At 33.8% G+C, this 144,179-nt stretch overlaps 2 pseudogenes; both read right to left on the reverse strand.

Annotated features, from left to right (window-relative positions):
- Positions 1-12,166: 12,166 nt before the first annotated feature.
- Positions 12,167-49,911, reverse strand: LOC138820645 (coiled-coil domain-containing protein 152-like; annotated as a pseudogene).
- Positions 49,912-50,099: 188 nt separating this feature from the next.
- LOC138820646 (large ribosomal subunit protein uL16-like) lies at positions 50,100-109,298 on the reverse strand (annotated as a pseudogene).
- Positions 109,299-144,179: the final 34,881 nt, after the last annotated feature.

Below are 144,179 nucleotides of genomic sequence, written 5' to 3' on the forward strand. Positions count from 1 at the left end.
AGCAAACCTGTGGTTGGATGCCATTATGTAACTAATGGATGAAGAGTAAAATATGACACCATTCATGATCTCTGTTGGGAGATACAGGCACGCAATGCATATGTTCATTTTAAGTCTAAAAGGGTAGACTAATGGTTTCAGCACTTCAGTATTGACTAACAAAAATTTTTCTCCTTTAGTAGGAAACATGCTGTAATTTAATCTATATTTTCAAGGGACAATGGGATTTTTTTCTTTATTGGATCTGTACTTAAATTTCAAAGTAGATTTATGAATTAAAAAGAAATATGGTCATAGAACATTTAATTCGCACACCTTCTGTCACATGCACATTAGGAAAATTCTCATAGTCAGACTGTACATTGTTCATAGGATTGTCCTAAAACTTTATGACTTTTTCTTAGTATTGATTTATTTTTAAAATTATATTATCTTTAAGTTGTTGTACCAAGGAGTTGTCATTTAACAAAGCAGTTTATAGCCTGGCACCTGGATAACTCGTGCCTGTAATCCTAGCTACTCAGGAAGCTGAGATGTGAAGATGAAGTTTCAAAGACAGCACATAAGGAAAGCCTTAAGATTCTTATCTGTGATTAATTCCCAAAGAAGCTGGAAGTGAAGCTGGGGCTCAAGTGTTAAAGCACCAGCCTTGAACCCAGAAGTTCAGGGACGTGGCCCAAGTATTTAGTTTAAGCCCTAGGATTTACAAAAAAATAAAATAATGATAACAATGATGAAGCAACAACAAACAACAAAAGCAGTTCATTTGTACAATACATCTTGACCAATGTCATTTCTTTCAACATTCTCACCCATCCATTCCAAATCATCCATTGCTTCTTTCTCTTAATTTTGTAATATATAAGTTGAATTCTTGACTGCATTCTCCCATATTTCTCTTCATTTGCCTCTATCCTTGAGCTCATTCCACCTCTTTCAAGTAACTGAATCCTGGTTTTATTTTGGTTTTTGTCATTCCAAGGAATCATACTATTTAATTTCTCCCTTGTATCTACCATTTTTCAGTGAATACATTTGTATTACTTGTATATACCCAAATTATTTACTTACTAGTTTATAAGCTAATTCTCATTTCCAAGTATGTGGAAAATCATGCAACCATTGGTCTCTCTGGGTCTGACTTATATCACATAGTATGATTTTTTTTCCAAGTCTTTCCATTTCCTTATAAATGCTACAATTCCATTCTTTCTAATGGATGAAGAAAGTTCCATTGAGTATAATGCATACCTCATTTTCTTGATTCATTCTTCCATCTGGGGCATCTGGACTGATTCCATAACTTGGGTATGGTGAATAGTGTTTATAATTAATTTGATAACTACTTTTGTTTTTCTTCCTTCTTTCCTTTCTTTCTTTGAATCTTACTTCACTATGTGATAGCTAAATTCAAAAATAATTGTTATAAGAATGAATACAATTTATTCTTAGCCATAGTAGATATTATCATATTCCAATGGAGAAAGGCTCTAAGTATTTGTTCAAGCAATATATCTTGAGTCAAATGATAATTTAGTACTTTCCTTACCTATCTTTTGCATTGTATTTTATATTAATATGGGCAATCTACACCATTGTGAGAGAAGAAGAAAAATTAGGTAACAGCTATTCAAAATTTAGTCTTATTAATAGAGGAAACAAATAATTTAGATCAAAATATAGTATGTCTATTTTAGAGTTTACAATACTAGAGATGATGTTGTTTTTTTTAATGTTTTTTTTAATGTTTCCAGAAAAGAAGGCAATGTAAGCGGAAACCACATCTTTCATGGTGGGCACAATGATTGGGAAGACTAGATCATTATGAAAAATAACAGTTAAGTTCTATTGGTCTTTGAAGTAACACCAATACATCTTTGCTGATTACAAAGCTCACTAAGCAGATTCCACCTTTGAATATCAACAAATTTTATAAAATGTGGACATGATTTAAGATGGTTTGCAAAAGTCAATGAGTTTATGGTCTAGTTTTAAGATAATAATGTTGTCTCTCAACCTTGGTTTTCCATTATGCTAATATTTATGTCATGATACAAAGCTTTTAGAAAGCATCAGTTTTGGGTTTACTTTTCAAAAATATTATCTGTATAATTTTCTGTAGTCATTTGTTCCATATTATTAAGGAACCATAAAACTATAAAAAAGTATTTTTTAAAATGTCTCTAAAGACTCTCACTTTAGAACTCTCTGGAATTAGAATGGATGGAATTCTAAATAGATTGAATTTTTACTGATTATATTTATCTTGAATCTGTATTAATACTTAGATTTAAATTCTACATGAATTTAAATCTTCACCATTTTAAGTGTGTAAGAATTTAGGAAAGTTTCACCTGTTTATCTTTTTTCCCCCTCAGTCCTTTTATATAAATGAACAAAGACTGTATTATACCTGCAACATATCCGCAAAGTACACTGAAATGCACAGGACTGTAAAGGTTAAGGAGTTCTGAAAACAATAGTTCTGAAAACAAATTTGCACCTTTGGTAATTCTCTTATGCTTTACATTGAAATGTGAGGTCTATGTTAATGATGAAGGGATAGAGGACAGACAATAAAAATAGTTTATGGGGGAGGGGTGTCATTGCTTCACACTTGTACTAATATTCAGGAGACTAATATCTGAGGAATAGAGTTCAAAGGAGACTCTAATCTCAAAAAAATGGAAGGGGAACTGTGACTCAACGTGGTAGAGCCCTAGACTTGAGCAAAAGAGTTCAGGGACAACACCCAGGACTTGAATTCCAATCCAGCCACCAGAAAAAAAGGAAAAAGAAAAAAGTTTAAGTTTTATGCAGCTTGTATATTAAAACCTAAAATTATTATTTTTTCATTCTGTGTTAAATTGAATTGTCATTTAGCTCACATCTAATTCTAGTTTTTGGCTCACAGTTCACTCAACTGCTCAAAAGTTCTTGTCATTGTTAAAATAGAATGATCAAATAGTTTTCTTTAAGTGGCAGAAATGGTTAATTTGGGTCCCAGATTGATAAGCATGGGAGACAGGAATAGGGCAGTCAGTGCCAAGAGCAATAAAACAATTGTGCCAGCAGTTGGAATGCCATATGGAAAAATGAAGCCTGCTTTTATAACCAGGATGGAGAAAAATCTGTCAAGGGTTATTTTTGTTGCATATTCATGACCTGATAAATTGTGTTAATTGCCAAGGAAAGAGGAGTCAACCAAGAATAGAAGTACTGTGATAAGAATGAGACATAGTAAGAATAGCAATGCCATGTTCAAAAATCTATCCAGTTGGTAGTTTATTTTCCTTACACCCCCCATCTAGAACTGGCAAAAAATAAGTAAATAAACTTTGTATAGTTCCTTTTAAAATGTATTTTCATAACTATTTTCTATTTTGTAAATAGAAATCCTATAAATCTTGAACCCATTTGCACATAATTCTAATAAACACAGAAATAGAAATGGCACAAAGGTATATAGATAAGGTAATCAGGAATCCAATCTATACTCCTATAAGCTGAGCACTGTTAAATTATAAGGTGTTTTAGGTATTTTTGTTCTTTCTATTTTAACTGACTTTTGAATAAATATAGACAAATAATTACAATTACTTACCAAGTGGACATATTAATTTTAGACTCACATTTGCAACTACTATCTTTTCAATCTATGCATTTCAGGTCAAATAAAATGTGAAATAATCAATGTATACATGCCATTATCATTCAGTATTTGATATGGGATTATGACAAGCATGTTTATGATAACAAAGACAAAAGCAACTAAAGCAAACAGTAGCTGTTTTGTGAGTGTGTGTGCCAGGTATAGGACTTGGACTCAGGGCCCCGGAGCTGTTCCTGAGCTTTTTTGCTCAAGGCTAGCACTGTACAACTTAAAGAAACAGTTGATTCCTGGCTTTTTTTTTTTTTGGTAGTTAATAGGAGATAAGAGTCTCTGGATTTTCCTGCTTAGAGTGGCTTTGAACCAGGATCCTCAGATCTCAGACTCTTGAATAGATAGGATTCTAGGCTGGTGCCAGGCTAAAAGGCAGCCTTTTCAAAGAAATTCCATGATTGTTTAATGTCTTTGCAGCTTTCTTGCTCATAATTGTCACTCTACCACTTGAGTCTCACGGACATTTCTCCCTGCGATGGTTTCGAACTGTGATTTTTCAAGTCTCAGTTAGTATTATATAATTATATAATATAAATATATAATATATGATTACATATGATATATATGTGTAACATATATTATATAATATATATAGTATATTATATCAATATATAATATAAACATATATGATATCTAATTATATAACTATTATAACTAATATTATAGAAATAAATGTTTCTAATGAATATATGTTGCATTACACTGCTTTATTACTTAGAAATATACTGGTAAATACATCATCTGAAGCCTAATTCATGGTATTATTTGGAAAAATCTGTACACATATACAACCAACAACAATGCTAGACTGAGTTGTCAGGAAGTCAGCTTCTATATCTAGCACATGTTTTTACAATACAGATTATTGGAACTATTCTAAAGGCATAAATTTTCATGTCCCAAAGAGAAAATAATATGTGTATTTCACAGGTAGCAAGATAATAACCATATAAGAAATAAAATAATTACACAATTTATCAAGAATCCAATGAATAGCAGACTACATAATGTATACCTTATCTACTTATCCTATAAAATCTCTACAGTCACTTTATAGATTAGGAAACTCATTTAAAGTTGAGTCCATGAATGCTGAATTTATTTATTTATTCAAACAAGATTATGATGTATCTTCAGAACTTCTAATGCTCAAATTCCTGTGTTTTTCACAATCAACATCCTTTTAATGATGTAGGAAACTTATATTTTAATACTACAAACTCAGCTGCAATCAACAATCAACACCTTTCTTTCTGATTGTGGTTTTCACTTCATACCATTGACAAGATGTTCTCATCAGTAAATTCATATATAATAATCTATACAAAATGTAAATTGCAAGGTCACCAATATATTTTCTGACATCACATATATTTAGTTTTTGAGTAATGGATATTAAGCAAAGTCACCAGTTTAAACTGGATGAAAAACTGAGTTTATCTTCTGTATTGTAGATTATAGTCAATGCAAGAAATAGAACCGGCAAATGGACCTGAAGAAGTATATCCCAACTCCCAGCTAGATTTCAAAATGTATCTGGATTCCATAACATAGGAAAAATTAAATAAAGGGCCAGTATACTAACTGTAAAATGATTCTCATTGTTTATTCACTTTTGATGGTTCATTATTATTATTTTATTTTTTCCCAAAAAGAATTTTTAACTGATTGTCTTTCCTTATATGGCATGAAATTTTAGTTGGCAAAGTAAAATTTTCTACTCTCTTCTATGACAACCTTGTAATTGTGGACAAGGTATTGGGTTTATTGTTTTTATCTTCTCTTAATTTGAAGGCTTGTTAACACCATCAAAAGTGAAATTGAAAACATTTTCCTGGAAGACCCATTCAACCCACAGTTACCCAACTTGGCTTAATTATTATTAAGTTTGTGTGTATGTGTGTGAAAATACCGTACAGATGGATTACAATTACATGGGCAAGGTAATGAGTACATTTCTTATCAAGCATTGTTGCCTCCTCCTTTGTTTCCCCTTATCATCCCTGCCCTCCCATCCCTCTCCCACACACCCCCACCACCTCCTATCCCCCTGCCAAAGTTGTAAAGTTCGTTTTTCGACATAACATCTTGTACATATCATTGTTGCAATGGGTCCACCTGTATCCCTATTAAAACAATTTCTTTTTGTCTCTACTTCTTAGGTTCCTTAGCCACCAGCTTGTCAGTGTAAACGTCTTTCTGCGTGTTGACAGTCCCTATTTAAGTCCCTAATCACAATCAACTTCATATTACATGTACTAGATGGAAGGTTTTCCGGTGTTCCTTGGCATTTGAAATTTTTCTTCTATTAGTTCTTTTCCAATTGTTCACATTGGGATGCGAGGACAATAACTTTTCTCCTCATTCTTTCTCATATTCCCATTCCTTGAGCTCATTATCTCTTATTTGTTTTAATTGCTATTGAAATGATTCCTTCTTATATTTTTTCATTTTTGCAACAAGTCCAGCTCTCTTTTATAATAAATTTATACATATCTCACTATATTTTCAAAAACATAGGGAAAGATAGCATGCTGCTGTTTTCATAATGAATTTGATTCCTTCTTGAGAAGTTTCTGGAGGCAGAAGTTGATAAAGTAGTCTGGATATCTAGGTCAAAGTAAGTATTTTGGATAGAGAATGAAACAAGCCAACAATAATATAAAAGGGAATCTAAATGAATTTACTGAAGGCCACAAGTTTGGAACTAGTGTTTTAGGGCTTTTCTAATACTTAAGCCACTCTCTTGGCCTAACTTAGATGCATCAGATAATTCTCCCCCAACTACAGGTACGGTAAAATTAGATGACCTACATATTTTTAAAAACTTGTTTGTTTTGCTGTTATTTACCTGCCATTCATGCTTGCTTTATTTATTTATTTCTATTTTTACTTTATATTTGCATGTGATTAAAACTAATATTTATAATGTAGGTCCTATTTTCTTCATGTGTTGAAGCTTCTTTTCATGATGAGTCATTATTGCTGTCATTGTTTTAAAAAAGGAATAAATTATACTTATCATATAATTTGTTATGGCTTATCTTACACTGAAATTTGAAGTTCTATACAAAATTAAAATCCTTTATAATAATTAGAAAATTTAGTGTTATCTTTGATGAAACTCGAATTGAATAACATTTTTACTATTTTAGTATTTGTAATTTTCATAGTTACATTTTCATTTCTTATGAAGGTAAAGCAGATAGCCAGTCCATTCTTCAGATTTCATATTTTTTAAAGTATTGTGTTTCATTGTGCACATTATTTTATACTGACCATAATTTTCCTTTCAGTTGTAAAAACCTATTAGCTACTTTATTTCTCCATTTGGTTTCTTTTTGTAGACTCAATACAGACTTCTGACTAAAAAAAACCAAAAACTGACAGAATGATTCATCAAATGTTTAATCAATTTCAATAGACTGAAAGAACCTCAGAGTACCAAAAATGACTTTTATATTGTTATCTTTATAACAATAAGTTATAAGTTTTAATAACATAGTGCTTTATTACTTCTTTGAAAGAATGTTTTGGGAAATAACACTGTTAGTGATTAAATTTACTTAAATTCATCAGGTGCCAGTGGCTCACACCTATAATCCTAGCTGCTCAGGGGAATGAGATTTGAGGATTACAGTACAAAGCAAATTCTTATCTCCAGTTAAGCCCCAAAAACAATGGAAGTGGAACTGTGGATTAAGTACTAGAGTGTTAGACTTGAAAATAAAAATTTTAAGCTCAGGACATAGTACCTATGTCCTGAGTTCAAGCCCCAAGATACTTACATTCACATCAATAGACATAGATGCATATGTATATGTGTGTACATGTGTGTATATGTATGCACATGTATCTATATTCCTTTTATGAGCTTGACAGTTTGAATAATGAACCCAGATGATAATATTGAATATATCCTGTGCTAATCACATGTAGTTGATTTTAGTTGGTGATTTCCACAAAAATGTCATTTAATTCATTACTTTATTGAGGATGTGTGTATAAATGTATTTTCTGACAGTGATTCCTAGTGCTTCAACTATGTATTTTTCTTCCAGGTATTACATTCATAAATTAATTTCATATTCTCCTTCCCATTTCAGAGATTACCTTGTGATTGGGTCTAGCCTGATGAATTTCAGAAAATGCAGTAGATGCTTCGTGCACAGAGGAACATAAAGAACTTCATGGATCATTGCCTCCATTTTACTTCTTCCTCTTGTCAGAAATTTCAACTTGTCAATGAAGAGAAAACAAGTCTGATGTTGGACATTATAATGCTGAAGATGACAAAATGAAGAGCAGATCAAATGCTTGGAATATTTTGTAACTAGAACAGCTAAAGTGACTTAAAAACAGGCACAAGAACTTTACTATTTCATGTCAGTGAAATTCTACTATTACCTCCTATAGCCTGGATTAAACAATCTAATATAGAATCTGAGTTTCTTTGCCAGTTGGTGATTCATGAACTTTAACCAGTTTAATTATATTATGTACATTATTTCTAAGTTTTCAGATTTTGTGATTCTGTGAGATTATAATTTGTTGCTTTCTTTCTCTGTGTGAATAACTATTTTCCCACAGAATAACACAGATAATTGGTAGGAAGTCCAGTTCAAAGAATGAAGACCACAAGTGGCCAATAGTTACTGAATATCTGGAAATTAAGCCTTTGGGAAAAAGAGACTAATATGTATTCAATCACTTAATTAATAGTTACAAATCAGCTCTGCCTAAAATGTTTATAATTAGAAACCAGTGTGTAATATGAAATAAACATAGTTAATTTCTATTTCATTGACAGTTTGCAATGATCCCCTGAAATCAAGTAATCCCCTATGATTAGGTAACAGTATAGCCCTTACTGCTATTTGTAAATATGCAATGGCATTTGAGATAGCTGCCCCCTAACATGCTAACAATTTATCAGTTTATATTTTTCATACACTAAATAATGCCATATAGGAAACAATTGTATTTTTAAAGCTTATTTTTCTATAATGCAGTTACAAAAAGTAAATAAGACTAAAGTTAAGCCAGGAGCTAGTGGCTGATGACTGTAATTCTAGTTACTCAGGAGGCTGAAATATAAGGATTACCATTCTAGGCCAGCCCAGGCAGGAAAGTCTGTGAAACTTTTATCTCCAATTAATCACTAGAAAACCAGAAGAGATTCTGTGACTCAAAGTCATAGAGGGCTAGCCTTGAGCAAAGAAGTTCAGGAACAGCACACAGGCCCTGAATACAAACCTCAATAGCAGAAACAAGACAAAAGAAAAAAAAGAAAGAGGAGAAGAAAAAGAAAACACTGAAGTCAATTTCTGATTCTGAACTGTCTAGCTAACAGATTCTACTAGTTAACGTTGCCTCAGAAATGAGAAAAAAAACTGCTTCTTGAAGTTTTCCTTGAATTCATCATTTATGTATGTAAAGGATATTAAACATAATAGCAATAGAAACAGGTAAGGAAGTACTAAAGTGTGTATGTTTTGTTTTGTTGTTTAGTTGTTTTTGTTGTTGGTGGTGGTGGTTGTGGGGCTTGAACTCAGGGCCTGGGCACTGTTCCTGAGCCACTTTGTCTGGAGGCTAGCATTCGACTACATGAGCCACTTCGGATTTTTGAGTACTTAATTGAAGATATGAGTCTTAATAAAGATAAGAGTACTTAATTGAAGATAAGTTTATCTTAAGGGAAGAAATATTCATAATATACATTGTGTACATGCATATCAATGACTAGAATATTCCAAAAACATATTTTCCAAATTGGAAAATCATAAAAATATATCCTTTGACATCCAAGAGATATTGAGACAAAAAAGGTCCCTGAAACACTAAAATATACTAAAGATATACTAACACTAAAGATACCCTTACTGGTAGCTTAGTATCATTAGCAGGTGTCATAAATTTAACTTATGTCTTAATATCATTTTTATATTTATAAAGTGTTATGAAGTAGGAACTATTATCATTGATAAAATATTGAATTCCTGAGCATTAATTCAAAATTTCTAAAGCTGGCATGTGATGAGATCCTAGACTTCATGTATTTATTATGCTAAATTCCTATACTCATTCCCACAAGATAAAAGTACTTTGTCATAGAAATGAATATGAAATGTTGCAACTATTATGGCTTATAAGAATGAGATATTAACAGAATAATGGGTAATGATTTCTTTGAATTATTTCAAATATCTTCACTGAAATATCATGGAAACTGGTATGTTTTATTTCAGGGAATCCATGATAAGTTTTTTAATTATATACTCTGATGAAAATCCTACTCTTTCCTATTATATGTTATGCTTTCTAAAGCTCTGTTTATTAATCCAAATTGATCTTTTTTATCTTTGTGTATTCTAATTTTCTTTTAGAGTGCTCTGACCTGCCTTTATCTTCTATGCCTCTAAAGCACAGAAGCATATCTAAAGCATATCTGAATCCTTAGAATATTCATCAGCATATGTGAGTTAGAAAATGAAAGTGCCAGCTATAGCTTTTATTATTTCATTTTATTTTTACTATTTTATTTTATTTTTTCTTTTATATATACTTTTATTGTAAAAATACTGAACAGGGGTTTAGAGTGACATGAGTAGGGTAAGGAGAACATTTCCCATCGAGCATTGTTACCTCCTCCTTTGTTTTTTCCCCTTACTATTTATTTTATTTTATTTTCCAGTGCTCTTCAATCTAGCCTGTAGCATTTCTCTTATCTATAAATAACTGGAAAAATACTTGGAAGGCAGCTCTGTTGACCATTCACTGATTCTTCTAAGAATTTTTTCTCAGTTTTGGCCAATGATTTTATGGAATACAGAAGTCTGCTTTGGTGGATTTCTGTTTTGTTTGTATCTACAATACTTTAAATTAATTTCTTTTCGTTTGCATGATTAGTAAAGTCTGATATAATCCTAGGCATTTCATAGATTTGGATGGTTGTTCTTCATGATATTTTCTGAGCTTCCTGGATGTATAATGATTGTCTAACATCAGAATTCAGGCATCCTTGCTTCAACTATTTATCTTTTCTTCCCCTCTCTCCTCTCTTCCTTGCACTTTTAATATTTTTATTTTGAATATGGTACACCTGCTATGGTGTCTTCATAGTTCTTTTCGTTCTTTTTCTTTTTTGTCGGCCGTGGGGCTTGAACTCTGGGCCTGGGCACTGTCCCTCAGCTCTTCAGCATAAGGTGAGCTCTCTGCCACTTAAGAGACAGCACCACTTCCAGGTTTCTGGTGGTTTATTGGAGATAAGAGTTTCACGGACTTTCCTGCCTGGGCTGGCTATGCACCACGATCCTCAGATTTCAGCCTCTAGAGTGGCTAGGATTACAGGCGTTTGCCACTGGCGCCCGGCTTCTTCACAGTTCTTGAGTTGTAGATTCTTTTTTGCTTGTTTGTTTTTGATCAGAGATTGGTACTTTAACTAAGTACCTCAAGATTTTGCTCATTGGCTAGCTCTCTATTGAGCTCTCTCCAACTAAATTATTCTGCCAACCCCAACCACTCTTCCTTTCTTTAGGCAGTCTATTTTCTCTATGATTTTTTTTTTCAGTTTGAGAACTGACATAGTCAAGGCTCCTCAATCTTTGTTCAACTGGGTCTAGTTTTACTAATATACCATCAAAGCCATCTTTATTTCTGTTACAGTGTTTTGAATTCTTTGATCTCCTTTTGATTTGGGGGTTTTCTACTTTTTCTGTTTACAATTATTATTTGTTTCTACATTTTATCTGCTTTTTCCTTGACCTGTGTTATAAAAATAATCATTGTTATTGTAAATACTTGGTCTGAGCTTTGAAGTTCATTATTAATATTTGGACACAATACATGGGAGAAAAAAATTGTCTCTAGTGATGACAGGATGAGATGGGAGAAGGAAGAAATATTGATAGTTTGGCTTTTAAGCTTCTGGCCTATTACTGAACTTTACCATTTTTTCTAAATTCCTCCAGCATTCAGTGGGACAATGAGAATACTGGAGTTGGAATTGAGATTTGTCTTCCCCTAGTTAAGTTATAACTATATGATATTTTCTTTAGGGAGAAGACCTTTTAGGAAAAACAAGTTATACTTAACTGGCTAATTTCTAAGTGTAAGAAGTCTGCTAAAATTTATGGATGTAAAATTACCAAAAGGTGAAGAACATTATACAACAATGTCAACCGGAATGGTAATATGTCAGTGTTGTCCACACTGAGTTTGCAGCAATTTTTCTATTAAAGTTAAGGTATTAATTCTACTCCTCTGAAAGTTCCTCTAGTAAGAGTTGATTTTAACTATTTTTCACATTTTTCTTATTCAGTGAAGAGTTCCACACTTCTTACATATTAGACCAGACTACAATTTGTAGTTCAGACTTAGAAGCAGTCAAAAGACGATCACTTACTGTAAGAAAGTAATTGAAACTTGCAAGTTTAATAATGTTGTGACACTGAAGTCAACATGAAACAACCCTACACTTTTTGTTGGTTTGAGGCTCCTTAATTACAGACTCTGTGCAACACACTGCCTCTGCAACCAATCACTTCCAGCTTCCATGTAAAACAGTGGTGGTCTGTGTGCTTTGAAAGTTTCTCTATGGGAGAATATTTAAGTTATGAAGTAAAAGCACAAAACCAATTGCATTCAGGTTGATATATACATATATATGCACATACATAGCAAAAATATGCTAACAAAATTTAAAAATAGGTGAGGGATTTGATCTCTAAATTGTCTCTAGACGAATTATTTAATTATTTTTACAGATAATGTTTATGATAAAGAAGGGATACAATGAGCCTAATTCTGCATGTAAACTTCTTAATACCTGGAGAAAATAAGAATGCCATAAATGATTTAGTGTCCTTTGCCTCCAGCCTAAATCTGAAAAAGAAGCCCAAACGTGAGAGGCATTTCCTACAGGAATACCATGTACTCTTATCTACGAAGAAATTGTGCAATCATTGTTGAAAATTATTGAGGAGAGCAGAGCACCTATGGCTCAAGCCTATAACCCTAACTATTCAGGCGGCTGAGAGCTGAGGGGGTTGCTATTCAAGCTAGCTTGGGCAACAAGTCAGTGAGACTCTTATTTCTAATTAAGCACAAAAAGGCCTTAAGGATCTGTGGCTCAAGTGGTACAGTGCTAGCTTTGAGAGAAAAAAAAGCAGCCTAGGGACAGCACTCTCACCACCATAAAAAGAAAAAAAGATAGGCAAAAATAAGGCCATCATTACCAAGACTTACACTAAGGATATAAAGGTTAGATGTAGTCAAGGCTTCATCATGAGGAAAGAGGAAAGGAAGGGGCACACAGTGCTTTATTTAGGCAGAAATGGTTCTACAGAGTTTCCATTGTCAGAGAGAGTTCAGATTAAATGGCCTAGCAATGATTTGAAACTACCTCAGCTATTAAGAAATATTTTTAAAAATAAATGCACAGAAATAATAGATGAAGAAATACTTTTGGAGACAAAGTATTCCCCAGGAAAGAGAATTTCTAAACAAATGCTTCACCTCACCAAGACAGTAGTAAAAAAAAAAAACAACTATGAACTGAGTTTAAAATGAAACAAATATTGCTGAATATATATATATATATATATATATATATATATATTATACATATTTTTTTGGGGGGTGGTCCAGTCGTGGGGCTTGAATTCTGGGCCTGGGTGTTATCCCTCTGCTCTTCAGCTCAAGGCTAGCGCTCTACCGCTTGAGCCACAGCACCACTTCAGGCTTTTTTCTTTTTGCTTTTGTGGTGCTCAGGAATCGAACCCCGGGCCTCATGCATGCAAGGCAAGCACTCTACTACTGAGCCACCTTCCCAGCCCCAAATATATATATTTTAACATAAATATGAGAGTACCTCTTTGTTTCTTACCTGAGAACATCTTTGGTCTTCCTGTTTGTGTTTAGAATCCTGTATAAATTATCATATCCCAGTGCATTTTAGCTGTAACTTCTGCATAACAGAGAGGACACGTGTCCTTTGTCATCTGAGATTGGTTTACCTCACTTAACATGATTTGTTCTAGTTTGATCCATTGTCCTCTAAATAACCTTATTTTATTCTTTCTCATGGCTAACAGATTTTTTCTTGAATAATGTCACCCTTCTCTTGCTTTTCCCCAGCCTCCCCCACTCACACAAGTTGTATAGTTCATTTCCAACATAGTGTCTGGTGTTCATCCTTTGTCCCACCATTTCTGTGCTCCTCCCTTACCTTCCCCAAAATGGATAAATTTACATGCAAGACAAAAGAGACAGAAAACAAAACAGTGACAAAGGAGAAAAAAAGATTAAAAAAAACTAAATAACAAAAACCTTGTTTCCATAACCTGGAGTTCATTTCAATAAATACCATTTTATAAAGTCATATACACATAGCTATTTAGCTTTTGTGATCCTCTCCTAAGATTATTCTCCTTTGGTCTCACTGGTTGAATATCTAGACCTGCATAATTTATCATGTACAAGTGTATTTTTTTGTCTTTTACCATCCAATGTGTTTAAAGAAACAAATCAGTTAATAAATGGGCTAAAGATTTAAAGAGACATTTCTCAGAAGAAGTAAGAATGGCCAGTAGACATAAGAAGAAATGTACAACATCTCTGCCCATAAAAGAAATGCAAATCAAAACAACATTGAGATTACACCTCACCCTAGTTAGAATGGCAATGATCAAGACAACTAATAATAGCAGATGCAGGTGGGGATGTAGTCAAAAGGGAACACCGCTACACTTTGGGTGGGAATGTAACTAGTTCAACCATTCTGGAAAGCAATCTGATATTCTTCAAAAGACTAAACATAGAGCTTCTCTATAACCCAGCAATTCCAATTCTGGGCATTTATCCAGTAGATCACAAATAAAGTCACACTAAAGCTACCATAGCAAAACCATGTTCACTGCAGTATTGTTTACCATAGTCAAGATATGGAGTCAAACTAAAGCTACCATAGCAAAACCATGTTCACTGCAGTATTGTTTACCATAGTCAAGATATGGAGTCAACACATCTGTCCCTCAATGGATGAATAGATCAAGAAAATAGGATGCTTCTCTAACAAAGAATGGTACTGTACTACTGGTAATGAAATGCAAAGAGTGTTTAAAAACATTATGTTAAGTGAAACAAGCCAGACCCAGAGAACCATACTTTTCAAGGTGTCCCTCATTTATTGTAACTAGCATGTTCCTATAATCTACAAGTAAATGTTGTTACTGTTAATCTGAAGTTAAAATTGCTTTCAACTGCTACTCTTTAAAATATACTTGTGGAAGTTCAGCTTATTTTGTGAATTCTTTTGGAACACTCAGAGTAAAACATACCCTTTATGAGAGTTGCTTTTCTATTCTTGGATTTTTCTCACTTTCATTGCCATTTATCACAATAAATGCACTTTGGCTTTAGTTCTTATCAGAAGAAAACACATAGGACACACATTTGCCTGTTTTTTGTAAAATAAATATGGTCAAAGTGATGTACAGAAGGGCTACAGTTACATAAATAAGGTTATAAGTACATTTCTTGTCAAACTTGTTACCCCTTCCCTCATTTTTCTCCTACTTTCCCTCCCTTCCAAGTTGTATAGATCATTTCCAACATATTGTCTTTTGTATGTCGCTGTTACATTGATTCTCCCTTGTCCTTGACCATTCTGTTGTTCCCATTCTCTTCCCTAATTCAAATAAGTGTATATACAAGTTGCAGGCTACCAAAATCAAATACAGTGACAACAGGGGATATACAATAGGAGAAAGTTCATCCAAAAGAAACAAAAAAAATCACATAGTGCAATAACAACAACGAAGAAAAACTCATTTCCATCTGTTAGACTTCATTTTGCTTAGCATCTTCTTATATATTCATATGTACATAGCTATTCAGCTATTCTACTCATCAGCTAAGGTTATCCTAGATGTATACTGATTATTGCAAGTGAGGGAAATCATAAGACCTCTGATATTTGGGTCTGGCTTATTTCAGCTAATATGGTTTTTTCCAAGTCTTTCCATTTCCTTACAAATGGGGTGGTGTCAATCTTTCTGATGGAAGTATAGAATTCCATTGTTCATATATACCAAATTTTTTTGATCCATTTGTGTGCTGAAGGACATCTGGGTTGTTAGTTCCATATCCTAGCTATGGTGAATAATGCTGTAATAAACATACTTTTTCTAGTAGCCTGTTTTGTCAATAAAACAAAATATTGTTTTTTTGACAGTGTCAATCCTGCTGCTTTGGATAGGTTCCATGAAAATATATTTCCATATTTTATTAATAGTAGTTCACAAATGGACATTATGTTAAAATGATTTTAACATTTTTAAGTTTCTGAGATGCTAGTACTATAATTTCATATAGATACATTTGTATAATAGCAGTCAAACTACTATTGTTTTATCAATCATAAATACATATAGTATCACAAAGTGCTATCCTGAAATGGAAGTTTATATTCTAATGTGTTATATTTTGTTATTGTTACTTGGTTATACCCAGAGAGAATAGTCAAAATACCACATCTGCAACACTCTGATATACTAGAGCATATTTGGGTAAACAAAAGAAACTGGGTAACTTGAATAAAATTTGTTTTCTGATTTAGTTCTTTATGTTAGCGATGGCATGCTTCTATCTTCTTTCACTTGTGTGTTCTTGGTGAATTTTCTAGACAAACATACTTAATGTGGAAGTGGAACTGTAGCTCAACTGATAGAGCATTTGGCTTGAGTTGAAGAGCTGAGGACAGCTCCCAGGCCCAGAGTTCAAGCCCTACTACTGACAAAAAAAACACACAAATGAATAAAAAACACCCCAAAATCATACTTAATAATTATGCCCAGAGCTTATTTAAATGTTATTTATATTTGCTTTCAAGAAATTATAACTTTTGTCATCATGGAAATTAAATCAAATATTGAAATATATATACATATATATATATACTATTGACTAAATAAAAACAATTTTATATAAATTTTATATTTCAATCAAGAAATCAAATCCTAGTTTTACTTAAACTTTCTTTTCATAAAACTAGATTTTAAGGATGAAAGCTCTCTTTGTAATTTCCTAATAGTACTTGAATCTATTCTAGATTAATCTGGAGCAGTTATATACCTTTTATACATAGCAGTTCATGTTTTAGACAGAACACTGACCACAGTAGCCAGACAAACCTAATAGGCAAACCCAAGACAAGCATGGGTCAATTCAGTCTCATTCAAACTTTTAGGGATAAAGAAATGAGACATTTTTCATTGGTAGAAATGTCATTATGTACCACAAAAGCATACACATATATGGTATGCATTTATCTATTAATACTCTGATTTACTATGCATAATAAAATTTCAGAATGTATGTTGATTGGATGAATGACACAAATAAATATATCACTGAAGTCACCCATTCGTCAATGATTTAAATGGAAAAACATTGAACTACACCAATTTAGGATAAGTCTCAAGATTATTTTAGTGCCCTACTCCAATATAAAGTATACTATCTTAACCCTATTTCCAATAGATTAAAATACACGGCAACAGAATTGCTCTTTCAAATTACTCTTGACTGTGTATGTTTATGATACATAACATGATTTGTAGAATATATAGAAAAGGAAATATTACTAAAGTAAATTCTATCATCTCAAATCATATCTATGGTACAATGTTATTCTATATAGCCCTCCTGAACTTGTTCATCATATGTATCTCCTCTTTTATATCTACTTGACTGAATGTACTTTTTAAAATCCTGCCAATACTTTTGGCCATTTTTCTCAAGGCATCCATTCAATAACATATGAGAAAGAAGCAATTGTATTTCTGGGCAGTCACATAGATGAGCAATCTCCTTCATCTTCATGCATTTCACAGGTTTAACCTGGCACTGGGTATGATTCTTAAAGTGGATGGAGTAGATGATAGATAAATGTATTGTTTTGTAAATATTTACCCCCCCCCCATTCAGAATAGCTAAGTATTAATATGAGGACGTTTTCCTTAACAATGTAAAGGTATTATTCCCTATGTCCTGTAATGGTGCTAATCTGCTTGGAACAATAAATACATGATATGTGCATACATGAGTGCAGCCTCTGGATTAGTACTGCTTAAAGAAAGGGGCTAATGCATCTTGATGCCATCAATATATGGAAGCAAAGTTGGTAAATAATATTTTTGTCCCTATCCAAAAGGTCTTAGTTTGAATTGTGGACTCAGTGTTGAAAACAGTAGAATTATATTAGCATATGAATTGTCTGCTGTATTTCGAGAACAAACACAACGGAGGACAAAAGGTACTATCCTGAGTTTATTATTACTTGACAAATGGAGATTCATTTGACAGATTCTAATCAGATGACCATCTCATCCTGGCACTGCTGCTGAAGCTGGAGGATGACATTTTATTAAATTCATATGCTGGTGAATTGTCAGCACTTATTTTGCTTGTATGTTTTGCAGCTTTCAGCATTATTGATCATGAAATTTTAATATAATGCTTGGAAATGTATGCCTGCCTTTCAAGAGCAGTCCTAGATTGACTGAAGCCTCAGTAGCCTCACCCTCAGAGAACAGTCCACATCATTTTGTCCTTTTCTTTCCAGTTTTCTCTCTTCTTAATCTTTCTTCATCAAGTTCCTCTTTATATTTTACTCCTAGAAACAAAGTACACTACTGAAAGAATACATATCTAGTTGGTTTGATTTTTAATACCCATGCTATTCTATATGAAAAATGTTGCTAACCAAGTCATTAATTCATTACTATTTGCCTCTATTTGAACAGTATATACTATACTACTTTTCCTTAGTAGCATATAATTTTATAGAACTAGTTGAAAGCAGATAATTAAAATGATCTACTAATTCATATAATTTACTTGATAATTGCTGGTAGTTCCATTTATATTTGAAAGGGATGGCATTTGATCAATTTTAATTTTTATATTAAGATTTATTTAGACTTAGCATGGCCTTATGTGATACCCTTTCCTTTAACACAGTGAAGTCATTTTTCTTTCCCTCCCTCCTATCCATGTGGATGCTGGCAGAAGAAGGCCGACAATCTTCTCTACCTTCATCAGTCTGATAATGAGATTGAAAGTCTGTTTGGTACATTGATTTTTTTTTCTCAACAACTTGATTACTGCAATTCCCTGTTAGCTGGCTGCTTTTCAACCACTATATCAAATTGCAATGTGTACAAAGCCAAACAGGAAGACTGGTGGTCTACCTTTGCATCATGAGGGGAAGCTGAAATCAGCTAAAATCTGTTCCTTTTATCACATGTGTAGGGGTATAATATGGACTGCAATGTCTCTTTCTTTAAAAAAGAAATACTATACTATTATAAAATATGTGTAAGGTCACCAAGTCAAAATAGCAAAGTAGAAACCTTTAAAAATAATAACTTGGTGCCCTATGTTTTAGTGGTTAATTTCAACTTTAATAAGTATGAAGATAAAAACCTAATTCCCAGTTGCACAGTAGAAACATCATGTAAGTGGAACTGTTCCAATGAGTGGAATCTGCCAGGGGTATTACTATGTACAGAAAATCACCACTCATTCCACATGATGAGTAAATTTTCATGAAAGATATAAATTTAAATAGTCACTATCTTAGAGAAAATTTGAGATACATACTATTCAAAAAACCTTTCAGAATTGGATTTTAAAATATTGGCCTCACAATATTATCTACTTCTATGCATACTTCTTATTCTAAACATAGTTAATATGATCTACTTTCATATATAATTATTGAAATATAAATAACTTTAAAGTGTTTTAAAGATGAAACCTGTTTAATGTCAAAATAAAATAACAAATTAAAGAAGAAACATTAAAATGTTTTCAAGTACTATACAAAGGAACAATACTTCCTCTACTTAGAGAATATTCTTGAAGGAAAACATAAATTGACTAAGAAAATCTAAATTCTAAAATATGTATAAGTTCACCAAGTCAAAATAGTCAAGAACAAACCTTTAAAAATCATAACTTGGTGCCCTATGTTTTAGTGGCTAATTTCAACGGTAATGAGTATGAAGATAAAAACCTAATTCTCAGTTGTACAGTAAAATCACCATGTAACTAGAACTGTTCCAGTGAGTGGAATCTGCCAGGGGCACTACTGTATACAGAAAATCACCTCTCATTTCACATGATGAGTACATTTTGATGAAGTATATAAATTTAAATAAGTCACTATCTTAGAGAAAAATTGAGATACATTTCCTAGAATATATACTGTTAAGAAACATAGGAAACATTTATATACTTAGAACATATTTGAAATGTGTGAAAGCTAAGTAACTACTAGGTCATTGCCAAATTCATAAATACACAAGTTCATAATTTCTTTTTTTTCTTTTTTCTTTTTGGCAAGTCCACTTTTATTTTCACAAGGGTTAGGACAAAATTAAATTATATTTGAAAATATTCTTTTTTATTTTTATTTTTTTATTGTGAAAATACTGTACAGAGAGGTTACAATTACATGGGCAAGATAATGAGTACATTTCTTATCAAGCATTGTAGCCTCCTCCTTTGTTTCCCCTTCCCATCCCTTCCTATCCTCCTACCCCTCCCACCCAATTCTCCCCACACCCCCCACCAAAGTTGCAAATGTTTTTTTTTTCTTTCATGCGATTGTTTCTAACACATTTATAAGATTACTTCTTTGTTGCTTTGTATGTCCCTCCCCCACAGTATAACCCCTGCTTTCACTGTAGTTGATGTCGGTATAATTTGTGGAGGGGAAGGGGAAAAACAAGTCGTTTAAATAGGGATACAGGTGGACCCATTGCAACAATGAAAAGTACAAGTCGTTATGTCGAACACAAGTTCATAATTTCTACACTGTAATTGTGTAAGAATTCTAGCAACAAAAATTTTATTTCTCTTATTTATCTGTTTGTTATTTCTTTTGTTAAGTTCCTCTTTTTACTATGTAGGCAGTGTATTTGTACTGAAAAGAGAAGTAAATTTTTTAATTGTTTCGACTATTAAAAATTTACTACTGTGATCAAAACCTCTTACACTAAAAATTTTTGCTAACAAAAGGTGTTGCTTTAACCAGGCACCAGTGGCTTGTGCCTCTAATCCTAGCTCCTCAGGAGATTGAGATCTGAGGATTGCAGTTCAAAGCCAGCTGGGGCAGGAAAGTCCAGGAGACTCTTTACTCCAACTAATGACAGAACTTAAGTGGTAATGTGCTAGCCTTGAGCAAAAAGGACCTTAGTGAGAGTGCCAGGCCCAGATTGTTAAGGACCAGTACAGGCAGAATAATAAACAGAGGGGGGGGGGAGAAAGAAGGAAATAAAAAGAAAGAAAGGAAGAGGGAAAGAAGGAAGGAAGGAAGAAAGGAAGGAAGAAAGGAAGGAAGGAAGGAAGGAAAGAAGGAAGGAAGGGAGGAAGGAAGGAAGGAGGGAAGGAGGGAAGGAGGGAAGGAGGGAAGGAAGGAAAGTGTTGCTCTAAATCTCAGATGGTATTACAAAGAATTATAGTCTCCTGTTATTCTTGAAGATGCTGAAGCTTCCTTCTGTAGACTTTTTATGGCAAAACAAAATCATCTGCATATGATTTTGATTTCTTCTGAATTCTTGCTAGTTTGACATAAAACTCTAAGTGTAGTTTTATTTGTTTTTTTTTCATTTTCTTGAGCTCTTAATTTTGTATTTAACTCTGAAATCTCCATCTCCTTTTTCTTCATTAGTTCTTTGTCTTTTTCTTGATTTAATTCAGTTTATTTTCCTTTCAAATCCAGATAAAGCTTGCTTGTTTCTATTTTATGTACCTCTTCTTTGGCAGTTTTTTGTATTCTTTTATTGTTGTTTTGTTTTTGTTTTTGTTTTTGCCAGTCCTTGGGCTTGAACTCTGGCTTGGGCGTTAGCCTAGAGTTTCTGTCAAGGCTAGTGCTCTACCACTTGAGTCACAGTCTTTTCTGAGTAGTTTATTGGAGATAAGAGTCTCACAGACTTTGCTGCCTGGGCTGGCTTCAAACCAGGATCCTCAGATATCAGTTTCCTGAGTAGCTAGGATAACAGGCATGAGCCTACCAACACTCAGGCTTCATTGGTTTTCATTTCACTTAGAATTTCAGAAATATTATTCTTATATTCCTGTTCATGAGATTGTATCTTTTCTTTCATAAGATCAGCATTTCTTTTTAGTTTTTCATTTTCACCTTTCAAATTGTGTTGCTATTCAATGATCTGTTGTACCCCTTCTATCATCTTATGAAGAGCAGTGCATTCTTTTCTATGTGGGAGAAGTTATTTATCATTTTTGTCGATACACATTGCAAATCTTTTTAATACATCCTTCACTGCTTTGACTCATAACTGCTCCAGATTCTCAGTCCTTTTAATCCCTGCTTCTTCGTTCTCCCGACCCTCCCTCCCTCTCTTTCCTTTCTTTTTATTTCCTAAATAATTTGACAGCCAACTGGATGGAATCTAAACTAATTTGGCAGAAAAATCTGACCTAAACAGAATGTGGCTGCTTATTGGCACCTATTTATCCCAATTTGTTATGTGGCTGTTTACTGTTTACTGTTTACTTAGAGACAACAGCCATACGTTTTGCTACAAAAAATTAACAATTTTATTACTGTTTTTCTAGAGATTGGATTATAATGTAATCAATAGTACTAATACTATACTACGTTTCTCAACATACCTGTATAAACAGTGCTAAGATTTAATATATTTTTGTTTCTAAGGGTTTTAGATAAAGAACCATGGACTTTCATAGTATTACTAGAATTTTATACTATTTTTTGGTTTTCATTCAATTTTTTATAAAACATATATTATGCACTATTCATGTTCTTAGTTTTCTCTATAGTGCATTCTTTTCTTTTTATATATAGTTTGTGAAATGTGGTATAAAATAGTTTTCTTCAGGGTTGCTTAATAAAGATAGAACCTACAAAATGTGATCTTCCTCAAAGCTTACCATATATGAGTATCCGCTTAGATTTGGTTAGTTCCTTGGTACATAATAGTATTTAGAAATATTTACTGAATAAGCACATGATTAAATGACTGAATAAAAACTAAAGAATACCAGGAAAATGGATTTTATAAGTGTGTTTCCAATGTTCTATTTCAGGTTTTAGTCCAATGATAAATAATTTTATAAACTTGAATGCTATTTTTGTTTTTTCCCTCAGTCTTAGGATGGAAGCTCAAGTCACTGATATTATACTTAAAGATATGTGAATGAGAATTGGATGTTTATAATTTGGTGAGTAGAACTTTAAAAATGAGATCTATCAAATTGCTTTCTTTCTAGGATTCTATTTAGAATTCCAGTTTTTTTAAAAAAATGAAACAAATTAACTATAAAATGCTAGACCATTGTTTAATGTGGCATTGAATGAAACTGAGAACCCATTGTTTTTTGATTTACAGTAGTAATATTATTATTTATACCAAACAATAATCCCCATGAGCCAAGAAAAGCACTATATTATCTTTTTTTTCTTTTCATATACTAATCTGCCTTTATGAAAAAGCTAACTTTTAAATGATAAGTATTGATAAAACAATAGCCATCATGAAATCAATACTGTGTGCCAGGTACTATATACACATATTTTTCACACATTCCTTGAAAATATTTGTAAAGTAAGTACTAGAGATGTCATTCTATGGGGCCAGGAAATGAAACAGTGAGTGAAATAATTCATTTTAAATCTTGACTTCAGTAAATGACAGAGCTGAAAATCCAGACTTGATGATTTCAAAGTCACTCCTTCAACAATAAAGAATATTATATTCTATATATATATAACCTCCTCTGAGAAATATGTTAGGATCTAAATTTATCTTTCATACATACATGTTTTTGAAATAGACTACAGTATATAAAGTATCTTACAGAGAAAGTACAAGGAAAACAGTAATCATTTGTATCAGGTGAGAAGATACCATTCCTATGAAAACATGAAATATACCTAATGAAAAGAATCACCAGTCTGAATAATAAAATCACTAAGCATAAAATTGTATTCATTTGCTGGCAAGTGGTATGAACATAAGAAAAATATCTTCTCAACACACAGTTGTTTTCACAGAACTTTACAAATATTCTAAGCTCTATAAGAAGAAAATAATCATGATCATTGATTTTAAACAAAATATATCATGTACAATTTGCACTAAGTGAACTTTATATCAATTATCTTATTTAATCCTCAAGTTGGTCTAGATGTCTCTATTTGTAATATTGATTGATATACCCAGTAAGAATTTCCTCCATTCTTTTATAGGATCTAATTAACTAGCACGCTCATGCTCATTTTCATTGACCTTCCATCAAGTCAGCTAGCATAAACTCAAATTCCATAGCAAGATATTCTGAATGGCCTCTGAGTGACAAACTGTCATGAAGACATGACATGATAACACCATGGTAGGTTCATGGTGTGCATGCTTCCCCAAGTTCTAGCATCATATCATTTAATTAATTAATTTCTTTATTTTGGTGCAAATTCTGTTGCTTGATCTTGGGACCTGCGTCTGTTCCTGAGCCATTTTGCTCAGGGTTAGTCCTCTAATCCTTGAGCCACAGCTACATATCTAGCATTTTGGTGGTTAATTAGAGGTGAGATTTATGGTCTTTCCTACCAGGCCTGGCTTTAAACCAGGATCCTCAAATCTCAGATTCCTAAATAGCTAGGATTACAGGCATGAGGCACTGGCTCTCAGCTGGATCTATCTTTTTAACCCCAAATATGTTCCGAACCATCTTTGCATGATATTCTAAAAGAAAAATCTAACATTAAAAAATTATCATTGTTTTTCCTTTCTTTTGTCTTAATATATATTTTTGTTGTAAAGATACTGTACAGAGAGGTTACAGTTACATGAACAAGGTAATGAGTCCAATGCTTGATATTAAATGGGCTCTAACAATTTTTTGTCAACATGATACTCACTCGGCTTTAACATAATGATTTTGCCAACACTCTGAGTACTTGGTTTTATTGGCGGTGACCCTAGCATGTAACCATTTCCTTTTTTTCTGCTTTTCTTCTCACTTCCTTCTACTTCTTGTCAGAAAACTCAAAAAACTTTTCAAGCATTATCTATAGCCTTTGTTTTGTAAAGTATATGTTTTCATTATGGAACTCAATAAGTTTAATGCAAAGTATTTGATTTAATTGGAGTTCAGTTAAGTATGTCTTTGATCAACCTTATTAATCAAGATGTGTGTATGTATTTGAAGAGAGAAGGCAGCTGGAGGTCAATGGGAAATCACATTCCTCAAAGTGTGATACTGGCTTAGGTTAATGGTGTTCTCATGAGTTCTACAAAATGATTTTAAAACCTCAAGAGTGAAAGGTCAGAGAATCAAGGAGTGTCACATAAACCACTATGGCCATGTCCTCAGACTCTAATGGTAAATGGTCCTCCTGGCTTTTGTAATAAATTACATTGAGCAATGTAACACAATACTCACTAGCTTTTCAAACTGGCAAGTCTTCCTCTACAAAGCCACAGCAATTGATTAATAAAAAATAAGCAAAAGACTATAAAACAATACACAATTGTTTTCAAAAGAGATTTTGTAGAAATACAAGTCTTATTTATACAGAATGCAGTTTATACTGAAATGCATTTATTTGGAACAAATGTCTAAGAAGGGGATTTTATGCACACAGTTCTTCCCTGAGATTACTTATGAAACTTAGACACCTTAATAAAAGGCCAAATAGCTATCATCCACAAATAATTCAGCCAGAAAAAAAATGTTTTATATATAATATTTAATATGAATGAATTAATATGAATATACATATATTTATATATTCATACTACCCTGGTGCTTGAACTCAGAGCCTGGGCACTGACTCTGAGCTTTTATGCTCAAGGCTACTGCTCTATCATTTGAGCCATGCCTCCACTTTTGGCATTTGAGTGGTTCACTGAAGATAAAATCTTACAGACTTTCCTGCCCAGGCTGGCTTCAAACCCCCATCCTCACCTTTCAGCCCCCAAAGTAGCTAGGATTTCTTGAAAGAGCCACCAATTCCTGGCTACATTTGTATTTTTAAACAATTTTTTTCAATATTTGCTTGGATAAATAAAATTTTATGTTAAAGAACTATACCATCTCTAAAGTATTCTAATTAACTATTTTTAAGTATATAAGAAAATATTTGATGTCTGTCATTTAATTAGTGCTCTAAAATATGGATTAGTTATAGTAAATCAAGTTTTAAGTATTAGAGTGAATTATAAACTTTATCCACAGCTAGTCCTTCCTTCTTGCTCTTGTTCGCTTAAACACAAGTTAATTAAACCAAATTAATAGTGACATTGTAATCATTAGCAGAATAAATAATAATTTACCCATATGATTCATGAAACCCTTATGACAGTTTTAAGTCATTTAAGTTCTAAATAAGTTTAGATCCTTATACTTGAGGGAGATGGAGAAAAACTTATTTATTGATCTTATTAAATATGTATAGCCTGTTTTTTCTTAATCACTCACTTTATCCTAGAGTGGAATTAAAATTATCCTAAAGTAACAGTTCCAACTAGCATACATTTATGTTTTCACAGCTTTGTGGAGTAAGGAACTATATATAACAAACTAAACAATATTTGCTATGTACAATTTGATCACTTAGGGTAGAAGCAAAAATGATATCAACAGCACAATAAGTCTGTTAAAATAAAGGCATGGTTATCACCTACATAGCTATCTTCAATCTCTTTACCTGCTTTTTTTGTAAGAATACTCAACATGAGTCTTTCATCTTAATTGACAGCTCATAGCTCTCAAGTTGCATCAGGATCTACTTTAGTACTCTAAGCTAAAGTTCTTCCAGAAACAGCTTATAAACAATGAAAGAATGTCCATGGTAGACAGACTCAGTTTCCTCTTGGGTAGCAACCATACCACAGGTGAGCAAGGAGATACAATACTAACAGCATTTTACTCAAAATATATCTTTTAACAGGCTGTTTACTTCAGAGATCATGGTCAGGGTGTTTCCTTTCTAATGTGCATCTTATTTCTGACAATGCCTTCTGATCTTTCTGCCTACCTTTCCTGTTTTCACCAATGTACTCCTCAATAAATTTTCCACTTCCTAACTTTCTTTTGCCATCAGCTTCTTAAGAACCCAGTATTTTTTACTTTTTTGTTTGTAAAAATAGTGTACAGAGGAGTTACAGTTACATGAGTAAGGCAAAGAGTACATTTCCTATCTAGCATTGCTATCTCCTCCTTTTTTTTCCCCATACCATCCCTTCCCTCTCCACCTCTCCAACTCCTGCCTCTCTCCCCCAACAAGTTGTAAAGTTTCTTTTTCAACTTAGTGTCTTGTCTATCTCATTGTTACAATGGGTCAACCTGTATCTCTTTTTAAACATTTTGTTTTTCCCCTTTCTCTCCCCAAATAAGAAAAGTGTATATACCAGATGTAGTGCACATGGAGGCTTAACAACACACTGTTGAATCACCAGTGGGTCACGGAAGAGATTAGAAAGGAAATTCAAATGTTCATGATATTCAACAAAAAAGCACACACAAATTACCAGCTCCTCTGGGACACAGCAAAGGCAGTATTCAGAGGCAAGTTTATAGCTCTGAGTTCCTACATAAACAAATTAGAGAGATCTGAAACCAACAACTTAATAAGACTTCCAAAGCACCTTGAAAGAGAGCAGCAAGATAAACCCCAATCCAGTAGGCAGAAACAAATGAATAAAATTAAATTAGAATTAAATGAATTAGATTCCAAAAAAATAGGAAAAAACCATTATTTTTAAAAATTATTTTAAAAATATCTAACTCATTGGTCCTAGGTTCCATTATTTATTAAGGGCAATATTCAAAGCATTTTTACTTGTAAGGATGTTCTCCTTAAAAAATTAACAGAACACAATGCTCAATAGGAAATGAACTCATTACCTTGCTTATGTAACTGTAACCCTTCTGTACAGCATTTTTTACAATAAAAATGAACAAAAATTAACAGAATAATACATGACAAAGATATATTTTAAAAGAAACATATGGTGTTTTATTGCTGTTACACATACAGTAAGAATGTTCTGTGAATATTTAAATGGACAAGTCAGTCAGTTGTGTGGAAAAATAAGAGCAGTCCTCATAAAACCCATGCTGGCTGATCTGAGTATCAAGAAGAAATGAGATTTGATTTACAGAAAGTTAGAGCAGGATCAGTATGAGAAGTGGACACAAATGCAGATTTTTTTTCACACACCCAGACTCATAAAACTAAACAGATTAGATTGTGCTTCTTATTTATTTGTACATAAAATTGTACCCTTCAGTAGTTTCAAAGTAATTACTTTTCATTCAGAATAAAACTAAAAATGTAGAGGATCAGAGGAAAGAGCGAAAGAGACATCACTGGGTTTGCAACATGACTGTCTGTCTTCCATTGTGTAGCTCTGGTCTCCTTGACAGCATTATTGTGTTTTTACATTGTGTTTTCCTGCTGTCAGGAAGCTGGAACTGGCTTACAGATCTCTTTGGAAAGCACTTCAACCTGTACAGAAGAACCACTGAATGGTGTTCTTGGCATAATTGTCCTGCATTTCCCCAATCAGACCATGTTCTTACAAATATCCAACATTTGACTTGCTACTCTTGATATAATTTGTTTTTGAGGGATAAATACATATTGAAATGTCTCCATTTTCACTTGGGTAAATCTGCTTATCATGCTATATTCAATTAGCATCATCTTCCATGAGTGAAGATGTCATTTCTCAGAAAAAGGCAAAAGTTTCTTCTGTATATTCTTTTTTTAAATTTTATTTTATTGTAAAGTTGCTGTACAGAGGGGTTTCCTTTACATGAGTAAGATAATATCAAACATTGTTAGCCTTTGTGGAAAAATTAACAAATACAACTACTCCTGATAATTTTGTTTTTGATTGTATGCTTTTCCTATTTTACTAGCTATTCAGACTACTTTTACTTTTCCTCTATGCTTACCGTGTAAAAGGCCAAATATTTGTACCTTCTAAAGAAAAACTAGAATGGTAGTCTTATAAACCAAAAATTCAATTATGCAGAAAAGATAAGCTGTTTGAATAAAGGCTGCAGTTTTCAGCATTCAGACATTAGAAATCATGAATGTATATAAGGGAATATGACAAAGAACAAATACAATAGTCTAAAATTGATTTGTTGAACAATACCACTATTTAAATATATGCAAATAATAGGGATCTTATGAATCTTTGCACCTTTTGATTCTGGTGTATTGGAAAATTTTTCGGAAGTTAAGTCCTCAAAAGAGTCTAGTCACAATTCATATACTTGAAATTTAGAGGCCAGCTATACTTCCCTCCCCTCCAAATTTCCCTTAAGCTGGTAGGGGTCTTTGAATCTGGAAGCAGCAGCTAGTTGCCAAAGAAAAAGGACAACAGAAGCAACTCAGGTACAACAGTGTTCTCTACCACAGGGTACCCCAGCATGCAGAGACTTGCTTTTGGTACTATTTTAATTCATTTTCCTGCCATCTTCCCTTGTTTTCAACCATTCTTAAATTTGGTTCACCATTTCTCCTACATCACTAAATACTTATTGGACTAACTTATATTAGGTATAAATGAGAAAGCTTCCTACCACCTCGCCCTGCATGGTTTCCTGTGAGATCAATCTTGAGCATACTTAGATGGCAAAAGCAAATAGAAGAGATGTCTTCAGAACTTCCACCTCTACATTTCTCAAAAAAATTATCCTATAATCCAAAATAAATTCTCTAAGTATACCTTTAGTATCTTTTCATCTTCATGAAAATAACCTTTATTCAATGCATTTCTTCAACTGGTATTAAGCAACATGCTATGTATCACTGTTTTTTTTTCTTTCATTTTGATTGTTTGCCCTAAAGCACTTCTTATTCCTTGAAATTTTATTTATTTTTTGTTTATTTGATGGTACTGAGATTTTTTAACTTAGGGAATCAGATTTTCTAGGCAGGCATTCTACTTCTTCAGACATGTTCCAGCCATCTTTGCTTTGTTACTTTTCAGATAAGTCTCATACAGTTCGCCTAACCTAAACCTTAATCCTCCAATCTGTGCTTGTCACATAGCTTGCATTGCAGGCTTGGCCCATTATATCTCACCATTGTTTGAACATTTTAAAAAGTACAATATTTAAAATATTTTATAGCTTTGATTGACATGTAATATGTACATGTAATCATGACTTCTAATGCTACATTGGGCATTGATTAATTAAAGGAAACTAGAATATTTCTAGTGTATCCTACACATATAGAACATAAACTAATTTGATGACCAAATCCTAATCTGTATTAGTTAAATCCATATGAAAAAATTTAGTTACCACATAATCCACAATATTTATTGGGCTTTCCACTTTGCACAGTTGTAAAGACTTTATGAATGTTAGAATTTCATCAACAAGTAGAGTCATTAATATTGATTGTACATTGTGTAAAATTTAACTTGAGGGTAAGGATGGGAAGGGGGAAAATGGGAAGTATGACATAAAAGAGGACGTTGATCAAGATGAATTGTACTCATAACCTCTTATGAAACTCCTTAATACTTTTTAAGTTCAAGAAATATTTTTGAAGCAAAAATGGTAATGAATGAGTAAATTTATTTTTGGAGAACCTTTTAAATAAGAGAAACTTTAGCATCTTTCTGCTATGTTATTACTAATGCTAACATCTCCAAAGGATAATAAATTCAAATGGAAGAGAAATGATTAATTATCTGTGCCTGCTCTAATGAAACACTAGTGTACTAGCTAGACTAGTGAGAAATACAAAATGAACTGGTGAGAAGCCATCTGTAATTGCTTTTCAATCTTTTAAAACTATCTCCCCTGCTTTCATTATCACATTGTTCAATAACAATGTAACAGAAGCTTAATCACCAGGATATCATGGGTATATTTCATGCACCCCAACATGTTTCTATTGCCTCTAGAAATGTTTCAGGGTTAACTGCAATGTTGAGCATATTTTCATATCTACAGTGAATCCACAAAATGGATTTGAAAATCAATGCCTGAATAAACATCAATGTTAGTCTAAAACTAAATCATATGCCTAAAGCAAAAGATCAAAATCACGGAACGGAATTTGCCTTTAATAGGAAACAATGCATCTAGTAGGGTTTATATGCTCTATTATTTGACTCGTTAAATTATTTTACTAGATTTTATCAAATTCAAATTATGTAGTCAAAAGTCTATATGGTCAAGGTGAAATATTATAAGTCCTGTTAAGTATATCTCTAATTGCTAAAAAATAATTTTTAAAAATCTTAATATTTTATATTATTTCTGGACTATTTTTAACAAATAATAAATATACTTTATTGATGCATCATTCTATGATAGTTTATTTTTAAATTCTGCAATGATCCACTCAAACTTTATGAAGAAATAGCAACTCCTTAATATTTGAAACTGAATCTAGGTTCAAATATTACTTTAATTTTTTTAATCTTTAGAAGAAGTTACAATTTCACAAAGCAGCTTATGTATACAATATGTCTTGATTAATGTTACCCCTTTCAACATTCTCATACATCCTTCTCCTACCCACCTTTTCCTTCACTATTCTTAACTTTATAGGATATATATTAGATTGTTGTCCACATTTCCCCTTCTTCTCTTCATTTATCAACTTCTTTCCCTTTTACCCCACCCCACCCCTTTTATGTAACAACTTCTTGGTGTTTCACTTTGCTGAACTTTGATTTTGTGTAAGGAATTGCATTATTTGAGTTCCCCAGGAATCTAGCATATTTCATTAATACATCTCATTCACTTACATACCACCCAACACATTTACTTATGAATTTGTAAGCTAAATCTAGCTTCCACATATAAGGGAAGACATGAATCCTTTGCCTCTCCAGGTTTGACTTGCTTCACTTAACGTAATTTTCCCCAAGTTTTTCCATTTCTTTACAGATGGTACAATATTATTTTTTCTAACAAATTAGTAAAATTTCATTGTATTTCATATACAATGTTTTCTAGATCCATTCATCCATTGAGAAGCATTTGGGCTGATTCAATATCATAGCTTTAGTGAATAGTGCTGCAATAATCATAGTTGTGCAGATGGCTTTACTGTATACTGGTTTGTAACCTTTCAGGTAAATGCCCATGAATGAAAGTACTGGATCACACGGTAGCTCTAGGGTTATTTGAGGAATCTACAGAATTAATTGTATCATATTTATTTTTTTCAATTAGGACTTGACTGTAATATGTGATTTTCATAATTGAATGTAATATGTGATTTTCATAATTCATTTGTTCAATATATATAAGACTCAGAATTTGTACTTTGACTATTACTATTTTTAAATTATTTACTGGTAAAACAATTATAATAACCTGCAACTTTTTCATGTATTAAATGTTGCTTAACTTATTTTACAGCAATTATTTTTCTCTAGACTATGTTATAGAGTTTAGGAATATTCAGATTTATATTTTAGAGAAATATTTCATTTGACATGTAATATGCTTTATTAACACCAACAAGAAGGCAGAAATATTTACTTGTCCCAATTATACAAAAATTAAATTCCTGCAAGTTTAGATTTTAATTGTCTGATCCATTAGTTATAAATTTTTCCAAGCAATTTTATATTGATTTTTCATTAGCTGAAAATTGTGTAGTAAATCCATTATTTCTTGATATTACTTTTTTTATTCTAATAAGTCCTTTGTATTGATTTACAGATATATTTACATAGATTTTCTTCATCAAAAAGATACTAATTTTATTATAAACATATAAAATATGCTTTATATATTAATTTCTATTACCTTCTCAAAGTATCACATGATTTTTAGTATTCATACCATTTTGGTGTTTCTCATGTATATCAATCCATTTTAGTTTTTTAACTTTTTGTATTTAATTTGTCTTATAATTGGCCATTATTCATCTTTGCCACTATAACTTTTGACCAAAAATTCCAGGAGTCTGTGATATCTTACTTACATTTAGATTCAACAAAATATCCTAGGACCAACTTTGCCAATTTTCTGACATAGTCATGAAATTTTGTATCAATCTACAAGTTACTGATGCATCTATGTTCTCATTATGCAACTGTATGTATTTTAAATTTATTGGTCTCTAAGTTTGACACACCTCATATTTGTACATATTCATTATTTCCAAGTTTTCAAATATGTTGTTTGGGTGTAGTGTTACTTTATGAAGAACTATTTAATTATTGTTATTGAGTTATTTACATGGGTAATAGAAAAATTTTATTAATGATACTGCTTAAATTTTTACTGATTCAGTAATTGATATTATCAATTATTAAAAAAATAGTGTTAACATATTCCATGGGAATGTAGGATTCTGTCTCTGCCAAGTTTCACTTTGCATACTTGAACCACTTTTCAGGCCAGTTTATTATAGATAGGTTAATGTCGCTAGATTCCCAAGGTTTTTTTCTATTTATATAAAGAATAATTTTAACCACAAATGACTGTAATTATGTGTTGATAAATAACTTACCCATAAATCAACATTTTAAGATTCTTCTTAAAGAATTTGAAACTTTACTAGAATAAAGGTTCTTGTCTTTTATTTTGGAAGTTTCTATGAACATATTTTAGCTGTCAGTGTAAATAGTTTACATTCATTATTATTATTCTATCTGACCTATAAATCTAGATTTTAAAATTATGGGTGTTATTTTATGACTTATTTTTAACATATGTGGTGGTCATGTAATAAGAAAAAGTCATAATAGAAGAGCATCCTGAATAAATATGAGATGTGGCTCAATTTCAAATTTAAATATATATATATATATATATATATATATATATATATAATCAAGCTAAATTGATGTAGATTAGACATCAGAAGGTTTTTTAGCTAATAATATAGATTTTTCTTTATTTTGTATTTGAAATACATTATAAAGGTTACAATGAAAGTCATTTTTTTCATTTTAAATATTCTTTTGATAGAGTGATGATTTTAAATTAAGCTAAAATAAGGGAACCATCTCCACAGTCTGTTATGTGACAGTCACTATAGCTGAATTTGACAAGTTCTAGGGGGAATTTGTGATTTGGGTATATACTCAGTTCATACAGGATTATCGGCAGCCCCAAGCCTATCATTTCATGTACCAACACAATGAAGGAACTTGTTTTCCTCAAGCAGCAAGTTCTTATTACTTAAAGAACTGCCTTGTAATCTTATCATCAATCTCTGCTACAAACAATAGTACAGACAACTTATCTTCCACATAATTGATTTTTATTTAAATTTTGTATACCAGTAGATTTTTATCAGATATGTGGGCTCAAAATGATAGAGATGAAGATGAAAATATTTCTAAAGTTTAAAAAGAGGAAAAATATTTACAGCTCTTATATGTTAACTATTTAATTTGTACCTAAGTACTATGTTTAGCATTTTACCTTCAGGTCACAAAGCTATAATTAGGAGATAGAGAAGCTGAATTCAAAACCAAACTTATCACGATGCCATTTGCAGGTCATGAAAAACAATAATAAAATTATTCAATCACATTTAAATATTTTTTACTATTTCTGTTTAAATTATCATTTATATCTATCATACCACATTTTAACTCAATAATTGCAGTCTTCATTTAGTATAAACATGTATGTCTTATTCTGTCTTTTTCATCATGATCCACTCCCGCTTTATTATTCTTAACTCCACCTTTAGAATGCTCTTGTTCCCTTATGTCTCTACTTGTCTTTGGTTTTTTATTTAAGACCTCAGCTCCTGGATTAATTTTGGAGTATTGTTCAGTTCCAGCTACCAAATCTGAGATGTCTAGCTTTTCCTCCAGGTCAGTACACTTTGGAGGCTGGTTCTATGTCACTGACTATGTTGCCACGTTCAAATGTTTGACTTAGTATACAACATAAATAAATCCTGTATTTGCATTCAAGACCTTTTATGCTTTATTTGTAATTTATATTATCCTATATATCTTCTGGCTTGGTGAATAATCACTTTGATTCATTGTTAATGAACTGTCTAAGGCTTTGCTAATTTTACTTGAAAAATTTATTTTTTTGTATTTATCTACAATAGATAAACAATATTATAAATAGTCATTCTCTTAAGAAGAAAGGTATTATACATTTCCTATAAGGAAAGAGACATGCTTTCTTCTCAAGGTAATGCAGTGACTATTCAGGTTAATTTGTGAGAATGATACAAAATCACTTATGAAAATTAATCAGAAAAAACTTTGTCACATAAGTTGACAGAAAATAAATATCAGGAATAAAAGAGATTTTATATAATAAAGTGTATGCTTAAAGTGTCAAGTCCTGATATAATTTTGTAGCACAGAAATTAAACAGACATAATTGTGACTTAAGTAAAAAAATGAACATTCTATTTTATAATTTCTTCTTTGCTAAGGAAGATGAGGGACAGTTAGTGATTAAGGCCTATTTGAAGTGTTATCATCTGAATAATGAACATTTCTTACACTGGAATATCAGAAAGATAAAAATCATTTGGTGAGCAGATGATGAGTTTCATTTTGGGGTGTACTCAAATAGAAATATGTGCATGTTCTTCAGTGATTTCATTACTTTTGCAATGATATTATGTATTATTTAGTATCATAAAACATGTAAGTGTAAATCCCTTAGTCTTCATTCTATGTGCATTAGATATTTTAGCTGAACAAAAAGAAAGTGAAAAAAGAGAAATAGAAATAAGATAATATGGATTAATCAAATAAAAAAGTTTATGTGTAGAAATCCACATTGTTAATTCTGGGAAAGAAATTGCTAAGAAAATTAACAGAAAAATACAATTGAATTTAGTGATAAGGGCATGATTAATAATCGTTCAGCCAACTTATTTTTTTAACTAACTTCTTAAAGTATTCCAAAGCAGTAGAGCAGCAAGAAAACAGTGTTCTAGGTAGAATCTGTGTCTATAGCTTTAAAACTTTTTTTTTGCCTAGTTTAATCTTAATAATTTGATTTGAAACATAAATGTCCCTACCACTGTAGGTCTCATTTGAATAATAAAAAATGTAGATATAGACTCAGACACCATTTACAAATATGGCATTATTGTGTAGCATTTAAAGTTTGTAAGTGTATTTATTTCCATTACTGAAATGTTCTTTTAGTAAGATTTCAACAGTCTCTAATCTTTTGTGGAATGATCCACACATGCATACAGTTAGTGGTATATAAATAACAATCAATTTAAATGAAATCATTTTAATATAAGATATAAACTCACCAAGCCATCTCATATCACATAATTGTATAATTCACTGTAATTACATAATGCTCAAGTGGTTCTAAAATAACAGATTTGCTGATGTTGAAACAAAATTACTTAAGCCTGTCTTTATTCAAAGTGTAATGATCACATTACTAGTAATAAGACTGGTCCTAAATTTTGGAATTACATCCTGGAGTACATTTATGTGTTCCCTAAAATTAATTTAACAACATTCAAGGGAAGCCCCAGGAGAAAACATACAAACAAAATGTCTATTTATTTGTTCCATGTTTTTACTGATTAAAATGCCTTTATATTCCAGTCTGCTGAGATTACAAATATATTTGGCCATAAATAGTTGTAATCTGTTTTATAATTGGTCTCATCTTCAGTAATAAAATCACCAGATTCTGGGACTTTGTTCACCTTCTGGGGACTAAAATCTGGCATCACAGAAGACTGGAGAATAAATTTTGAAAGACAAAATTTCTGTTACCCTAATGTTCTATGTAGTACAGAGAGTGCGTTTAATAATTTACTCACAGCCTTAAGATATCAAGACAAAGATGATGACAAATTTTTTCTGGCTTATAATATATTTAAGTAGATTTAATGAAAAATATCTGTAGATGATCACTTTACAATTTTGAATGGTTAGAATTAATCCAAATAAAAACAAGAGCCAGAGAGTGCCGCGGACCGGGTTCTGTCGGGGCGACGGAGGACACCTAAGGGAGGAACCTGGAATAGGTGGGGAGATGGCAAACAGACAACTCACACACAAGAGGAGTGAATGCTGAGTGCTGAGTGCGATTTAATGCAGAGGATAGCAAACTTTTATAACAGAAGTCTTCATGAGAAAGGGCAAAAGGTTACACAATCTTGCTGCATGGCTTCTTTCTTGGGTGGTCACCAGCTGGGCACCTGATAGGCATTTGTCTTCCGCTTATCTCTAAGGAATACAATGGGTTTGGGTTTCGATGTTTGTCACCAATTAACCATTACCTATTTTTATAGAGGCCTTAACTTTCCCATAAGATCTTTCCTGTCTCTTCTTTAATAGTAAACTTTAAGGAGACCTAGCAATTCTCTTAGTAAATAGCAGGAAATTCTCTCTCCTAAATAATTATCTCAGCAATTGCCATACATTCTTTCTGTTTTAGCTGAGCCTATAGCTTCTTGTAAATCCCTTACAAATAATTCCTTCTGCTGAAGTGACTTTGTGAAACCCCCAATACTTTTATATTTACTTATAACTTGTCTACTAGCCTTCATAAGAGGGGTTTCAGGGTAGCACTCAACTCTGGTGAGTTAGTCATATTTTTAAGACACTCATCAGATATTGGAGTCTTCAACACTCTAAAGAAAGAGCTTTGAATAAGGGGACATTGACAATGAGCAAGTACAAAAAGCAGTAGAAGCAGTAAAAGATTAATAGGCACTCTTATGAGGGAAAGAAAGGCAGAGACACATCTTTTCCCAGGGGTTTTTCCTGCCTTTTCCCAGGAGTAGGCCTCTTAGAAGCCCTATTCTCCGAGGTAGACTTCGGTGAAGTCCCAAAATACTGGGGTCGGCGTGGCAAGAGAGAAGCCCTATGACAGTATTCCCAGCATTCAGGAAGCAGAAGAGGAGCAATAACAAATTCAAGGAGTAGATTACATAGTGAAGTCCTATCTTAAAACCCCTCTCCACCTACCCTTCCACCCCACAAATGAAACTGACAGTAAGGCAAATGCTAGGAGACAGTAAGAGACAGCATCTTTGTCATCCAATTGGTAAAATATGTACCATTAATTTTCAACTATTTCATAGATATCTTGCCTTTGATTTTGTTTCTAATACCCAAAGAAAAATCTTTCAAATTACTTGTCCAACATTAATAACCATTATATCCTGATTCTCCTGCAGGAACTGATTCACTTCCCTTCATTTCTCTTCTTTTGAAAAATGTGTCTAAGCATCTAAAGGCTATAGGTGTAAAGACTGTGGAAGGAAACAAGAATCAACTGAAAAGTTAGGACATCTGTAGTTTTAATATATTAAAATATTTTTAAATAGCACATTTTTAGAAACAATATCATAAGTATTATTTTAAATATGAGATAGCATGAGTTATGAGATATAGAGACTGATAATGGTCTTATAAACTTCAACTATACTGAAGTTTCCTGGAGCATCATTATGTATATCATAACATAATTTATTCACTGATTAAGGGTCAGATCAATTGGAAGTCAAATACCATTTATTGACTTAGTAATCTAAACATATTCAGAATCATTTATGTCATGGTTGGCACTCCAACTAAAATATTCAATAATTACCTATACAAAAAAACGTCTCTTTTACTTGTAATATTGATAAACATGGTCTCATTTCATAAAACTTACATTATTTACAAATCATAAATCTTAGATTAATGTCATTCATAACATTTAAAGTATTTGCAAATCCAATATACTTATAAATGTATAGCAGTGATTGCTATTTTATGGAAACTATGCTAGTATTTTCACTTCTCAAACTAGAGCAGGGTCATTGTGACTTTGGATTGGGCATCTAAACTACAGATAGCATCAATTGCTTCAGTGTCCAAAGACAAAGGATCAAAAGAATCCATTTTTTTGTAGCACTGACTTCACTCCAATATTCAGTTTTTGAGTATTTGTGCTCTTGAATATGGTCACAAAAAATAGCATGTAAATTCCTATAATGCACAAGATAATATTGCTAAAATATATATTTCATAATCTAAGAGAGAATGTTATGTTTTATGTGGCTGTAAAATAACTTTTCAAATATTTATTAACTGTAAATTTAAAATGTAGGCACTCTTTTTTGTATTTTCAAATCTAATAACATTATTATGGAAAATACCAAAAACTAGGAAGAGTCAAAAAAGTAATCTCAAGTTTATCCTAATATACAACTGCCTTTGGGAGCATATTCTCTGCTCAAATAATCATGATATCAAATTATGAGTTTTATCATGATAAATATCACATCCAAAACATCAATTGAATAGTTTAACCCATTTCCTCACTACTGATTTTAATAGAATAAAATATCAATTTAATTATTTTTCATGATATGTAGATAAATGGTATCTATGAACCCAAGTAAGTCTCACATTTCTATATTAACTAGCAATAATACTTTCATCGAGTTGTGGCAACTTTGTCTGTTTTTAAACTCTAAACTATGTTCTGGATCATATCTATAACCAGTTTGGAAAATAACAAGAAATACGTTATAAATTTAAGTTGAAAAGTTATGAGAATTATAGTTAAATATATGCCTTAGAGGTCAACTTTCTTGTTGGAAAAGGTTTTTTCAGGAAGAATTTATTTGAGAGGTTTGACTATGTGTGCCAATCTTCATAACAAGAAAAGACACTTTTTGAGATTTCCACCAAGAAATATAAATGAAAAGGCACATCTTTATCAATTCCTCAGTTTCATTTCCAGCATTTCTTATTTTAATTATCTTTTTTATTACTTTAGGTAGTTGTTCAAAAGAGTTACTGCTATACAATATATCTTTTTTTTATTGTGAAAATTTCATACAGAGGGATTACAATTACATGGGCAAAGTAATGAGTACATTTCTTATCAAGCATTGTTGCCGCCTCCTTTATCTCCCCTTACATCCCTTCCCATCTCCCACCCCTCTCATCCCCAACTCCTCCACACCCTCTCACCCGCCTGCCAAAGTTGTAAAGTTCATTTTCGACATAACGACTTGTACATATCATTGTTGCAAAGGGTCCACCTGTATCCCTATTTAAACGATGTGTTTTTGCCCTTGGCCTCCACAAATTATATCAACATCAAACACAATGAAAGCAGGAGTTATACTGTGGGGGAAGAACATACAAAACAAACAAAAAATCATCTGATAAATATGTTAGAAAAACTGCAAGAAAGAAAAAAACATTTGAATCCTTATCTTGGGGTTCATTTCACCTAACATCAATTTGTCTGACCTTTTCTGCTTGTCTCAGACATATATTAGTTATTGCAAATAAGGGAAACCATGGGACCTATGTTACTTTGGGCCTGCCTTATTTCACTTAATATAATTTTTTCCAAGCTTTTCATTTTCTAACAAATGGGGCAATGCCATTCTTTCTGATGGAGGCATAGAATTCCATTGTGTATATATAGCACATTTTCTTGATCCATTCATCCACTGAGGGGCATCTAGGTTGGCTCCATATCTTAGCTATGGTAAATAATGCTGCAGTAAACATAGTTGTGCTGGTATCTAGTGTGGTCTTGTTTGTGATCATTTGGGTAAATGCCCAAAAGTGGGATTGCTGGGTGATAGGGGAGCTCTATGTGGAGTCTTTTGAGGAACCTCCATACTGCTTTCCAAAGTGGTTGAACATGTTTACTTTCCCACCAACAATGCAGTAGGGTTCCCTTCTGTCCACATCCCCTCAAGCATCTGTTGTTATTAGAGTTTCTGTTTATAGCCATTCTAACTGGGGTGAGGAGGTATCTTTTAAAAAAATTTATTGTGAAAATACCATACAGAGGGGTTACAATTACATGAGCAAGGTAATGAGTACATTTCTTATCAAGCATTGTTGTCTCCTCCTTTATTTCCTCTTACCATCCCTTCCTATCACTTCCCCCTCAACCCCCCACCCTGCCCCTGCTCGGCAAAGTTGTAAACTTCGTTTTTCAACATAACGACTTGTACATCTCATTGTTGCAACGAGTCCACCTGTATCCCTATTTAAATGATTTGTTTTTGCCCTTCCCCTCCGCAAATTATACCAACATCAAATACAATGAAAGCAAGGGTTATACCGTGGGGGAGGGACATACAAGGCAACAAATAAATCATCGTATAAATATGTTAGAAACAATCGCAAGAAAGAAAAAAAAAAGATTTGAATCCTTATCTTGGTGTTCATTTCACCTAACATCAACTTGTCTGACCTTTGCTGCTTGTCTCAAAGACTTAAAGAGAACTTCTCTGAAGAGGAAAGAAGGATGGCCAATAGACACATGAAGAAATGCTCAACCTCGCTAGCCATAAAAGAAATGCAAATCAAAACAACATTGAGATATTACCTCACCCCAGTTAGAACGGCAAAAATCAAGAACTCTAACAACGACAGATGCTGGAGGGGATGTGGAAAGAAAGGAACCTTACTTCATTGTTGGTGGGAATGTAAACTTGTTCAACCACTTTGGAAATCAGTATGGAGGTTCCTCAAAAGACTTCACATAGAACTCCCCTATGACCCAGCAATCCCACTTTTGGGCATTTACCCAAATGTTTACAAACAAGATCACACTAAAGCTACCAGCACAACTATGTTTATTGCAGCATTATTTACCATAGCTAAGATATGGAACCAACCCAGATGCCCCTCAGTATATGAATGGATCAAGAAAATGTGATATATATATATATATATATATATATATATATATATATATATATATATATATATAATGGATTTCTATGCCTCTATCAGAAAGAATGACATTGCCCCATTTGTTAGTAGATGGAAAGACTTGGAAAAAATTATATTAAGTGAAGTAAGCCAGGCCCAAAGAAACATAGGTCCCAGGGTTTCCCTTATTTGCAATAACCAGTATATGTCTGGGCCAAGCAGAAAAGGTCAAAAGCTTTGCACATATGACCAGATAAGATGATGTTAAGCAACATGAAGCCCAAGACAGGAACACAAGTGGTTTTTTTTTTCTTTCTTGCTATTTTTTTAAGGTACTCAAAATGTACTATGTGAATTTTTTTGTTTCTTTGGTAGGTTCCGCCCCCACAGTAAAACCCATGTTTTCACTGTATTTGATGTTGGTGACCTGCATTTTTGTATACACTATTCTAATTTGGGGAGGGGAAGGGAAGAAACTAAATGCTTAAATAGGGATATAGGTTGATCCATTGTAACAATGAGATGTACAAGACAAGATGTACAATTTAGGCAGGGAGGGGGAAGCGGGGAGTATAGTTGTGGATGTGGAAGGGAAGGGAGGGTAGGGCAAAAAAACAAAGGAGGAGGTAACAATGCTTGATAGGAAATTTACTATTACCTTTCTCCTGTAACTGTAATCCCTCTACAGTATTTTTACAAAAAAAAACATATTTAGTAAATAAAAAAAATCAGAACAAAATGTTAAAATAAGGCATTTCTCCATTAAAAATGCCCTAACTCAAGCATTCCAGTTAAATAATGCACAGGTGTGTTTACTCAGTTTTTAATTTATTTGTCTGGATGATTTCAAAACTTCCTTCACAACCAATTTAACTCAATGACATACTTATTTATTGAGCCCACGTTTAAATTTGGTACACTATTTCCTAATGTTGACACTAGTTCTTGAACCTTCCTTAATTTTTTTGGATACTGAGGAAATGTTGGAGGCATTCGCTTAAAGAAAGGTGATGCACAGATTTTAGAGGCATCTAACAGTGATCCCTGGCTTTTGGTGTTGATGAATTTTTGTGACTCTAAATCTAATAGTTTCTAATCCAAGAGTACCCAAGATGCTTTGACTTTGATATTGCTATAAGATTCTCTTTCTTGTTGGTTTTGATGAAGTCACAGCCACTTCAAAGGCGTCCTCTTGATGAAGAACTGTGGAACTGAATGCAGCAGACAACAGGCAGAATACTCTCTTGATGTTTCAGAATGCATAACAGACCTCAGGTGCACAGCATCGTTTCATCCTTGTGAATGACCGCCAAGCAGAGCATGCAGCTTGGCAGTGTCTGCACTGCTGACCTACAGAAAGAAATTATGGGATAATACACACATTGGTGTTTTACATTAAATGAAGGGAAGGTTCCAGTTTGAGGTCAATCCAGAAAGAAAGGTTAGGAAAAATCCATCTCAGTAAAGGAGCTGGATGTACAGGCCCATAACCCAAACCACTCAGGGGTAAGAGGATCATCTGACCAAGTCAGCATAGCGAAAAAGCAAGACTAAAAATTAGCCTCAAAAAGACAAAACTGGAGATCTAGCTCAACTTATATAGCAACCACAGGTCCTTGATTCAAACCTAAAATCTTAAGTTAAAAAAAAAACACATAAAAAGGGGCTGGGAAGGTTGCTGAGTGGTAGAGTGCTTGCCTTGCATGCCTGAGGCTCTGGGTTCGATTCCTCAGCACCACACAAGCAAAAAGAAAAAAGGCGGAAGTGGCGCTGTGGCTCAAGTGGTAGAGTGCTAGCCTTGAGCTGAAGAGCTGAGAGACAGCGCCCAGGCCCAGAATTCAGGCCCCATGTCCGGACGTCCCCCCACCAAAAAAAGACCACATAAAAACTAACCTGTTCCTCTCAGAATTTGTGTTTTATCCTAACTTGATATATCTTTTAATCTTAGCCAAATACTACCACCATTGGAGGTGACACTTTAGATTAAAATAGGTAAACTGTCACTGTGTTATAAATATCACATTTAACATGATATACCTTTAAAAATATTATGATCATGGTTTATCATATCTAAAAAATCTCCCATCGGTTTCAAGAAGGTGAACATTAGATAAAAAGAAACCAAAGCCAAATACAATCACCTTTATATAATAGACAGAAGTCTAGTTGGGGACAGAGAGCCCCATATCTATGCCTCAGTGGTGGCATAGTACTGGGATGGCAGTAATATTTCCATCACATTAGGATTTGAAAATAACTATGTCTCTCACACAGCTTTTAAGTCCAAGTTGCTCTGCAGGCAGAACATGGCTATTAGTTCTATGTTTTCTCACAGAGCTGCTTTGCGTGTTAATGAGATCATGACTACTACTTCCTTTGAGCTCTTTGAACTAAGGAACTCTATAAATAAAAGACCCTATTATTTCACCACTCTTGTAACTCATTGAAGAAATGGTCCCTGAAAATACGGCCTTTCACTTGCTCTGTGTGTAAAAATCTCCATTGCCTGGCATGGGAAGGTTTGTGGGGTATAATTACAGGAATCTGCCTGTTCTGCAGGCTATTGTACCATAGTTCTCTAAAAACACTTCTGAAGAAAAAGAGATGTGAACATACACCCACACTGAAAATGGAAGTCACTTTCTCTAGATGGCCATATCTTGCTTCTTCAAAAGCCTCTTCTAGGGTATTCTGAATCTTAGATGTTAAGAAACTGTCCCCAAAGAATAAGTATCGGGGCTTCCTCAATAACTACACTAGTACTTTTGAGATTCATGATGACATTCACATCTGAATTTTGTTTGGGGAGCTTTCTTTTGTGTTCTTTTGAATAGAGAGAGATTAAGAGCACTGGTGGCACAATTAATCTCGACAGGCCTAAAAGCTTTCTACCCTTTTCCCCTATTTCTGTTCAGTTTATACAAAACTAATTGTTGGTGATGAATAGAGACAAAACTGTGATGCTAATTCATGTACTTTTCTTCATCTCCCATACTACTATATTCCATCATAGATACAGTTTATTAAGTAAAATACAAGTTTATAATTTAGTGGGGGTGTTGCATACATTTTTTTATGTTTCATACTAAGTATGGGAGAATATCAGAAGACACTAATGTTTGAAAGCATTATTATACATTCTATGTTTCTTGTAATCCATTATAGCTTTGTGTTCTTTTTTGTAAATAACTTGATATATTAAATGATGACTTTGACATTTATTTACTTAGATTCTAGTTTCTGGAAATTTATTGCAGAATGTATTTATGTATTCTCTTCAAACCACTTACTGGCTTAAGTGCTCCAAAGAAGGCTTTTTATTGTTTCCATACTTCCAATATTCAATTTCTGTAATCCCCCATATTTTGAATGCATTTTGATGAAGTACTCAATCTTGTGATGTATATTCTATAATGAAACACAACTCATGTACAAGAGTTCACTTATATCTGAGTGTATTAAACATACTAAAAAGTAATCAGCTTTCCAAAATCAGTTCTCAGATAACAAGGGAGCCTTCATTTCATCAACCTGGTTTTTTTTCTTTTGCTAAAAATCTATTTTAAAGGGCACAGAAGATAATGAATGTGAATTTAGGAAATAACAGAATCTAAGACAATTTGGAATCCATTTTTCTTAAGTATGAGCATCACATATTCTTGCTATTCTAAAATAGTCCAGCTGTTCACCTTTGTAATAAACAATCTGAATTTATGCATTTGCTTTTTTCCCCTCCCTCCCTTTTCTATCTTATTTCCTTAACTTATTTAAATGTCGCAGTTTTAAAAAATGGGAGTGTTAAATTTTTTCCTCAAGATTTTCTAAGGAACTCTTCAAAATGACCAAGTTCTGTACATTCCAAATGTTTTCTAAATTTTGTAGTAATATGTGTATAATATAAAGCAACCTGTAGGAACACATGTAGGCTATTGAATATTTATATTTGATCAAAATTTTACAAAACAAACTTTGTGATCCATACAAAAACTTCTGAGCAAATTTAGGACAATATAGTACTTGTAATACTGATGTTCATTTGTTTGGTGGGAGGGCTAATAAACATATCTACAAAAATATTTTACTTACATTATAAATAATGATTACAATGGCCCAATGATCAAGTAATTATGAGTGAAATAGACTGCATGTAAATTTAATCCATATACAAATATTAATGTGATATTTTCTATCAAAACACATGATAATTAATATGGTTTAAATGATGTTTTTTAAATAAATAATTTCATTTTTATGAAAGGAAACAATGATGCAAGAACCAACAGGTATAATTTTAGATTTGAAATGTCTCTAAATCAACAATGATAATTAGCATGTTTATTTATTTTTAAATAAGTATTATTTTATGAAATAAAAAATTAACATTAATGTAAACTCATATATTTCACCAAGAGTGAAGAATGTCAGACAAACTAAATATGCTCTTCCCCAATGATGGGAAAGAACATTTCTGTACATTAAATTCTAAAGAATGCATGTCTGTTTTCCATGTCCACAATTTTTCTGTTTTCCACATACTTATAATCAACCTGCAAAATTGTGTCTTTAATTACAATTGTCACATTGTCTTATTCAGGATAACACATTTATATTTATTTTAACATACTGAAACTATGCATTTATTCTATCCCTTCCTCAAATACATAAACATGTTTTATTTAATGACTCATAACTTGGCACCTGTGGTTCACACTTGTAATCCTAGCTACTCAGGAGGATGAGATCTTAGAACACAGTTTAGAGACAGCCCAGGCAGGAAAGTCCATGAGACACTTTATCTTGAATTAAAAATTCAGAAGTGGAGGTGTGGTTAATGGGGTAGAACCCTAGACTTAGGCAAAAGAAACTCTGGCCATGAGTTCAAGTCCTAGGACCAGCAGAGAAGGAAAGGAAGGAAAGGAAGGAAGGAAGGAAGGAAGGAAGGAAGGAAGGAAGGAAGGAAGGAAGGAAGGAAGGAAGGAAGGAAGGAAGAAGGAAGGAAGGAGGGAAGGAAGGAAATAATTACTGTTGGCAAAACTAGTACATTCACCCATATTCTGTTCTTATAATTTTCTAGGCATAAAAGTCATAAACTTTTCAGGGTCCTCCAAGAGGATCATGCTAATAGCTCTTGCCAGTCAAATAGAAACAGAAATAACATACAATACCTCAGGTTGGGACCTATGAACCAGTGATATATGAGTAAGAAAATGGACAGAAATGACAACATTGTAGATAAAATTGGCTTATGTCATTGCAAAGAATAGAGGTGTCAAAGAGGCTGCAAAATCATTCTTCTGCACAGTTTAACATGTCTTGATAAATATAATTCACATATACTTATAGGTTTCACTATTTGCCACCTTGTATCCATTCTAGGAGTATTTAGAAATTTATGTTTCAGATATCTCTCTGAAAAAATTTGTGGCTGATAAGATTCATTTTCTATGTTTTTTTTCTATATATATATATATATATATATATATATATATATATATATATATATTTTGCTTTTTTGATTTACACAAACAATTGTTTCCTAAATGAATCTAGTATCCTACAGCTTACAAACCTTCATGTTTATGGTTCAGAAAATATACTCATTGAAAAATTTAGATCAATATCTCATAGTCAAATTTTGTCAAATCTGTTTTACTCATGTGATAATTTCTGTGTGTAAAAACATAGCATACAAATAACATGGAAAACATTGTGCCACAAATGAGATTCCACCCATGTGATTATTCCCTTTTTGTCTAGATCATATTTTTTTATTCTTACTATACTTAATTGTACAAAGGGCTTTTCTTTTAACATATTTATATCGCAAAATGAGAAAGACTTTATATACTATATAATTGGACCTGGGTTCTGCACTGCCCGAGAAAAGCTGGAGAGAATGTTCACCCAAACCATGTGGAATCAATGTAATCAAGAAGAGTTTACAAAGGAAAGATTGAAGCATGGATCCATATCTAGTAGAGTTAACTTCACAGGGACAGATGATTAAGGATCTAGTACCACAATTGATTTTTATAAAAAGACAAAAAATTAGAAAATATAGATATTTGGGATTACAATGATTTTTTGTATGCCTGCTCAGGGATTGGAACTGGGCTTCTTTTGCTCAAGCCTAGTACTCTACCCTTTCTTCTTTTTTTAATAACTTTTTTATTGTGAAAATACAATACAGCAGGGTTGCAATTACATGAGGAAGGTAATGAGTACACTTCTTATCAAGCATTGCTGCTTCTTCCTTTGTTTTTCCCCTACCATCCCCACCCGCCCAACTCCAAAAGTACACTCTCCCCCCTCCCCACACCAAAGTTGTAAAGTTTGGTTTTCTTTTTTTTTATTTTTTATTGTGATAATACTGTACAGAGGGGTTACAATTACATGGGCAAAATAATGAGTTTTTCGACATAGCATCTTGAACATCTCATTGTTGCAATGGGTCCACCTGTATCCCTATTTAAACAATTTGTTTGTTCCCTTCCCCTCCACAAATTATACCAACATCAAATACAGTGAAAACAGGGGTTATACCATGGGGGAGGGACTTACAAAGCAACAAAAAAAATCACCTTATAAATATGTTAGAAACAATAGCAAGAAAGAAAAAAAAAACACTTGTGTCCTTATCTTGGGGTTCATTTTGCCTAACACCATCTTATCTGATCTTTTCGGCTTGTCTCAGGCATACATTAGTGGAAAGACTTGGAAAAATTATATTAAGTGAGGCCTCTACCCTTTCTGCCCCAACTTCATTGCCAGAATTTTTGGTAATTTAGTGGAGATAACAGTCTCACACATTTTTCTTTCCTGGTCTGGCTTCAAATCATGATCCTCATATCTCAGCTTCCTGAATAGGTAGGATATAATTAATATTTTTTATATTGTCAACATATTTTGATTGGAAAAATAAGTATAAATACTTAGAAAACAATTGGAATGTTTTACATTTCCAATTTTAATGTACAGATATTTCTTATAAACACAAACAATGCAAAGAATAGAGTAGATATTAACATTAAACAAGAATATGAATACTAAAGTCAACTTAATTTTACTAGAAGTTAAACCATCAAATTGGCAAGAAGAATCATAAAAGATTTTAATAAATAAAGTATAGCATTGTGTAGTATAATACCACTATAATAATATTATATTACTAATCATTTAATACATAAATATGTAAATATTCCTGGAAGATCATGGTGGCATGAATGAGGACATAGACAAAATAATTTACATAACAATAAGATGGATACATACTTTTCAAAAGATATACTAGCATTATGAGATACTGAAAGACATTTTAACTATAAAAATTTGTCATTTTTCTTTCTTGCTATTGTTTTCTAACGTATTTATAAGGTACCGTGTGATTTTGTTGCTTTGTATGTCCCTCCCCCATGGTAACCCCTGTTTTCACTGCTTTTGATGTTGGTATAATTTGGGGAGCGGAAGAGAAAAAACAAATTGTTTAAACAGGGATACAGGTTGATCCATTGCAACAATGAGATGTACAAGACCCTATGTTGAAAAACAAACTTTACAATTTAGGTGGGGGTGGGGTTGGGAGGGATTGTAGTTGAGGAGGTGGTAGCAAGGGATGGTATGGGGAAAAGCAGAGGAGGAGTCAACAATGTTTGATAAGATATGTACTCATTACCTTGCTCATTTAAGTGTAACCCCTGTGTACAGTGTATTCACAATAAAAAACTTATTTTAAAAAATTTAAGCCATTCTTTTAGTATAACATTAGTAAAGAAAGAAATAGGAAAAAATTTCAAATCAACTAATACACACAAATGCACTCATTTAGACAATAAACATTGCACTGCAATTATGTATATGTGTCAATTGTATTTGACAATAAAGTGTGTGTTCATATACACACTGTTGTACATACATGTGCAAACACTGCCCTGTTAAATATGGAACACAGAAATTTTAATGAAGAGTATTAGCAGGTTTTAAAACAATAATAAAAATAACAAATAGTTCTTTGCCGAAACAAAACACATGATTACCAATGAAATAATAACTCAATATGTATCATCAGTTTTTACTGATACTAAAACTTGAATTTATAATTCCTTCATCTTTCCAAATATTCCATTTTCATATTTAGTGAGAAATTATTTCTTTACACTTTTAGAGACTTAAGGTTGTAATGTTTATCTTCATCTTGAACATGTTAAAACTGCTACATTTTCCTTTCTTCTTTGACACTTTTAGACCTTATAGACGAATATTTCCGGGCACTAGTGGCTCATGCCTGTAATCCTTTCTATTCAGAAGGCTGAGATCTGAGGATCTTAGTTCAAAGCCAGCCAGGGCAGGAAAGTCCCTGTGAAATTCCTATCTCTAACTAACCACCAGAAAATAAGAAGTGGAACTGTTGCTCAAAGTGGTAGAGGGCTAGCCTTGATCAAAAGAGCTCAGGTCAGGGACAGTGCCAAAAAACATCCTTCATCTATGCCCTTTCAATTTCTTCCACATTCTATCCTCACTATACTTATCTTACACCATATTGCCATATTGAAATATTAAACAATCAAAAATATGTTTTTCCTTTTGTGTTGGTTGTCCTACGATGTCCCCTGAAAAATTCAATTGGGAACTGAATCTTGCATTTGAAACTTTCACTGATTTTTGTTTTTAAAAAATCACATTATTTAGCACTTCCTCAGTTTTGTCTTAGTTATTTGCATATAAGATCAGGACTGCATTGACCAGCTCTCAGTGGATTGTTGCATGCTGAAATCTGTGTCCTGGTATGTATTTTTATCACCTCCAGTTCTTCTGTTGACACTTTTAACCCAGTGATCCTTCAAAAATACAAATCTGATCAGGATGTCCACAGGCTTGAAACACTGTTTGGCTGTTGATACCCTATTGAATAAAGAACAAATCTTACAACACTCAATTCATGTTCCAACTGTCACCCAAGTTTTGACAACAGTCAAGCTCCATCTCTCTGTGTGAAATTGATTAGTGCTGAACTGTGAAAATAGAATTTGTCTCAATTTAAAAATTTTGGTTTTCTCTTTTGTTAGTCATGCCTGTTATATCACTTTAAAATATAGCCTTAATTATTTTCTTTGCAGAATTCTTATGAGTAGTATAGAAACAAAATATGTATAAATTATTTTTGTAAATTTAAGGTCATTGACTTTTAGAGAGAGTGATAACATGCTTGCCTTCAATTTTCTATGAAAGACCTTATTGTTTCCAAAGTGACTAAGAAGAAATGTATATGCTTATTTACTATCATATGCCAACACTACACAATATTTCTGTCATGGGATTAAAAGTTTTCTGTAGGGAAATGTTAGGCTTTACCACAGGGAAAAGAAATTTGGAACTACTCAAAAATAATGTTCATAGAACTACCCTATGATCCAGCTATATAACTTGCCAGCATTCATCTAAAAGATCACAAGTAAGAATACAGTAAAGCCACTTGCGACAATACACTCATTGCTGCACTATTCACAATAACCAAACTAAGGAAAAACCCAGAAGCCATTCAAATGCTCTGATTGATCAAGAAAATGTGATATATATAAACATGTAATATATTTAACATATATTAACATATATAATGATATCTTTATATATACAGTTTCTTGATCCATTTATATTCATACATATGGATTCATATATATATATATATATATGAACCTGTCAAATGGAAAATGGATCAATAAAATATTATATATATTATGTATAGTATACTAATATATAAATGATATATAATGCATATATGTGTATATATATATTATACACATGTAAAATATGTACACGTCTTTATACTTTTTTTTTTTTGCTGGTCTTGGGGCTTGAACTTCTGGCCCAGGTGCTGTCCCCGAGCTCTTCATCTCAAGGCAAGCTCTCTACCGTTTGAGCCACAGCGCCACTTCCAGTTTTCTGGTTGTTAATTGGAGATAAGAATCTCTTGGTCATTTCTACATGGGCTGGCTTTGAACCACAATCTTCAGATCTCAGACTCCTGAGTAGTTAGGATTAGAGTCATGAGCCACCGGTGCCTAGTTTATACATATTTATAATATGTATACATATGTGACATTTATATAATCATTATACATACATATATATATATATATAATCCATATACATATAAAATCTGTATACATATACATAACATATATGTATATATGTGCATATATTATATCTGTATATCTGTATACAGATTATATGTTATATATTATATATGTATATATCATCTTTTCTTGATTTATTCATGTCTCTATATATATCTATATATGATCCATTTGTATGTATATACTGTATAAACATATATATCTATTTATCTTGGTTCCTTTATATATATGTATAGGTTTGAATAGTTTAATATTCAAAGCTTCCTAGCTGTAAGTTGTTAAATAGGAAGTTTTGTCTGAGTGATGCTTGAAAGTCATTAATGAGATGTAGTATACTTTTGCAATCAGAGTAAGTATAGACCACTACTACTACCAGCTACTAGCTAAATAATTTATTTGCTCACAGTATATGTTTTTAGTTTCTTTCATCAATTCTATTCTGTGAACTAGTTTCACAACCCTTCTAAGAAGAATGTGGAGGTTAGATCTAAATTATAAATATTTTATTAGCATATAGATTCATATGACTATATACAAACATATTAACTAAAGTGTGATATATCCAGGTGGAGAATTACAGTGGTGTCACCCCTTTGAACAATTAAATCACAGTTTAACATATCAGGAAGCTGGAAACATGTGCTGTCCAGGGGAGTGAGGTAAAGAGGATGGGGGCAGATAAGGGATCAGGAGAAGGTGGATGAATGCCAGCATAATACTTAATGTACATATTTGAAAAATAAACCAGATAAATGAACAGGATAAATAAAGTTGGAAGAGATGGGGGAGAATAATGAAGCAGATGGCATTAAGATGAATTGTACTCAGAAACTATGCTGAATTGAAACCCCATTTTACAACTACTTAATGAATATAATAAAATAGAATCTATATCAAATCCTTCTATATTTTACCAGCACATATAAAAAAGCACCTCCAGACATCTCTTCTCAGTTTTCTCTAAATATTTTTTTTATTTTCTTCCTATAAAAATTGTTTATACCTTTCAAAATCTCTCATCTCTCATAGGTTGTGGCAATAGCAGTTGTTCAGTAAAGATTAATTTGAATGAAAAATTTCCCAAAGCTCAGATAAAATATACTTCCTCCACTGTTTATGACCTTTGTGAAATAAACAGCAGAGAGTCTTCACTTCCCTACGAAAAGATGTGTATTAATACTCCTTTGATTCTGATAAAATAGTATTCGACATTTAGTTAACTGCCTTGTGTTAACTGAAGGGAGTCTCCTGAGAAAGGTAAAATGTCAGTTATGTTTTTAAGTGAGAATATTTATATGGAAACTGGAAAAAAATGTTCCCTAGTTCATGAATTGTTTCTGCATGGTGAGAGATATTAAGCTTTGGTTTTGCTTAAGGATAGTGATTTTGGAAATTGGTATAACCATTGCAGTGATCCTGAGTAAATATTTAAACTTGTAGTTCATATAAGACCCTAAGGAATATGGAAAGAGAGTTGAGACCTTCTATCCTTGACAGAAATGATTGCTAAATGACTGTTTCCAAAATTTCTGGTAAAACATTCTGCCATGTGGCTCTGATCGCTGCATTGGGCATTCTGAGTGTTTTCCTTTTCAATGTACTACCCATGTTAGCCATGTGTGCTACGAAAATTTCCTCATGAGAAATATGCATGGGAAGATTGCTTACAAAACAAGTTTAAAACAGGTACTGCGGTGTACACTAGAAATATGAGCAAGTCAGCAGGTGAATGCAGGTGTATCCAGAGTTGGAAGGCAGCTCAAGCGTAAGTATTGTGAAAATAAAATAATGAAGACATAGCTACAACAGTAGAGTACATGACCTAATCCATACATCAGTTCATTGGTGGGTTCATTCTAGGAGAATATTACAGAAAGGTTGTGGAAAGTGCGAAGTGGGGATGGAAGAGGGAGATCATGTTCTGGAAAGATGTGTTTTGTGCCCTGTTCTTGGATTATTCTCCATTGCCACCAACTCTGATGAGATTCTGTTTTGCCTAAGATCTCCAACAACTAAACCACTTTACTGTTTACTACAACCTTTGAAAGAAAGAACCAAATAAATATTTTAAAATTTTTTTATTGAAAATCACTCTACAGAGGAGTTACAGTTACATGCGCAAGGTAATGAGTACATTTCCTATCAAGCATTGTTACCTCCTCCTTTGTTTTTCCCTTACTATTCCTTCCTTGCCACCTCCACAACTACACTCACCCCCAACCCCGCATCAATTGTACAGTTCATTTTTCAACATAGTGTCTTGTACATCTCATTGTTACAATGGGTCAACCTGTATCCCCACTTAAACATTTTATTTCTTCCCTTCCCCTCCCCAAATTAGAGATGTGTATAGACAAGTTTTTTTTTTTGCAGGGTACCAACATCAACTACAGTGCAAACAGGGGTTATACCATGGGGGAGGAATATACAAAGAAACAAAAAAATCATATGGTATTTTACAAATATGTTAGGAACAATAGCAAGAAAGAAAAAACCCCTTGTGTCCTATCTTGGGGTTCATTTCACTTAACATCATCTTATCTGGTCATATGTACATAGCTTTTGACCTTTTCTGCTTGTCCCAGACATATATTAGTTATTGCAAATAAGGGAAACCATGGGACCTCTGTTTCTTTGGGCCTGGATTACTTCACTTAATATAATTTCTCCAAGTCTTTCTATTTCCTAAAATATGGGGCAATGTCATTCTTTCTATATACCACATTTTCCTGATCCATTCATCTACTAAGGGGCATCTGGGTTGGTTCCATATCTTAGCTATGGCAAATAATGCTGCAATAAACATAGTTGTGCTGGTAGCTTTAGTGTGATCTTGTTTGTGATCATTTGGATAAATGCCCAAAAGTGGGATTGCTGGGTCATAGGGGAGCTCTATGTGGAGTCTTCTGAGGAACCTCCATACTGCCTTCCAAAGTAGTTGGACAAGTTTGCACTCCCACCAACAATGCAGTAGGGTTCCCTTCTGGCCACATCCCGTCCAGCATCTGTTGTTACTAGATTTCTAGATTATAGCCATTCTAACTGGGGTGAGGTGGAATCTCAATGTTGCATTGATTTGCATTTTTTATGGCTAGAGAAGTTGAGCATTCTTCATGTGTCTATTGGCCATCCTTCTTTCCTCTGCAGAGAAGTTTCTCTTTAAGTCTTTAGCTTACTTATTTATTGGGCAATTGTTTCTTTGAGGATTTGTGGTTGGGGGATTCAAGTATATTTTAGATGTGAAATCCTTGTCCATTGTATGGCTAGTGAAGATCTCCCAGTCCATGGGCTTTCTATTGATCTTGCTAGCTATGTCCTTTGCCATGCAGAAGCTCTGCAATTTCATGCAATTCTATTTGTCCAACCTTTCTTTGATTTGTTGTGTTTCTGGGTCTCTATTAAGAAAATTTCGGCCTGTGCCAAGGAGACCTAGGGTTTCTCCTATTCTTTCTTGTAATGTTTTCAGGGTGTCTGCTTTGACTTTAAGGTCTTTGTTCCATTTAGAGTTGATCCTGGTGCAGGGTGATACATAATGATCTAGCTTTAGTTTTCTACAGGTGGTTAACCAATTTTAGCAGCACCATTTACTGAAAAGGCTGTCTTTCTTCCATTCTATTTTTTAGCGCCCTTATCAATGATTAGGTGGCTATAGGTCTGTGGGTTCATTTCTAGGTTTTCAATTCTATTCCATTGGTCCTGATGTCTGTTCTTGTCCCAGTACCAAGCTGCTTTGATGACTATGGCTTTGTAGTAGAGTTTGAAATTTGGTGTTGATATTCCTCCAGCACTATTCTTTTTTCTCAGTTATATCACATAGGTATTTGTCACAGCCCAACACAAACATGCCCCCCCAAAACTGACACATTGCTAACACAAACATCTTTAAAAAGGAAATGAACATACTTAGAAATTTCATACCTGCATACTTATAAATGTCACAGTACCAAGCACACATAGAACACTGGAAATAAATTATAATAGTATCCATAGCAATATATCCTACATAATAGTACTAAATTATAATAGTAACCTTTTTTTTAGTTTTTTATTGTCAAGGTGATGTACAGAGGGGTTACAGTTACATAAGTAATAAGTACATTTCTTGTCAAACACGTTACCCCTTCCCTCATTTTTCTCCTAATTTCCTTCCTCCCCAAGTTGTATACATCATTTCCAACATATTGTCTTGTGTATATCAATATTGCATTGGTCCCTCCTTTGTCTCATTATTTTGTTGTTCCACTTCTCTTCCCTAATTCAGATGATATATACAATACCAGGGTACCAAAATCAAATATAGTGACAACAGGTGATATACCATAGGTGGAAGAACATACAAAAGAAACAAAAAATCACATAGTACATTAAAATAACAACAACAAAGAAAAACCTCTTTTGTCCATGTCTTGGAGTTCATTTCTCTTACCATCATCTTATGTGGTCATATATACATAGCTATTGAGCTATTGTGCTCATCTGCTACTGATTATTATACATGAGGAAAACCATGGGACCTATGTTTCTTTGGGCCTGGCTTACTTCACTTAATGTGATTTTTTCCCGAGCCTTTCCATTTCCTTATAAATGGGGTAATGTCATTCTTTCTGATGGAAGCATAGAATTCCATTGTACATATACCACATTTTCTTGATCCATTCATCTACTGAGGGGCATCTGGGTTGGTTCCATATCTTAGCTATGGTAAATAATGCTGTGACAAACATAGTTGTGCTGGTAGTTTTAGTACAGCCTTGTTTGTGATCATTTGGATAAATGCCCAGAAGTGGGATTGCTGGGTCATAGGGGTGCTTTATGTGTAGTCTTTTGATTAACCTCCCTGCTGCTTTCCAGAGTAGCTGAACCAGTTTACACTCCCACCAACAGTGCAGTATTGGCAGAAATCAGGAAAGCAACTCCTTTTGTAATAGCTCCCCCCAAAAAATAAAATGCCTAGAAATTAGCTTAACCAAAGAAGTGAAGAACCTCTATGATGAAAACCTTAAAAACCCGAAATAGGAAATAAAACAGAGCTAAGGAAGTGGAAAAACCTTCCCATGCTCCTGGATTGGGAGGATTAACATCATGAAAATGGCAATACTGTCAAAAGTTATCTACAAATTTAATGCAATATTAACCATCTTTATTCATTATGTATCTTAGGTAGCATGTATCCTACATATTTCAAAACAACATAAATTGTGTGGATCAGAAATAAACAAATAAATAAATCTCAGTGGAAATTAGAAAATATTTTGGTTAAGTAGTAAGAAAACTATTGGATCTGTGGTTTTATCACTATAATAATTCCCTAACTATATTGTATTAAATACATGTAGCATTTATATGTAATTTATACTTCAATAAAGGGATTTTCAAGAATATCAATCATTGAGAGCAACTAAAGCTGTACTCAAATGATACTTATAACCTTAGATTTGTTATGTTAAAATGGAAGAGTAAGATTTAAAATAAATCATTATAGGAATATCTAAAAAAGAATAGGTAATAATTACTCCTATAATAGAGAAGATATAAACTTGAGAGAGAGAAAAGGAAATTAAAACTTATAAGAGAAAATAAAAACAACTACAGGTTGGTCTTCATAGTGTAACAGAACTCCCAAACAAAATAGTAACATCATAAGCCAGCTGCATGTAATCCACCAGTGTAGACATAATTTAACATCTGGAGATTATTTAACGCCTTTTTAGCATGTACTAAAGATTTGACTGCCAATTTAATTGTGTGTGTGTGTGTGTGTGTGTGTGTGCAAGCGCAGATCAAGGCATGTACAAATGCCAGTCCTAGAGCTTGAACTCAAGACCTTGGTGCTGTCTCTGAGGTTTTGTTTGCCCAAGTCTCTTAAGCCATAGCTCCTACTTCTGGATTTTTTAATGATTAACTGAAGACTCCTAGGCTTTCCTGCTCAGACTGACAACAAACTACAATCCTCAGATCTCAACCTCCACAGTTTGCTAGGATTAGATACATGAGCCACTGGCACCCAGTGTCAATTTAATTTTTAACTTCTTGTAGAATATTGGTTATTAATTAACTTTTGTTTTTGTTTTCTTTCCATATTTTTCTTTCTGAAAAACATTTGATTTGGGTGCACTTTTCTCTTTGTTTTCATCTCCTAAAAGTTCCGCCACAGAATATCTCCATGTGATTTATATGATCACTAATATAGCTAGGTCAGCTGATGTCCCTTTGCTCTCAGATACACACCTCTTAACTATTGCTTGCTCCTACCTCAACTCCTCTGGTTGCCTTCATGTTACATAAAATAATTCCCATTAACTACAGTGTCTTGCATGAAGCCTAGGTTTCCACTCAGCCCCATGTCCTATCATCCTCTGGAACCTCCCAGCTAAGCACAAGAACTTGTGTGCTTGCTCTCAAATAAGGGCTTTGACCATGCTTTCTCTCCCACCATTCTTATCTCTTCCACCAAACTTTCTCAATGGCCATTTCAGTCACTCTCAATCCTGTGCCATATTTTCTTCCCAAGATTTTGTGATTACTGAACAGAGTACGACTTACATACCTATGAAGTTTTGGTTTAGTCCTTTCCCCCTTTTGATATTACATACATAATGGTAGGACTTTGGGGGATTTTATATTTTGTTATATTTCCTGATTCTTTTAAAACCATCAATCTAGACATGATTTTTCTTAGCCAAGGATTTCATATGTAATGCATAGTCTTTGACCGGAATTGTGGGCTATGACAGTTGTGTGAAAATTTCTTTTACTATTTAGGGATTGTTTTCTACTCTCATACTCTCAATTCTCTCCTAAAATTTCTAGTAGAGTGTGGTAAGATTATTTGTAACTACACCAAACTTGAGACACTTTTTGAAAAGAAAAGGCTTGTTTTGTCTCTGGCCCATGGTCAAGAAGACATATTGATTTTAAGCCCCTATTTAACCACCTGACAGTAATCTATGACAGAGCCAAACCATTCCCCTCAAAGGCAGGAGTAAAAGAGGAAGGAGGAAGAGATTGGAGACCCCAAAATCTTCCTTTAAGGCATGTGCAAATAAACTAACATTTTCTACTATGCCATGTATCTCAACTTTTTATTGTTGATGTTTGTTTTGTTTTAACCACTGAACCAGCTTGAATCAAGCAGCTAACACAGGTGCGTTGGCTGCACCTAACACAAGTGCTTTGGCTGTAAGTTACAGAGGTGAGTTTTTGGGCCTCATTTGTTTTTTATTAAGTTGCCTTCTGCATTTCCTCTCCTGTTGTGTGTTCTGTGGTTTTATTTTAAAATATGATTCAGTGATTAAAGAGTTAATTTCCACCATCATTTTTCTATGCTTTCTTTAAGCAGATAAATGTCAAATCTTGTGGTAGTTCAGCCTGTCCAATCCAAAAACCTTCTAACCCACATCCTGTTTTCTTCCCATATTAATATAGGCTTTTAGAATTTATTTCATGTAATAAATTATAGGAATTACTTTCACTTCACTTTTCACATTTCTTTTTCCCTCAAATGGAAACCACTAATCCCAAGACAGTTTGGCCTAGAACACCTGTATTTTCCCAGAGTGATTTGCCAATTCTTCCTTGAAGAGTTAAATAGTTGCTTGTAGCTATTGACATTACCACATGATCCCACCTTCCTCAAGAATTTCTAAATAATTTTTAACAATTTTCCAAGTGCCTCCCAACTTTTTGACTAGTGGAGATTCTTGGTATCCAGGTTTAAACATAAAGAAGCATTTCTTACCACACACTTTTCCTACCTTTCAACTTCATTCCTTCGGAGAAAGTTTCATCATGAAATGATCTAAGGTGCTACTCTGTGTTGAATTCTGTCATAAATAAAGGAAATAGGATAGGTCATGTATATTTACTGTGGTATATTTATTGTCACCCACTTCTGCCCTCCGGACAAGAAAATAGTATTCTGTAATCTTAGTACATTGTAATTAAATTACTTCCAAAGTGCAAACACTTATTCTGTGTATTCAATTTAATTGTATTTCTTCTCCTCCGTCTTCTCTAGGTTGCATCTTACAATCTACAGAATATCAAATACAAATATCAATACAAATTTCAAATATTGAACAAATAAGCACTTCCTAGACAATAAAATTATATCAAAATTTTATTTTAATATTTTCATATTACAATACCTCTTCTTGAGATTCCTTTGTGATGAATAACTGTTATCTACTTAAGTTTTATTTTTAGTTATTATTTCCTTAGAGATGCTATTAGCTACTTCTCTAAGACTAGATAATTTCCTCTGATCTGCTTACAAAAGCCTGTGTCTACACTAAAAGTACTTATCAGATTGTATTTTAATTGCTGGCTTTCTTCCTTTATCTTTTGTATAGCTAAGTCTTTCTAAACAGGATGTTACTCTTGTCACATAGTTGTTAGTTACATACCTGAATCATTATATAGATAGTAGATGCATAATATAATTTTATTAGATATATAGATAAGTAAAACAAAAATCCTTCATTTTAAAAAAATACTTTAAAATACTTTCCAATATTTATATATGAGGAACTGCAATTGGTAATCAAATGGTAAAGCTAGAAATTGAATAAAGCCTAGTCATGGTGGCAAATGTCTATCCTAGCAACCAGGTTCCAAGGATAATTAGAGGAGTGCAGTTAACATAGCACAGGCCAAATAATTACAATATTTTTCTCAATAGACAAGCAGATGTGGTTATTCACAACTGTGATCCTGGATATCCAAAGACCACTGTACTTCTGTCATGAAAAAAATGAAAACTCTATTTGAAAAATGACTAAAGGACTAATGTTGTGGCGAAATGGTAGAGCACCAGCCTAACATGCATATTGCCCTGAGCTCAGAAAAAAAAGGGGGAGAATTCCAAAAATCACATTTAAGAACCAAGTCTGTGTTAGCATAATGCAAAGTCACTAAGAGTTTTCAACACTTAGGGTAACAGAATCAAAGTTGGAGTTTTGAGTGACCACTCTCTTGGATAACAGAAATATATTATGAAACATTTTTAGAAAGAGGCAGCCTGTGGGGAGAAAAAGTAGAAACAAAGTTTTTGCACAACTGAAATTATATATATATGGAGATATATATATATATATATATATATATATATATATATATATATATATATACAAAATTAGGAACTAAAATTATCCAATGAAAATAGTGAAAAACAGAAAGACTCAAAGTTTTCAAGAAGTGATGGTGATAAGATAAAGACTGCAAGTTAGGATTTAAATGAAAATGTTTAACAAGGTGGATCAATAGAGGTAAAAATAGTCAAGAAGCAGTCTGAAACAAGTGTTAAATTGCAATAGGTCACGTCAAAGAAGCTAGTTGTGACTACTTTCTGAATAAAACGAGAAAACAACAAAAACAAACTGTATGAGATACAAACTATAGTTAATCACCCAAATACCTTTCCTAAATAAGGTCATCATTCAGATGCCTAATGTAACAGAAAGGCAGTGCTGTGTTGTCAGAGCAGCTGAGCTCCCTTGAGACACTCTCGGGCTGTTACCAAAGCCCACTGCAGTTGTTGGCTTGGAATTCTCACTCATGGATGCTATGCAGGTGTCATTCTCTGATCACTCTGACAGAAAGTTGAAGTCTGAGGAGACCTTGCTTGTTTGTCCTTTGATACCCAGAGGGAGCGGTATACTGCATGTTCCATCTGTGAATCTGTCTTATTTGAATCAGTATCTCTCACCTGAGCTAACAGAGAAATTGATTGAAGCTATTACTTTTCTGACAAAGAGAAAAATTTTAATTGCGAAAAATATCTCACAAGAAAAATGTGCTTTCTCTCTAGGCATAAAGCAGAGCAGTTTTTTGGGGTTATACATTGGGTTCTTGCTCTCAGCAGCATACCTCACAAATAGATGATACTCCAAAATTGGAAGTTCTTCACTTTGAGTAAAAAGTGGAATAAATATTTCCTCCTCTCCCTCACTCCTTCTCCTTCTCCTCCCCCAATGATTATAATGACAGCTCTTCTAGTTGATAAACAATGAGATGCTAAATCTCTATATGCAATTGTATATCTATTCTAATTATTTTAAATAAATAAAAATTAGATTGTAAAATACAAAAAATTCAAATATTATTAATAAATTATTTATGCTCCTTCATGTTGAACTCTATGAAACATCTTATGAGGAAAAATGTAAATGTAGTTGTATGTAATAAAAATGGAATATTCAGTCAAAAAGATATTCATCCCTTCTGTCCACATCCCCTCCAGCATCTGTTGTTATTAGAGTTCTTGATTATAGCCATTCTAATTGAGGTGAGGTGGTATCTCAGTGTTGTTTTGATTTGTATAGTTTTAATGGCTAGGGAGGTTGAGCATTTCTTCATGTGTCTATTGGTCATCCTTCTTTCCTCCTCAGAGAAGTTTCTCTTTAAGACTTTAGCCCACTTATTTATTGGACAGTTGTTTCTTTGATGATTTGTTGTTGGGGGACTTAATTTTTTGAGTTCCAAGTATATTTGAGATATGAGACCCTTGTCCGTTATATGGCTAATGAAGATCTTCTCCCAGTCCATGGGCTTTCTATTGATCTTGCTAGCTATGTCCTTTGCCATGCAGAAGCTCTGGAATTTCATGCAATCCCATTTGTCCAACCTTTCTTTGTTTTGTTGTGTTTCTGGGTCTCTACTAAGAAAATTTCATCCTCTGCCGAGGAGACCTAGAGTTTCTCCTATTTCTTCCTGTAATGTTTTCAGGGTGTCTGCTTTGACTTCGAGGTCTTTGATCCATTTGGAGTTGATTCTGGTGCAGGGTGATATAGACGGATCTAGCTTTAGTTTTCTACAAGTGATAACCAATTTTTCCAGCACCATTTACTGAAGAAGCTGTCTTTCTTCCATACTATTTTTTTTAGCTCCTTTATCGAAGATTAGATGGCTATATCTGTGGGTTCATTACTGGGTTTTCAATTCTATTCCATTGGTCCTGAGGTCTGTTTTTGTGCCAGTACCAAGCTGTTTTGATTACTATGGCCTTATAATAGAGTTTGAAATTTGGTATTGATATTCCGCCAGCACTGTTCTTTCTGAACTTGTTCAACCACTTTGGAAAGTAGTATGGAGGTTCCTCAAAAGACTCCAAACAGAGTTCTCCTATGACCCAGCAATCTCACTTTTGGGAGTTTACCCAAATGATCACAAACAAGACCATAATAAAGCTACCAGCACAACTATGTTTATCCAGCATTATTTACCATAGCTAAGATATGGAACTAACCCAGATACCCCTCTGTAGATTAATGGATCAAGAAAATGTGGTATATATACACAATGGAATTCTATGCCTCCATCAGAAAGAATGACATTGCCCTATTAGTTAGGAAATGGAAAGATTTGGAAAAAATTATATTAAGTGAAATAAGCCAGCCCCAAAGAAACATAGGTTCCCATGGTTTCCCTTATTTGCAATAACTAGTATTTGTCTGAGACAAGCAGAAAAGGTCAGAAAAGTTGATGTTAGGCGAAATGAACCCCAAGATAAGGCCTCAAATGGTTTTTCTTTCTTGCTATTTTTTCTAACATATTTATAAAATGATCTTTTTATTGCTTTATATGTCCCTCCGCCATGGTATAACCCTTGTTTTCATTGTATTTGATGTTGGTATAATTTGTGCAAGGGAAGGAAAAAATTAAATTGTTTAAATAGGAATACAGGTGGATCCATTACAACAATGAGATGTACAAGATGTTATGGGGAGGGCAAGGAGAGAGATGGGAGGGCAAGAATGGTAAGTGGAAACAAAGGAGGAGGCAACAATGCTTGATAAGTAATGTATTCATTACCTTGCTCATGTAATTGTAACCCCTCTGTACAGTATTTTCACAATAAAAAACATTAATAATAAAAAATGATCATTAAACTCTGTAGTTTTATCTGAAAATCTAGCTTGAATATATTGAATATTCAAGGTGACCATCTCAGTTCTGTGGTAGAATTTAGTTCTCCAAATAACCTGATCTTTTCGTGATTCTTTGTGCAAAAAATCTAGAAAATGAAAACCAAAATGTGAAATTAAAATGTTTATACACAAAAATAATTGGCATCATTACAGACTGAAGAAAAAAATAAAATTGGGTTAGAATGAGTAGTTGTCTTGCCCACAAACGAGAATCAATTTGTGTCAGATCATAGTAAATGAGTTTTCATTTTCACTAAAGAGTGAATATGATTGAGAGCTATACAATATTGGATTAGCAGACAATTTTTTTATCAACAACAGATACAGGCTGCAAAAATCATAATGTGTATAACAAGGTGATGGGTTTCTTTCTCTCCAGATCACAGTAATATTTTTAATAGCAGAATCGGAGGACACTATGATGATAGCTTGATCTACTAAGTCTCCCTTTCTTAGCTTTTCTTATCTTTTCTAGGCTAGTGGTAATGCAAAGAATGTTTTGTGCACTTATTTGCACCATCTTTCTATCCTACATCTTGTATATTTTGGAAAACTGAAAATTAATTTCCTAAAGAAGATTTAAATATTAGTAGGGCATAACTAAATGTTCATTCCCAGTGAATATAGTTAGTAAACTTAAGTCAAACTAATGAGGCTACACAAGTAATATAGAAAATATGTATAAATCATAAATTAGTATTTAGCATTAATAATGTCAATGAAAACAGAACATCAGATATTTTTGAAATCTATGAGGAAGAATGCTGATCAGTTTCCCCAGTTGACACAGTAAATGGTCTAAATGTAACAAACATGTTAATAACAATATCTTTCTTTTTTTTCATTTAATCACACTTTTCCATTTTAACAATGTCTTTCAAATTATACTATCTGTAAAGTGGATATATTTTTTCTCCTTCTCACATGACTACCAAGCTTTTGTAACAAGATTTTTCAAAAGCAGCAAAATCATTAATGAAGATGTACATTCTGCTCATCACTGAACCACATTATATAGATAGTTTATATAATTAAAGAAACTAATTCATAACAATCAAACCATATCTCTATTCTCCAAAGCAATGGCTATCTTAGTGTTTTCTAGGGCAATAAGAAAGTTAAGGAATGTGCATTAAATTAGCAAAGATAGGAAATACAAATACAGAGTAAGTCCACTGAAAATAGTTAAGATCCAGAAAGCTTAATTTAAGTCCCATAAGAGCCTGAGTTCAAATGCCTTAATCTCAGTTAAATCTCAGATTGATTGTGTAACCTCTAATAGGTCATTTGGTATGATTCAGCTTATCAATATATGCAAATGAAGATAATTATTCCTCACTATATTGTGATGATACATTCTGTATGATATTTTGCACTAACATAAACAATAAAGTATATAATCTTTTATTTCTCTGTAAAATGACATAACAAAGGAAGTCATGGCCTTAGTCCTTTACTGATTATATAGTCAAAACTATTTTAAAAACCACTAGTCAATGATAAAGTGCTGCCATTTCAAATATGCCAGTTGTTTCTTTCCACTCAATATTTACTATATTGTATTTTATTTGTGTTTTTTGTTGTTACTGCTATTGTTAGTGAGATAAATTATATGATTTCCTGGATTGATTTTTAGGATATCATTTACTATCACTTTTATCCCATTTTACAAACAAACAAATGATGAAGTTTTTATTTCAATCCAAATCCTACCAGTAAGCATTTTAATTTGAAAATTTTGAGTATGTACAAAGGTGAGAGTAAATGAAACTTCACACTATTTCAATTATTATGAAATCATTTAAGTAATCATTCATTTCCTTCTTTCAATGATTTTTTTTTGGGGGGTCCGGTCATGGGGCCTGAACTCTGGGCTTGGGCGGTGTCCCTCAGCTCTTCAGCTCAAGGCTAGCTCTCTACCACTTGAGCCACAGCGCCACTTCTGGCTTTTTACTTTTTGCTCATGTGATGCTGAGGAATTGAACCCAGGTCCTCTTGCATGCAAGGCAAGTGCTCTACCACTGAACCACCTTCCCAGCCCTCAATGAATTTCTTAAATTATGAAATATTTTGCTATCATTTACAGTTCTGCATTTATGTAAGATGCATTAAATATTTGTCAAATGTATTTTTTCTCATTTTTTTAACCAGTGTTGTTCCTTATACTTTGGGTCTTTAAACTATCTCTGCTTTTTTTCTGCTTTCTTATTGGCATTCTACCCTTAAGCCATACCTCCAGTCCAGATTTTTGTTAGTTATTTTAGATATTGTCTTATAGTCTTTTCCAAGATAGCTTTGATTCTCCAAGTCTCTACCTACTGGGTAGCTATAATTACATGCATGAGCCACCAGTGGTCACTTTAAAATACATATTTAAAGTATTTAATTTGTCATCATATTATATTGTCACAATTAATATATGAGTGTGTATTTACAGTTATCCAACTTTCTTGCCCATGTAGAAGAATACTTACATGGCAATTACAAATTTTAAATCAAATATTATATTTATAAAACCTAAGTAAGGGAAAATAGTCATGCAAATAGCTATCTTTGACATTTGAACTCATGAAGACGTAGGAGTTTGTGAATGCTGTTTTCATGTTTAAATGTATTTTAGAAGCATACTAGATGTGAACTCTTCCATAAAATGTCAATGGCTTAGGTGCCAAATCTTCATTACATAACTAATGATAGGAAATTGTATGTACAGTAATATGTTTAAAATAAATGGAATAAGCTGGAATCTCCAATGATACATTTACTGGTTAAACAGACTACTTTTCTGTTTGACATTCACTTAAGATAGTCAAGTGATTTTCTCACTCATAAAAATCTGTTACCAATATTTTGCCATCTACTGGGACTAAAACTAAATATTAATCAAAGTTTACTGGCATAAGCATATAAAGAATAATGATCCTTATGCAATAAAACTAGTCAAGTTTCTCGTAGGCCTAGCACAAATATAAAAATTGCAAGTATGTGCCTACAAATTTTCTTAGAGAATATATGTCATAGCAGCAACTCCTTTCTCAGCTGACACTGCATCCATCCCAAAATTTCTCTCATTTCAGAGACCAAGTGCCAGAATACTCATGATTCAATTTTCAGGCACTCCTGATGTCTCATCTACCAGATTCATCTGTGAAATATTTGAAAAACCACAATATAACACTGTAAATTGGAAGCTTTCCAGACATCTCTTATTTCACCTATTTACACTACAGGCATATAAGTGACAGCATTTGCTTCCTTCTTCCCATGCCCTAAGTAGCTCAGCAGCTGATTCTGGGGTGTAAGTGCTCATCCCCTGGCTTTGGAGGGCTTCAGAAGGGAGGTATGAATGCTGATTTGGGGCTACTTTTTGGAACAGAAACACCAAAGCTCTAGATTAGGCATTGATATCAGCATTTTTCCATTTGATGAGTCTTTCTGGGTAGGGAAAACTAGAGCATTGTTTTGGTGGAAAATTTACAGCTGGTTGGTAGTTTGAGAGATATGCACAAGACATAGTTAATATATTTGTGTGTTTCACAAGTTCCATAATATATTTAGATTCAACCAAATTTTCTTTCCATGGAATAAGTGACTTTTATGTAACTACACTTGACTGACTTGTCTCCCAATTTACTCCAGCACCTAGTAGTCAGCACTCTACTAGCTGTTTCTTTTAATTTGACAATTTCAGATGTATTATCTAAATGGAACTATGGACTAATTATCTCCCTGTAAATAATGGCATTTCAAAAATGTCTTTATTTATCAAACTATTTCCCTATTCTAGTTTTTCACTCCATATAAAAATATATTGTGTACATTTTCATTAGCAAAGGTTTTAGTCTTCATTTTTATTTGTCTTTGGGACAATTATTTTTTTTAATTAACCTTTCTCAGCCTTATATTTCAGAATCAAATGATAAGGCAATGATAGGCTACGTTCCAATAAATTTCATAATGGATTTCTGTTTGGTGAAATCCTTTGTGAAGGCCACCAATAGAGAATGATGGTTCCAACTTAAACACCAATGTCCCATATTTGATGTTAGAATTTTCTGTCTGATTTAGTGTACTAACAAACGGACATATTCATTTTTTTGTCTCTTAAAGTAGGCCTACTTTAGACAATATCTATTTTCTTACCAAGAAAAATTTTGTGAATTATGGTGGTGCCAATATTTGTCGTTAAATCACATGATAATTTTAGAGTGAATTTAATAGAGTACTAAATTCATTGCATGATTAAAAGTGCATACCCTTTAAATGAAAATGAATGAAACAGCACAAAGTGAAATAATGAAGTCTGTCAAACACTGACCCTACGTACGCTGAATAAAAACCTGAAAAATTTGAGTCCATGCTGAACATACCAGTGCCCTGGAAGGAAGAAACTTACTGAAATTATTCTGATTGCTAGGCAAAAGTTTACTTATCCACAAGCAAATAGTAGGCTCAGGAAGTGAGGTAGTTATAATGGTCAAGAAAACAGGAAGATGTTGGAATATTTATTTGTAAAGGTTTATAAAAATAATTATCCCTCAAACATACTATTATATCTGATCCCATAAAATCTATAAACATATTAAGCAGACAATAGAATTTTCAGCATTAAACAGCATGAGGTTCATTAAGAATAGATGTGTTACAGAAACTTAATTGTTTCTTTTGATTCATTGTTAATTACAAAATTAGAGCATGCTGTGAATAGTCTCTATCTTCAATATTTGAGCTTTAGAATGTCCTTCAATTACTATTTTGAAAGTACATTTTTCCATTGTAACTTACAATACACTGTTGTTATGATGCATGCTTGAAACTAGATATTGTTATTTATCTAGTCCCCTGAGAAGCAAGTAAGATGATGATTAGGTAATCTTTTGTGATACCTGGCACCATTTTAGTGAGAAGAGAAAGTAGAAATATTCTGTATCTATTAAATTATGGCATATTCAACTAATTTTTATCCAACTAATTTTATTTCAACAGATTTTGTATGTTTGAAAATCAGGGAAAGATAGCCTTCAACAAATGGTATTGGAATAAATACATAGCCATATGCAGAAGACTGAAACTAGATCTTTATTTCTTTCCTTGTACCAATGTTAATTCAAACTAGAACATAGATTACACAGATTAACATGAACATTTTAATGAAACTATTATAGTAAAGAACAAAGCAAAAGAAAAGGAGTAGAACATCTTGGTATAGGCAGTATACTAAATAGGCCTACAGTAGCTCAGGAAACAAGAGCAAAGATTAAGAAATGGGATTGTCAAACTTTACATGGAATAAAAAGATCCCAAACAGCTAAAACAATCCTAAGCAATGTTGGAGGAAGATTAACACCAATTGTCAAACTCTATTAAAAAGCCATAGTAATAAAACCAGATTGATACAGCACAAGAATAGGCCTGAGGATTAATGTAACAGAAGACTCAGAAATGAACCCACAAACCCAGAGAAACCTACTATTTCATAAGGAAGCTGAAAACACAGGTTAGCAAATAGACATTCTCTTCAACAATAAGGGCTGGCAAAACTCACTGTCCACACACACAGGAGACTGAAGCTAGAACCTTATATATCATCCTGTGCCAGAATCATTTTGAAATGGGTCAACGATCTCAATATAAGACCAAACACCATGCAAGCATTATGGGGAAGAATAGAGGAACCTCTAGGGTTCCTAGGCAGGGGTCAAAATTTTCAAAATAAAGATCCAAAATCCCAACAAATCAAAGGAATGCACTGAGATTCTACCTCACACCAGTTAGTACGGCCATTATCAAGAAAACTAACAATAAAAAATGCCAGTGGGGATTCTCAAAAGTGAAGTGAATGCTACTACACTGTTGGTGGGGGTGTAAACTTGTTCAGCCATTCTGGAAAGCAGTATTGAGGTTCCTCAAAAGACCCAACAATTCCACTCCTGGTCATCTATTTAATAGATTGCAAACAAGGCCACATTAAAGCTACCAGCACAACCATGTTCATTATAGCATGGTTTACCATAGCCAAGATATGAAATCAACTTTAGATTTCCCTCAGTGGACAAATAGTTCAGCATGGCCACTGGGCCATGCCTGCCCTACTGCTGGACCACTACACCCATAATTTTATTAAAATTATTATATTTAAAATTATTTACTTTTTATTTATATTTTATTTTATGTTTATTCATATTTTTATTTATATTTTATGAGGGATGATTGTGCCATTGACTAACAAATGAGACATGTAATAAAATAATCTCATCTTTTCAGGCAAATTATTTAAAAAGAGATAAATTTTAAGTATAAAGTCATCAAATGGGAATATATTGATTTTACAAACAACTTTTCAGTGCTTTGGGGCTGCATTAAAACATTGTTTTGGGATTCCTTAATGTAATCAATGCGCTGGATATCACAACATGTAATCTGTCTGAGAACTAATGGCATTGAGAGCACTGCAATATAATAATACTTGATATATTTCATCATTGCCTTACATTAAAATGTTTGGCAGAAGATGGGTGCAAGTGGTTCATAGTTATTACTCCAATCAGACAGAGAGCTGACACACAAAGGATCATAGTTCAAAGCTAGGCCAAACATAAAATATCACTAGGCCCCAAACTCCAAAATAACTAGCAAAGAGGAATGCTGGTAGCATGCCTGAAGAAGAGTGACAGCCAAACAACTGCAAAGCCCAGGGGAGAAAAAAATCCAAAAAAGAAAAGTGAAAGAGGAAGGGAAGAAGGAAGAAGAGGAGGGGGACAGTGTAGAAGAGGAGAAACGAGAAAGAGGAGAAGGAGGAGTGGAGATGGTTGAGCAGGAAGAAAAGAAAGGAAAAGAAAAATGAGGAGGAGGAGGAAGAGAAGGAGGAGAAGAAGGAGGAGGAGGAGGAAAGGAGAAGGGATTTTAATTTTTTTGATAAGCAGAAACTACATTCTGATTTAAATAGTTGCAAATTTCTAGTTTAAAATTTTCCAGTTGTTTTCCCCACAGAATGCAAATTGTTTTCATTATTAAACCTCAGCTAATTTAAAATGTGGAATTAGAGATAGAACAAAATCATTAATTATTTAAAAAACATAGGGTAAAGCATTAAAGGGAAATTCCAAAGGTCAAGACCCAAAGTAAAGAATGAAAGAATAAACAAGTTAAATATCAGGTTACTGAAATGTAGCAGAACTCAGGAAAAGCTCAGAAATTCAGAAGGTAGTTTGGCCCTAGACTTGGTATTAGAGAAAATGGGAGGTACGAAAAGTGTTATAGTAAATAGGATGTTTGGGGATTTTTTTTTTTGTTTTTTTGGAAATTGCTATTTGTCATGTGCACCGGTCACTTGCTTGCGGCCCTTTCTGTACACTGCCACCTGTGTGTAGCCTCTGCTGTATAACCATGAGAGAACATGGTTACTATGCTTCACTACCCGATGAATGGTTCATAGTCACTGCAGCTAATAAAGAGTCCTTGCCCTTTTTAATCAGAGTGGGTGTATATATTTGTAGGATATATATTTGTAGGAGATGGGATTCTATACTTACATCTCTAAAATCATGTCATAGCATCTCCAGACTTGGTTCTCAACTTCTTGCTGATTTGTGAACCTATTAAGCTAATTTATTTCATAGGTTACTTTTACATATTTCCTTTTTAAAAAATCTTCAGCTATTTGAATCTGCATCATTTTATTGAACTCTGTTAATGTATTTTATTTGCTCATTGTGAACCTATGAATATTTGTTTAATGAGTATTAGAGTTCACGTTTATTCAGCTCTAGAGTTTGTGTTACAATAAGTGATTTCTCGAGTTCCTTTCATTCATTACTATAAAAATAAAATTGTTACCATTTAGTAAATGCTATTGCATGCCATGAGCTTCCATATTTAATGCTTAGAGCAAAGTTGTAAGCAATTATCCTTTTCTCCATTTCATATAAGAACAAGCTACCCGGGCACTGGTAGCTCACATCTGTAATCCTAGCTACTCAGAAGGTTGAGATTTGAGGACCACATTTGTAAAACATCCACGGCCAGGGAAGTCTGTGAGACTCATCTCCACTAAACTGCCAAAAAAGCTGTAAGTGTTGCTAAATAGCTCAAGTGGTAGAGTGCTATCCTTGAGCAAAACAGGCTCAGAGACAGGACCCAGGTCCTGAGCTGAAGCTCTGGGAATGACAATACAAGGGCAAAGAACAAGCTAACGATTAAGAGAAGTGTATGTGGGGCTGGGAAGGTGGCTGAGTGGTAGAGCACTTGCCTTGCATGCATGAGGCCCTGGGTTTGATTCCTCAGCACCACATAAGGAAAAAGAAAAAAGCTGGAAGTGGCGCTGTGGCTCAAGTGGTAGAGAGCTAGCCTTGAGCTGAAGAGCTGAGGGACAGCACCTAGGCCCAGAGTTCAGGCCCCAAAACTGGACCTCCCTCCCCCCAAAAAAAGAGAAGTGTATGTGTCTGCGTGATACAATAGCAGAACTAAAATTCAAATTCAGGTTAACTACCAAATCAATGAATTTGATGCTTCTAGGGGTTTAACATGTAGAGTTTCAAAAGACTGATGTGTATTCAAGTAGAAGTAACTTTGTCAAAGCTAGCCAATCAATATGAATCTTTCTTGAGCTTGTTGTTTACATTAATATATATGGGCCTCCTTTCTTGTTAATCTAGCATTAATCTAGGCACAGGTAAACTTCTAGGAAATTTTGAAAAAATACAGTAAACGAAGAAAATGTCACAACTCATCTGTTTCTGGCAATCTGTTTAACTTGTCAAAGTTTTAAGACTGACACACATAGTAAGTAGTTACATACTTCAACTAAGGCGCTGAGCTGAATACCAATGGTGGATTTTTTTTTACTGCAGATGTTAGAAGCAAACCATTTCTAACAGATGCATAATCTGATTAAATATGCAATGCAATGATATTGTCAAAACCTATTTATCACTCTTTCAGGACACGTTCCTGTAGGCTTTCTTGACAGCTGTGAGTACTGGAATGTCTCTTCAGTGGCAGGTATGCTTGCTCATCTACAGCATCCAAAGGATCCTAAAGGGAAATTGAGCAGCATTTGGTGAGCCTACTATGTTGCGTGTTGATTTCCCCATCATTAAAGAAAATAAATCTATAATTTTTATTCCAAGAATGTTCATCTTACCTATGTTTATTAGCTTCTTCCCCTTGAATTGCAGAGATCGCTGTCTGTCAAGGTGGGATTCATTCAAAAAATGGAGATGCAGAACAAATGCAAAACTGCAGATACTTCTAACATGCATATATTAGGTTGAAGTCCCATGACTGATGATTGTACAATATGTGTTTACAGTTGAAGACTAGCAGAACGTCTTTTCCCACTGAGAATGCTAACAAGTATTGATTTCTCAACCACTGATGCACTCAGGGACTACAATTTATATTGGAAAGGGTAGCATTTTGATTTCATCATCATCAGACCTTACATTTTCTTTGTGTCCTTGGTTCACCCTTATAGTTGGAATTCTTAACAATACTAATGATCTTTTGTAAAACTACACTCCAGCAACTGTTTGCCAATGTACGATCCAAATGTTCTCACATTGAAGGAATTCTGGGTTCCAGAATTTTTACACCATCACTGCAAATATATGAGCCAATTATAATTAAAATCCAATCTTGTTTCCAATTCTCCTGTCCTCATTTAAGAAAGAAAATATGTTACAAATGATCCAAATTCTCAAAGTTTGGGCTGTTCAAGCAGTATGAAATGAAGAAAGATTATAGTAGTTTGAACTAACAAAAGAGATTATACAAAAAACGTACTTCATTTCTCAAATTATCTGAGTTTGAATCGTCAGACTGTAGATTCAGGAAAATAGAAAAAGCAGTAGTAGTAACCTGTGTTACAGGTCATGCATGCTCTTCTGCACAGCTTCTTAAAATCATGTTGATTTTGTTGAGTTCTCCTGATTAATATGACAGTATCACTAAGGACTAAAAGCAACTCTTGTCGTGGTGAAATCCATGTCATAGCAACCTGCTGTTCAATAATGGTTAACTTTATTTGTTCCTCCACAGCTGCTAATGATATGATAGAAAACTTCTATTACACAGATTCACATTACTCAAGATTGAGACACCAGATGTAGATATTATGACTTAACAATAAACTTACTGTTACAAATAAAGGCTTTCTAGGCCCAAAGAAGCATAGGTCCCATGGTTTCCCTTATTTGCAATATATAGTATAGGTATGAGTCAAGCGGAAAAGGTCAGATAATGTGATGTTAGGAAAATGAACCCTTAAATATGTATTTTAATGTTTTCGTTTCTTTCATGCATGTGTTTCTAACGCATTTATAAGATTATTTCTTTGTTGCTTTGTATGTCCCTCCCCCACAGTGTAACCCCCGCTTTCACTATATTTGATGTCAGTATAACATGTGGAGGAGATGGGGACAAACAAGTCGTTTAAGGATTCAGGTGGTCCTGTTGCAACAATGAGAAGTACAAAATGTCATGTCAAAACCAGCTTTACAATGTCGGTGTGGGGGGGGAGGGGGGTATAATTGGGTGGGGGGAGGGGGGAGGCGGGGAAGGGAGGTGAAGGGTAAACAAAGGAGGAGGCTGCAATGCTTGGTAAGAAATGTATGCATTATCCTGCCCATGTAATTGTAGCCCCTCTGTACAGTATGTTCTCAAATAAAATAAAATAAAATATAAAAAAAAAAAAGAAAAGAAAGGAAAAGAGAAGAAATCCAGTAAAAAAAAAAAAGAATAATTGCAAAAAACACTAAGATCAATAAACTATACTTTTATTATAAAAACAACAACAACAAAAAAAAAAACAAATAAAGGCTTTCTAAGTTGACCATGAGGTTGAATTCAAGAATACAGAAGCAATAGTCCCTCAACTAATTTGAGGTTGAGAACAAATTCAACATTTTTGTTTCTTGAACTAATCAAAGAAGTCTTAGTCATTATAAAGGAAAGGAATAGCTCTGTTTCCAAAAATATTTTTCACAGTTCTCTTTTGACAAAATTTAATGAATAGTAACAGATTTACCTATCATTTTATTGTATTGATTCTTCATGTCAACAGATCCTTGGGATTTTTAATGATCTTTCTGACACTACTTCTATAGTAAATATTATAAATATCTCCATATTAATGAGGTTTCAAAAACTGAGAACTTAAAATCACAGACATTTCTAGATGTCCTTTACTCTTTGTTGTATTGTAAATCCTACTACTACTTATACAAAAGTATCATATAATCTGTTCATATAAGAAAGATTTTTTAAAGTAATTAATCCTATATCAATGTGGAATATTCTATGAAGTTAAATGTGACATATATCTATATATAATGTATAGCAATGTCTTTCTAGGTAATTTAGTTGTTTTTTTTTCTGAGGTGCAGTAATCTTTTATATTTTAGTATTTTTATCTTCTAAAAGTTGAAAAAATATTGTCTAAATAATATTAAGAATTAACATGAAATGAAGAAAAAATCACCTGATTTTTTTCAGTATTACAATTTTAATAGTCTTTCTAATGTTTGAATAAAATTCAAAATGAATATTTTAAAACATTTTCCAACTCAGAAAAAAGTGTATAAATCACTTAAATCTAGGTAGCTACATATGCTGAATGAAACAACACAATTTAAATCAAGAGGAACCATTGCATTTTAATTTTGTGTTAAAATGCATGACTATATAATCAGTAGCAAGACCAGGGTTACGTTTATGAGCAAGCATACTAGAATGTGGAAACCCATTTTCAATCATGAAAGTTAATAAATATATATATATGACAGATGATTAGCACTATATTAAATTATTGATCTTATCAAAATAAAGTAATCACATATTTAAAGTGTCAAGTGTTGTTTCAAGACTATTCCCAAGCTGTCAATTCTTGTTCTTTAAAACCTTCTACCTCTAACTTCTCTTATGGTTCATTCTGATTTTTAATTTTTTATTCTAAGCAACATTTGTAACTATTATTTTCATTTCTGTTTAGATACTGTTTAAAGTTCCTGTTATAGAAGTTGAGGATTTTAACTTGTTATATTTTTTTCTACCATAAACATATTATCAGTAACCATCTGTATCACAACATACTCACAGGCTCTCAACCTCCTCTCCCCACAAAGTCACACTTGCCAATTATATAGGTACAAGTTACATGCTATGGATGTGTTATAAACAAATTGTGTGGTATGCCATATGTTGTACACAGAGTCACATTATATTTCTTGAAAAACTCTTGTTGCTCTTTAATTATTAATTGCTCATAGGGTTAATATCAGCTTCTTCAAACTGTATGATATAGTTGTGATCACTCCTGCAGTGTCTTTAAACTCAGTATTTGATCAATTCTTTATATATGTATTTTACATAATCCAGTCAAATAAATAGCTTACTTTGTATGTCTCTGAATTTAAATGATTACCTTTAAACCCTTGTAATACCTTTCCTGGTAAAAGTGTTTTGTGTATCTGGGGCTTTTAGTCACAAAGAGGAGTTTAGGCTGACTATGAAACCTGGTAGAGGATGCTAGCCATGATTTATCAACTTCATATTTCAGTAACTAGTGTGGCTGAATACTGAGTATTGTCAGCCTTATGGGTGCTTCAGGCATTAGTGAGTAACTCTTACTAAAAATCCATGATATCAAGACTGAAACAGGCTCCTAGTTAGAAATATTCTATATAGAATGTCACATATCATTGCTTGAAGGATTAAATACTGTCCTCTGAGAGATAAAACTGAGATCCTGTGTCTTATCTCTCTTGGAATGTGTCTTCTGTTCCTTGTTTTCTTGTACTTTGCTAACTTAAATCTGTGTCTATCTGATATAATAAGATATAATTAATTGTATTACATTATATAAAATTCTGTGATTTCTAGAAAAACTTTGATGGAAGAGTCATAGTCAGGATATGAAACACATATTTTGATAAAATATTATCCAGAGGGACCATCAAAAGGCTAAAATGTATTAAAATAATTTGTTTAAAATAATAATAAAATATTAAAATAACCAGAGACATTATACAAAAGACTAAGTTTATAAAACCACTGAAATAGAAAACTCACTCACCAACAATTTCTAGAGATGGATTATACAGTATCCCTGCAGTTTACCTTATTGGCTAAAACTAATTGATGAAATTAATTGTCATAGTTAAGCAACAACAAAACTACTTAGAAAGATTATCAGAGATTGTAATTATGATGAAAATGCATTATGTGCATGTTTGGAATTCTATTACAATGATGTTCTTTTGAACAATTAATATACACTAATTAAAAGGTATAAGCAGCCAGGCTCCAGTGGCTCATCCCTACCATCCCAGATATTCAGGAGGCTGGGATTGGAAGATCATAGTTTGAAGCCAGCTTGGTCAGGAAAGTCTGTTTGACTCTATCCCCAATAAACTACCAAAAAAGCAAAAAGTGGTAGAATTCTAGCCTTGATCAAAAGAAGCACAGGTACAGTTCCTAGACCCTAAGTTCAAGCCCCCACCTCCCAAAAAATAGTATGCACAAACTACTTCACATTCATGCATGAAAAGGTCACAATAACCCATGATTTTTACTACTAATATATGCTAATAAAAATGCCACAAAATAGTAATATATGGTAATAAAATAAAAATAGTGCAATGAAACACAACTTATATATGCTGATAAAACAATGTTATAAAATAAAAATCCGTTCTAATTATTGATATGAATTCTGAAATCCTTGTTATATACAATACTAGATAAGTTAGTAACTTAGCCCAGGTGACCTACACTCTGTGTCAAGCTTCTCCAAACATTGGTTGAGTGATCTTTGACAAAGCAAACTCTCTGTCAGCATATTCAATTTCCATATGTACAATGGTTACACAAATTGAGCTAACTTTATGATTTATGGGCATCATAAAAATTAGTGCATGTATAATGCTTTACCAGTGCCAAGGGCTCAATGAATGCTTTTATGATGACCCAGAACTCATTAGTAAACACAGAAAATGCAAGCAAATTAATTATTATTTTTTCTTCTAATATGTGAAAAATGTTTATTTTAATATTAAAAAATGAGCATTTCTCTTCCCTAAAATAAGAAGTGTTATTTTATTTTGTGAATGTGAAGATCTTTCAAAAGGTTCAATGCTAATCCTCCTATACTTCTTACTGGTCATCTATAAATCAAAAGCTCTTGAAAACCTTTCTTTAGGTTTAATGGTTTGCTAAGACAACTCATATAATTTGGGGAAAAACAACTTATTTATTGTTAGTGGTTTGTAATAGAATATGTGACAAAGACCGAATGAACAAAGAACCAGGTAAAGAAGCACATTAGATGAGAACAATTTCTATTCCAGGGAGTTGGGGTTTAGTAAGCCAGTCACTCTCCAAGGTTTTTAGAGTCTCCCTCATGTTGGTAGAATATTGACCATTAGCTTGATGTTTATTTAGTTCAGACTCCAGCAGCAATCCTCTCCTGAGAGCTCCTGCTGTGGGTCTAAATGTTTCAAACCATTATGCATGCCTTGACATTTTTTGGAGGAAGGCTCCACCTGATGAATACACAGTTCTCCTGTATAGACAGTAGTCATCTCATTTGTATGCAAAATTTACTTACATTCAAATGGAATGTCAAAGATTTAGAAGTTCTTACATCAGGAACTTAGAACTACATCTAAACATTTTTAGTGGGAGATAATTCTTTCACTCCTACTATTGAGGAAATTACTAATGTAATGAAAGTGATAGATAAATAAATAAATGTGATAAAAGTGGTACTTTTCTTATTATATCATAATATGACAGCATATGAGAACGAGTCTAGACTAAGAAAGGATACTCTATTCTTAAAAGGAATGTCTACTGCTTCTCAGTGCCATGAACATAAGGGTTTTCTTTTTGAGTAAATATTATTATGTGGTTCATATAAGTAATTGACAAGTTTCTCTTATTGACATCTGATTTCTCATCATTCTGTTTTATTTAAGCCATAAATTCTATAAATTGTATTACTTATGTATTTCTCAAATATATTAAAATCTCACTTGCATTTGTGTTAGCAGAATCTGTGCCACTATTTTGTTTCCCTACACCCAAGAAGTATTTTAAAATTCATTTGTGGTAAATTTATCAAAAACAAAACAAACTCAGCTATGTGCTGGTGGCTCATTCCTGTATTCCTGAGGAGGCTGAGATTTGAGGATCTTAAGTTCAAAGCTATCCTTGTCAGGAAAGTTTGTGGGACTCTTATCTTCAATTACTTAATCAAAACACAAGAAGTGGAGTTATGGCTCAATTGGTAGAGCAATAACTGAGCACAAACCTCCCAGAAAGCATCCAGGCCCTGAGTTAAAGCCCCAGGATTGGCACACAAGCATAACCACATTCCATTCATATGCAGATGTGTTTTTATTTTTTCCCTTTATTAACAACCTTGGTAGTTGCTCTTTGTTTATTGTTTGAATTCTATAATTTTTAAAACTCCTGTGGTTTTAAAATTGACAGCCTCTCTGTCTGTGTGTGTGTGTGTGTGTGTGTGTGTGTGTGTGTGTGTGTGTGTGTGTGTGTGTGTGTGTGTGTGTGTGTGTGTGTATGCTGGTATGCTGGTCCTGGGACTTGAATTCAGGGTCTGGATGCTATCTCTTACTTTTTTTTATATTTTATACTTGTCTTAATCTTTATTTCACTTAATGATGATCTCTGGTTCCATCAATTTTTCAATCAAAGACACAATTCCATTCTTATTAATGGCTGAATCTTTTTGTTCTCAATTTATTTATTTATTTATTTTTATTTTTTTTAATTTAATTTTATTTTTTTGTGAACATACTGTACAGAGGGGTTACAATTACATGGGCAGGATAATGCGTACATTTCTTATCAAGCATTACAGCCTCCTCCTTTATTTACCCTTCATATCCCTTCCCAGCCTCCCCCCACCCTTTCCTCCCCCCTTGCACCAACAGTAAAAGCTCGTTTTCGACATGACAACTTGTACTTCTCATTGTTGCAACAGGTCCACCTGTATCCTTAAACTACTTGTTTTTCCCCATCTCCTCCACAAGTTATACTGATATCAAATATAGTGAAAGCAGGGGTTATACTGTGGGGGAGGGACATACAAAGCAAAGAGATAATCTTATAAATGCATTAGAAACAAATGCATGAAAGAAAAAAACATTAAAATACATATCTAAGTGTTCATTTTCCTAACGTCACTTTATCTGACCTTTTCCGCTTGACTCGGACATATACTAGATATTGCAAATAAGGGAAACCATGGGACCTATGTTTCTTTGGGCCTGGCTTACTTCACTTAATATAATTTTTTCCAAGTTTTTAATGGCTGAATCTTGATGACAGAGCCATTGCTATTAAATTCGTATGCATTTAGTACATAATCAAATACTGTATTTAGTTAGTCAATTAGTATTTTTGTGTTGTTCCTGGGACTTGTACTCAGGGCATGGCTGCTATCCCTAAGCTTTTGCACTTAAGGTTTTGTTCTACCACTTGAACCACAACTGCAGTTTTGACTTTTTGGTAGTTATTTGAGGAAAAGCATCTCAAAGACTTTAGTGCCTGGGCTGCTTTTAAATTGCAATCCTTAGATCTGAGCCTCCTGCCAGTCAGGGTTAGAGGTGTGAGCCACTGGGCCTGGCTAATTTACTATTATTTTTTAATTAAGTGGGGATTTAATTTTTTTTATTAAAAGTGGCTTCAGTTCTATGAGTCAGGTTATGAGTACAGTGCATCTTGATCAATGTACCCCTTCCATGATTTCCCTTTATTTAATTTATAAAGGGTGATAAATTTTTTATGAGTCCCTTATCCAAGATACATACTATCTAGTATCAAGATACCTGGAAAGTGAGCTTATTAGTGGTCTGAAGATGAGCATGGCATTATATCCCAGAAGTAGAATAAGTTGAAATATTCCTAAAAAAATTCCCTCAAGCACCTGCTTGAGGGCATGTACTATGATTAAACTGAGCTTGCCTTTCATATTTTAGGATGCCTTATAATGTATTCATGTGACTGTGTTATAATCAAACTATAGCCTGTGAATTGCAGTTTTGGTGTTTTGGGGCACTAGAAAGGGCAGTACTCTAGGCAGCAAAAGTTGGCAATACCCAGATCTGAGTCTAATGGATGAGTGCGATCAGAGAATGAAAGGAAACTCAATATCAAACAGAGAACAAGAATAACATTCCAAAATTGAGGCAACAGACTCTGATGTAGGTCTGCTTTCTTCTTATAATTAGAGAGGCTGGACTGGAGAAACACACAGAATATGATCTATATAAATTAATCCAAGGTGACTCTACACAGGGATTTGTGATACTATTCTGTATACCTTGTTTTGCAGATTCATAGATATCAATATTTATACAAGGAGTCAGAACAATGTAGTAACTGTGCATTAAGATTCAGAAGTTTCCACCTGTGGAAACCACTGACTTCTTTTCACTAGCCATTTCCCTTTTCTGTCTTAGTATCAGAATCTTTCTGGGTAATTTAATAGAGTAAATGATGACCCTAGGTGTGGTCATGTAACAAGTTTAAGCCAATTGGATCTGAGCAGAAATATATATAGACTTGAAGTAATTTCTTTAAAGACAGCTTGTTTGCTTTGGGCTATCTCTTCACCCAGTCTGTTAGCTGGGAAATATTATGAATTGGAAAAACCTTGAAAATCATGAGTTACTAATGGCAGAGGACACAGTGAGTTCTACCCTGTCCTGTGGGAAATCAATAAACTTTATTATTAATATTAGCACTGTGTTTTGCAATCTCTTTATTATTGCAACTAACTAATATAGAAAGTGTACCCAGGGATGAGATTCCCACATTGTGATAGCCAAAAATATGTTTATTGATCTATTTAGGGTATTTCAAGGCAGTAGTTATTATAGACTCTCATTATGCTATTGCAACATGTTGTAAGAGATTCAATTTCTTTCCTAAAATAAGCTGAAATATTAAACACATGCTTTCTAATTCTGTTGGTCCAGAGTAACTATATGGGCAAACAAAAATCTGGTCTTTGTAGACTACTGATACAGTTTTCAAAAGAGAGGTAACAAGACAAATACACTTAAAATTGCTAGAAGAAAATGTGCAAGAACCTATCATGTTATTTTCTTTGCTCAAGGTGAGGGCTTTACCACTTGAGGCATAGATCTACTTATGGCTCTTTTGGTACTCAATTGGACACAAAATGTCACTGACTTTCCTTCCTGGACTGCCTTCCAATGACATTCCTCAATCTCAGCCATCTTATAATTACAAGTATGAGTCAGTGGCTGTACCTAACTCAGAGCTTTACTTTGTAACATTCTTCTTTAAGAAAAATATAAGATGTACAAGTCGTTATGTCAAAAAACGAATTTACAACTTTGGCGGGGGGGGGGGTATGGGGGGCAGGATATGGGAAGAGACATGAAGAGGAAACAAAGGAGGAAGCAACAATGTTTGATAAGAAATGTGCGCATTACCTTGCCCATTAATTTTAACTCCTCTGTACAGTATTTTCATAATAAAAAATTAAAAAAAGAAAAATATTGTAAAAGGTGATGTATAAAAGGGTTACTGTTACATACATAAGCTAATGAGTACATTTCTTTTTTATAAAAATTGTATTATTTTTATTTTTATTTTACTGTCAAAGTGATGTACACAAGGGTTACAGTTACCTAAGTAATGTAATAATTATATTTCTTGTCTAATTTGTTACCCCTTCTCTCATTTTTCTCCCTCTTTCTCTCCCGCTCAACTCCCCCACCCAAAATAATTTCCAATGTATTCTTCTGTGAGTATTGCTGTTGCATCGGTTTCCCCTTTGTCTCACTATTTTGTTGCTGCCCTTCCCTAGTTCAGATAAATGTATGTAGAATATCCAGGGTACCAAAATCAATACAGTGACAATAGAGAATAAACCATATGGGGGAAAACACAAAAGATAAAATAAGTCATGTAGTACTTAGAGAACAACAACAAAGAAAAACCTCCTGTGTCCATGTCTAGGAGTTCATTTTGCTTAGTATCATCTTATATGGTCATATGTACATATCTATTGAGCTATTCTTCTCATCTGATCAGATTATCCTAGATGTATACTAATTATTACAAATAAGGGAGATCATGAGATCTATGGTTCTTTGGGTCTAGCTTCCCTTAAATGAATTTTTCCAAGTCCTTCCATTTCCTTACAAATGGGGCAAGTGTCATGCTTTCTAATGGATGCATGAAATTCCATTGTGTATATATGTCACATTTTCTTGATCCATTTTTCTACTTAGGGGCATCTGGGTGGTTGGTACCATATCTTAACTATGGTGAATAATGTTGTGACAAACACAGTTGTGCTAGTAGCTTTAGTATGGCCTTGTGTGTGATCATTTGGGTAAATGTCCAAAAGTGGGATTGCTGGATCATAGTGGAGCATTATGTATAGTCTTTTGATGAACCTCCATACTGCTTTCCAGAGTAGTTGAACCAGTTTACACTCCCACCATTCCCTTTGTCCACATCCCCTCCAGCATCTGTTATTATTAGATTTCCTGATAATGGCCAATCTAACTGGAGTGAGGTGGAATCTCAATGTTGTTTTGATTTCCATTTCTTTTGTGGCCAGATATGTTGAGGATTTCTTCATATGTCTATTAGCCATTCTTATTTCCCTTCAGAAAATTATTTCTTTAAAATTAAATCCCACTTATTAATGGAGCTGGTGTTCCCTTAAGGATGTGTTTTGGGGGATTTAATTATTTCATTCTAAGTCTATTTTAAATGGGAGGCCATTGTCTGATGTATGGCTTGTGAAAATCTTCCCTCAGTCTATTGGCTTTCTACTACATTTCTTTTGAACAGTGTTACCCCCTCCCTCATTTTCTCCAACTTTTCCCCCCAATACATCCTCCCCCCCAAATTTATAAGGTTAATTTCTAACATAGTGTCTAATGAATACCACTGTTGCATTGATTCACCATTTGTTCCATGTTCCTGTGAATCCCTTTCCCTTCTCCAAATCAGATAAACTTTTATACAAGACAAAGGGTACAGAAACAAAACAATTACAAAGCGGAATAAACCAAAGGAAAAAATGAGAAAGAAAAAGTAATAACTGCAAACAGTACAATAAGAAACCTCTTATTTCCATTTCTTGGAGTTTAATTTGACAAACATCATTTTATATGGTCATAACCACATTGCTACTGAGCCATTATAATCCTCTGCTAAAAATATCCTAAACATATTTGAGATAGCCAAAAATATTGCAGGAAAGGATAGGGGAAACACTACGGCTCCTTGATACAGGTCAAAACTTCATAACTAAAGATCTAGAAACACAACAAATCAAAGAAAGTCTGGATAAATGAGATTGCGTTAAACCGTGAAGTTTCTGCGTGGCAAAGAACATATATAGTAGGATAAATAGAAAACCCACTGACTTGGAGATCTTTACTAGCTATACATCAGACAAGGTTCTCATATCTAGGATATACTCAGAGCTAAAATTTAAACCTCCCAAAAACAAATCCTCAAAAAAAACCCCAACCCCATTAATGAGGGAGAAAAATGATATATACTCACTCTTTAAAAAGCGATATATTCACTAACTTACTATGTAACTGTAACCTCTCTGTACATTACCTGTAAAAAAAGAAAAAAAAAAAAGAAGGACAGGGTGGGGAGGGTTGGGATGGGTGAGAACACTGAAATAGAAGATACTCATCAAGATGCACTGTATTCATAAACTGCTTTTGTAAATGACAGCTCCTTTTTACAACTACTAAAAGCTAATTTTTTAAAAAGAGGGAAAATTCAAATGAAGATAAAAGATAGAAAAAGACTTAAAGAGAGACTTCTCCAAAGAAAAAATAAGAATGGCCAATAGACATATGAAGGAATGTTCAGCATCTCTGGCCATAAAGGAAATGCAAAACAAAACAACAAAGAGATTCTACCTTACCTCAGTTATAATGACCATTATCATAAAATCTAATAAGAACAGATGATGGTGGGAATGTGGCCAAAAGGGAATGCTACTACACTCTTGGTGGAATGTAAACTTGTTCAACCACTCTGGAAAGCAGTGTAGGGGTTCCTCAAAAGACTAAACATAGAGCTTCCCCATGATCCAGTGATCCAGCACCTGGGCATTTACCGAAATGTTCACAAACAAGGCCATACTAAAGCTACCAGCACAACCATGTTCATTACACCAATATTCATCATAGCTAAGAGATGGAATCAATCTAGATGTATTTCAGTAGATGAATGGATAAAGAAAATGTGATATAGATAGATAGATAGATAGATAGATAGATAGATAGATAGATAGATAGATATACACACTATTATTATATTATTATAATATATATTATATTATATTATTATTATTATATTCAGTATTACCATCAAGTATACAAAGTTCCCATGGGTTCTTTCCTGGAAATGTTGCAAAGAACAGCCTTTATATTGACTAGTACTGCTCAGTTTTCAGGTCTAAGTAGCAAAGTAATCTTCTTAGAAAAAAAAATTTACTTTTCTGACTATAAATACTGTTTAAAAATCTTATTTTTGTGGACACTGATGACTCCTGCTTGTAATCCTTGTTACTCAGGTGAGACCTGACAATTGCAATCAAAGCTAGCCCTGGTAAAAAAGTCTGTGAGCCTTTGATCTCCAATTAAACACCAGAAACCTGCAAGTGGAGGTATGTCTCAAGTGGCAGAGTGCTAACTGTGAGTGCAAAAGCTAAGGGACAACACTGAGGCCCTTACTTCAAAGTTCCAGTAACTGTCACATTAAAAAAATATATATGATGCTGGCTTTTAGTCAAATAGCCTTCCTTGCATCTGTACTTATGTTTCAGGAAGGGATTTACCTGTAGATGGAGAGAGAGAGATGCTATATCTAACACAAATACCCGGCTTCATTTTCCATGCAAAAAAGGACAATAATGCACAGTGGAGTCCAGGCTAAATAGTGTAAATGATCCAGCATTTGTTTGATATCCAGTATGTTCAGTTTGAGAGAGATTGAGGACAAACTCTCACTATAGAACAGTATATGCAAGAAGGTGTGTAACTGGCGGCAGAGTTCAGAGACTCAAGCAAGTCCAAGGATCCAGTGGACAAAGTGATAACTGAGCCCTAGTGAAGTGATGGAATTAGATCAAAGAATGCAGCTAGTAAAGGGAAACCAGCTGAGGTCTAACTGTTCTTTTGGTTTGATATCATTTCTATGGAACTGGGGATTGAACCCAGTGCTTACCACAACCACTGTAAGCTTTTCCTCCATGTGGTAGTGGTGGGACTTGAACTCAGGGTCTTATTGTTTGTCTTTTTTTCCTGCAGACAACTCTTAATTTCCTCCTAATGTGATGGAAACAGTCCAGAAGCTGCTCCACATCCTTTGTCAGTCTTTGAAGGTGGCAGCTGGAATTGATACCAGTTTTTCTCACCCTTGGTCAACCATGACTTGCACCAAAGTCATATGATGGACTCAGAACTTGTTTATGTTTTCTCCTAGGAAAGTATTTATTGACATGAATTTCCTTTATTTACTTTTATTTGCCTCTATCCATGTATGACCATTCAACTGCCTGAAGTACCCTGATAGAGCTATCTAATCACTGACATGTCCTGCACATTTTGGATTCTTTGTTGTTCTCTGTATGCTAACAACGTTGCACAAATATGTTGTGCCAAAGTTTTGGGGAGGTCTTCATTTTAGTTGAGTGTTTGCATTCAGAAACCTACCATTGAATTCTAACATTTTTTCTAAGAATGAAATATCTTCTCTAGATTTCCTGGCAATGGGGATTGGGGTGATATTTCTGATGAGTCATTGTTTTACTTATTCTCCAAAGACTTTTGATTCTATGTTTCATATATTGTGTATTTCATTGAAAAATTCTACTATCTCCTTCTTCTATCAGTAAAAATCCCTTAAGTTTTAATGGCTATTAATTCTGTATGTTCTTCCCCTTTACCCATTGAAGTAACTTGCTTTTGCTACTGAAAGTCTCATAACAGCAGTCATATTCTTTTGACGTGTGGGTTTTCTTTGTGGTTTGGCTACAAAACCGTTTCAGCAGGGTGGTTTTCTTAAATATTTTTACTTGATGGTTGTGTTAGACATTCTATTTATTGTTATTATTATCATGTGCTGTTTTAATTTAATTCAAGTCAATGGAACAATTTGTAGTCTTGAGAAAAGAAAAAGTAAAGCATCCTGTACACTGGTACATACACCATTATTTTTTGAAGTTGGTGTGTAGACTTTTTAAAAAAAGAAATATAAAGAAAAAATTATTGATCATTTATATTCCTTGTCAATGAAAATTCAGCTGTTTCCCCTAGGGCTGACATACTATAGGTATTTGAATCAAATTGTCTACCATGGGAACTCAGTCTACATTTCACAGAATATGGATGTCTTCCCTTGCCACTAAGTTTTAAGTGTTTAGGTCATATTATAATAATGCTGGAGGTATTTCTGAGTTTGGGAGGAGAAGGAAATTAGGAAGTTCATAACTCCATCTCTTCAATCTTCTTGTAAATTTTAAATTTGCAGAGTAAACATTACCCAAAATCATGTGAGCTTGTGCTTGTATTCACTTGCTGTTTCCTGAGATGAACTGTAAGACAGATCAACCACTTCCACAGAAGGTTCACCTCTAAAGTTAGTGTGCTCAGTCTTGCATTTCATTGAACTGTGCTGTTGTGGAGTTGTGGATGTTTGTGGTGGACACATATTTGATACACGAATTCCAAAACCTGAACTTATATAAAAACTCACTTTGTCCCCTCAAGAACTCCCCTCAGGAATCCTGATAAAATCATTTTGAGGGCTCTGAGCTATAATATCTACTCTTTGTAATTTTATTATTCAATACCCTGAGACCTTCTGGCAGTATAGTGTAGGTTCTCTTAATCCTTCTGTGACTTTGACTTTCCAGGTATTTAAATGTACCCATTTTCACTCTTGATTGTGTGGCCCTGAGGATATAAGAATGGAGTCAACATATACTTCATTTGATGCTCTGCTTCATCTCTTTCCTCTGTTCCTTTCCTGACTCTAATGCAGAGGATCAATGTTTGTAAATTCTGCTCTGTACATTGGCAGGGTGCACTAGAATGCAGAACAAGAGAGCTTAAGCTGATCATCTGAGAAAGCTCACCTTGTCCTGGGTCTGTAGATAGGATGAGAGGTTCAGTGGCTTCCTGAGCCCAGGGCATTCTGTCCTCCATTCCTGTCTTGTCCCTATACTACTTTCAGCATGAGCCCTACTATATAGTGCCTCCCTCTGAACCCTGAACTTCAAGTATGGACAACTCTCTTCCCTGCCCCCCCCCCTGCCCCCATCAGAAAGGAAGTGACCTCGTGAGGTGGATCCTTCAATGTTTGTTTGTTTTCTTGGATGCTGGCCACAATCTTAGGATTCAGTTCATTGTGATTGTTTTATGTCTTTATTTATTTCTTGAGAAATCCTATTTCAAAGTTGTTAACAAAAAATTTGAAATTTTCAGGTCTATTTTGTGTTGCAGGATATTTTGTATTACAGTGATGGATGCCAAGTAAAAATGTGAAATTCTCATTGGTTTTCCTTAGGAATGACAAAATCTGCTTTCCAAAGTGGTTGAACAACTTTACACTCCCACCAACAATGAAGTAAGGTTCCCTCTGTCCACATCCCCCCAGCATCTGTTATTAGAGTTCTTGATTCTAACCATTCTAACTGGAGTGAGGTGGTATCTCAATGTTGTTTTGATTTGCATTTCTTTTATGGCTAGGGAGGTTGAGCATTTCTTCATGTGTCTATTGGTCATCCTTCTTTCCTCTTCAGAGAAGTTTCTCTTTAAGCCTTTAGCCCACTTATTTATTGGGCAGTTGTTTTTTTGAGGATTTGTTGTTGGGGGATTTAAGTATGGAGGTTCCTCAAAAGACTCCACATAGAGCTCCCCTATGACCCAGCAATCCACTTTTGGGCATTTACCCAAATGATTACAACAAGACCATACTAAAGCTACCAGCACAACTATGTTGTTATTGAAGCGTTATTTACCATAGCTAAGATATGGAACCAACCCAGATGCCCCTCAGTAGATGAATGGATCAAAAAAATGTGGTATATATACACAATGGAATTCTATGCCTCCATCAGAAAGAATGGCATTGCCCTATTTGTTAGGAAATGGAAAGACTTGGAAAAATTATATTAAGTGAAGTAAGCCAGGCCCAAAGAAACCTAGGTCCCATGGGTTCCCTTATTTGCAATAACTAGTATATGTCTGAGACAAGCAGAAACAGTCAGATAAGTTGATGTTAGGTGAAATGAAACCCAAGATAAGGACTCAAATGTTTTATCTTCCTTGCTACTGTTTCTAACATATTTATAAGATATTTCTTTGTTGCTTTGTCTGTCCCTCCCCCACAGTATAACCCCTGTTTTCACTGTATTTGATGTTGGTATAATTAGTGGAGCAGAAGGAAAGAACAAATTGTTTAAAAAGGGATACGTGGACCTTCTGCAACAATGAGATGTACAAGACATTATGTCAAAAAATGAACTTTACAACTTTGGGGGGGTTAAGGGGTCAGAGGGTGGGGAGATGGGAAGGGGAAAAAGTAGGAGGCAATAATGCTTGATAAGAAATGTATTCATTATTTTGTCCATGTAATTGTAACCCCTCTGTACGGTATTTTCACAAAAAAAATGTCAAACCACACACACACACACACACACACACACACACACAAAGAAAAAGCATCACATAGACTTTCCTGCCTGCTGTGGCTTTGAACAATGATCCTCAGATCTCAGCCTCCTGAGTAGGTAGGCATGAGCCACCATCACCTGGTTTGATAGGCCTTCTTTGAGCAATGTTGTACTTTCTGCTGTGAGAGATTCAGGTTGCCATTTGAAATACTTGTCAGATTCCTGGATTTGATAGAGTATGTGAAATATCTTTTCTGGTTTCTCAAGGTAGAAGGAAAGCCTAGAGCATTAATTGTAGTAGGTAGTGAGTCAAGGAGAAGAATGAAGGCAAATGAGGAGGAATTGGGTAGGAGAACTATCATAAATATAAAGGGAGAATGCAGGATCCCAGAGGCATGGAAAATTCCCCACGAATTGGAAGACCTTTGAGAAAGGAAATGGGACCACTTGTTGTGATAGCATCCTGAGTTTGGTGGATTGAGATGTTATAAAGAAATGGACAAATAATTCTTAGGTGCCATTTACTGGACATTTGGCATGAATAGTTCAGATTATACATGTTCCATTCTAAAAATCACACTTTTATAGTAGGATTTTTCAGAATCCTACCACTGGATTTGTCAAGTAAATCTTCTAGATTCATGAGTGCTGATGCTGAAAAGAGAGGCTTTGTGCCAAGTGAGGGCTGAGTAGGACTGAGCTGATATCCAAAGAAAATTTTTCTTATAGCCAGAGAAGATGTGGTTTCATTTACATGGAGACCATTATGATCTGTTGACTCTTGTTCTAAGAGCTAAGAAATCACCTTTGATGGGATTCAAGTATTTTGGACTCAGAAGAGCTTAGAAGGAATTAGTTACATTTCTTTTTAGTAATACATACAATACTTTTCAGTTGACAGTTTATTCACTTCTACATATCCTTAGGTTTTGTTTCCATTTAAGAAAAGAGAACTGATCTGAGAAAAGTCCTAGCCATGAACCTAGTGAAATGTATATGTGTTTCTTTAATTATGCACATCTAATTAAACATAGAAACCTTATATTAATTTTGAAATAGGGAAGAATTCCCTTTTGATTTAATTTCTTGAGATTCAGGAAACATTTGAATCTTTTGTAGCATACTGAAGAAGGATTGTCTTAGTAAGAAATTTCTAGAGTCTCAGTGTTTAGCCTAGTTTAACTTCAGACTTGTGTTCTTTCTGTCTCAGCCTCCTCTCTTCTGATTTATATGCATTATCACCATGCCTGAAACAGAATTAAAAATGTACACTGATTATTCCCTGGAAGTGTGGCTCCTGGATATTGCATATTGACAAAGGACCTCTGCCATGTTTAATATGCGAAGTGAGATTGGTGCCTTGAAGAAAACTCCTTGGGGAAGGTTGCCTACATGCTGGGGTTGATTGACAAGTCAGGGACCTCTGCCTTGAGCGTAGATATTAGGAAGATTTGAGAGAGCACACAAGTATAATATCCTTTGTGGCTGAGACTGCCCATGCCAGAGTTCTGAGTACACAGTATATTTTGTGGAGAAATGGCAAATATGAAGCTCTCATGGTCTGAAGTCATGGGATCTAAAACAGAAGAACTCTGTTGAATATTTTAGCATTTGTTTGTTCTAATGAGTTGTTGCAATTTCTTTCTCACCTTCTAGCTCATCTTTACGTGAGTGAAGACCCAGAAAGACTGCAGCTACCCTGTGTTCCCTTAGGCCTTTGCTTCCTTATGTACATGAAGTCATGGTTCAGAAAGTGCAGGGAATTACCAGCATTATGCTAGTTTGTATAGGATGTATTGATTGCAGTAGAAATTAAAACTGAGATCATTCTAAAAGCTATATTCAAAAATATATATAAGATTGTCAATAATAAAAATATAATAAATTATTGTGTGTGAGAATTTACTATTTTTCTAACACAAGTGAGAAATATAACAATAGTTTGTTTTTGCAAATCTCATGTATTTTCCAAATCTCTTTAATAGATGAGTTTAATAGGAGACAGCAAAATTCTCATTTCTGTTTCTTTTTTGAAAGTAGAAATGTGTTTTTGTTGAAATAGGAAGAAACATTGGGCTCATACAGACATACCGTTGCTAAAGTTATTATGTGAATAGCCTTTGCTGATTATCGTGCATATTCTTTAATAGTACTATTTCAAAAATTGACAAGAATAGTTTTTAAAAGATTAGCTGCAGTGTGAAGATTTAGAGGAACTAATGAAGTATTAGGACTCTGCTACTTTGTATGTTTTCTCAATGTATCGTTTGGAAACATGCATTGGCACTGGCCACTCAGAAACATATGCATTTGTGGAATGAGTATCTCCCAAATAAAAAGCTACTTAACTCCATCACATCAGACAATAAGCAAAATCTCATTTGTTAATGTCACCATCTATTTGAGAATAACGTTCAAATGCTGAAAAGCTCTCAACTTAATGAAAGTGGAAGCTAATTCCTAAATTCTCATTTTTGCTTAAAGGTTGAAATTTGATCATGGGCAACAAACACTGTCATTTTTCTTTGAAATGACAGACTCATTTCCTTCATATTTAAGGAACTCCCTGCCAAATACCCAAATTTGAACAACCATAGTCTGTCTGCCAGTTATTGTTTGAAATAAAAATATTGCTTACCATGAGAAAACTAAAGAGCTCTGTCTTGCCTCAAAAACCCCATCCCCAAACAGTGCTCTAGGTCAAACTACTCCCCCAAAACTTTAGTGCCTGCTCTGGTGCTTCACATGATATCCTCCCTCCCAACCCTTTTTTGTACTATTTCCCCCTCTTCCTCTTCTGAAAAGTACCCTAACCACTGCTGTTTCTCTCCACAACCTGTATGCTTCTCTCTCTTCTTTGTGCTGTTTCTCCCACAAACTGCTTACATTCCCACAGTTCTTACTGCTTCCTTTACTATGCAATCGAGCATCTGGAGGGATCAGTGGCATGGGATCTTTGCCTGACCCTCTGTCAGCTACTCACCTGTCAGCTGCTCATCCTGGCAGGCTTAACTTGGACATTTTCTAAGCTCCTTCTGTGTCTTTCCCCAGAGTTCCTGAAAAAGTAACACTGGGAGACATTCTCATCCTGCTCAGTGGAATGATTAAGAGGCTTTGAGGTGCCTCTTACCCAACTTTTGCATTGGATGTTTTCCTCCCTCCCCCCGCCCCCGATATAGAACCACCCCATGCTTGGTTTTGTGGCACCCCACCCCTCTCTTATCCCATCCCTTTGCCCACCCTCGCCTGCACCTCCACACTCTTGTCATTGAGCCTTGCTCCAGTCCCTTGTCCCGGTGACCATCCCAGTCCATTCATCGGATCAAGGCCCTAGTCCTCCTTTGGCTTGCGCAGACCCTGATAACCAAATGGGTAAGCCACACAGATGTCAAATCGATCCTGTATTCTGGTCTTTTTCAGTAAGCAACCCCTAGCCTTCAGGCTTCAAAACCTTCTGCCCCGAGCTGTGGCCCCTGACTCTTTCTGCCTAGCAGCCCACTGAATTGCCAGCCCCTCCAAGAGCTCTGAGGTATGGCCACTGGCTTGATCCCTTTGCCATTTGCCTGATCTCCGCACCCTCACCTCTTGAAGAAGCCATAGTCCATTAGTGGCTTCATGTGGCTGCTGCCTCCACTTCCTACCACTCCACACACCTTCACTTTCATATCCTCTAACCTGTGTAGCTATCTGCTGGGCTTTGGACAGTCATGACCCCGGGCCCTGGGCACCCAACTACTGCCAAGTGGCCTTTAATTTTACCTTCATACCTCTGAGCTCAACAGTCTGTAGAGGTAAGCAACTGACCTGTGCATAGACCTTGATGGGTACATTATACTAGCTGGTCGCTTAGTGATGTCCTTGCTGGTGGCCTCTGGCCTAGCCCTTTATCCTGGCTGTGGCCTGGCCTCCATGGTCTATCTCTCTTTGCAGGCTTATGGCCTTTAGCCTGAGTCTTCTCTCATGGTCCTTATCTTGTGGTCCATGTCCTGTTCCCCATCTGTGTCGAATGTCCTGGTCCCCAGCTCCTACTCAGGCTAAGTTTTCCCCTGCACAGACACACTAGCAAGCTCCTGTCTCTAGTCCACATGACCAACAGAGTGAATTCCTGGCCTGAGACCTTCATGGCAGCCTTTCCACTAGCCATCTGCCCTGGACAGTTGACTTACATATTGCTTTGAGAACCACCTGGTAACTTCCTTCCCTGGCCTTGCACTGAGAACTTTGTAATAAAGCTCTTTAAAATATAATGACATAATAATACATGGACATTTTACATCACCGAAGTACACTAAAACAATGGAAGAATATATATATATATATATATATATATATATATACATATATTCTATATATTCATATATACTTATATTATATATTCATATATATTCTATATACATTCATATATACATATATATAATATATATAATTGATTCAGATAGAGTTCAAAGGAAATAAAAATATCTGTGATGTGTAGGGATAATGCAAATAATCAAATTGTGAATCAAAATAACAGTAATCCTGACTAAGATGCTAGCAAGTACCAGAGCTGCATATCTACAGCATAAATTAATAGAATTAGAATTAGAAACAAATGAGCCCAGAACCATAGTTGGAAACTTTGACACCCTCCACCCCCCGCCTCATCAAGTGAAAGAATAACTAGAAAAAAATCAAAGACATGGGGAATGTAAAAATAAATGTCAGTTAATAGAGTGGGTATCATTGACATTTGTCGTACTTCATCCAGCTGCAACAAATATGAATGCTTGTTAAGTATGGATATATTGTAAAATGTATATTAAGTTTCATTCTTGAAATGAAACTCACAGAAGTCATGGTTGTTCCTGACATTTGAGTGATGCAGTGTGTGGACTCTCAATAGGTAGCATCAGGGAAAATTGGTGGTGATGAGTCATACATACCAGGAGTATATTATATTATAATCGCCATCCTGACTGTGATGTTGTGCTATGATTTTTCAGGTTGTTTCCTCTGATAGATACAGGGGAATAAAAACAGAAGAAGTCTCTTTTTAACATTTTTTCCACCTACTACAATTTTTAAAATGCAAGTTGCATTCATTATTTGTTATCATTTCTTTTTATTTAGAATGTGATAAATGAAATTTTAAGATGAATTTTATTGGAGAACGGTGTATAAAAATGGAGACAGAATGTGGAGTGAATTGACACATTTGCTTAAAATCTTTTCAGCATGTTGTATAGTAAACAGCATCTTACCTTAATTTAAATTTTACTTAGGACTGCTTCAAATGACATGTAACTACTTTAAGCATTTACTTAAAACAGTGCTTTTATTCTACTTTTTAAATTACTGTGAAGCTAGTCTTTTCCTCAGAATAAATATTCAAGATGAGTCATCTTTCATTTTCCCAACTTTGATAAATTGGACAAAATCAGAGAAAAATATCTCAAATTTCATCTCTAGGAATACATTCCTCCAAATATAATGGTGAATCAGTTGCAAGCTTATTCTTTAAGGGGGTTTGATTTGCACCTAAAAGCTTTGAAATTTCTGTCTTGATCATAACATGCTTGCTGTGTTTAGTATAATTGTCTTAGAAACAATTCCTTTCCTTTTTATTTGAGCAGCATGAGCTGCCTAAATCTTTCAGCCTTCTCAGCAGTTGCATTTTCATAAAAGTACTTAGCACTGAATTTGGAGTTCCAGTATACAGCTATGCCTAAAGACAATGAACTCAAATATGGGCAGTGCTTGTGGGGAGATGGCTTCACAGTGTAAATATGGTGCTAGCTACCAGGTTAAATACTTGTTTGAAGCAAGTGTCTGAATTGCAGTGTGATTACTTTCAGATTACTTGGGCTAATAATAGCACCCTGGCAATAATGAAGCATATCTGATCTGGTTTCTTTGGCTTCCCTTCTTCATTTTTCTCACCCCATTTATCTACCTACACACATTTGCTATTTAAATTTGTAAAAGGTAGGCTACTAAAGAAAGAAAAACTACTGAGAATTTGCAGAGGATTATGGGCCAAGTTCTTTGCACTGTATGTTTTTATTTACTGTAATAATGCAGAGATATAGAACATAAACTTTTTTATTGTTCACATGTTCCACAAATTACACTGTGAGTAAAAAAAACAGAAAAGAAGACTAACATAAGAAAAATCATTTCATGATTGCATAGCTTTCTCTTTATATTCGTCCTTCTGTCCACTTATAGGATCAAACTGCAAACCTTACTCACAAAAAACAAATAAGACAAACTAAACAAACAAAAAACCCTCAAAAAACCTAAATAGTGATTTCTGTGCAGGAACTACAATCTCTCAGCATATTTTTCTCCTAAGTGACACAAGTTTTGTGCCAGATTCAAGATAAGTGACAGATTTATGCGTGTGCATAGTAGCTGGCTTGGTGCCTTTTCCCTCCCACAAGGATGCTCTTCTAAAATGTCTTAAGTCTCAGCCAGAAGCTTTAGCACATTTTTTTGAGCAGGAAGTTAGACTCATTGTAGTCCTAAAACAGGCCTGCTGGTGAATGAAGTCATAATGCTGTAGAAGCAAGGCCATTGCAAGTTAAAAAAGAACAAAATGCCATTTCTTTGTGGCTGGCAAGCTGGAAGTACAAAATGCATTGCTTAAAAACAAAAAAGTAAACAGCTCAACACACAGAAACAATAGAAACCTGGTGCTTCCAAAAATTATTTAGATTGATACTTTTCTTGCCTTTATAATGTCCCAGGAAAACTAAGTTGCTTTTGTTAAGTCTCAATTTTCGCTGTTACCAAAAGATAAAGGAATGTCCCCAAAATGGCCAGCTTTAATTTAAAATATAATTCCAGTCTTAGTAATTTAGCACTTTATATTGGTTGATTGGATCAGGCAGATTCATACAGAGTTTTCCTGCACTTTATTTCACTGTAAATAACAAAATATGTACCACTGGCTAACCATTAATTCTTAAGTAAGATAAACACATTTGCATTAATAATAGTTTAGTTATATTATTTGCATAATTTATATACATTATTTTATTTTACAATATATGTCACTCTAAGTTATTCAGTTTCCTATAATGTGACTGTGTTTCATTGTCTTAAAAGAATTTTGAGGTGGACATTGGTGGCTCATGCCTGTAATCCTAACTACTTAGGAGGCTGAGATCTGAGGATCATGGTTCAGAGCCAGCCCAGGCAGAAAAATCGGTGAGACACTTATCTCCAATAAACCACTAGAAAACCAGAAGTGGTGCTGTTGTTCAAGTGGTAGAGTGCTTACCTTGAGCTGAAGAGCACAGGGACAGTGCCCAAGCCCAGAGTTCAAGCCCCATGACCTACAAAGAAAAAAAAGAAAAAAGAAAAAAAAGAATAATTTTGATTCTATAGAAAGGAACACCACCCTTTTATAGTAAATACTCATAATTATCCATCACTCCTGACATTTCAGAGTATTACACTATCTTTTATATGTGTTTTAGTTAATACAGAATTCTTAAAGTACACCCTCAGATTTCAGGAATATCAGTAATGATAATATATTAAAATAGTAGCTAGGCATGGTGATACACATTTTAAACCTCAATACTGAGAAAGCATAAGCAGGGATATTGTAAGTTTCAGGCTAGTTTGAAGTCCTATGTCATAGAATGATATCCTATTCCTATAAATGTAATGAGTAATAAGATCTACATCCCAACTACATTCCAAAGAGAGGAAGGGAGAGAGAGAAAGACAGTAAGACACAGAGAAACAGAGAGAGAAAGCCATAGGGAAGGAAGGAAGGAAGGAAGGAAGGAAGGAAGGAAGGAAGGAAGGAGGGAAGGAAGGAAGGAGGGAAGTAAAGGAGGGAGGAAAAAGGGAAAGGAGGCAAGGAAAAAAGAAGAAAGAAATAAGAAAAAGAAAAACTAAAAAAATTCAAATTTACCTCTAAAGTATTTTCTCCATTGTGTCAATTGTAAAACTAAACTGAAAGAGAAGTAAAGCATTGTGATTATGAAGCTAATAATCTAGTAGAAGATATTGGCAGTGAGACAACTTCAAAATTCATATATATGTCAGTACCTTTACTCATAATTATAATAATATGATTCAGACATACATCCCAATAGGGCATTTCAAGAAGGGATCTGTGTCAGATGCAGAACATGGTAGCAGGAAGGCAGTGGAAGCGAAGACTGGAAGTATGTAACTCAAGACAAAGAGGTGATTTTCAGGTATCCATCAAATTATTTGTGTTTTTTAGCTAGAGTACTTGCTTTACATCATATAATGGGAAGGACAAATGTGGGTGTATACTTGTGGCTTAACTATGCATATAAATTTTTGGCAGAAGATTTCACATATAAATGATGGACATATTCATATTTCTTTCAGCTTCCACAGTGTGAGAATTTCTAGATAGAATATTTGAAAATAGTGAGCTGGGAAGATGGTTCAGTGGTAGAGTGCTTGCCTTGCTTGAATGAGGCCCTGGGTTCCATTCCTCAGCACCACATAAGCAGAAAAAGCCAGAAGTGGTGCTGCTCTCTCTCAAGTGGTATAGTGCTAGCCTTGAGCTGAAGAACTGAGGGACAGCACCCAGGCGCAGAGTTCAGGCCCCACAACCGACAAAAAAAAAAAAAAAAAAAGAATATTTGGAAATTGTGAAATTGAAAAGCCATTGAATTCAATGTTTAAAACATTATCATACAGAAATGATGAATTATGTAAATTCTAAACAAATGAAATTCAAATTTATAAACTCAGGTATCACAAGCTGATGACTTTTGAAATGCAAGAAAAACGACTTTTATTTATATCTCTTATCACTTGGGTACAATGAGTACAGACTATTTTTGGAGTCAACTTACAGGCCACATGATTAAAACATCACAATTGAATGTACAGCAAATACATGGAAGAAAAGAAAATGAAAATAACTTAATTGAAACTTAAAGTCCTGGTCATATTTTTCCAACATTTTTTCCCAAGGCATAAATTTTACCTGTAACTGTTGTTGTTCAGTAACAGCTTGTGCTTCTTTGTTTAATTTATGGAAAAATGAATTGTTCCAAATATATGCAACAAGGAAAATTAAAGTGTATATAAGTTTTTCCCCTATTATCCCTTCCTTCCCCACCTCCCCAACTCTTCCCTCCCTACCCCCCATAAAAAAGTTGTACAGTTCATTTACAACATAGTGTCTTGTACATCTCATTGTTACAATGGGTCAACCTGTATCCCTATTGAAGTATTTTCCCTTCCCCTCCTCAAATTAGAAAAGTGTATATACAAGATGCAGGGAACCAGAACCAAATACAATGAAAATAGGAGGAGGTAATAATGCTCGATAGGTAATGTACTCATTACATTACTCATGTAATTGTAACCCCTCTGTACACTATTTACTTATTTATTTATTTTTATTGTGAAAGTGCCATACAGAGGGGTTACAATTACACTATTTTTACAATTAAAGAAACATTAAAATAAAGTCAATTTGTATCAACAACAAAAAAAGGGTATATAAGTTCTATTTGCTTACTATCATTGGACCTATTAAAATGGCATTTAGACTTGTACTTTAAAGAATAAGCCATTTGACATATACACTCAATGAATTCAATGAAGCAACTTATGTATTATCCTATTTTCATTCACATCCTCTCCTACTGTTTATCTTGGGCATCTTTCACAGCAGAAACCTTTTGAAACTGATAAATGAGAGGATAGGTGTAAAGAAAAATACAGTGGTGGAAGCATATCAGAATACTGGTCTTTCTTAATGGAAACTATAATTTCGGTTGCATGTTTAAAATGCATTAATAGCATGACCCTTCACGTTATCCAGTTGTAACCCTAACCAAAAGCATGCTCATCACATTCAGAGACAAATTAAAAAATCAGCAGTAAGCTACATATATTCACATTTCTAAAATGTTACAAAATATCACCACTGTTTTTCAAAGGCTTTATTCCAATGTTCATTCACACCAAGCCTATTAGTAAACATATAATTTTTACTCTTTTTTATCTATAAGGCAGTAGTTTAATAAAATGTATCAACCCACACACATTTTTTTTTCATGGAAAAATATCTAATATGGATCACATAGTAAGTCTCAAGGTGTGATTTACCCCTAAGCTGTTCAAATTTGCTACAAAATATTTTTGTCACATAAAATTATATGTAACACAGTTCACACAGTAAGTTAGAGGATATGATTCACCCTTAGGCTACTTCTCTATTTATACAAAGCACTAGGAAAGTCTCTATGTAATGCACACAAGTATGGAAGAGTGATTGAAGAATAACATGTGTCATTCTTGTTCTTTTTTCCTTTACAGATTCCCCAATGACACTGAAATTTTTATCTTTTGGTTATTTCAGATGAATACATATTTTTGACCTTCTTGACTACTGATAAGGACCTGGTTTCTATGATTTATCATTTTGACTTCTGCAATCATTTTTTCTACTTCTCAGTTTTTCTGACACTAAGAAAATGTATGTCACTAAGAAAATTCATGTCAGAAGCAAACCGAAATCTCTACTTCCTATGCAATGATTCAAAATCAATAACAGAGTGAAAATTCAACAATCATTAATATTATTTTCTAAGCTGGTCTTGGAAAGGAGCTCAAACTCCTGAGCCTCCTTGTTCAATGCTAAGTACTAAGATCATGGTCCTGAGCAATCTCACCTAACTGCTAAAACTTTTCCTGTGTCTTCCATTTTCTCCACAGCCAGTCTCTCCTTACCTTGGACCGTTATTCTGCATATGCTCTGCTGGAATTGTTTATTTTATCCTGCTTCCCTTGGATTAATTTGAAAAAAAAATGCATCTTTGTTTTCTGTCCCTCAATACATTGTGCTGGCAAATCTCTGCCATAATGTTCATGTTTGTCCCTCAGATTTCTTTCTAAATTGTGATATCATGAATGTAATTTTTATTACTATGTTCCCTGTACCATGCACAAATCTATTTGTATCAGAAATCTCAATTAGAATACTAAGAATTTAGGGTATAAACACTTTGAAAAGGGATGACACAGGATTGAGTAATAGATCAACCTCAGTTTAAAGAACAAAGTGCAAAAGAATGGGGAAGGATTCTACAGAGGAAATAAGATAAGGAGTAACATATCACTTTAAAAAAATAGAGAGCGCCAATAAAAATCAATGAAAAAATGGGGGAAATGAAGGAGCCATAGTACTAATGGGACTTATAGGACTGTAACCCCTTCATACAACTTCATAATAATAATGTTTTTTTTTAATCAGTGAAGAAACAACAGAAAAAGTAATTACCATAAAATATTTGAAATGTTATAAATAAAATGGTTGTAAAACACGCAGTAAAATGGTAAATAATGAGTATAAATTGGAGAATAAAAGAATAAAGAGAGATAAATATATTTCATATGTAAAACAGTGTTGGACTTTATATATTCAATGGTATATTGGCAGGGAGATTGTTATTATACTAAGTAACATTGTAGTGCACTCATTAATGAAAACTGACAGTTGGTATAAATTCAAGGATCTATTTACAACGTATAAGTTAATATTTATAACTTATTTTAAAATCCTGTGCTTCTGGAGGCTATTTAATCAATTATAAATTATTTTGTGCTTTTAAATTAGAATTAGAGAAAAATTGCACCTTTAAATAACTTGTAAATTAGAGGAATAAGGTGAGTTTAGGACAGAATTAATCTTTTTTAATAAACCGTTTTTTTTGGTGTTTATTTGTTTGTATATTTATTCAAAGTTTTAGAATCAGTCATCTTGAGTCAGTGTTACTCTCAAAGAGGAAATCTCCAATTTCAAACGAAAAACAAATCTATTGATAAAGTCATTAAAGTAGGGACGTAGAAGAAATGACAAGTTGGTAGATTCCATATAAATTCATTTACATTTTATTTTCACATTCATTCGGGGTAACTTTTCATGATACTAAGATTTTTTCAAAGAATTGTATTTTTTATTAATGTTTTTTATAATGAAAATACCGTTACAATTACATAAGCAAAGTAATGAGTACATTTCTTAACAAGCAAGAATTGTATTTTTTCAATAAAAATTCTCATTAAAAATAAACTATATAGCTTAGATGTTTTCAAGTAAACATGGTAGAATGATAGTATTTACTAATTAGTTCTCTAAGAAATGTTCAAGTAAGCTTGTGTAAATACCATTAATAATATTATTCTTAATATTTTCATGAATATTGTTCTATTGCCTTCTTTTTATCAATACTGTGCTGAACATATTCAAGTTTTATCTCATTTAACTTATATAATTGTGAGGTATTTGTTATTCAAAATATTTTGCAGCTGAGAAAACTAAGAATTGATGAGATTAAATAATGAAATTTATCTCTTCATTTCCTCAAATTCTTTACTACACTAGAAGGAGTTCAATAATCCAGTATAATTTGGATTAATAGTAAGGACTGCTTATTTTTAACTCAATATTCTAAACTTTTAATGTATTTGAACTATGTAAACTATTAGTTAGGGAATTATGAAGAATCCCAATTTACTTTTCTTCATATAAGTTATTTTAATGTACCTCAGATGTACATTTTAAGTACATTTACTCCAGTGAAAATAATGGGTGTTATTAAATTAATGCTAAACAGTGGACACTGTCAAATGTTTTGTGTTCTCTAGTCTCAAGTCAAGATAATTTCTTCACACTGGAAAATGCTGACATTCAAAATTTGACTAACTTGTCCATCGTGGCAAAGTTAATGGTGCTCACATTAAAACCTTTAAATACATTTTATTGCAATAATGATACATTATTCCAAACACTGATATATATACATATATTTAAAATGCCACAAATTTAATATATACTTAAAAGATGACTAATTTATGAATATTGTTTAGGAATGGGGAAAAACCTGAGCAAAGAGAGACATGCATATGTTCAAAATGAAAATAAGTTTGGGAAAGAGATGAACAGTTCAAAGAACTCCTGTTAACATTTTGAAAGTTTTGAAACTGTTTCTGTGGTTTTATCATGTGAAAGCTATAAAAGCAAGATAACAAAGTCTCATATGGATGATATGGAAACTATTTGCATAGTGTTAGCAATGTAGCTCTATGAGCTCCATAGGGAAAAGACTCTAAATACATTCAAAAGCAAGTACACTGAGGATCTGCTGGTCCCTGACACGACTGATAGCAATATGGGATACTTCACTTATTTTTTTTTTTGCACAGACAACAGAGAAGAAAGGCATCACAAAGAAATACTATCTAACATAGACAGGCATTTCTTTAATAAGCAATCTATATTTGTAGTTTTCTCCAGCAATCTAAGCCAGAAGACCCAGAAGGGGGAAAAAATTAAAAGCCAGCTAGTTTAAACTAATTCAGCCAACAAGATTAAGAGTAGAGGACCTAACATACTGTTTATAAAAATTGAAGGAAGTAAGAAATTGAAAATGAAGACTTGTAGACTTGTTAGCTGATGGCAAAGTGAGCTTTCCAAATCAGTGAGCTTAAGTTCTGCTTCACCATTTTGCCAGGGGAAGGATTTATTTCTGGATTTATACTGGCTTTTGAAATGAAAGCATTTGTAAGTGAAAAGATTCAGAGAATGTAGGATTAGGTATAAGGGAATATGTGATATTTATCTGTAGAATTGCGCTGGTAGTAAAAATTGTTCTCACAAGGAAACATGTCCTCAACTTAAACAGCTTAAAAACTAACATTACTCCAATGTTGATGAGTTCCAAAATGTTTTAATAGACTGAAACTGTAAGTGATGACATCCTGCTTACATTCATGTATACAAACTTTAACATACATAAATTGTGTTATTATTTTAGAGAACATAATACAAGATAGACACATAAATATGATTTCTGAAAAGTATGTATATCACCAATATCACATGGAATATTACATGGAATATTCTTATGTTAAAATATTATGTTGTTTACCTGAAATTCTCATTTAACTATTATCCTGCATTTTATCTGGCAGTCCAGGATACAACATTGACATGTATTGTTGATATGTAATACTTTTCATCACACACATACATACACATATAAAGATACAAATATACAAATACACATATGGACAGAAATTAGATTTTCAAGAGAAACATATCTCTTCTTATGCTCATTTGTGTACCCTGTAATAGATGATTTCTTTTCTTTCTTTTTTCTTTTATTCTTGTTGGTCAATGGGGCTTGAACTCAAGGCCTGGGAGCTGCCCTGAGTTCTTTTGATCAAAGCTAGCACTCTAACGCTTTATGCCACAGCACCACTTCTGGTTTTTGAATGGTTAATTGGAGATAAGAGTTTCACAGACTTTCCTGACCTGGCTAGCTTCAAACTGCAATGCTCAGATCTCAGCCTCCTGAATAGCTAGGATTACAGATGTGAGCCATGGGTGCCCAGGCCAGATGCTTTATTTTCAATATTATTAACTGAAATTAGAACAGATTATTACGTATCCAATTTGGGCACTAACCAAGAATATTTCTTAGAGTTCATTTGCACACACATCTACATCACACTGAATCTCACTCTATCATAAGTCACATGAAGCTGACAGTGCTCAAAATGCCTTTATATATGGTAAGAACACTGATTATGTGGGAAAGATTTGATCACACATAATTGATTGAAAATTTTTTCCAAGGCCCTCACTGAAAAAAAAGTGCAAATGGCCAGAAAGGAACCGAAGAAACAAGAACAAAGTGTCCCATTGGTGATGAAGCTACTGCTTAATATTCATTTACATTTATGGGTGGAGAAAAATTATATTCATATGATCTGTGGAGCTTCACTTGTAATAAATTGTCCTGGTAAAATAAGTAATTTTAAAACAGAAATGAAGTCCACTGACAGGTATTTGGAGCCATGAGAGTTGATAGTGATTACTATTATCTTGTGCAAACTGGCCATGACCTATTGCAACATTATTTCCAACATTAAGGATTCTTGGAAGATTATTAGCCTTTAGCAGCAGATAGTGTGTAAGTCCCATATGTGTACTTTCCCTATTTCTCTATTGCTTCTTTTGTTCCATTTATATTAAATGAAACCAAGTAACAAAATGTATTGTACTGCAAACACGAACATTTATTAATAAGAGCACCAGAGCAACCTGCTTTGTAATTTCAACAAAGCCTTGTGTGTGACTTTAAGAATTCTGATGTAGAGAGAAAGTTTCACTACAGGAAGTGCATCCTTACTCTCTGGGATCCATACATCTAAACTCAGAATGAGATCAGGAGACCAAATTGTTGGATAGCATGTGTACATAGGTCTCCACTGAATCATAATTTAAGAGGCTTACTCCATCGCGTCTGGGCTACAGCTTTGCCAGTAAACAATATATCAATAATTCTAATTAATTCACATATTCCAAATGCCAATTATTAAAACTACAAAAATAATTTCATTATTATAATTTTGTTATAAAATTCCTAATAAGTCATTGGGCTTATAGTAATTTTTAATTGTCAGAATGCTCTTTAGTAATTATGCTTATTCTTGGTTAAAAATAAGAACAGACACCCATTTTGTCTCCTGGACTATAAGCTTCAGGTTAGTGTAGAGTAGTTCCTGTTTTAAGAAACTATGGAAAAGGTACAGATGAAACTTATTTGACACACATGTCCACACATTTTTTAATTGAAATTTAATTATTCTCATGCACTTGGATTTAACCCTGAATAGGCTAAGAACACACTAAAAAAGAGATGACAATGAAATGTCCAAAACCAAAAGGCCCAAGAAGCATTTTATTAACATCACAGAAAATAAAATTTTATTTATGTCAGGGTCGTATTTGTCATTCTCAGGCTCTTAGTGTTCATGAGAAGGAAACTCTGCTGTTCAGAGAAGCAACATAACAATCTTTTTTGTTAACAATAATATACTTATTCCAGTTAGTCTAGTACTATGTATGTATGCATGCATGTATGTATGCATGTATGTATGTATGTATGTACGTATTGATTTATTTTTAGACATAATGCAAGTTTTATAGGGGAACATGATTAAAGTGATATAGCTCAGTGGGTGCCACTTATCCAGAGGACCACGATTTGGGATGTATTTGACTCCACAGCCATCAGGGATGAGGTGCTTCTCAGCCACCATGACTTCAAACTCATCCGCATTAAATTTGGTAAAGACCCACTTCTTGGAGATGTGGATCATTTGACAACCAGGGAACTTGAACTTGGCCTTGTGTAAGGCCTCAATCACATGTTCTTTATTCTGCAGGTTGGTGCAGATGGACATGATTACCTGGCCACAGTGCCCTGGGGTTTCCCAAAGGCACCCACATACCTGTCTGGAGCCTGTCAGCCAGCACACAGGACAATATCTTGTTGATGTGAATGACATGGAAAGGATGCAGTCATACTCGAATATGAAAGCCATCTTTGCCTCAATTTTTTTTACCATGTACTTGTTGGCACAAACATGGGCAGCCACCAGAGCTTCAGAGGAGAGGTGCTCATATGCATCTGACGCCATGTGCCCACAAAGTGGGAACTCATCCACTTTTGCCTTCTTCTGCCCCAGGTCAAATATGTGGATTTTGGCATCAGGGACACCTCAACAAAAGCGAGACTTTGGGTACTGCTTGTTCTTACAATACCAGTAACAACAGGCAGGATGCGGCCCATGGCGACACCAAAGTCTTCAGTGGTGCACTGTCGAGAAAAGGAGGCGTTCCCACTGTGTGCATGCCTTATATAGGCAGACTCTTTATGTATTTTTTAAATTTATTTAATTTATTTATTTTTGCCAGTCCTGGGGCTTGAATTCAGGGCCTGAGTACCATCCCTGAGCTAAATTTGCTCAAGGCTAGCACGCTACCACTTGAGTCACAGTTTTGTCTGTTTATGTCATACTGAGGAATCGAACCCAGGGCTTCTTGCATGCAAGGCAAGCACTCTACCACTAGGCCACTTTCCCAGCCCTATTTATTTATTTTTGAACAACAACAGCAAAGAAAAAGCTCTTGTTTCTGTATCTTGGAGTTTATTTCGATTAGCAGCATCTTATATGGCCATATATACATAGCCATTGAGGTATAAGAGCAGCACGTTTACTAGGAGGACCAGCAGTCCCAGAATGGGAGGCTCCTGACAAGGCTAGTGTGGAGTAAGATAAATTAGAACTGCTGGAAAATTGATACAAGCTCTGCACAGTATTTACATGCTCAAGATTCCTGAATATGACCATCATACAAAAGGAACACATTAAATTAACCAGTAGAAAGAACAAGCCTGTCAATTTGATTCTACTGCTCATGTCACTTTCTTCTACAATCCATAGCAGGAAATGATGTCTGAAAAATGCTGATTAAGTTTAGGAACATCTACAGACTTATCAGTAATTTCCTAGATAGTAGAATATTTAAAAGAAAAATAAATGGCTTTATATTATATAATATTCTCCACTTGGAAAATATAATTTTAAACACAGTTTGCTTATAAGGTTCTTCAGAAAGCTATAAATATCACATTAAAAGTTTTCATAATAATGGTTTCACTCTTCCTAGCCATGCATTTGTCTCTGGTTCTCTTTCTCTCTCCTTCTCTATATGTATAGTTGCTAATATATGTTAGCATATATTATATACTGTTGCTTATATAGAGATAAATATATTCATAGATATAAACAAGAATTTTAAGGAGATATTTACAAATGCATCAAGTATAAGTATTTCCTACAAAATTGCTTTTAAATGTAATTTATATTTCTAGTGGGAGATATATTCTTAAATTTTTAGTTTGAAAACATATAATATTTCTTAAATGTTTTACATTATATTACCATATATTATTTGGTCCAGGGTTTATATTTTAATACTATACAATTGAAGATGAAGAAATAAGCCCACTCTTAGAGCTCACTGGTTTTGTTGTTTTTTTTTTTTACAATGGAGAACAGACAGTCACTTCAGCAAATAGACCTGGGAAATATCTGCATGTAAAAGACTGAAACTAGACACATGTCATTTGCCCTGTGCTTATGTCAATACAGAATTAATCAAACACCTTAATAAAAGCTTTCAACTTTGAAACTAATATAGGAACAACATATGAAGATACAGGCCTATGGAATATCTCAAACACTGCAGCAAATAAGAGTAAGTGTTGACAAATGGGAATGCACCAAGCTAAAAAATTTCTGCACAGCAAAGGAAATACTAAAAGATAACCTACAGAATGGGAAAAAATAGAGAAAATCTTTACAAAATATAAGCAGAATACACAGAGGGATTAAAAATAACCAACGGGACAAGCAGAATCCATAATGGAATTAATAATTGGGGAAATTAACTGAATGGAGAAATTTCAAAGGATAAAATATAAGTTGCCAACAAATACATAAAGAAAATTTCAGCATACTTGGCTATAATGGATACATAAATCAAGAAAATATGGCTGTATTATCCAACTGCAGCCAGAATGTCTATCTTCCAGAACATACTCTCTCTCTTTCTCCCCACCCCACAATTATCAAATAGTGGTTAACATACAATATAAAAAGATCCTTAATACTTACTTGGTTAAGTAATAGTTTTGCAGAAATATTTCTAACACATCACAATTTTGGTTTGTTAATCTGTATGTTTATGTAAAACTGACTACATTATTATGATAACATGACAAAAACCGTATCTGATAAAGAACCTTACCAAAGGCTAGGAGTTGAACCTTTCAACTTATTACAAGATTATCGTTTTAAAGTGTCTAATGTCCTATTCATGTAGTAGTGTCAAGGTGAGTTATTACTCTATGATATCATGGAGATTTAAAATATCTATTTTGTCAGTATCAAACACAGATCTTGTTTCCAGCTATATAATGTGGATGAACAGAAATGGGATTTCCTTGCAGATGTAGGATTTCCTCTGTACCAGTTCAACTTTACAAACATGTCATGAAGTATAAGAACAAAGTATAATCAGCATTTAATGTCTCCTGTTTTTTCCCCTAAGAAGAACTGCAATTATAAACTCCAGTAGCTGACTGCACAGGAGTATCATGCATATGTATCAGCACTTCTACAAAAATATTAATATCAATGTCAAGTTAGACATTATTCAATTTGAGCCTAACTTTACCTCTTAGGAAAGCATTGATAATAGGATCAAATGCATATAGACTAAAAGACAAAGGAATCAGCAATATATCTTAAAATAGGAGACACCCTATGTAGGAAATAATTTCTGATCAATCTAAAATCCTTTTTTTGTCCATTGAGGGGCCTGAATTCAGCATTCAGCTCTTCAGCTCAAGACTAGCACTCTACCACATGAGCCTCAGTGCCGCTTCCAGCTTTTTCCACTTATATGTGCTGAGGAATTGAACCCAGGGCTTCATGCATACAAGGCAAGCACTCTACCACTGAGCCACCTTGCCAGCCCAATCTAATATATTTTAATGAAAAAAAGTTATTTTATTTCCCATTTGATTCAAGAAATTAGAGGTTGTGTTGGTAGTTTGTCATTTACAGGTAGCTATGATTTTTTATGATCTGCTGTAGGATTTATACAAACATGTGAAGCACTGAAAGCAGCCAAAATGTTAATAGGCATTTTTCAGATTATTAAAAAAGAATAAAATCAATTTAAATCTATTGTTGGAGAAAACATGCCAGATCACCAAAACTGTTTTTACTTTTGTTTTTATATTACCCTGAGATATGGCTTTGGAAAAACTTTCTGAAAAAAATAATTTTAAGCTGATCATAAAAGATACATTATTATTTTTTTTTACTACCAATGGCTAGTAATGGTTTAAAATGTTAAAAACTTTCAGCTGCAGCTAGTGTTGGAGCATATGAAAAAAACTATCTCAGAATAGAGCATGTCACCTTGTAGATAGGGGAAAGTAAGAGAACATTTGAGTGTAAGTGCTATTTAGAAGAGCTGCAGTAACAGAAGTAAGAGAACATTAAATTTTTCAGTCTCAGTAGACATTCAGTTGCTTCACTTACATTCTCATGTGGACTGTTGAATGTATCATTTTTTGACACATGTACACTTGAGAAGATAACTTACATGTATCTTTGTGCACTGAGAAAATTTATTCAAACATAGTAAATTTTGTAAGTAGAAGGAAAAGATACTTATCTGGCTTCTAGAGGCTCATACTTATAATCCTACCTATTCACCATGTTTCATTCTCAGCATCTCAGAAAAATCTGGGAAACTCTTTTTCCAATTAACTAACAAAAATCTGCAGTGGCATGATCAAGAGTGCAAGGTCTTGAGTTCAAGTTCTGACACAAGCACAAAAAGAAATAGGGGGAGGAATTAAAGTAGCAGCTGAAGGAGAAAATATTGTCTAATTTTAGCAACTTCACTTGTTTCTTAATTTATAGATTGGAAGTTTCTGGCCTCCCTATTTTTAAATTTTTAGGAAATATTTTCTTTTCTTAATATTTTTACCTACAGTTTCACTTATACACTTATATTCTTTGAAAAGAATATCCATGTCACATACCACACTCATATATGTTGAAGTATGATATAGTTTAATACATGTTTAAGAAAGTACTCACCTGGATTTTGTTTTAATTAGGAGAAAGTTTTTTTTTATGTTCAGCTGTGATCTTGTGCAAAGGTCAGTGCAGAGATATAGTCTACAAAGACAATGAGGTTATTTTTTAAATTTACTTTATTTTGTTAATATTTCAAGTTTCTATCATTTCCTTACCTATTAGCATATGAAAGCAGTACACTATGAAATAGTTTCTGAATTGTTATCCTTTTATTTTTCTTATTACTATATGTGAGATAAATTCAATTCACACCTCTCTTGAGCCACTGGGATGTGTCAGACATAGGTCCAACTTCTGAGATCACAAAAATAAAAGAGGTAAGCTAAGCTATCAATAGTCTGCAGTTAATAAGAAGGTCAGATTCACCAAGTTGGATCAGAAACACAAGAATCATTAGAAGGCTTTCCTGAAGTAATATTTGAGAATAAGAAAGAATTGCACACTGCATTCTTTTTGATTTTACTATTGAACACAACTTTGCTTATTGTATATTGACTTTGACTCTAAACATCACAACCTAGTTGCTCTAACTTAATAACTTTTTTTAATAAATTAAGAAGCTCTTCTTCATTGTGAGTACAACTCAAAGTAAGAGGAATTTATGAATATTTTTCAGAATTAACAATTTTAGGTAGGCAATTATAAAAAGGATAATCATAATATAATCCAAAACTATACAAGTGCTCAATAGAAAACAGCATGAGATATTAATGCCCCTGACTGTCAAGACACATCACATAGTTACATACCATCTAATTCTAACAACCGCTGTCCTCTGTTACATTTAATCCTATATAGAAGTGTTACTCCAGAGTTTACCATGCTACAAAGTCATGGAACCATAATGAGAAATATTGAATACAGAAGCCAGGCAGTCCAAAGAACAATGGTTCCAAAAAAGCAGCAGAACAGAGAAAAAGGACAATATGAACATAAACACAAAATAGATGGTCACCAGGAGAATTAGCAAAAATATTGCATTCTCATCTAATCCCACAGGGAGAATGGTAGAAATGGCCAAAAATGTCATTATCATCAAGGTGAATATCACACTGAATAATCTATATTAAGATAGAATATACAATCTATCATGAGATAAACTATACAAGCAAATACAATATTTAATAATCTGCGTATTCATTCACACAGCAGTTTTCAAAAAATATATAATGACACTCTCTAGTATTCATTGGTATGCTCAGATATGTGATGAAATGTGGTGACAGTATAACATCCTTTGACAACTCATGTATAAAGAATTTCCTCTGGATCATAAAAGACTTCATGGCAGGTACACTGGAAGACCAGCATCAGAAATAGCAAGCCAGCTCTGGTTTGGACTTCTGCACAATCACATTTTATCCTAAGAAAAATGGCACCTACAATCAGTCTCTATGGGCATGTGGATAATTTTCTGAACTACAATGAAAAGAGAAAATCTCTGAAAGTTTTTCAATGGATGCCTGGTAATCCATCTGATCTCATGTCAGAAGGAAGTGAGACCCGTTATTTGCTCCAACCTCCTCTTCTCTGATTTCCAGAGCGTAGAATCAATTAAACTTTTGTCTAGAGAAGAGAGTTGGCATGAAACTCAACTGGGTTTTCAATGACTGTGTATTCTACCTTGGCAAGTTCTCATTGGCTTTACCATCCTCTATATTTAGTGCCACCATAAAGGTATCTCCATTTCTCTAAATGCTCACACTGGTAAGCTGCTGGTACAAAGTACCCAAAACCTCCTGTCACAAGCCACAGGGCTCAGTTTTCCAGAGACTGTCAGATGAAGCTATCCACTGAAGATGGAATCCTGAAGTGATGAGTAGATATGGCTGCTTAGACAACATTTTCAGGGGTGAAAGGAAAGTATTTGCTGTTCTCTGTCTCAGCTGCAGACTCCTCCATGAACAAACAAGATGAAGAGTCATCAATCACATCCATTGCTATTCTAGACCTTCTCATTTCTCCTCCAGTCCCAACCTTGGAATCTACCACTTTAGCATGGAAAGAATGAGGTTTTTTCAGTGACCTTGTTAATCCTTCCTTTGTTATACTTTATTTGTCCCAGTTTTCTGGGACTGTGATTTTTCTCACATTGGATGAGTGCCTAATATCCACCAGATAACCTGAACTGAAAGAGACAGGTGAGGTGCTCCTTTATCAAAACATCTCCAGACACTCCATGTGGAACTTCCCTTACAGCTAAGATGTAAAATGTTGAACATTTGCCCCCACCAGGTGGCATCCTGGCCAGGTTCCATGATTTCCCCTTTTTTCAAGGTTGTAGATAAAAAGCTACTTTTCACTTTTATTTGATAGCTGATATTATGAAAGAAAACTGAAAACAGCGCTTTTAATAAGTATTTTGGGGAGCAATGGAGGTTATTTCTTGGAATATGGTGCGTTTTGTGACATTGGAAAAGAGCAATTATTACTGGAAACCATAGAGTTCCTTACATGGTGGCTGGCCTGGGAATTGCCAAGGGGTCAGGATGGGAAATAGGGTGTGGACTGAGAGCTGGAGCCAGATGCTTATGCAAGAAGTGATCAGTGGGAGTGGTTAAGGGTCTTCTTCAAGCTGGACCTGGGCTGCTCAGATATCATGCTCCCCCTGCTGGCATTGGGTTAGAGAAGGGTGGAGGAATTTCTGTAACTTAAAAGCACAAATACTTAGTGAAGAAATCCAAGGTGGAAATCCTCTGAACAACTAAAATATTGTTTATCAGAACAAATATTAGAAAGTGGAATATATTTTAAAGTGTGGGAAAAGGAGGAGAACAGGAATGGAAAGAGAAAGGATAAGCATGTTCAATGTACATTATATTAAAAAAATGAACTAGGTAACTTGAGAGTAAGGACAGGAGATGTAAAATGGGGGAGAACAAGGGAAGGGGTGATAGTGATTAAGGAGCATTGACTTACAATTGAAACCACTTTGTGTACAACTAGTTGATAATAACAATAAACACACACACAAATAATCAGTAATCCCAGCATTCTGGAAGTGGGGGTAGAAGGAATGTGAGGTAGAAACCAGCATGCACTTCATGGAAAGAATCTTTAACAACAACAACAAAAAAGACCTTTTCTGCTTGTGCTAAACATATATTAGTTATTGCAAATAAGGGAAATCATGGGACCTATGTTTCTTTGGGCCTGGCTTGCTTCACTTAATATAACGTTTTTCAAGTCTTTCAATTTCCTAACAAATGGGGCAGTGTCATTTTTTCTGATGGAGGCATAGAATTCCATTTGTGTGTGTGTGTGTGTGTGTGTGTGTGTGTGTGTGTGTGTGTGTGTGTGTGTGTGTGTGTATCCCATTTCCTTTATCCAGGCCAAAAGCTATGTACATATGACCATATAATTATGATGATCCTAAGTGAAATGAACCCCAAGATAGGGACACAAGTGGTTTTATCTTTCTTGCTGTTTTTTTGTATTTATAATGTACTATGTGATTTTTTTGTTTCATTTGTATGGTCTTTCCCCATGGTATAACCCCTGTTTTCACTGTATTTGATTCCAGTACCCTGCATCTTGTATTTACATTTCTCTAATTTGGGGAGGGGAGTGAAATAGCAAAATGCTGAAATAAGGATACAGGTTGACACATTGTAACAATGAGATGTATAAGACACTATGTTGACAAAGAATTTTACAAGGGGGGGGAACCTAATCGAGTAGGGAGGAGTCAGAGAGGTCTAGAAGGAAATGATGGTAGGGGAAAAATGACGAATGATATGTACTCTTTACCTTATTCATGTAACAGTAACCCCTCTGTACAGTACTTTTACAATAAAAATATATGCAGAAAAAGAAAGAACAAAAGAAAGAAAATAAAAGGAAACAAAAACACAATGAATAAACTATGAATAAAGGAGTCAGTCAGCTTTAGCTTCTCTACCTGGCTTTGGATAATGCTGCTCTGATTTCAGTATTCTGAGTAGCCAAGAATATAAGTGTGAGACTCTGGTACCTGGCCTAGTTCTCTACATCCTTATTGTTTCTATGCATTAGGGTTCCTTATGGCAGAGGGTTCCCGTTGATAATAATCACTACATTACAGAAATTTTCTGTATCCACAATTTATGCCTGAACCTCAGATAGTACAACACTATTTGGATGCTTCATTCTTTAAATTTACACTCATACTCAGGGTAAGTAAATTTTAGTTTATAAATTAGTCACAACAGACAAAAAACTAGTACAATTATAGCAATAAACTATAGCAAAATTAATTAAATTTATAAATCTTTATTTCTTTAATTTTCTATTTAAGAATGTTGAACCATCATTTAGCCACAGTAGAAAGCAAAATGCAGATGATAAGAAGAGAAATTTACTTCAAGTATCCTCTTCAAAATGGTGTACATGATTTTATAATTTTTATTTCCTTAGTGACACTTATATCAAAGGAAGTATGGGAAATGTGACTTGGAATTGTTTGAAGAATGGAATTGCTGGGACTCTGACAAATTGTTTATTGTCACATGTTTTTGCTAGAGTTAAATTTGTGTCACAAGCATTTGTAATAATTTTCATATCTATGAGCACAGCATGTCAGGTCACATTTCTCCATATGTTTGTAACATCACACAGTGTGTTTGTATAAATTGGAAGGTTTGGAAATGCTTGGACTTCTATAACTTTATTTATATAGACATTGTGTATTTTCATACACACTACCAAAGTTAAATTCTTGGTTCATTTGTTTTGATCTCTTATTGTTCTGAGGGGACATTTTTTAAAATGGTATCTTATATACAGTCTCTACTACTTTCATTCCATGAATATTTGTGTTCTGAAACACTAATTTATTTTCCAACTCTACCTTTATCATACACCTTTTTTTGAACTGTTCTGGGACATGAACTCATGGCCTGACCACTGCCCCTGAGCTTCTTTTGCTTAAGGCTAGCAGTCTACCAGTTGAGCCACAGCACCACTTCAGCTTTTACTATTTACATGGTACTGAGGAATGGAACCCAGGGCTTCATGCATGCTAGGAAAGCACTCTACCACTAAGCCACATTCCCAACCCCTTTAACATGTATCTTGCTAATTCCAGCATCTAGCAATCATTTGTTATATTCTGGCTTCTTCATTTTTACCTGTTTTCTTCAATTAAGATATACTGCATACCTTCTCAACTACCCTATAATCTGTACCTCTTGTAACTTGAATCCTCACATTTTTAAAAACAATTCTACTTGTAAAATAATGTCCAGGAATCTATTCTTAAGTACTTAATTCCATTTTTAAGTACATCTTTGCAATATTTTTTCTTTTTCTTTAATTTTTATTTTTATTGTAAAGGTGATGTACAGAGGGTTGCAGTTATATAAGTCAGGAATTTATTTTTGAACATTGTCACCTCTTTTCTCATTTTTGTCAAGTTTGTCACCTACAGACCCTCCTACCTGACAAGTTATGTAGTTTATTTTCAACATAGTGTCTAGTCAGTATCACTGATGAATTAATTAAACCTTTGTCCTACCATTGCTATGCTTCTCCTTACCTTCCTCAAATCAGGAAAAACTTACATATAAGATCAAATTTACAGAAAAAAAACAGAAACAAAAGGGGAAAAACAGAAAACAATATATCGAAAAAGTTCAACAAAACAATAACAATAACCAAAAATAATCTGTTTCCATTTCTTGGAGTTTATTTAGATAAGCATCATTTTATATGATCATATGCACATAGCTATTGTGCCCTTGTGATCCTCTCCTAAGAATATACTCCTTTGGACACATTGTGTGAATGTTTAGAGTGCCGTCCAAGTGTAATTTTCTTCTCTTTTGTAAGAGTGGCCAATAGACACACAAAGAGATGTTCAATATAAGTGGCCATAAAAAATGCAAATCAAAATAACATTGAGATTCTACCTCATCCCAGTTAGCATGGCCATTATCAAAAACATAACAATAACAAATGTTGGGGGAGAGGTAGCCAAAAGAGAACACTACTACTCTGATAGTGGGAATGAAAACTTGTTCAGTTGCTGTGGAAAGCAGTATGGAGGTTCCTTAAAAGAATAAACATAGAGCTTCCTTATGACCCTGCAATGCCTCTCCAGGCATTTATCCAATTGATCAAAAACCAGACCACATTGATGCTACCAGTACAACCATGTTCATTGCAACATTGTTTACTATAACCAAGATATGGAATCCACCCAGATGCCCTTCAGTTGATGAATGGATCAAGAAAATGTGGAATACCATAGCCAAGATATGGAACCAACCCAAATGTCCCTTGGTAGATGAATGGATCAAGAAAATATGGTATATATACACAGTGGAATTCTATGCTTCCCTCAGAAAGAATGACATTGTTCCATTCATAAGGAAATGGAAAGACTTGGAAACAATTATACTAAGTGAAGCAAGTCAGACCCAGAGAAAAGCAGGTCGCATGTTCTCCCTCATTTGTAAGATCCAGAATATGTAGAAGATACACTTAACATGGGATCTCAAGATCCCAAATGCTTAGTGCAAAGGACTATATATAATGAAGCATATTAACAGGAACTCCAACTTATGGAAACAAGACTCTCTCATTAGACCCTGTATAGAGTTAATTCTTTCTTTCTCTATTGTTGTTGCTTTTTTCTTCATTCTCTTAGCTTTTTGTACCTTGTGTTTTGCATAATAGACAATGCAATATGTGAAAGGGAAAGGGAATCACAGAAACAGTAGAACAATGGATGAATCATAGCAACATTGATACTCACTTGACTTGGGATATGAGCATTACAACTGAGGAGGATTACGAAGGGGAAAGTGGGAGAAAAGAAGCGTTGAATAATGATGATTGAAACAAATGTTCTTATTTTCTTGCTTATGTAACCATAATCCCCAGCTCATTATCTTTTCAATTAAAAAAAAAGAATATGTGGTATATATACACAATGGAATTTCAAAAGAAAGAATGATATTATGCCATTCATAAGGAAATGGAAAGACTTGGAAAAAGTATATTAGCAAAGTAAGCCAGACTGAAAGAAATATAGGTTGCATATACACACTTTTCTTTTACATGTATTCAATTGAACAAAAATCCTTCCATATTATTTTTCTATTCCTTAATATCCCCACATTCTGTTTTCATTTTTTACTCATACATGTCAAGATAATCACTACATGAAAAATTTTAAACACTGTTCCTATTTCCTCAAAGCTACTTCTTGAATGTCAACCACAGTCAAGTATGTTCCAGGATTTGCACTGATAACGACTGCCCTGCATGTGGAAAATTCACAATCATATTTACTTTTAGCCCTAAATTCATGTCCACAAAAATAGGATGGGTTCTTAGTCTTTTAATCTTATTCTTCTTACTTCCCTAATTTTCTAAAAAAATATTATAGACATTCTTTGGTCCCTATAAGCCTCTGTTACATATGCATAGTCACATTGCTCCTACTGACTACAAATCAACAATAATAATCTACCCCGTGTTCTAATCACCATTGTAATTCACCACCTCCATGTATGCTTATTTTTCTGCCTTTTAGCTAGTATAAATAGCATGTGTTCTTGCTTAAAACCAAGTACTATATTGTGAACTCTGTATTAATGTCTAAGATCTTTGCAAGAAATTAACAGGTATTTCTGGTTCATCAAAATCATCAATGATTCCCCAATTCTGGATCATCCACATATATTTACATACATATTCTAAAACAGCTACTTTTCAAAACAAAGATTTTTTGTCTCTGCTTAATTTTTTCTATGCTTCTACACTTTAAAATTTCAGAGCAATTCTAATTTTCCCCCAAAATCTGTTCTTCTGCAGTCTATTTTTCTGAATCTCATCTTTCTTCTGCTCTTGGCAAAATCTGGAAGCTAGAAATAATTTGTAAATGTCCAAGTATTTATGCAAGTGTCCACAAATGTAATAACTAAAATATGGCATTTACAGGGGTGAATTAAAATAGTGTACTGCAATTCTTTAGAAAGAATGGTCTTCAGTCCAACTAAATAAACAACACAAAATTGATATTCAAAAGGTGGGTAATTGGATCAAGGGGGATAAATAGATGAAGTGAGAAATGAGAGGGTAGAATGCAGTCATATAATTCAATGCATGCAGTTATATAAAAGAATGTACATACTGAAACCAACTACACGGTGTGCAAAGAAAAACAACTTTCTGCTTTACTTTTTAGTTTTTGATGATTCTGGCTGCTTTACATTATGTATGGCACATTCACATGTATATCTTTGGGAGAGTGGGGGGAGGGCACATTACTTGAGGGAAAAAGGTGAAAAAGTACAGCAGTGGAGCTTACTGGACACTGATGAAAGTAAACTATACAACTCCTGACTGGGGAAGAAGGGAGGGACTTGGAGAGAATGAGGAAGTAGAAGACACTGTACAGAAGGAAATGCACCCATCTCCTGACACACACAGTTGTAATCCTTCTAAATATCACCTTTACAAAAACACTAAAGTAAACTGAAGAAACTTCAGTGCATATCCTACAAAATTAAGAATTTGAGGGAAGGGGTAGTGTTGCAAAGGATGAAAGGGATGACAGCAATCAAGGTGCACTCTATTGATAAACTGGCTTGTTGAATGGTAACTCCTTTGTACAGTTACTTACAGGTAATAAAATTTACTTTCATGAAATAAGTGCCAATCTGCTGTTTAAAAAAATATGAGGATAATTTTGACCCATTCTTTTTCTCCCATTGAACATCTCATTGTAATTGTTTATGAATGTAGACCTGGATACCTGAAAATGGAAGCAACACCTATCTTTTTATATTTCCAAATGTAAACCTGTATATCGATCATTAATTAAAATGAGTTCACGGTGATGCCTCTAATTCATACTCACTAGATCAAATGGTAAAATTATATTTAGCTTAAGGAGAAACTTTCAAACTGTCTTCCCATGTTGCTTTGATACTTTACCAATTGTTCTGAATTCTCACCAGCAAACAGTGCTGTCAGGTATTTTTAGAAATTCCAATAGGTAGGGGCTGGGAGGTTGGCTCAGTGGTAAGAGCGCTTGCCTTGCATTCTCAACTGACCTTTTCTGCTTGACTCAGACATATTCTAGTTATTGCAAATAAGGAGAACCATGGGACCTATGTTTCTTTGGGCTTGGCTTACTTCACTTAATATATTTTTTTCAAAGTCTTTCATTCCTAATAAATGGGGCAATGTCATTCTTTCTGATGGAGGCATAGAATTCCATTGTGTATATATACCACATTTTCTTGATCCATTCATCTACTGAGGGGCATCTGGGTGGTTGGTTCCATATCTTAGCTATGGTAAATAATGCTGTAATAAATGTAGTTGTACTGGTAGCTTTAGTATGGTCTTGTTTGTGATCATTTGGGTAAATGCCCAAAAGTGGAATTGCTGGGTCATAGGGGAGCTCTATGTGGAGTCTTTTGAGGAACCTCCATACTGCTTTCCAAAGTGGTTGAACAAGTATACACTCCCACCCACAATGCAGTAGGGTTCCATTCTGTCCACATCCCCTCCATCATCTGTTGTTATTGGAGTTCTTGATTATAGCCATTCTAACTGAGGTGAGGTGGTATCTCAATGTTGTTTTGATTTGCATTTCTTTTATGGTTAGGGAGGTTGAGCATTTCTTCATGTGTCTATTGGCCATCCTTCTTTTCTCTTCAGAGAAGTTTCTCTTTAAGTCTTTAGCCCACTTATTTATTGAGCAGTTGTTTCTTTGAAGATTTGTTGTTGGGGTATTGAATATTTTGAGTTCCAGGTATATTTTAGATATGAGACCCTTGTCCATTGTATGGCTAGTGAAGATCTTCTCCCAACCCATGGGTTTTCTATAAGAAGCTCTGCAATTTTATGCAATCCCATTTGTCCAACCTTTCTTTGATTTGTTGTGTTTCTGGGTCTCTATTAAGAAAATTTGGGCCTGTGTCAAGATTACGTAGGGTTTCTCCTATTCCATCCTGCAATGTTATCAGTGTCTGCTTTGACTCCGAGGTCTTTGATCCATTTGGAGTTGACTCTGTTGCAGGGTGATATAGAAGGATCTAGCTTTAGTTTTCTACAAGTAGTTAACCAATTTTGTCAGCACCATTTACTGAAAAGGCTATCTTTCTTCCATTCTATTTCTTTAGCTCACTTATTGAAGATTAGATGGCTATCGGTCTTTAGGTTCATTTCTGGGTTTTCAATTCTAGTCCATTGTTCCTGAGGTCTGTTCTTGTGTCAGTACTAAGCTGTTTTGATTACTATGGCTTTGTAGTAGAATTTGAAAATTGGTATTGATATTCCTCCCTGTTTGCTCAACTTTTTGCAAAGACAGATTATATCATGCCAATTTCTTTGTAGCTAGCAAATATTTACGGCAATGTCTGGACTGATGAGTGTGATCATTTAGTTTTAATTCCAAACTTCTCTTTCTATTTTATGAGTAAATCTCTTTCTCTGTCACTCACTCTCCTTCTTCCCACAAATCCTAAATCTCTTTCTTATGATAGAGATCAAAATAATAACTGTTGTCTTTTCTTGAATTGTCTTAAAATTTTTTGCATACTAATATACAAATCTACTAGGTTTATTTCAATTATTCATATGCCACATGCATATTAAATATTAAACTTACAGATACCATCCTAAAACTCTTAGTTTCTTCACAAGGTAGACTAACACATTAGTTTTGGGATCTGATAGATAGTTACAGTTAATTATCCAAGTAAAAACTGAGAAAATACTTTAGGAGACACAAGACACAAGCAGATATTCTCTGTCTCATCAGTTTCAAATGATGACCACAAGAGGGAAATTGCACATCACATTCCTGTCAACTTTTCTCCTATATTTGACAATATTTTAATTTGTGACTAATCTATGAAAATTATAAATATCCACTTTAGTATTTGGATTATGATCAAGTTCTTGCTTTTTCATAAAATATTAGAAAATCTGGCAACTCTGTAACATCATTTGTTTTTCTAGTAACCATCAGTTAAGAATTATTTGTGACTGCTTTCTCAGTAGGCCATATGCTCTCCTGCTGATCACCGTCCTTTTTGTTTCTTAATGTATTACCCAGTTTGCTTCAATTGTTGGTTTATTTCCCTTTTCTAGATAAGTACAGGGGATTTTTTCCGTGACCCTGAAGTCCTTTGGATTGAAGTTGTATCCTAAATCTATTTGAATTGTCAATCATTGTAACCATGGAAATGAAACACTGATCCGTGAGATATGGTGAATGGTTGCCTTTTTAGCCCTTTCCTTGCTTACTAGCCATTGTAGCATCAATCACATAACATATTTAACCTGACAAATGAGCAATTGATCATTTGGATTGGCAGCTTTCCAATTCTTTAAGAAATACTAGAAACAAAGTAACAAGTGAAAAACTGAAGGACTCATTCAAAATAGGGACTGTATATGTGTGTATACAGACTTTTATATATATACACACACATATACATATATAAACACATATGTATATATACACATATGCACATAAATACATATATATACATACATATAAATATATGTCTGTCATCTCATCCTTAGTTCTATTACTCTGTTTCTATTGTTATGGATGCAGAGAGTAAATTGAGTGTAAAGAAAAATGTCTGAAGAGGAATGTAGATGAGAGCCCTCTGATCTGCAGAGAGCATCTCTTGGTCTTCTTACAAGATACATATAACATTAGTTTTATGAAAATTATTATAGTCAAATATATATCTCTTACTTTGTAAGTAGCAGGTGTCGGTAGTGTTACTCTTTTGTGTCCTCAAGTACATAACAATTACAGGCAATGTAACATTGCATAAAATGAGAACTAAATTACTTATTAAGTTGTCAAATCAACTAGTTTATACCTACTTGATTAATCTATGAAATGAAAAGATTGCACTCATTATTGTTGTCAAATTATCTAGTTTGTACCTACTCGCTTAATCTATGAAATGAAAGGATTATCCTCATGAATTCAATGGAGACCATACTGTTAGTATTCAGCTTATAGTTCTTAGAATATTTTAAAAATTTAATAAAGGTTTGGGAAGGTGGCTCAGTGATAGAGTGTTTGCCTTGCATGCATGAGGCTCTGGATTCCATTCTTCAGCAATATACAAATGAAAAAAGCTGGAAGTGGCACTGTGGCTCAAGTAGTAGAGCACTAGCCTTTGAGCTGAAGAGCTGAGGGACAGTGCCTAGGCTGAGTTCAGGCTCCACAACTGGCCAAAAAATATTTTTTTTTAAAAAATAAAAAATTGAATAGAAAAATTTAGATGTACGGTTGGACATTTCACTCACTTTAATCAAATATTCATGTATTAAATTATCAATATTTTATAATTTTATTATTTTGAACTACTTTACCAAATAAAAAAACTACTTTGCAACATAAGATACCGTGCCCTCATTATGTTATAGGCAGTGACAGTTATAGGCAAATACATAAAATTCAAAACTAACCTAGAAACTAAAACAAATGGACAAAAAGAAACCACCAGGTCCAAATTTATTTGTTCTAAGCACACAAAACAGCACTGAGCTTGTTTGAAGACATCTTGTCCAGATGCCAAAACTGAGACGCCTATACAAAGCTGTTAAATGAAAATGAGAGAAGTTCTTCATGGGCCTAGTGAACTGCTTTAGCCTGTCTTCTATCTTAACAACGCACAACAGATGGATACATTAGGCAGTGCGGTAGTGTGAGTATGAGCATGAATGGCTATATTAGTTAGGAAAGCACACATATAGCATCAGGTTTCAATGTGCTGTTGGCAAAAAAAATAATAATCACGGAGAAACATAGAATGACTTCAAGAAAATGGTACCAATTCTTTAAGAAATTATCTATAAAAAAGATACGTATCTGATAAACTGCACTGTCAGGAAATTGTGTAGAATACATATAGCATTACAAGTTTCTAATTCATTAATGATCATTAATGAATATCAGTATTTACAGTGACTTATTATAGACTATTAAAATGTGATACTACTTTTATATTTATAAGTTAAATATCAAAAACTATGTAAAAAAGAAACCCATATCCTCAATTCTTTATCTTTCACCTGACTTAAACTATTCAATATATGCATGTATCAAATATTACATTAACCTACCACTAAGTTGTTCACTAATACAAATAAATTTTAGGTTTTTGTATGAGATTAAAAGTTAAGTAAACATAAGGAAAATATACCTATGTAACATTCAATGAAAACATGGTAATTGTAGTTTGCATATTGAATATCAATTAATCATCCAAATATTCATTAGTAATTGTGTTTTGTGAGCCTATTATTTGTCTTTCTGTGTCTCTGGGGATAAATTAGTAAAAACAAGTCTGTGTGTAAATGGACCTTATATACTGGTAAATTATTTAGACAATTAAGTACTTAAAGATGTGAAATTGATCATGATGAAGTGCTAAAGACATGGTCATGTTTGTTGGGTAGTCATCATGGGGGAATTGGCATGTAAATAGAGGTAAATCATGTGAAAGTAAAAAAATTAACTATTCAAGGAAAAGTATTACAGGAAATGAATACAGGAAGAACATGAAGAAAGAAATTGCTGTGGCAGTAGTCTTTCATGTCACAATCCAGGAGCACCATGATGAGAATCTAATAGGAATCTTCTCATATGTTAGGCAGGGCTGGATTGCAAAAGTTATGGTGAAAATGTGATCTCTTTCTAGTATATGAAGAAGTAATTGGAGGTTGCTGAACATGAGATGAATATGACATATTTAGTTTGTAAAAATATTACTTCATTGTAGGGAGGACATATGAAAATCCTGTAGCACAATGTACTAATCAGCAAGCAGTGTCATTTCAAAACTACTCTTTCTGACACAAATTGGCTTGCATTGTTAATCATCTCTATGCCCTTGGAAAGTGTATTACATTTTTAATATCATCTTATTTGCAGCTAATAAGACAAGAGTTACAATTATACTTTATAAATGAATAAATTGTTACAAATGTAAGTGTCCTGTCTATAGCTAATTATACTATGATTACTATACTGTACTGTGACTACTATACTCCTTCATATGTCGTCCTAGAATGTCTATGGTACTAAGTTTAATAATCTTAGACTCTCTTATTCCTTTAGAATATTTGCTTTAACATACTTACAAATTTTATTTAAAACAGTATCTATTTAGCACTACCTAATAATGTGATTGTGTGGTTTTTTTAAAAATCACCCATGAAGCCTGGTGCTGATGGCTCACGCCTATAATCCTAGCTACTCAAGGGGCTGAGATCTGAGAATCCTGTTTCAAAGCCAGTCTGGGCAGCAAAGTCCGTGAGACTCTTACCTCCCATAAACTGCTCAGGAAACCGGAAGTGGTGCTGTGGTTCAAGTGGTAGAGCACTAACCTTTAGATGAAGAGCTGAGGGACAGCGCCCAGGCCAGAGTTCAAGTCCCATGACCGACATAAATAAATAAATATCACCCATGAAAGCAATACAGATATCTGAAACATAATAAAGCATACTGAACTAGAGAGGCAATTGATTGCATCTTAGAAGTAATACATTCTCTATCCACAAAAATAATTAAAAATTACAGTTGTAATTCACATTCCTCTGTCATCGTAGATAGCTATGGTCAAGTCCATTCATTGTTCCCTTCTCCTGTTATGAAACAATTACTTTCATAGACTAGTAGTAATCCATAACACACATACATGTAAAAACAGAGCAATAGTGGTGTTTGCACAATTACTATAATTTTGGTTTTCTTTTGTTTCTATCATTTTACATATCATGATACTTAATGTTTACATTCTGAGAGTATTATGTCTTTATTCCTTCACACATGGACACAATTAAATTGTACTAAGACATGAAACATATAGTTCTCTATTCCCACCATGCAAAATATACTTTCCAGAAATAAGAATTATAGTTTTTGTACATTTTAAAGAAAGTGTTTCCTTTCTGTGGATGAACTGTTCTTTAGGAAATTTAAATGACACATATATACAGTTGGCATTCCTAAATTATTCTACAATAGATGTATGTTTCTTTTCCTTTTTAGAAAACTTTGTGGTGTCCTACTGTGTTTTATAATTTAAAATTGTATTTTATCTATCCATTTGTGATAAACATAAAGGCTGTGGCAGAGACCTGAATTGCTCTATGTTCCAAGAAATATGATCATATATATGTACGAGTATTTATTGAATAAACTTGAAGGGAAATATTTAACAAGTCATTAATTGTACAAAATTATTTCTTTTTATCTTATACCTGATTTTATACTTGAAAAATTTTATCCCTTTCCAAAATGTAACACTTAGGAAAACATTATCCTGTTAGAATCCTTAGATCCTTGGTGTCTTTGAGTATTGGTATATGGATTATGTTATTATCATAACTTTTCATATCAATAGCATAGAACTGACTGAAGACTTCAGTCTGTCTATTAAGATGAGAATCCAAAAACTTTTGTTTCTGAAAATGCCAATTTTATTTATTTGTTTGTTTATTACATATGCCCAACTATAATAAATAGGTAAGGCATATTTATTGTAATTCCTATTTACTAAGTTACCAGAATGAAGACACCAAGAAAAAGGAAAAAAATACCAAGTAGAGGAAGCAGGATATAAACCTGGGTCTGAAGTTTATATGGCTGGTACAATGGCAAGTTCAAATAGCCTTATACCTCATCATTTGTAACAGCGAACCTACAAGACAAGTCAAGAGCTATTTAAAGCGCTACAAATGACACAACACAAATGATTATAATTTTGTTTAAATAGTTCTGAGAGGTATATATTTCAACAGCACAAGAAGAAAACATGCCAAAACGTAAACAAAAATATCTGTCAGTGATTTTTTAATATTTTTGATACAAATTTGTGTATTGTCTCAAATTCTTTCAATTAGAAAAATCTATATATACATACATATGTATATATGTAAATATAAATGTACATATGTGAATATAGGTGTGTAGATAAAAAGGTTTGTATCATTTTGTACATTTACAAAATTTACATTACATAATCAAGACTTTCATTGCAACACAATATGTTGAAGACATTACCAAATAAAACAATGCAAGATGGAATACATAGCTTTCAGCATCTTGCTTGATCAGTGGCTCCCACTGAGAAACAGCAGCCCTATAAGTAGTTCTTTTCTTTTCTTTTTTAAAAATTTATTTATTTTTATTGTGAAAATACCCAAGTACATGGGCAAGGTAATGAGTGCATTTCTTATCAAGCATTGTTGCCTCCTCCTTTGTTTCTGCTTCCCATCCCTTCCCGTCTCCCTGCCCCCCCCAATCCCCCACCTCCCCCACGCCAAAGATATATAGTTCATTTTCGACGTAACATCTTGTACATATCATTGTTGCAATGGGTCCACCTGTATCCCTATTGAAACAATTTCTTTTTGCCCTTCTCCTCCACAAGTTATACCAACATCAAATAAAGTGAAAACAGGGGTTATACTGTGGGGGAGGGACATACAAAGCAACAAAGAAATATCTTATAAATATGTTAGACACAATATCAAGAAAGAAAAAAGAACATTTGAATACTTAACTTGGGGTTCATTTCGCTTAACCTCAACTTATGTGACCATTTCTGCTTGTCTCAGACATATATTAGTTATTGCAAATAAGGGAAACCATGGGAACTATGTTTCTTTGGGCCTGGCTTACTTCACTTAATATAATTTTTTCCAAGTCTTTCCATTTCCTAACAAATGTGATGTGTCTTTTCCACTCTGATTCTAGTGAGGTTCACACTCTTTCAGTAATACTCACTAGCAAAATTCACAGTATCTAAATCCCCACTGCAATGCCTGGAGCTTCCCAATGAAGCAGGTCACTAAAATGTTTGTTCCAATAAAGTGCTGAATTTTTTTAATTGTAGGAAAATAATTATAACAGGCATTACACTATTCCATGTAAATTAATAGCCCTGAAAACCCAAAATGATTCAAGAATATTGTAAAAGTAAATACATGTTAGTATATATTACATTTGTTATTCATGCTTATGTATGTGTGTATGTGTGCTGCACAGATGGAGATGTATACAAAATAAACATACATCAAATATGAAAACATGTATGAAATGCTTACATGGATGTTTCTACATATCTACATACCTAAAAATGTTTAGAGAGGATTGTACATATCCAATAACAGTTTTCTTTTTTTTTCAGTCTCTTTCAGGTATTTGGTACTGGGAATCAACTTTCGATTTCTTTTTTTATGTCTACTTTACTGCTTAATTGGAATGTTTCACTATAGGACCCTGACTGTTGATATCAAATTCTAAAGCCAGGTGTCAGAATGCAAGTATTCATTGTTAGCCTTGGGGTCGTTTAAAAAAATTCAATGGAGAGATTCTGTATGGATTGAACTTCTGAAAAATCTGCAGCAGCCTCTATTAAGTTACAATTGAGAGATTCCAGCAGGAAGTCTTCTTTAACAACTCAAAAAAAATGCCTGTAGAATTCTGTGCTTCCAACATCTGCTTCAAGCAGTGTCCAGGTCCACAGTAGAAGGCAAATCCTGAAATAAGAAGCATGCCATTCACACAAAAGCTTCCCTATGTCTATTTTTTAAATTCCTCACAGTTTGGGAAATCTAAGTTGGAAGTATAAGAGGTAATTAAAATCAGAGGATAAAACAAGCGCAGCCTCTTCACCAGGTGCAAAGTCATGGCATATAAATAGCCAAGTCTTTCAACGTGCAAGAAAAGAGAAATTTTTCCTCGGGATGAAAAATATATTGAGCCAGACAGGGTAAGGTCTGATTTGAGATGCTTTTGTGCAGTTGCAAGTGATCATATGACTAGTATCTAAAGTTAGCTAGAGAAAGCAAAGCAAACACTATTTGTAACCATAGGAAATGGGAAAATTTACCCTGATGAATAACTTAGAATTGAAAATGGGAGAAAATAAGTTGAATTGCAAATAGATTTGAATTACAAAACAATACTTACCCGAAGTACTAGTATAGTTCTATTTACTTGTTTGAGTCTCAAAAATATTTTATCATAAGCATTACTTGTCAATAAAGGTTCAGGAAAATGGGTAAAATATTAAAGGAGCCTGTACTCTACATTATGTACTATAAAACCAAATAGAAGTTTTAAAGCTCAATGACTTTGTCTAATGCTGACATAATATAATAAGGCTTAGAAAAATATACTAAGTGTCAGTATAGATAACATGTGTGTATTTAAATCACATACAAATGAAATAATGTAATTGTGCAATTAGTATTTTGCCTTGGAAGACAGAAGCATCAGTAATCAATCAGAACTGACTATTCACAATGATCCCATCTTCAATTGATAAACTGATTTAGGCTTTGTGTATAATGGGTAAGTCGGGAACCATTTGTACTTGGGATTTCAAGATTAAATTAATATGAGTTGCAATTCCTCCTCAAACATTGTGTGTGTGTGTATGTTTGCGCATGTGCATACATGTGTCTGCATGTGTATTTGCTGGTCCTAGAGCTTAAACTCAGGGCCTAGGACTTTTCCTTAAGCTTTTATTTTTTGTGATTAATTAGAAAAAATGGTCTCACATCACAGTTTTTCCTGCCAGGTTTGATTCAAACCATGATCCTCAATTCTCAGTCTCCTGATTAGCTAGGATTACAGACAGAGCCAGGATTCCTTAAAGAGTTTGTATTAATATTTTGTTTAGTGTTACCTTTTTTCTCCCTCTAGTTAAGGAGTTAAACAATAATTATCAGGTCTCTCAGTCTTTCTTAATAAGCAGGAAATTTCTTACTGTCAGAGATTAGTTTATTTTTTTTATAATTATGAGCCTCAGGATTCAGAGGCTAAACTAAAAATTAAACGAAGGTTACTTATTATTTAGAATTAGGAGTGGGACAATTTCAGGGGAAAATTGAAATTCATATGTTTTTGGTGCAGAAGCATTATAGAATTGATATTCTTTTAAAAAATTAAGATTTTTCAGATGGTATATGAAAAGCATAAATGTATCAAAAATGAAACTCTGTCCATATGCCATTGGCTCACCCCTGTAATTCAAGCTACTCAGGAGGCTGAGATTTAAGAAACAGAGTTTGAAGCCAGCCTGGACAGAAATGTCCTAGTGAGACCGCCTTATCTCCAATTAACCATTCAAAAACTGGAGGTGGTGCTGTGGCTTAAAGTGGTAGAGTGCCAACCTTGAGCAAAAGAGCTCAGGGATAGTGCCCAGGCCCTGAATTACTTTCTTTAAAGGAATTCTGGACTCTGTGTGTGTGTGTGTGTGTGTGTGTGTGTGTGTGTGTGTGTGTGTGTGTGTGTGTGTGTGTGTGTGTGTGTGTGTGTGTGTGTGTGTGTGTGTGTTTGCATGTGTATGGGCCTGCGCCAGTCTTGGGGCCTAAACTCTAAACTATTTTTGTGCAATGCTAATGTTCTACCTCTTGAGCCACAGCTCCACTTTTGGATTTTTTGTTTAGTGGAGATAAGTCTCACAGATTTTTCTGCTGTGTTGGCTGTAAATCTTATTCCTCAGATCTCATCCTACTGAGTAGGTAGTATTACAGGAGATATATATATATATATATATATATATATATATATATATATATATATATATATCCTGTAATATATATATATATGATCTAAATATATATATATATATATGATCTAAAAATATATCAAGAAGCCCTCCTGTTTCATACAGCCCCATTTGTTCAGCCTTTCTTTGATTTGTTGTGTTTCTGGGTCTATAATAAGATAATTTCGGCCTGTAAAAAAATAAAAAATAAATAAAAATAAATAAAAAAGAGATAATTTCGGCCTGTGCCAAGGAGCCCTAGAATTTCTCCTCTTCCTTCCTCTAACTGAAGTAAGCCAGTCCCAAAAATATTTAGGTCCCATGGTTTCCCTTATTTGCAATAGTTAGTATACATGTAGGATAATCTTACCAGACAAGCAGAAAAGGTCAAAAGCTATATATATGTATATATATATATATATATATATATATATATATATATATATATGTCCATATAAGATGATGCTAAATGAAATGAACCCCAAGATATGGACACAGAGGTCTGTCTTTGTTGTTATTGGTTTAAATGTACTATGTGATTTTTTTGTACCCTTTGTATATTATGCCCTATGGTATATGATATGATATATATTATACCATAGGGTATGATACACCCTATGGTATATCCCGTTGTCACTGTACTAGATTTTGGTTCCCTGCATCTTGTATATACATTTGTCTAATCTGAGGAAGGGAAGAGGAATAACAAAATGCTGAAACAAGGACACAGGATGACCCATTACAACAATGATACCCAAGGGATAGTATATTGGAAATGAACTTTACAACTTCTTTAGGGGGAGTGTGAGAGGTTGGGAGGGAAAGGATAGTGGGACAACAAGGCAAGGGGTAGCAGTGATCCACAAGTACTGTCCTAATTGCCTTTGTCATGTAACTGTAACCCCTCTGTACAGCATTTTTACAATAAAGTAAAATTTTAAAAAAGAAACCATTAAAAATAAAATATATCAAGACATATTTTTAAAAAAAAAAACAAGATATATTTTAAGAGCTTACTTATACAAGTGCCCTGCTATTTTGTAGAATTTTCCCTTCTATCATTGAATTTCAGTCTGAGAAATGAAGTATTCTGGGAGTCTTCTAAAACTGACATTTTCAGTTTTAATGATATCTCTATGTCATTTTACATTGTGCCATACTACCTAGCAAGTATGTCAACCAGGATGCAGTGCTTGTATATGAAATTAGGCTTATTTGTGTATGACTTTATTTTGTTTTGATCCAATATGTATGTACTCCATGTTTAAAAACAACAGGTAATTTGCTTAAATTCGTACAATCAGAAGCACCTAGTATAAAAATGTGAATCTGATGTCCTGAAAGACATAGTTCTTGCTAGGAATTCATATCGTGCTTCTGTCGGTCATGAGAAGACACTAGGCTGTGAGAGTATATCAAAGAAATGAAAGTGCAGGACAGTTGCTGTGGAATGTTTACCGCATTTATCTTGTCCCAGAGCTGAGAATGGGAGTTCACTAGGCTGAGAGAAGATTCACTGGATCATCTGAATGCTTGCGAGATGAAGAAGAGTCTGGCTAACCCGAGCAAGGAAGTCCTAACTGCCTAAGCAAAGTGTTGCTACAGCTACTTTAGGGTGCCCTAAAGAGACAACACTATTCTCTAGGGCTTTCAGTCCATTATAGAATCTGGTTTGTAGTAACATATAGCCTTCATCACATGTTTAAGACATTGAATTCTCTTTTATATTGTGCTTTTCTGTATATTGTTTCCTTTATGCTTTCCTTCTTGACAGCTCTTATCTGTTTTATGTGTGTGTGTTGGCCAGAATGTTTATTTCCACTTATGATGTAGTGATAAGTTGTGCATTTTCAAGTGAATCTACTTTTTACAGGGACATTCTAGGATGAGCTAATAACTATTCACCACAAAGGGAGGCTGAGTTGCTTTTTTAGTTCAAAATAATATACTATTAATCTCTGAAGAAATTCTATAATGTATCATTTTTATGAATGTCTAAGTCTAATCCTAAAATTAGTTTGCTCTATCTTTACCTAAAACATAAAGAAGATAGACTATTATGAGTTGTAGCGTTAAGGTGCTGTTAAAAATAAAATAAATGCAATAAACAGCTGGGCAGCAGGAGCTCATGCACCTGTAATCCTAGCTATTCAGGAGGGTAAGATCTGAGGATCAAAGTTCAAAGCCAGCTGGGCAGGAAAGTTTGTGAGTCTCTTACCTTCAATAAACTACTCAGAAAAAGCTGTAAGTGGAGCTGTGGCTCAAGTGGTAGAATGCTAGCCTTGAGCACAAAGAGACTCAAGAACAGAGCTCAGGCCATGAGTTCAATTCCCAGGACAAGAAAGAAAGGAAGGAAGGAAGGAAAGAAGGAAGCAAGGAAGGAAGGAATGAAGGAAGGAAGGAAGGTAGGAAGGAATGAAGGAAGGAAGGAAGGAAGGAAGGAAGGAAGGAAGGAAGGAAGGAAGGAAGGAAGGAAGGAAGGGAAGGAGAGAAGGAAGGGAAGGAGAGAAGGAAGGAAGGAAAGGAAGGAAAAAGAAAGGAAGGAGAGGGAGGAAGGGAGGAAAAGAGGGAGGGGAGAAGGAAGGAGAAAAAGAGAGAGAAAGAAAAAGAAGAAGAAAAAAGAGTTTAGGGGCATAAGGTGATGGAACTATTGAAAAGATAACAGTTTTTTCTCATGTTCACAGATGCTGACAGTGATAGGCCACATTCAATAAACAATTGAGATGAATCAAAGCTATCTCTCCCTTTAATCTCCTGCCTGCTCTGTGGGCCTTTTCTAGATGTCAGAAATAACTAGTGTGAGGTGTGTGTGTGTGTTGGGGGGGGGGTAAAAACAGACATGACATTTTCTCTGGTACTGTTGACATTTGAAAAAACATATCTAAATGTTTCCATGATCTAAAAGCTATATTCTGAAATTAAAGCACTCAAATGCCACTTTCCAAGTGAATATACAAAGAACATTGCTTCTGGTATTCTTCATAAGTAAAATATCATTGAATATTGGATGTAACTTGCTGTATTGTGAAATTTTCACACTTTTTACAAAACAACCTCATGAAAAATAAATAGATTGTCCAGAGTGAGAGGCCTGAATAAGTGTTTTGACTATTTTAAAATTCTTGGCATAAAGTATAATTTTCTTTTATTCATATTGAGTACTTTTATCTGCCAGGCTTTGTGCTAATTGGGGATACTTAATACGTAATGCACAATTCTTCTTCTCAGTAGGCTCATTAATGGTGGAGAGATTAAAAAAAAATGAAAAGGAATCTTATTAAAATGAGATAACAAATGAATTCATTAGTTTGTGATTCCATAGACTAGAAAGTGAAAAGTTGATTATTGAACTTATTTATTTAATGTCTAAACTGTTGTGTTTTTGTGATTATAGCAGACAGCATTCAAAGATACTCCTACTAAAATGCTCTACTTCTCTGGGCACACACATTTTCTCATATTCAATCAACTTTCAATTTTAGTACTGTTTGAAGAGATTTTACATATAAAAACAATCTCAAAAAAGTTGATGTCACATAGGAAATTTATCTAGGTAGACTATTTGAGCTCATTGCATGAAAGGACACATAATTATATTAGGACTATTTTGTTATGACGTAAGTATGCATGTTGTCAATGTCTCTGCTGAGGAACTTTGAGGGACTTTAAGCTTCTGAAAGCAAGGCCCTGTTAGAGAAGCACAAATCTTAAAACCACAGAAAATGACTATATCACTAATAACAAGGAGGAATGCTGGCCTCAGTCCCTATTTGTATTTCATCCTGTGAATGAAGTTCCTCCTATGAAGAGAAATTAGTTTATTCCACAAGCAAATTGTGAGCCAACCACTTTACAATTCAGACAGCTGAGAGTTTTGCAACTTCTTTTTTATTTTTTTTATTGTAAAAATACTGTACAGAGGGTTTACCCTTACATGAGCAAGGTAATGAGTACATTTCTTATAGAGCATTGTTACCTCCTCCTTTGTTTTTCCCTTACAATCCCTTCCCTCCCCACCTCCCCACCCACACCCTGAAAGTTGTAAAGTTTGTTTTCAACATAATGTCTTGTATATCTCACTGTTAGAGTAGGTCAACCTGTATCCTCATTTCAGCATGTTGTTATTTCCCTTCCCCTCCCCAAATTAGAAAAATGTATATACAAGATGCAAGGCACCAGAATTAACAGTGAAAACAGGGGAAGGAAGAACATACAAAAGAAACAAAAAAAATCACATAGTACATTATAAGTACCTTAAGAAGAACAGCAACAAAGACAAAACCTCTTGTGTCCCAATCTTGGGGTTCATTTCTCTTAGCATCATCTTATATGGTCATATGTACATAACTTTTGACATTTTCTGCTTGTCCTAGACATATACTAGTTGTTGCAAATAAGGAAAACCATGAGATCTACGTTTCTTTGGGCCTGGCTTACTTCACTTAATATAATTTTTTTCCAAGTCTCAATAGTAGTAGAAACTGAATTCAATTAAGGGTTAAGGATTAATACTCATGAAACTACATAGATGGCAGCTATTCTAATTTTCAGGAGGTAAAGCAGTAACTCATCCATCAACCAAACTAATTGAAAATATGCAGTACTAACACAGAGAATAGAAATTTGTATTACTTACACATTCCCAGTTACTTAAACATATCTCTGTCATTGTCATATTATGTATTGCATCTTCTAGTGAAAAGAAAGAGCTAAAATACATCTATTTATTTTTCACACTGCCCAATTTGATTCATTTATCAAAACAACACAATTTCTTGTACATTTAAGTGAGGCAGACTTAATATTTTTCTTTCCTCTTCATATCTCTATTGCCAATTTTCTAATTCACTGTGAAAAGAAACATCATGTGAACTAACTAAGCACCAACAAAATCTAAATAGGTCATTAACTTTAAGGTGGTCTAAAACTGTAATATCTAATTTATATGAAGTCATTCTCAGTTATTGAATAAGTTAAATGATTACAGTTATGCTAAAAGAAACATTTCCCATATTTCAAAAAGTTTCAACATCTCAAATAAGTCCTTGCTCTAAAAACTAATAATAAATTGTTTCTTCCTAAAATCTTGTAGTAATCATGTCATTTCACATAAATTATGGGCAATTCTCTTTACTAGCCATGTACATATTCTGATCTGGCTTTATTTACTAATTTTGTAGGAATGATTATGACTTGTGTGTAATCAAGTTTATTTCCCTTCATCTAGATGGGCTCATGGTCTCAGGTATTCTGCTCATGGATACTGTAATCTGATTATTATATTATGCCCATTTGCCAATTCTTAATGTACCTCAGTAAATGTTGATTCTTTTTACTTGCCAGGCATTACACAATGGGCAATTTCTTTCCCTTTCCCTTCAGTTAACCTCTCCAATACTTTCCAGAGAATCTCCTTCCAGAATATTGCCCCTCCATTCTTTACCAGTTTGAGTCCAGAACTTTACGGAACATAATAAAATTTCTTTTATTTATTCTTGTCTTATCACTATACAAGTCATTGTAGCTTCCTCTCTATTTCCAGGGCACGTATTTATAGCTAATCATATTCTGTACAGTTTGTAGTTGTTATTTTATAAAATGACAAACTAAATTAAACCTGGGTCATATGTATTAGTACAATTTTATATGCATAGATAATATATCATACTTGTGTTTATTCTGCAAATGTAGAATTACTTTTGATTAGCTATTTCAATTTTAGATACAGTTTTATTATCATAAAAGAAATTAATGAGGGCATATTGTTTTTCTTTCTTTGTTCACTCAATCCATAAGTATCACTTATGGTCTCATCTCTGTATACTAAAATATTGAATGGAAATATTCTGTGTGGTCAAACTTCCAATTAAGTGTTATGAACTATACAAAGACATTTTTTTTGTACTGGTTAAGTACATAAACATTGGTAACTGCACTTAACTAGGTTTAAATTCTATATCTCCTACTTTGTAAATTGCTTAAAGATTTACTTCCCTTATCTACTGTGCTTTTCTAAAGTCTTGTGCAAGAATTACAATAAGTGTGTATAACATAGATTGTATACCAATACTTATTCTCTTATTAATTGTTAATCATTTTCTGTTATCAGCTATTAATAATATGAATTGTCTTTATTATTACTCTGCAAAAGATTATAGACTATCTTGATGGAGTTATTTTATTTGTTCATGAAAAGCTTCTTCTCAAATAATATTTGTGCATGACAGAACATTTTCCTCAGTAGAAATAGCTTTTCTGATTGCTTTCCAAATCCATGAAGGTAAGCATTCTGAAAGATAACTTTCATTATTACAACATGAAGTGTTCTCATTTTAGTTATTACCACATTTATTTATTGTTTGGTTCTCCATTATCCCTCTGCATTTACCAGTTCTATTTATTAGTTTTAGAATATTTCCAAACTTATACTCATATTGGCTTAAGTTTGAATGAGATCTTGTAAACCGAATTGTTACTTTATGAACTCTTTCTGGCAGGTTACACTGACGCAAGCCATACGGACACTTACTTTTTTCTGATTCTGACTCCACACCATTGCATAAATACACCTCTAAATAAGTAAGTTAAGGCATGTCTGAAATGACTCCAGAATTTAATTTATGAAATAAGTACTTATCATTGTATGAACATCACAAATACATTTATTAAGCATTTAATGAAATAAAACAGTAAAATAAAGGTTATTTTGAAAGGTAAGGCTCAAGGATTAGTTTACCATACAGAAATTATTTTAGATTGTAAACGTTCCCCACAAGAGTAACAATACGTTTTTTCAGGCAGAAAAAAATTTATTGTGGGAAGGGCAAACTGCCAGCCTGCATGACATAGTGACACACAGAGACGGAAGTGAAGGAAAAAGAGAAAAAGAGCAACAATAAATTTTGAATGACAGGTACACTATTAAACAGTTTTAGTCATTACACATTGTACACATGTATTGAAGTCCTATATGCCCATACATATATGTAATTGTGTATCAATCTAAATTGCTTTAAGTAATTTCTTTTGGCATAAATAGTGCTTATAAGTAACTTTGATATATTTTATTTATTTAGCTATTTATTTAGCTATTCATTTACTTATTTTTGTCAGTCTTGGGTCATGAATTCTGGGCCTGCCTGGGTACTATCCCTCAGCTCTTTGGCTCAAGGCTAGTGCTCTACCACTTGAGCCACAGCACCACATCCAGTTTTCTGGTGGTTAATTGGAAATAAGTGTCTCATGGACATTCTTGCCAGGATGGCTTTGTACCGTGATCCTCAGATCTCAGCCTGAGGAGACTGAATTACAAGCGTGAGCCACAGGCAACCAGCTTTATATTTTATTTTTGTGATTCAGAAACATTGAATTATTTAAAAATCCTGGGAGCTATTTATGTAAGTTTACTGACAAACACTTTTCATTGAGCAGGAACAATTTGAATTAAAATAGAAGAAAAAGTTAACAAATAATTTAAAATCCTATGAGCTGTATCATATCTACTAATTTTTGGACTAATTTAGATGATTTCCTAAGTAGAAATGCTTTTTAAAGCATCTAAAGAATATATTCATTTAATACATAATTTGAGTAGTAAAGTTCAGAAATATTCAGATGGTTTAATTTTCAGAACTTCCATTAGCCTACCCGGACATTAAAAAGATTCTGGTTGGAGAATTGTGTTCACTTCTATTTCATTACATTGATTAAATTGTTACATAATATTCACTTATTAGGTAAACCCTTAAATAAATGTGTTGTATATTAATAATATAGGTATATACATTACTATTACCTGTATTCAATAAGTATTTGTTCTAAACCTCTACAAAGACTAACAGAAATTTATATTTTTTGAGTATACTATTATATTTTAAAACATGGAGACAGTTTTGAAAATAAATTTCAAGATAAGAATGAGATTATATGTTTTAGGTAGCAAATTATTATTATTAAGACTTTTAAAAACAAACTGTTAAGTGATTTTTTCTTAATACCATTGTAATTTGCCTGCTTCTCATTATATTTATTTGTATATGACCATTTCTTAATATGAGTATTTGAAAGAGTAGTTTGATGTGTTGAAATTATATCCAAACCAGAGTCATTTTTTCCTATGATAAATCTCACCTACATGTTCTGTCTTTGACATTAATTTCTGCAGATATTCCACCCTTTCCAATACTGGAGTTTCTTAAATTGAAACCTAAACTATACTTGTGCATGCTTAAAATATTTTGTTTTGTGATCAATTTGTTTCCTATCTGTATTTTGTCTTTCTTCAAGAGAGTTCAGACCACAATAAATGATGGGAAAGCTATTGCTATCTCATAAAATTATATGCTATTTCTATTCTTCAAAATCTAGTGCTTAAAAGACTTAATTAAAATCAGTGGTTTTATTTTAAACAAAGTTCCTTGAAAAGAATGTTTAAAAGAGGAAAAAAGGGGAAGGGGAAAAAGTACAGAAGCAAAATATGAAAAGACACTTATCAAGAGTGGTGAAAACTTCAGTTCTCTAAAATAACTATTTTTCTGGCATTTCCTGTTCAAAACAAATCTTTGAAGTCACAGTTTCAAGATACCAGGAAAAAGCATTTTATCTACTGATTCACTACAAGAAATCAAATACACAGCACCATTGTCAGGAAGTTGTTAAACTAAAAGAGAAATAAAAAGCAAATTCAGGACCATTATCATTAGACAGGTAGAAAAATATACAAACATTTGAAGTCTTTGTGTTGTTTATTGAAGATGTTATTACTACTAAGTACAGTATGCTAAGAATATTGTCTAATATAAAAGGAATGATGTTGATGTGTTCATTATGTTACTGAGCAGTGGGTGGGAAAATGCAACAATGAGAATTTTGTGAAATATCTACATAGACAAAAGTGTGGTAGTCTCTTCTCAATATTTTTTAATGCTTTGACACTGTTATTGAGGATAAACGAGAATATAAAATGTTGTTTACTTTCCAAAAAGAGGAAAAGGTCATTTCATATGCCTCAATGGAATTAGCACTAAATGACAAGAGTGCTCTGGTAACAGACAGGAAGATGTAGATAGACAGACACACAGTCAGACAGACAGACAGACAGACGGACAGATGGATGGACGAACAGACAGACAGACAGACAGATAGATAGATTACTATCAAAACACAATATCAACACATAAGAAGACAGACTGAGTTATATGCTAATTTATGTGACTGTGTAAATATATTTAACATAAAGTTCAGGTAGCCTTCAAGCAAAGCACAATTAGGTAGATATTTCTTTTAATATCAACAGGAAAAACTAGGGGAAGATTGTCTGTGGACTTCTAGAATGAGTGATGTTGAGGTACTCTAAACTCAAAATCCTCTATCTCAAGATGATGAGATTTACTAGCACTCTCCCAATAAGGATGATGACTAAAATCAGCTCAGAGTGCAAGCACTCCTTCCTTCACTTACATTCAAAAGTGAATTATATAGGATTCCAGTCATTAACATACAGAGGCCAAAGTATACACAGGAGTGGTGAACAAAGGCTCAATAGCGATGGACAGATGATCATCGAAAATAATATTTTATGAAATGAACTTCAAGAAAAGGAAACAAAGAGGCTGGGAAGGTGGCTTAGTGGTAGAGCGCTTGTCTTGCATGCCTGAGGCCCTGGGTTCGATTCCTCAGCACCACATAAGCATAAAAGAAAAAAGGCGGAAGTGGCACTGTGGCTCAAGTGGTAGAGCACTAGCCTTGAGCTGAAGAGCTGAGGAACAGCGCCCAGGCACAGAGTTTAGGCCCCACGACTGGACCCCCCCCCCAAAAAAAAAAGAGAAAAGGAAACAAGAAACATTCTTTAGTTGCCATTGTTGCTCATTTTGTTTCCTTTTCCTTAGTTTGTTTGTATTTGAGAGGGTAAAGGAGAGTCCATAAACAATGGAACAAGGATGAACAAATAAAAAGGAGATACTCACCGGACACTATATTTAATGTGGACTGGGTATTCTTTGGGTGAGGATGGGTGAAAGATTGGAAGAGAACAATGGAAGGCTATGAATGATACAATAGGAACTATACCTGATAAATGTAACTGCAACCCCTCTGTATATCAACTAAATAAAACAATAAAAGTAAATTAATAAAAAATTTTAAAGTGAATGAGAGCACACTAATAAATGGTGTTTAACATTCCTTTATGTACTTTAATTCATTAAAAAAAACTATATAATCTTCTATTTGGGAAGTTATGTCATTGTGTAATTCATTCTGTATAAAGGAAATCAATATTACGATAAGAAAATTAATCATGTATATTTTCACAAAGTTAATCAGGGCTCTTTATCCTAGGAAATTAAGAATTCTAAATGGTAACATTAGAAAGAACAAAATCCAAGTATTTAGTTTCCCAAATTCAGTTGAGATTGGAATCCTTTGTCCTTGACAGGATTTTATTTCTAGTACTGGACTGGGAATTGGTAGGGTTAGGTACTCTACTCTTGAGCTACGCTCTTAGACATTTTTATATTATTTATTTTTTGAATAAGGCCTTATATTTTTAATATATATTTTATTTTAAAGATATTGTATAGAAGGGTTACTGATACATATGTCAGGTAATGAGTTAGCCCCTCCTTTGTTTTTCCCCTACCATCCCTCCCCTCCTCAACTCCCCAATTCCTCCCTCCCTCCTCCAAAGTTATAAAGTTTGTTTTCAACATAGTGTCTTGTACATCTCATTGTTACAAAGGGGTCAAACTGTACCCTTATTTCAGCATGTTATTTCCCTTCCCCTTCCCAAATTAGAAAAATGTATATACAAGATGCAGTGGACTGGAATCAAATACCATGAAAACAGAGGGGTTATACCATGAAGAGAGAGCATACAAAAGAAACAAAAAAATCACATAGTACATTATAAGTATGTTACAAACAACAGCAACAAAATTACAAATAAGGTCTTATTTTCATCTGAATATGCCTGGAACAGGATCCTCCTACTATCTTGTTTGTAAGTTACACAAAAGTTGAAACTTGTACCTTCTCCATAGGTAGGATGACAAGGATACTCCGTCAATTTCAACTTTTTTAATTAAGATGGAGCCTTGTGAAATTTTTGGCTGTATTAACTTCAAAACATAATCCTCTTAATATTTACCACTCAGTAGGTAGGATTGTGGGTGTATCCCACTGCATCCAACTTGAATGAATATTTTAAAATGGAAATAAACTCTATTATATGTAGTCATTTTGATATTTTTGTCTATATGATGCTACCCTTAGGACAAGCCAAAACTACTGATATAAAGAGAAGATAGCCAGGCACTGGTGGCTCACACCTGTAATCCTAGCCTACCCAGGAGGCTGAGATCTGAGGATCGCTGTTCAAAGCCAGCCTGGCCAAAAAATCTGTGAGACACTTATCTCCAGTTAACAACCAGAAAACCGGAAGTGTTTCTGTGGTTCAAGTGGTAGAGTGCTTGCCTTGAGCTGAAGAGCTCAAGGACAGTGCCCAGGCTCAGGGTTCAAGCCCCATGAGCAAAAAGAGAGAGAGAGAAATGGATCAAAAAATATGGTTTATGTATAGAATGAATTCATTAGAAAAATGATACTGTATAATTCTTAATGGAATAGAAAAACTTGTATATAGATAGATAGATAGATAGATAGATAGATAGATAGATAGATAGATAGATAGATATAGATATAGATATATTAAATGAAGAAAGTCAAAACCAGATAACAAAAGTTTCATGTTTTCCCTCATTAGTGGCAGCTAGAGTGCTAATAAATTTTTCAGTAAATACATTACTTCGTATGCAAGTTTATACAAATATATTAACTAAAATATGGGAGAATCTAGGCAAAATTCAAATAATGTAATTCCTTTGAAATACAAAGTCAAAGCTCAAAAATGTAAGCACCAGGCAATGGGTACTTACAAGAGAGAGAATTCTATTCTAAGTTCTCAAAATTCAATGAAATTCAATGGAGGCTTTTTAAGAACAATATGTCAAAAAACATAAATTATTTATAGGATCATCAAGGATATGAAGTTGCCAGATTCTGTATGGGAAATTTCTATACAGCCAAGTTTAAGTAGAAACTTATTAACATATCCCAACCTTTTTAGTCATTTCTAAGAAATCAGTCCAAACATCTTGATCTTCAATCTCATCACTATTCAAAAATTTCCCCTAATCTAGTGGCTCACCTGCAGTGATCCCCTCATTGGAATATTCTAATATCTTTCTGCATCTTCCACAAGCCAAGAGGGTCTTTATTTTCAATCCAAATGTTATATCAGTCACACTATTTGTTCATGAAAACTAATGGCTCTTGCCATTTTGTTATGATAGAACTTAGTAGATGTATGAGTCAAGTGGAAAAGGTCAGATAATGTGATGTCAGGAAAATGAACCCTTAGATATGTATTTTAATGTTTTTTTCTTTTATGCATGTGTTTCTAACGCATTTATAAGATTATCTCTTTGTTGCTTTGTATGTCCCTCCCCCACAGTATAACCCCTGCTTTCACTATATTTGATGTCAGTATAACTTGTGGAGGAGATGGGGAAAAACCAGTTGTTTAAGGATACAGGTGGACCTGTTGCAACAATGAGAAGTACAAGTTGTCATGTCCAAAACGAGCTTTACAATGTCGGTGTGGGGGGGGGAAGGGGGGGAAGGAGAAGGATTGGGATTGGGATTGGGGGGGAGGGGGGAGGCTGGGAAGGGATGTGAAGGGTAAACAAAGGAGGAGGCTGCAATGCTTGGTAAGAAATGTACGCATTATCCTGCCCATGTAATTGTAACTCCTCTGTACAGTATGTTCACAAATAAAATTAAATTAAATTTAAAAAAAGAAGAACTTTTTATGTGTCTCCTATACCAGTGAGCACATCGAATCACACTTAGCAAGATACTTATATGAAACTAGGAGCCAGGGGCTCACACCTGTAATCCCAGCAACTGCAGGTAGCTGGTATCTGAGGACAGTACTTCCAAGCTAGTCTGGGCAGGGAAGTCCTTGAGATTTTTATTCCAATTTATCACCTTCTCACAAAAACGAAAGAAAAGAGAAACCCAGAAGTGGAACTGTAACTCAAATTGTAGAGTGCTATTCTTGAGCAAAAAAGCTCAGGTACAGTGCCCTGGCCCTGAATTCAAGCCCCATGGCTGGCACACACACACACACACACACACACACACACACACACACACACACACACACACACACACACACACACACACACACACAAAGATACTTGTCTGTGTTACTCCTGTAGGATGTCATTCCTAAAGATAGACATTACATCTGATTCTTTTGAAGGAAGAAAGAAAGAAGGAAAGAATAAAAGGAAAGAAAGAAAAGTTACATTATTGTTATGCTCTATTATATGGCAACTACTTAAATAATTTAATTTACATTATATGTAAAGACACAGTCTTGATCTATGTCTCATTAAAATATTATTCCATGGGCAATCACATTTAATCTCTATTTTCACTAAGCAAACTTGTTACACACCTCAATACTTCTATTTGGTATTCATCTAAGTACTTTCCCTCCTGTGTACAAATGGATAGCTCTGGATTTTACCCCCAAGGCATATTCAAGCTTGAAAAGGGCTGTAGTAATCCAAAAAGAGAACTGTGTGCTGTTCCATCCACCAAACTGTAATTATCAAAGGGAATGCCAAAGGGCGTTATTCATTAAAATATGAATTAACAAGACTTTCTACAAATTTTACTGCAGATTTTCCTTTTACAGAGGACTAAAAGAATGCATGATGCAGTGAATTGAAAAGCAAAAAAAATATATTCTGGCAAGCATTCAAATGCAAATATGTCTATGTTGAGCATTCAGGTGACAGCCCTGTGTTTATACATTGTCTATCATTGTAACATTGAAGCACTCAGACAACCTAATTAGGTTATTAAAATTACCTGGTTGAGAGAGACCAGATTTCCCTGAAAAGCTGCTATATAAAGCTATTTTTTAGATTATAGAGAAAGGTATACCAGAATCTTTTGTGTAAAGAGAAACTCATGAAAATTAACACAAAAACAAACCTAAACAAAGTGAAGTCTAAAAACAAACCAAATAAACAAAAACAAAATAGAGGGAGTTTATAAACCCAAGAATTATTTGTAATTTCTGTGACAGTACTTCATTCTGACTTGAGGTTAATTTCAACTGTAGTGCATATAGAGTATTTGAAATTTCTGGTACTTCTTCAGAGCACAAGAAGGCTGTGAACTCTTTACATTTCCAGTGTGCTTAGTCTTTCATGAGTATCTTTCTTATGTCAACAGTGTAATGTTTTAGTGACTCATTATTTTGCATGACCTTTACTCTGCTGTGTGACAAAAATCTCTCGATTTCAGTGTTACCAATAGGAAGGATCTGGGCACTATTGCTGTAGTATGAAGTTTATGTTTATATTATATGCCTTATATGAATTAACTCTGTTATATATGAATTATGATGCCTCAATATACCCTGAAACTTTTTATAGATTCTATCAATGATATTTATAATGGCTTGACTCTAAACTATTCAATTAAATGAACTATACATACAGTTGTTTCTGTGAAAGTAAACCACTAATTTAATTACTCTTAAATAGTGTCTTCTTTGGGGTTCAGAAAGATGGGGAAGAGTGATGAAAAGGGTAACATTGATCAAGATGCTTTGAACTCCAAAGCTGAGATGTTGAAGTGATATTCCTTTGTACACTACTTAAAGGTAATAAAAATAAATAAAAGTATCCAAACTAATAACAATGATCTACTAGCACATTCCATATAACAACTGAAACAGCTTAGGTAATGTGAAAATAAGCACTGTCTACTCCAGTAGATTTTTCACCAAATCCCTATTTCTTTCTGTTCTTAAATGATGTACCTATTTCTCCTACCTGTAATATAGCTTCCCAAGGAGATATATACTTCATTTAAT

Source organism: Dipodomys merriami, unplaced genomic scaffold (assembly GCF_024711535.1).
Source record: "Dipodomys merriami isolate MVZ:Mamm:240054 unplaced genomic scaffold, mDipMer1.0.p SCAF_9, whole genome shotgun sequence".
NCBI lineage: Eukaryota > Metazoa > Chordata > Mammalia > Rodentia > Heteromyidae > Dipodomys > Dipodomys merriami.